This window comes from Papaver somniferum, unplaced genomic scaffold (assembly GCF_003573695.1).
Source record: "Papaver somniferum cultivar HN1 unplaced genomic scaffold, ASM357369v1 unplaced-scaffold_19, whole genome shotgun sequence".
Lineage (NCBI taxonomy): Eukaryota > Viridiplantae > Streptophyta > Magnoliopsida > Ranunculales > Papaveraceae > Papaver > Papaver somniferum.
The window spans coordinates 5,888,865-6,033,043 of record NW_020628818.1 but is presented as its reverse complement, the minus strand read 5'-3'; the positions used below and the strand labels follow the sequence as shown (position 1 = coordinate 6,033,043).

General features: G+C 35.4%; 7 protein-coding genes and 1 long non-coding RNA gene across 10 annotated transcripts; 4 read left to right on the top strand and 4 right to left on the bottom strand.

Annotated features, from left to right (window-relative positions):
- The first annotated feature begins 23,655 nt into the window (after positions 1-23,655).
- On the top strand, positions 23,656-24,484 carry LOC113338298. The gene is made up of 2 exons (XR_003354715.1): positions 23,656-23,795; positions 24,124-24,484. It is a non-coding gene; the product is annotated as an uncharacterized LOC113338298 (long non-coding RNA).
- Positions 24,485-46,425: 21,941 nt separating this feature from the next.
- LOC113338410 (pleckstrin homology domain-containing protein 1-like) lies at positions 46,426-47,269 on the top strand. The gene has a single exon (XM_026583847.1). The coding sequence runs from the start codon at positions 46,575-46,577 to the stop codon at positions 46,998-47,000; it is 426 nt and encodes a 141-aa protein (XP_026439632.1). The 5' UTR covers positions 46,426-46,574; the 3' UTR covers positions 47,001-47,269.
- A 26,617-nt stretch (positions 47,270-73,886) lies between these two features.
- On the top strand, positions 73,887-78,214 carry LOC113338301 (pentatricopeptide repeat-containing protein At2g29760, chloroplastic-like). 2 transcript variants are annotated; one of them, XM_026583745.1, is made up of 3 exons: positions 73,887-76,487; positions 76,599-76,691; positions 77,588-78,213. In XM_026583745.1, the coding sequence occupies exon 1, from the start codon at positions 74,053-74,055 to the stop codon at positions 76,300-76,302; it is 2,250 nt and encodes a 749-aa protein (XP_026439530.1). In that variant the 5' UTR covers positions 73,887-74,052; the 3' UTR covers positions 76,303-76,487; positions 76,599-76,691; positions 77,588-78,213. The 2 variants fall into 2 exon arrangements, with proteins under 2 accessions (XP_026439530.1, XP_026439529.1); XM_026583744.1 differs by having other exon boundaries at positions 76,599-78,214.
- A 1,157-nt stretch (positions 78,215-79,371) lies between these two features.
- On the top strand, positions 79,372-82,327 carry LOC113338709 (putative serine/threonine-protein kinase). Its single transcript, XM_026584083.1, has 7 exons — positions 79,372-79,748; positions 79,905-79,980; positions 80,375-80,484; positions 80,627-80,837; positions 81,050-81,287; positions 81,480-81,630; positions 81,739-82,327. Exons 2-7 carry the CDS (start codon positions 79,926-79,928, stop codon positions 82,105-82,107), a joined length of 1,134 nt encoding a protein of 377 aa, XP_026439868.1. The 5' UTR covers positions 79,372-79,748; positions 79,905-79,925; the 3' UTR covers positions 82,108-82,327.
- Positions 82,328-82,478: 151 nt separating this feature from the next.
- Positions 82,479-86,155, bottom strand: LOC113338710 (acyl-CoA--sterol O-acyltransferase 1-like). 2 transcript variants are annotated; one of them, XM_026584085.1, is made up of 4 exons: positions 86,103-86,155; positions 83,843-83,957; positions 83,581-83,696; positions 82,479-83,013 (listed from the first exon to the last, which is right to left on the bottom strand). In XM_026584085.1, the coding sequence occupies exons 3-4, from the start codon at positions 83,650-83,652 to the stop codon at positions 82,534-82,536; spliced, it is 552 nt and encodes a 183-aa protein (XP_026439870.1). In that variant the 5' UTR covers positions 83,653-83,696; positions 83,843-83,957; positions 86,103-86,155; the 3' UTR covers positions 82,479-82,533. The 2 variants fall into 2 exon arrangements, with proteins under 2 accessions (XP_026439870.1, XP_026439869.1); XM_026584084.1 differs by having other exon boundaries at positions 82,479-83,696.
- On the bottom strand, positions 84,096-85,610 carry LOC113338711 (long-chain-alcohol O-fatty-acyltransferase-like). Its single transcript, XM_026584086.1, has one exon. The coding sequence runs from the start codon at positions 85,421-85,423 to the stop codon at positions 84,314-84,316; it is 1,110 nt and encodes a 369-aa protein (XP_026439871.1). The 5' UTR covers positions 85,424-85,610; the 3' UTR covers positions 84,096-84,313.
- Positions 85,863-89,694, bottom strand: LOC113338712 (zinc finger CCCH domain-containing protein 25-like). The gene is made up of 5 exons (XM_026584087.1): positions 89,434-89,694; positions 89,122-89,127; positions 88,664-88,773; positions 88,343-88,530; positions 85,863-86,771 (listed from the first exon to the last, which is right to left on the bottom strand). The coding sequence occupies exons 1-5, from the start codon at positions 89,598-89,600 to the stop codon at positions 86,166-86,168; spliced, it is 1,077 nt and encodes a 358-aa protein (XP_026439872.1). The 5' UTR covers positions 89,601-89,694; the 3' UTR covers positions 85,863-86,165.
- A 29,630-nt stretch (positions 89,695-119,324) lies between these two features.
- LOC113338744 (uncharacterized serine-rich protein C215.13-like) lies at positions 119,325-124,671 on the bottom strand. Its single transcript, XM_026584132.1, has 5 exons — positions 123,850-124,671; positions 123,098-123,209; positions 122,309-122,423; positions 120,554-121,726; positions 119,325-119,932 (listed from the first exon to the last, which is right to left on the bottom strand). The coding sequence occupies exons 1-5, from the start codon at positions 124,043-124,045 to the stop codon at positions 119,666-119,668; spliced, it is 1,863 nt and encodes a 620-aa protein (XP_026439917.1). The 5' UTR covers positions 124,046-124,671; the 3' UTR covers positions 119,325-119,665.
- Between the last annotated feature and the right edge of the window lie 19,508 nt (positions 124,672-144,179).

Below are 144,179 nucleotides of genomic sequence, written 5' to 3'. Positions count from 1 at the left end.
ACCATCTGAACAATATCCATTCCCCTGACATCATTTTTCTTTGTGAAACTAAGATTAATGATGATAGAATTATCTCTCTCACAAACTTGCTAAAATTTCCAAATAACTGTTATATGCCATCTATAGGTCAATCAGGTGGTATCATTTTGCTTTGGAAAGATGGTTTTCAGCTAGACATTGTAGACTCTACTTCAAACATGATTCATGCCATAGTTAACAATGATCCTGCTCTAGGAGAATGGTTCTTATACTGTGTTTATGGTACCTCTTATGTCAAACAACAACCTGCTCAATGGAACTATATAAAAAATCTTAGCACTTCAGTTTCCATCCTTGGGTTCTTATTGGAGTCTTAAATGTTATTATGAACATGTCAGATAAAAACACTAGCTCCCCTCTTACTTCTCCTGAAGTTTTAAAACATATTCACCAGTCTGATTTGAATGATATGAATTATGTAGACAATCCTTTTACCTGGACTAGTAATAGTCATGGCACAAGCAAATACAAGTCAAGAATAGATAGAGCTCTAGTGAATAGTGATTTCATTCTTAAGTATCCTGATGTTGTTCTTACTCACCTAGGCCAACTTGGTTCTGATCATGTTCCTATAATGTTATCTCTTTATAGCATTAACATGTCTAAAGGTAGAAAATGTAAGTTCTTTGAACACCAGATGCAAAATGAATCCCGTGCTACTGAAATTATGAATGGTTGGAGTTCTGATATTACAAGTTCAGCAGCTTACATTTTAACTGACAAGCAAGCAAATACTAGACATCTTTTGTCTAAGTGGAGCAAGAGTACTTTTGGGCATATTCAATCAAGGATTTCTGAACTTCAACATGAATTATCAAAACTGCAATTTGTTGATATTCAAGGAAATAAAACTAGTAAGGTGACTGTTTTAGAGAAGCAAATAGAAGAACTAAATGATATTCAAGCAAGTTCAAATAGACAGAAAGCAAGGGATAAATTCTATAATGACATGGATAATAATTCAAAATATTTTCATATAAGAGCTAATCATAGAAGATTTAGAAACAGAATTGACTCCCTTCAAGCTCCAGATAATTCTTGGTGTAAAGACAGGTCATCAATTGAGCAATTGCTAGTCAAACACTTCAAAAGCATCAGTACTTATTCTAATCCTTCAGACAACTATTATTTCTTACAACACATTCCTCCGTGCATCAGTCAGCAAGATAACAATGCTCTTATAGCCATACCAGATGAACAGGAAATCCACAAGGCTCTCATGACAATGGAACCATGGACTTCTCCTGGTCCAGATGGTTTCTCTCCAGGATTCTACCAGTCTCAGTGGATGATGGTGAAAGATGATATATGCAAGATGGTTCAGGCATTCTTTCATTCTGGATATCTTTTGAAGAAGATAAATAACACTAGAGTTACATTAATTCCCAAAGTTAAACCACCAAAAAAACCAGAAGACTTCAGGCATATTTCCCTGTATAACACAGTCTAAAAAATAATCTCTAAAGTCATTGCACTAAGGCTGAAAAAACATATGGGAAACATTATCTCTCCAATACAATCAGTATATGTCCATGGTAGACTGATATCTGAAAATATTTGCTTGGTGCAAGAACTGGTTCAAGCAATGAAGAAGAAAAAAGGAAGATCAGGCCAGTTGGCTTTAAAAATAGATATGTCTAAAGCATTTGATAGATTGGAATGGGTGTTTCTGATTGAAGTGATAAAAAAATTGGATTTTGTGATAAGTTCTGCCAATTTATATCTCAATGTATCTCAACAATACAAATTGAAATCATGGTCAATGGCACTCCTTCTCCTTCTTTCAAGCCTTCAAGAGGTATCAGACAAGGGGACCCTCTGTCTCCTTATCTCTTTGTATTGGCCATGGAAGATTTCTCTAGATATTTACATCACTGTGAAACTACCAAGCAATTAACAGGTGCGAAAATTTCAAGATCCGCACCTAAGATAAATCATCTTTTATTTGCAGATGACTGCATCTTGTTTTGCAAGGCCAATCTTGATCAAACTCAGAAGCTTCTTGATATAATAGAAGAATTAAGTTTGTGTTCAGGACAGCTAATAAATTTTCATAAATATGCAGTGTACTTCAGTAAAAACTTAAGTCCTTCTCACTGCCAGACTATAAGTGGCGTCCTTCAAGTCAGACAGCTTCAGCTAAATGATGAGAAATATTTGGGACTCCCATTCTTCATTGACAGAAATAATAGAATTCCTTTCTCCATACTTAAAGAAAAAATGGATTCTAGATTATCTAAATGGAGGTGCATAAATATGTCAGAAGCAGCAAGGTCTGTCATGGTCAAAAATGTCACTAATGCCATACCAGTTCATCATATGACAAGTTTTAAGTTGCCAGACTCTACCATTCAAAAGATGAATTCAACTCAACAAAAATTTTGGAGGAAAAAGAAATCTAACAAAGGCAGGCAACTCATCACATGGAAGAAGGTTAATGTTCCAAAAGAGGATGGTGGTTTAGGTTTCAGAGACCTCCATCTTTTTAATAGAGCTCTCTTAGAAAAATCTGCTTGGAGGTTATGTAATGACAACAACTCAATATGTTCTCAGTCTCTACAAGCTAAGTACTTCCCAGATGGTGATATGTTCAATCTAAGGAAAAATTCTTCTACAACATGGTCCTGGACTAGTATAAGTTCAGAGTTGGACTTCATTAAGAAATACAATGGCTGGAGCTTTGGGAATGGGAGGAAAATTCAAATCTGGAAACACAATTGGGTGCTTGGACTGTCAGTTCCTCCATCTCCAAAACATGGTGCCACTAATATTGAGCAATACAAGTATGTTCATCAGCCTTTTCTCATGGAAACTATGAGCTGGAATTCTAATCTAATTCTTTCACTTTTTGAGGATATCACAGCAAGACTGATCCTGGGTATGTCAGTCTTCCCAAATTATGAAGATAAAATGGTGTGGAATTTAGAAAAGAATGGTCAATTTACAGTCAAGTCTGCTTATAGGAAAATGTATGAAGAGCAGAATTCAAATGCAATAACTCCTTTAAGGATGAAGAATATTTTCAAAATATTATGGAAACTCCCAGTACTCCCAAGAATAAATCAATTTCATTTGTAAGTGTGTGAAGAATATACTTCCTACAAGAGACAAGCTCTCTTATGTCATACAAAATGGAGACTACAGCTGTGCTTTTTGCAATCAATACATGAAATCTGCCACACATGTAATACTGGAATGCAATTTGGCAAAGCTCGTCTGGTTTGGTACTTTGGGTATTCATACTCCAAATAATACTAATCTGGAAGTTTGGATATGCAGCTTATTTGATAATCTACAATCTGGTCTTATAAATGAAGATAATATGTGCAAAACATCAATTGTTGCATGGTGTATTTGGTCACAAAGATGTGCCAGAATTTTCAAGGAATCAACAGTCTCTCCGGATATCATCATCAACAAGTGCAGGAAGTTCCTGACTGAATTTACTGAGATGTCACGTAAAAAATCTGCTAATACAACTAGACAACCAAGACTGAACTTACATTGGACAGCCCCTCCTAATGGAACTCTTACTATTAATTCTGATGGTTCTTTTGATAATTTTAATGGAGGAATTAGACTAATTATTCGTGATTTTGCATGTCGTCACAAAGGTTCAAGGTGTATCTATCTAGCTAAAGCTTCAATTCCAGAACACACAGAGTGCAATGGTTTATGGCGGTGAAGTGGACTAAAGAGATGAATTTTCGTAAAGTGCACTTTGAATTGGACTCAAAGATGGTGGTGGATGCAGTGAATAATGATTCTTACAATATAGACCGAAGATTGCATAATCTCATTAGAGATATTAGAATTTTTTTTTCATGAGTTTAGCTCCTGGAACTGTTATTATGTTCAAAAGGAAAAGAATAAAATATCGGACGTTTTGTCCAAGCTAGCTAGAGTAGATAAGCTAAATAAAACCTGAATACAATATCCTCCTGGTCGGATAAACAATCTTCTGGAAGCTGAAGCTTCATATCTAATGATTTAACTCTCAATATATTCATCTTCAGTTTCAAAAAAAAAAATGTGATGTAAGTCTGAGAGTTTGGTTTCAATAAATAACAATTTGGCCGTTTCTACAACTAATGTTAGTAATAACTGGTTAAATAAGGATTTCTGGTTGCATTTCATGGTACATATGGAAATTAAGATGTCCAATCATTTTTTATAGAGTACAATCTAGACCAGCTCGAATTATTCTTTAAAATAATATATAACATGTTGGGAGTCTTCGTTGTATCTGCAAAATAGACAATCTAAGGGTTATACTAAGCTTTTATTGCAAGGTTGGGTACCTCTTGTGGATTATATAAAAGACTAGAACTTGACCAGTGCCGTAAAGACACGGCTTTGAGAATAAGTAAGAAAACTTATCTCAATTTTGACTGGTGTCATTTATTTGTTGTTACTATATAAAGTCACAATTATTCTCCATACTTTATTATTACTATTATAACAAGTGCCACCAGGGGCTTTTATTAAACAAAGAGTATTACACAGGTACGGCAGGGAGTCTAGCTACAAGCTGAGCACCCATGTCTTTTTGAATAGTAATGCCAAGCCTATGAAAAAGAGAACTACCTATTTTGTTATTGACATAATGACTTGCTAGGTAGCTTTTCAGTCTCTTTATGAATACAATTACATCATCGCTTAGTTCGTCTAAAGTGGAGGCGGGTAAGACACCAAATTCGTACCGATGAGAGGCACATTTAGCTAAATACTTGTTTCGTTTGCGCGTGATAGCAGCGGAGATAGCTTGGCCAGGTACAAAATTACCACTACTCGTGATCCGTGAAACTACTGTAACATCGAAGCAAATGTCCTTTCCATTTTCCCAGTTGTAAACCATTATGTCAGCTGGCCGAGAGGACGAACCATCCGATAGAAAACCCAAAGTGGCTTCTTTACGAACTGCGACACCGGCCTTGTAACACATGTCAGCCAATACGTCTCGAGCTAAATTGTGCCTGAATTTGAGACCCACGTCACTTGCGCAATGGAGAGTATGATCGCCATATGTCCATGTCTCTACCGCAATAGGAATAGATGTTGCCTTCCTCAAAGAGAGGCATACTCAACGATATTGTAAAATGGATCTGAATTGACGTGGACCAACATTTTGGTTTAAACCTTCGATGAGAACTTCCTTTAGAAAATCATGTGCGTGTTCTGTAGAAGTGCATTGCAACAGGAAGGAGTTACGTGCTGGCATTAGGAAGTTGGTGTGTAAATTTCTTTTCACTGCAGCAAAGTACAACACTGCCATCTTTTTCATTGGATGGGGGGCAGTATCACTGTCGCTGAAAGCGGAGGGAGATAGGCCACAAACTTCACGGTATTGATCCAAGGATTGCTGAAAGATGGGGGATGGTTCTGAGCATCGATGGACTCTAAGATGGTGCCTTGGACACTATAAAAGTTACTTTTTTTTTATAGTTAGGCCACTATAAAAGTTATTTTTTTTGTATATTAACTGAGCTTATTTTAACACAAGTTAAGCACAACTCCCATAATATAGGATTGTTTGTGTCAGAGTGACACTGAATAAACACTGCACACTACTACATTGACCAACTGCAGTACCACTATCAGAAGCACATATTATCACTACCTTTTCGACCAACATTATTATCGCCAACTGCTCCATGCACCACCACTCACAAATACCACCCTGACCATCCCTAATATATATTGATGTAATTATTAACAAAGTTGTTTGGTGAGAGTATGTATTTATTATGATAATTAATAAGACATTTATTATGAGGGATTAACACAGATTAAGACCGTTAGATGAATGTCTAATTTTCAATTATACAGTCACTTATAAACACTTACTTAAAAAACTATTGATTTGTCTTCTCCCTAAACAAATTTTGAGGACGATACCAAAAATAATTACTCACTCTGTTTCTGAAAGACCGTCCTCTATTTCTTTTTCGTCAGTTTCAAAATTATGTCCAACTTCTGTTTATAGTCATACTTTTTCAATGAACTCTCTAATATACTCTTGAATTCTTTATAATCATAAATCCATTTTTAACGTGACCCAATCTAAAATATTAAAGAACTTAGTATAATTGAGGAAATAAATATATCATTCATTCCTTTTAAGCAAATATACATTTAACTCTAAAAATCAAATTCCTTATAAAGTTTATACTTCATAAATTCGATATCTTTTAAATTTTCCTTTTATATTTCGTATTTATAATTCTCACAACAACTTTGGGTAGTCTTTATTGATAAAATTTTATTAAAATAAAATAAGTAAGTAACTAAGGGTAGTCAAATAAAATAGTATGGTCTCCTTAATATTTCGAGAAAGTCAAAGCGGACTGTCTTTGTGAAACAGGGAGAGTAATAAATTAAGACAAATATCAAATATTTCGAGGATGATACCAAATCATCAAGGTAAGAAGGTTGAGCGGAAGTATGTTCTTGGATTTAAGTTCTTTTGTTTCTACAGTCTATATCTCCTTCCCAAATTTATTTCTGATTTAGGTTCGCTCAAAAGTGGGGAATAACGTTTTTTAATCCACTTCTCCCACCGAATGCGAGTGAGAGAATCAATTGTTCAGTTTATGGGAATGTAAGTTTATTATTTGCGGTCGATCAATTCTCAGCTTTGCTTTTAATTTTTGAGATGGTAAAAAGATAATACACAATGTGTTATTTCTCAATTAAAGCGTGTACTCATAGAATCGACCATAACCATGGATTTATCAATTGGAGGGAAACTCAAGATCGTTCTTTATATTGACTAACTTAGGCCAACTTTGTTTTATAATACATAACAAAAAAACATAAAAAAAGATCACCTAGATAGGATATAACCCGTGTCTTAACAATACGACTCAATAATAAGTTATTTTATTGTGTGCTGATTTTGACTCATACCGTTCGTCTGCAGCGATTCTATAACGTGGCATTCTAGTTTTTTTATAATTATCATGTATGTTAACCGAATTTATTTTATCACTATGACGATCGACTATATCTTCTTTGCTTTAACATATTAACTTATTTGTAGAAACACATAATTAACAAAATATATTACTATTCATCATCACCCGCCACCACCACAAAATCGTTTGATACCATTTCTTTCCCCCACCACCACCGATGCCACCCCCGCATGAGGGTGCTTTTATTTTTAATTACAAACGTCATGTATAAATTTTAAACTGAAAAAATTAACTTAAGTCGTCGATTAATTTATTCCATTTTTTTTTGTCATATTCTCTTTTATATTGTAATCAATATTATTTTCACCAAAAACCATGATTTATTCGATCAAGTACCATATATAGTAGGGATACCTTTTGGGTGATCTAGCCGTCATGATCATATTGTCTTATATGATCTGGTACCGTCATCAAATATTTGGTTCTTTTCCTTACCAATCGTACAAAACAAAAAAACAGAAAAAAATCACCTAGATAGGGTATAACCCGTGCCTTAACAATACGACTCAATAATAAGTTACTACCTCCGTCCCACTATTAAGTGACCTACTTTATAACTAAATTTAATTATAAAATAGGTCAATTAATAGTGAGGCGGAGGAAGTATTTTATTGTGTACTGATTTTGACTCATAACGTTCGCCTGCAGCGATTCTATAACGTGGCATTCTAGTGTTTTTATAACTGTCATGTATTTAACCAAACTTATTTTATCACTCTGACGATCGATCATATCTTCTTTGCTTTATCATATTAACCGATTTGTGGAAACACATAATTAACGTAATATATTACTATTCACCATCACCCGCCACTACCACAAAATTGCCTGATACCACTTCTTCCCCCATCGCCACCGCTGCCACCCCTGCAGGAGCGTGCTTTTATTTTTAATTACAAACACCATGTATAAATTTTAGACTGAACAAATTAACTTAAGTCGTCAATTGATTTATTCCATTTTTTTGCAATATTCAATTTTATTTTAACACTAAAAACCATGATTTATTCGATCAGGTACCATATATAGTAGGGATACCATTTGGGTGATCCAACCGTCATGATTATATTGTCTTATATGATCTGGTACCATCATCAAATATCTGGGTTTTTTCTTTACCAATGGTACTACAATATTGTATGTTTTGTAAAGACACAAAACTATTACAGTCCACCACTATTCACCAATAGCCACCACCGTCAAAACCATCCACCGCCACTATTTCTTCCACCACCAGTAATGTTACCACCTACACCACTCACAAATACTTGCCACCGTTTCTACCACCCATTACTTCTTCCACTACCACCATTCGGTGATATTATGATTTTTAGTAAAATTAATTATTAATAAAAATATGTATTTATGAGATTAATTAAGAGAATGTTTGTAATAAAATGTTAATTAATCATTCATTATAAATAATTAATGAGACACTAATTCATAAAACATTTATAATGATTAAGTTGAACAAACCACAACCGTACATTTATCCTCTTCCTAGATAAATCTTGACCACTCTTTATCTAAGCCAAGTTAGCCAAATAGTGTTTTGTATTCTTGAAGTATTGTCGGAAAATTTGAAGGAACAAATGGAGAAAGCTCGAAGACAGTAGATGAGGAACTAGGTGATGCCCTTGATGCATTTTGAGATTATCAAGTGGGTTGTGGAACATAAATCGCTCGTTTCCAAGTAGAAGGAAATAATAAAAATATGGTGAATGCCATCAATGGCAAACTAATTAAGTTCTATAAACTGGACAACAAATAATGCTGTCTTAGGAGTGCCATTCTCTTTTAAAAAACTTTTTACTTGGTCATGCACTTTTGTAAAAAGGGATGCAAATATTGTTATAAGTATCATGACAGCGAACGCTAAAGTCGGTGGTAGCAGTGTGTGGTTAATCGGATACTCTCGATTTTGTCTTAAGGGATCTATAGAGATCTTTCCTTGTAACCTTCAATATTCATCTCTCTATTACCCTATAAAAAATCCAACTATTTAATCCAACTCTAATAACAAAACTAATTAAAATTATTCATAAATTAATAGGGGCAAAGGCTTTTTATTTTACTTCAAAATGGATGTATTTTTTATTGTATACAAGAGCCCCAACTAATTGGGTAGACCCAATCAATCCAGGTAATTTTAAACTATTTTCTCACTAAAATTACTGAAAATTGATTCCAAGTGATTCATTTAGGCTTAATTTGGTATTGTTATGAGTTTTATTGAAGTCCTTTTTTGTTGTGTATTATTTTATTGTGATGTTTAAAAGAATAATTGTGCATTTGGTAAAACATAAATTAAAGTTAAAGATGGTTAAAAAAGAAATCAAATTTTATCTGGTAATATATCGGGTTCAGCTATTGTTATTGTAGCAAATGACAAAAACGTAATTTTCTTTGAAATTTTATTTAATTCTATTGGGTATATAATATTATTTTTTTACTGTTATTCTTGGCCTGTCTATCTTCGCTACAACAAGCAATACCTATCAGTGTGCTCTTCACGGCTACATGCAGGCTTGTAATATCTTAGCTTCATCTTTTAACATCGACGAAACTTCTCCCATCCTATGAGAACCTTGACAGTCACATACTTTGACGTCATTAAGAAGGATTTGCCTAGCAAGTTTCAGGTGACTGAAAGAGATTCGGCGTTGTTACAATGCAAAAGAAATAAGCATGCTCAAGACTACTTACTAGCCATGCCCATTAGTGGGCATAATTAAGTTATTGTGCCCAAACAATTCAGTTCTATCCTCTCATACAGGCTTCATATATATACCACTGGTGGTCTTTGTCCTTGTTGCAACTATGGTATTAATCCTTTTGGGGACCACGCTCTACATTGTGCTAGTGATGTCGGGCTTAAATTCCATCATGACCTAGTAAGAGATGTCTTTACGGATATTTTCTATAAGGCCAGTGTTGCAGTAAGGAAAGAAATATCACTAGGTTTTTTGTCTGATAATGACTCTGCATTGCGTCCTATTGATATATTGGTTTACAATTGGGAAAAAGGGAAAGATATGTGTTTTGACGTCACCGAAGTTTCGCCTTTCGTTAACGCTTCTTTTATGCCCAGGCGCGCTATTTCTAATGCTACACTATGAAAAAGTAAAACGTATCTTGACAAGTGCACTGTTCATGGTTATGGTTTTGGTATCTTGACCTTCACTACCCTTGGCGAACATGGGGATGACTCGACAGTTTTTTTTTTTTGTTGAAGAGACTAGAAAATTATCTTTCTAGTCACAATGCTAATACTAGAATAGGTGGTTTTCTTTCCCATAGAATAAGTGTAGTTATCCAAAAATGTGTTGTGCCCAGCTTGTTGCTAGGTTACCCACCAACTTCTTGTTAGAGACCGTTGATGTTTTAAAAAAAAGTTGATTTTACTTTACTTCTAAATAGATTAATACTAATTAAATATATATATATATATATAATATTAAATTTACTAATTATTATTATTATTGTGAAAAAGTGCTATTAATTTAAACAATTTTTGTGGTAGATATAATTGTCAAAAAAAAAAAATCAAATTAAAAATCATTTATTTTATATAAAATTAATCATTATCGATGGAATTATTATACAAGAAAACTCGTTGGGAGGCTAGCAACAAGTTGAGCTCCCACCACCCTATGAATAACAATACCATCACGATTAAAAAGAATGTTGTCAATCTTAGAATTAACATCATGACTAGCTAAACAATTTTTCAACCTCTTTAAAAAGACAATAAAATCATCACCAAGTTCACAAAGAGTGAAAAAGGCCAGAACTCCAAAACCGTAACCGTGCTCGGTGCATTTCTCACAGTATTTCTTGCATTTGCGAGTGATGGTAGCAGCGATGGAATGGCCAGGTGTGAAGTTATTCCTGCTACCGCTCGCAAAAGATGAGACCCCAGTGACATCAAAACACACGTTTCTCCCATTCTCCCAGTTATACACCATTAAATCTGCAGGTCTTAAGCCAATGTTATCATCAGACAAGAAGCCTAATACCACCTCTTTCCTAGCAGCCACGCCTGCTTTGTAACAAATATCGGCCAAAACATCTCTTACCAGGTCGTGTCTGAATTTTAACCCAACGTCACTAGCACAATGCAAAGCGTGATCGCCAAAAACATCAATTTCATGGTTACAACTAGGACACGTACTTTTCTCCACGAATAAGGGAATACCGAGTCTATAGCAGAGGATAGCACTGAACTATCTCGGTCCTAATCATTGGTTAATCCCTTGGATGGGAATTTACTTAAACAGTCTTGAGCATGAGACAACTTGTTACACTGCCAAATTAACATCACGAGCAGACAAGGTGAACTTTGTAGGGATCTTCTTCTTAACAACATCAAAGTAGGTGATTTCCAAAGAATCATTGGGATGGGGGGTAATGTCATTGATGTAGAAAGTAAAGGGGGAGAGACCACAAACCTGTAAGAAGTTAGAGACAGCACGCTGAAAGTTGCAACTATCAGAAGACGGCTAAAACTTCAAAACAACATCTTGCATGTGTCTTGTATGAAGGCATGACGCGATGTAACAATATTGGCTATCGTATGAATTCCTAACCCACCGTCTTTCATCGGGAGTATAACTAGCCGTTGTTGAAGGGGACCAAAGCCATCTCCATCACCGGTAATAAAATGTTGCAGGTAAAGAAAGATATGATGATCAAACTGATTTGTAGCCTGCTGAAGTGAATCATGACAAGTAGTACGCAAAGTGAAGTAAAGTCGTGAAACACTGGTGCAACTCCTAATAAGTAACAACTCATATTGTGGGTTTCGTATACATTAACTGCACCGTCTTCTCCACTCTGTGCATCACCATATCACTACAGAAATTCAAGTCCAAGCTAACCTACTCCCCTAAAGTCTTTACACCCACGTCATGAGTGCCGATGGACGCGGGAAATAAGCTATCCAAGCTGTGTCTAGAGTCCTTAACCGGAAAAAACAGTTCGGTCTTTTCAATGTTCAAAAATAAACTTCTACTGCAACCTTCTTCCTAAACAATCTTTAGTGCCTTAGCAACATCCAAGGTGTCGCCATCTAAAGCACCGTCGTCCAAATTCCATGTATTTAAGTCCAAGGTGCAATGTGAAGCAATTTTGAGCACTAGCGGATGTAAAACAAGAGCAAACAGTAGGGGATCGAGGGGGTCTCCTTGCTGGACTGATTGACACATTTTTGTGTCTAATTTGATCTCAATATTATATATTATTGGCACTCGATTTTGTACTAATTTTTATTTTATGTGTTTGTAGGCATTTTTGGGAAATAAACATTTTTGGAAAATTCGGCTCGAAAAGTTGATTTTGGCACCCGGAGGGCGCATGTTATTTGGACTCTCAACTTTGGATAAGGGGCAACCCAATTGCCATGGGGCATCCAAGTGCTACTCGCACCACACACCTGGATAGGGGGACGCCACTTCTTCTTCACAAGAAACAGAAAAGTGGCGGGAGTTTATCAGTTCAAAAATTTATTGCCGCGTAACTTCTGGCAGAGAATTTGGAGGGGATTTATCGAGATTCAATGACCGTATTTAATTGATATCACCTTGTTTCGATTAAACAGGGACGATAAGGTGTTTTGTTTAGTCAAAAAAGGGCTAGATTATCGGCTTGATGTAAAACAGGGTCCACAAGAATATCGCGTTTTCAATTCTGTTTTCCGGTGTTTATTGTTATATATATGGTGGATGGAGTGAATATTTCTCTAACTGAACGTGAAAATAACATGTTGGGTGTGTGTCGACATCAGCAGATACTTGGAGAAGGAATAAAATATTCGCAGAGAAGAAAATTATCCCGTAGAGAATAAAAACAATAATGGAGAAGATACGGGAATTAAACTCGAGTTATGTTGATCCTGTGAGTATATATAGGGTGCTGGGGACTCAGAGAAGAGGATGGAGAGTTAGGAGACGGAATATGGTGAGAAATCAGAGTTGCAGAGCTTGTCTCTGCTGCTGCCATTGAAGGAGAGAACGAAGAACATAAGACGCCCAGGAGCAGTCGTTTTACTACACTGACAGCGTCAGTTAATAGTTATTGTTCTCTGTAACAATTGAGTTTGTAACAAATATAAGTGTTACAACCCGGTTTTTATTATTTTTCTCCTATTCCATTATTGTGAACACCCTTTTGAGCAATGGAAAATTCCTTTGAGTGTGTTTTCACCATGCGGAGCTAGAACCCATCACTGAGACAACGGAGGAAATTGTTTTTCACCCATGTTGTAATTAAATTAATTCTGTTATAACTATTTGCATAGAATTTAATTGTTTTATGATTTCTATTAATTATTTGTTATTTTGTCTGATGTCGCATGCTTAGTTTTAATTATTTTTGATGCGTCATGCTCAAAACTTACAACTAATGTTTTATGAAATATACTTTGGCAAAGAATAAAGTTAATATTTCTTTTATTTTGAGCTATAATTGCCTAGGATTAATTTCTGAACCACTTGAATATGAAAAACAATGAAATCCTGAGTCCCACTAAATTCTTCATCCTGTGAAAATATTTTGTATATATTTTTCTTTTATTTTAGTTTATTAATTCTTAAAATCAATCTCATCAAGTCCGAGCGAACGACAACTCTACTTACCACTATCTAAAATTCGATCAATTTTTGGCGCCGCCGACGCGGACTTGTGTATAGATTTGTTTTTAGGTTTTATTTTTATTTTTATTGTTTTTGTTCTTTTTTACGCCTTTTGGTATTTCTTGTTTGTTTTCAGATTTGGAGCTGAGCTAAAGAAAAAGGGAGAAAGTGCTGAAAACAAAAGCGAAGCCAAAGAAGGAAAGAAAAGAGGAATCCAAAAGGAGCGAAAAAGAAGATTTTGTATATAATTTTATTTTTACTTTTTTTAAGAAACTGTAATTAAGGTTTTTATTTTTGTAATATTTTATTTTTAGACATTATTTTTCTTCTTTTCTTTTGGACATTGAACATTGGACTTTATTTTTAAAACCCAACGGAAGGGTAGTTTTAAATAAACTGTTTGCAGAGAAGGACGGAGATTACGATATCGCCTCGGCCCCTCGGGTTCGTACATGACATAGGAGTCGTGGACCGAGTTGACTTCAACAGTTCATCCCCCGTCTGGAACGGGAGGTAAGAATTCTAAACACCCGCGAATCCCCTGTCAGCGCGTTTACTGGATGATTTCGTATGCATATATGTTGAGGACCTGAAATCGGATTTAATTTTCTAGTAAAGGGAAAGGCCTGGCCAAATCAAGATAAGAACTCGGATTTCATCACCGTTTCCTTCTTGCCCGCCTTAGGAACACGTAACCTACGCGAACCTAAGCCTTAAAATTTGGACTAGAACGAGACCGATAGGGTAACGAGCTTATTAGGAAAGTCGTTCGGAAAATATTGGTTACTCTTTTGAGCATACTTTGAAGTTCATGATGGTTTCTGTGAGTTGAATACGCCGCCTTGTAACGCCGGTGAGGCCTTGGGTATCAAAGCTCCACTGAGCTTCCCTCGTTTCTATTTCAACTTACTTTAACTCGGATTGATTCCAAAGAGATTTGCTCAGATTGTAACGAATTCCTTTTCGAAAGAATAAAAGATGGTCTAGAAACAATCTAAGGGAGCCATCATGCTTTTTGTTTGCTAGATAAAATAGGCTTGTTGTGGTCGAGTCAGCCTTCTTTATGTTTGTTTAGAATTCCCTTGCAGTTAGGGTGTCGAACTGGTATACCCAATACAATGATTATTCGACTGAGCAACATGAACATTATTCTTTTTATGACCATTGTGTGAATAGTGGTTGGGAACACCAAACTTTTGAAGGTTATGGCTCATACCATGGTGAGCCCAATTACTATTCACATGAATACCGTTCATACGAGCAAAATTCCTATAATTCCTCTTCCCTAGATGAGGCACGTAATATACTTAAGTCAACGCATAAGTTACATGAGTCGACACATAAGGCAGCAGAAACATATAACTTAGTTATAGACGAAAGAACTGTAACAATGAGTGAACCTTCTTTAGAAGATAACCTCAGGAAGTTAGCTGAGTCAACATGTAAGTTAACTGAGTCAACACGTGAGTTTGCTGAGTCAACACGTAGGCTTGAGTTAGAGACGGAAGAAAGAATTGCTCGAATTGCACTGAGTTTCCAATACATTGCTTCAAAAATCAACCTTGAAAGTGAGGAAATTTTTTATTTACATAATCAAGATGACAAGGATAGAATTGGAAGCAATACTTTAGATGAGGTTCAACCATTTTCATGTTATTATGATTATGATGAGGATAGTGCTGATGAAGAATCTGAAATATTTAGGCATAGTGATCAGGAATTTGTTACTCCAACTGAGCTTTATAATGATAATATTATTTCTAGTTCAAATCCAAATAATTTTAATAATTATTCACCTATTCAAAAGGACGAGGATTTGACTAAAGATAAGACTTCCTTAGATGATGTAGTATATCCTTTTGATTACGAAGGCGATGATAGTTTAGAGGAGCGGGCTTATCCTGAGAATATTGTTTTCGAGTCTAGCGATTTAGAAACATTAGTCTTAGAAAAAAAAAATGAAATCGTAGAGATGAGTGAGGATGTACCTGACTTAGAAGAATCAATTGACCATTTTCAGGAATCTGATGACCTTGAAACTAGGGAAGTTGTGACTAGTCTTTATAGAGACACTGAAAACTCTAAGTTTGGGGGTGATTTTTATTCTCCATGTGCTTTAACTCTTACAAAGGTCCCTCACTTGGAAATTAACATATATGCCTCGACCATTTTACAAGATTATCTTCATACACGTTTTCTTGAACCTAATGATGTCCAGAAAGAAGTTCAGTTGTTAGAAACCCATCCCCTGGTTGATGTGGTTCACCCAGGCTACGGTACCTCGATTGACTTTGCTTTCCCACCAAAAAACTTTTTATCCAATTGTGGGAACTTATGAAATTCAAATATGTCAGATATTAAGTTTCGAGACTAAACCTAATTATTTTAGGAGATTAGGGTCGACATATTTGTTTAAGGAAGACCACCACTCTCTTTGTGGTCAGTTGTGTAAGTCAAATTTGATTGACTTTAAGGATCCACAATTATTTAGGTTATTGTTAAGTGCTTCTAAGTTTTTGTTTGAGTTTTTCCAGACTCTAGAACCTGAACATTCGGATCTAACTTTTGAGGAAATGCAACCCAGGAAAATATGTTATCTAGACCCAGTTATAGAACCTGAACCTGAACCACAAGTAGATGTAGTTGTCTTAAACAGGAAACTAGAAAAGGGTGTGCTTTATTTGTTAACTTTCTTGGCATGTTGCAGATTCCTTTTACTTGTGATAGCTCTATTTGGTTTTGGTGATCCACAGTTATTCCGGCTATTACTTTATGATTCTATAAGGTGACTAATTCTTTCTTAGTCTGGCTGAAGACTTTAAACTTAGCACTTCTTGGGAAGTAACCCATGCTCTTGCAATACGGTAATATCTTTCCTTAACTCTTTTGCTTCAAGTGGTAACACTTTCTCCTTGTTCATGCTTTTAATTTTATCTTTAGAACATTGAGGACAATGTTAGATTTAAATTTGGGGGTATGGGAGAAACTTTAAGTTGCAATGAATAAACTCCAGAGCCTAGAAATTTATGCTTATTAAGGTTGGCACTAACCAATCTAAGTGGATGGGAACATCTTGGTTGTAGGAGTTGAGGAACCAATCTAATTAGATGGAAACATCTAAAGAGTCTATTCATAAAAGCACAGAGCTCAGGTATTAGAATTAAAAAAAAACAGACTATCAAACCCACCGGAATAAATTCAATAAAATCGACCACTGGTGCCCTTGTATATGCCAGTTGTGTTGACCTAGAGTTAGGTTTATCGACCACTGGTTCCCTTGTATTTGCCAGTTGTGTCGATATTAGTCATACCGGTATCTCAGTCCATTAGGATTGTTTCATCTTGGCAGAGGCCTTCAGACAGATATGGGAAACACCGTTCACTTTAAACAATCTATTTTTCTTTATCCATCTTCTTAATCTTTCCATGTGATTGGTTGACTCCGGTTATGATGTCTAGAAACTATCTGAGTAGAGCTCTGTCACTTATATATGAATTGTTGAGTGCAAACTCGTGTACAACAATTGGAATTCCGCATCAGGGTACTTCCTCCTATAGTCAATGTTTGTATGCCAACCAAGGAGATTATTTAGTGCCTTCCAAGGTTCTGCGTAGATAGCTAAGGTCTGAAGTAATGGTTTTGTGGGTACACCTCTGGTAAACCCTCCCGAGACTATATCTCAGTCACTAGGGCCACCTAGTGAGTTTGAATTTTCTTTTCTAGAATAAATTTGCTCGAGGACTAGCAAATAATAAGTTTGAGGGTATTTGATAGACACATTTTTGTGTCTAATTTGATCTCAATACTATATATTGTTGGCACTCGATTTTGGTATTTTATGTGTTTGTAGGCATTTTTGGGAAATAAACATTTTTAGAAAATTCAACTCGAAAAGTTGATTTTGGCACCCGGAGGGCGCATGTTATTTGGACTCTTAACTTTGGATAAGGGGAAACCCAATTTCTATGGGGCATCCCAGTGCTACTCGCACCCCACACCTGGATAGGGGGATGCCACTTCTTCTTCACAAGAAACAGAAAAGTGGCGGGAGTTTATCAGTTCAAAAATTTATTACCGCGTAACTTCTGACAGAGAATTTGGAGGGGATTTATTGAGATTCAATGACCGGATTTAATTGATATCACTGATATGATTTTTGAAGTGTTGTAGTAATAAAGATTCGAACTCTAAGACTGGCGAAGATTAATTTTAAAGATTTAATGAAAATAATAAATATAAACAAAAGCGAGAGTTACTGGGACCAGGATTCCACCAAATATTCAAATTCATGCGATTCACCTATTTATTCTAAACCATTGTAACTCATTCAATAAGAATTTTGACTCTATTTCTTTGCCTAAGGTAGATTCTTAAAATATTAATTGTAAATCTTAAGCATGGCATATCAAAAGAATTAATCCTTAGCATAAACCACCAAATGAAATTACAATTGATTAAGAAAAATCTTTTTCTAATTTTAATTTAATGCAAATAGTCATATAAATAATTAAATGAATTTACCACATGACGAATTTTGGTTTCCTCCGTCGTCCCAGAGAAAGATTTAGCTCCACATAGTGAAAAACACGCTCAAAATATATTTTTATAGCTCAAATGGTGTTTACAAAGAAGAAAAGGAGGAGAATAATATAAACCAGGAGTTTGTAACGCTGCAAGGTCGTTACAAAACTCACTGTTACAATTGTTGCGAAGAACTATTGTTATATGGTGTCGCAGAAGAGTCGCCGTTTATGGATTGGATATGCGACGGTCAAGAACGACAGTTCTTATCAGTTTATTGTTCTTAAGCTTCTCCTTCTCTGCAGCAGCAGAGAAATCTGCTCTGCAGCTTCTTATTCTTCTCTATAGCCTATCCCAACTCTCGATTCCCCCCTCTGACTCCTATGAATCATTTATATACACAACAATCAAGAAATATTTCGAATAAATGCTCATAATCTCCTCAGTAATGATATTAAACTCGAGAATATTTTTTTTATTCTCACGCGATTCTGAGTTGTTTGATTTATCCCAAAAACTTCCATCTGACAGAAAAATCCTAAGAGAATATCCTCTATTCAATCCTAACTGCCTATTATAACTCAGAGAATCAAATCAATTACACTCGATAATATCTTCCTTGCCCTGTTTTGGATAACTGCCGAAAATAACCGAGTTTGCTTCTTCAAAACACGTAAAAGACGTGTGTACATAGTGAGCATATAATATTTGTTCAAATCCCATGAAAATCTGCAATAATATCTTCCCAAAAATACAACCATACTCCAAAAATATCTCATGGGCACGTGCATTAACCTGTTTTTCTTCCAACTCCACGTAACCTCATGATTCTTCGAGTTTAAACAACTTGCTATACCAAGCCTGTTTAACCAAAAGGAAGATACCCATTCAATTTCAGCCATTAAGTCTCACTCGAACACCTCCAAACGCCAAACCCTAATTCTGCCACCATTTTTCCCGCCAAAATTGAATACTCAAACGAAGAAGAATGTCTCCCCTTATCCTGAGTGCTGGAGTATGAATAACAATAGGTGCTGATTAGTAAAGAAGGTTCCCCTTAGTAATTAAGCTGCCCCTTATCCAAAGTAGGGGTCCGTTTAGCAAGTGTCCTCCGGGGGTGCAAAAACCACTTTTCGAGCAACTTTCTCCATAAGAGCTTATTTCCTTGAAAAGACATAAAAAAGTTTATTAGTAATAAAATGAGGCCTAGCTAATATAGTTATGGGTGAAAATGCGCCGCACTTTCGTGCTCATCAATCACCCTGTTCAATTAAATAGACGGTAATGTGTTTTGTTTCGTCAAAAAAGGGCTAGATTATCGGCTTGATGTAAAACAGGGTCCACAGAATATCGGGTTTTCAATTCTGTTTTCCGGTGTTTATTGTGATATATACGGTGTATGCACTGAGTATTTCTCTAACTGAACGTGAACATAGCATGTTGGGTGTGTGTCGACATCAGCAGACACTTGAAGAAGGAATAAAATCTTCGCAGAGAAGGAAATTATCTCGTGGAGAATAAAAATAATAATGGAGAAGATACGGGAATTAAACTCGAGTTATGTTGATCCTGTGAGTATATATAGGGTGCTGGAGACTCAGAGAAGGGGATGGAGAGTTAGGAGACGGAATAGGGTGAGAAATCAGAGTTGCAGAGCTTGTCTCTGCTGCTGTCATTGAAGGAGAGAACGAAGAACATAAGACGCCCAGGAGCTGTCGTTTTACTACACTGACAGCGTCAGTTAATAGTTATCGTTCTCTGTAATAATTGAGTTTGTAACAAATATAAGTGTTACAACCCGGTTTTTATTATTTTTCTCCTATTTCATTATTGTGAACACCCTTTTGAGCAATGGAAAATTCCTTTGAGTGTGTTTTCACCATGCGGAGCTAGAACCCATCACTGGGACAACGGAGGAAGTTGTTTTTCACCCATGTGGTAATTAAATTAATTCTTTTATAACTATTTGCATAGAATTTAATTGTTTTATGATTTCTATTAATTATTTGTTATTTTTTCTGATGTCGCATGCTTAGTTTTAATTACTTTTGATGCGTCATGCTCACAACTTACAACTAATGTTTTATGAAATCTACTTTGGCAAAGAATAGAGTTAATATTTCTTTTATTTTGAGCTATAATTGCCTAGGATTAATTTCTGAACCACTTGAATATGAAAAACAATGAAATCCTGAGTCCCGGTAAATTCTTCATCCCGTGACAATATTTTGTATATATTTTTCTTTTATTTTAGTTTATTAATTCTTAAAATCAATCTCATCAAGTCCGAGCGAACGACAAATCTACTTACCACTATCTAAAATTCGATCATGGACCCCTTGTGAAGAGGAAAGTGTAAACTCATTGTAATACAAGCGTGCAGACTTAGTGTAGTAAAATTCCACCCAGCTGGCGATACAAGGGCATTTACTACGGACTTATTGAATCATACTGGAGCGATCTACCAAGTTGAAGGCACTCGTGAAGTCACTGAGGTGCATACACATATCACTGCGATCACCCTTCAGCTCAAGAAGTTTATTGGTAGAATGTAAAATCCCTTCCCCACCACAAGAAACGCCAACACCGAATTGATAATCGCCAAGGTAAGAAGCCATATCTTTGCAAAGGGATGTGACAACAATTTTAGAACACAATCTGCGCCAAATAGTGCCAATGGCAATTGGCCTCATCCCACCATTCGGTTTGAGAAGAGGGGTAAAAGGGGCGCTCGCAATAAATTCACCTAAAACAGCGAGGCACTTACCATCTATCCACAAGTTGAAGAATCCCGTAATGGATACTATCAAGTCATCTGCAACAGCAGCTGCTGCACCACCCAAAGCGTCAAGCAAGTGTTGATCCCTCAACTCATCTTTTCCGCAAGGCGTACCCTTTGGAAAGCTCTTCAAAGCCGTGAGCAACGAAATGGAATCAGCAGACACGGCTGAAGCATTATGAATCGGTTCAGGTGGGATGAAAGAAGGCTTTACGTGAGGATGCTTACATCTGAGTTCGTGCAGCGTGTCAGTGGTCGAATGGGCCACTCCGTTAGAGGATATAACTCGAATTGCCACGGTGTAGTAACCATAGCTCAATTTCCTTTTGCAGGCATGAATGTTGGTATTGGTCTTCTTCCCCCCTATACTGCCTTGTCTCTGCTTATGAATTTGTTTGAAAACATCCAGCAGCTTGTGAATCATATGGAAGCATCCATTTGTTTCCTTCCACTGCAACATAGAACGATTAATACTAGCAATTTTTAATCTCATTCTAGTGCCAGACCTTTCCTCTATCGTAGATTTGGGTGTACACATGTGAAGTGTACAAACTGGCAGCAGTAGTAAGTGCGGCCATGCAGATATGTTTGAAGGATTGAATAAGACCCTGTCCAAGGTAGACTTTAAAGTCCTCGAGAAATGGAGACGACACGGTGGAGGAATGCTCGCTATTGTTGGGATTTGACTTTGAAATACAGTGTCCAACAGCTCCACGGCGAGGCTCAATGATTCACCATCATCGACAGTATTGCATGACACAGAATTTTTTGGGGGAGCGTGCGTCGCATCCATGAATCAAAACATCAGTAGTTAAACCATTGAATGGACCTGCAACAATATTAGCACCATGACAGTGATAAGCCCTCTTCCAAGAGTAAACACGCATGCAAAGAAAACACAACCACATCTCCAACTGCACTAAAACCCCTTGCCAGTCCTTAAAAAGTTTGCAATCTAAGGTAATTCTGTCTCTGCAAACATCTTTGCTCTCTATAGTTGACAAGTGTCGATCATTAATGTGCTTGGGAAATGAACCTCTACAAAACCCTCTTCCGGCAACACCATTTCGACACCCATCAAAGGCTTTGAAAGGGCATTGAAGGAAGACACCATCAAAATCCTGAGATGAAGATGCAGAACCTTCGGGATCATTATTTTGGGAAGATGGGACAAATTTGGTTCTCGATATAACCCTGGAATTGAAGAAGCAGCCTCAACAAAAATATGAACCCGGTGAAAAGGAAAAGTAAAACTAGATGAAGGGTGTAGCTGAAAACGATGGGGTGATGCAAAGAAAAACCCCAATAATGAAAAAGAAAGGAAAAAGAGTAACCGTGGAAAAACTCTAAAGAAAAGATGCTCGGAAAACAGATGGAAAGAAAACGAGATGCAGGAATGCCCAAGACAATGCAAAACCAAGAGGGAGAGAGCCGATCTCGAGCATTCAGTCGCCGGAGACTGTCTCTCCAAAGATATTTAAATCAAATAAATACTTAATATTTATTCTTATTTCTTGTTGTTTATAAAATAATATTAAATACAAATTTAAGGGTAATTCTTGTCATTTAAAATAAAATAAAGATATAACAGGAAAATAAAATATCAAATTAGGATGGGATTACAACTTATGCTTCAAAAGCTCCTACACCTTAACTTTTAAAAGTTGGAGAATTTTAAAAATGTTTTGCATAAAAAACACTTTATAACAATTTTACCAAACATTAAGTTGTAAAATTATTACTATAATAGATATTTTTTAAAAATGTATTTGGGAAAAAGAAAACATTACCAAACTCAACCTTAATCTATGTAAATTCACGGATTGTTGTGAGTTCCATTTCATGTTAATTTGTAATATTTTGTTTCCTCCCTCATGCTCTTTTTCTAATGAATGGTATGGTACTGCAGACAATGAAAATGTCCAACACCAAGATTTACATAATGCAAGTTAATGAGATGCCATACTAAGAGACATGCAATGCTAAGAGAGGTAATTATCTCGTGGATGTAGGCAAAAACCGAACATAATTTCGTGCATTGATTGTTAACTTAGTTGCACTTTCTTTATCATCTTACTTTTTATTTGTCTAACTTCATTATTTTAGCAATCTGCATACTTGGAATGCACCTTTTATTACCTATTTACCGGTCCAACTGACGTGTCTATATTATTGTGTATATGATCCCCTGAGCTGTTAATATCACGTAAACTCATGGGAAATATGGTAGTCACATCTCGAATTAGGTTTAGTAATATGCAAATTTGACTGTGTGTGTTTAGCTACCACTCCTTGTATGAACAGTGTAACAATGGCGCGGGAAATGCACTTGAGTGCCCTTAGTGTTGAAGACTTGAAGATGTGGAGACAACCCCTCCACAGGTAATCTGCCACTAAAGGTCCAAAACCTTAGCACGTGTTGTCGTCAAAGTTACCAGTTAAATCTAACCTGTAGAAACAAACTAACCTAGTACCGCCGAGTGCCGACTGTATGAACACAAATTGGCTGTGAATGGGTGTAGCAGCCATTATATTTGATTTTTGAGTCGGTCATTTGCATTATTGAAACGTACGGGGCTTGGTTTGGGACCCCCTTCTTTATCATTTTGTTGGATAATATTCTCCACTAAATATTATTGGACTTTGTAGTTTGAATGTCATGCTTCTTTTCCCTTTTATAAATAGGGCTCTTTCTCTATTCCAATTCATATATGCTGCCTCTTCCTAAGTTGCTTAGAAAATGGGTACAAAAAACGTCAAGGTCTTCATCTGGATGAGTCTGGTAGTTGGTCTTCTCCTAGTGTCTTGTGAGGTTTCAGCTGTTAAGGACTTGGCTGAAAATACACGTAAGTTTTTAATTTATCATTTTTAAATGCAAATGTTGTCCATCCCCTGTGTTACGTACGACCTTAATGCGTTTTTCAAGAACAACGATTCTTAACAAACGGAGATTATACACCAGTTAAAAACCGCCTGAAACATATTATTTTTATTTTATTTTTTTAATATCTGGGCCCGTTTTTTAAGGGACGCGCAGGTGTGGGGGTGGGTTTTCCTCTCGGTTTTCTTCGTTGTGTATAAAGAATTTTTGTTTTAAAAAAACATCTTAATTTGATTTATTTATATTATGAAATTATTCAATATTCTGACTGTTGTCTCATTTTTTTGCAATAGAGGTGCAGACAACGGAGAACAATGGAGTAAAAGACCGTAGATACGGGGTATCTCTTGTTGGTAGGCTGTGTGGTTCAAAAGGTTGTTGTGAATTTGCAGAAGGTCCTAGGAATGGTTATGTTTGCACAGGATGTTGCAAATAAATTTGCTGCGCAAACGGAAGCTTCAAAATGTTCTGTCAAACTACTACTCTACTGGTTCTCTAGACAATCCTAAGCCTTGTCAAATGAATATGTATTAATATATGCGATTCACAGTGATTTATCATAATCAAGTATCATTATGTACGACCGCAAGTACTTGTCAATTTTATGTATATATTACTATTATACTATTATAAATGGAACTCCCCTTAGCTGTAGATGAATAGTGTTTTGAGGCTGTAAATTTAATTTGGACCATTTTGCCCCTATTCCATACAGATGCAAGTGATAAGCAATAAATAATATGAGGTATATGAGTAATTTGGTTTATTGGGAAATTACCATGCGATAGTAGATGCTAATTTACCGACAAAACTCAGGTAATGGACCCGGATCCAACTTGCACGTGCGGGATACTTGTGTATAAATAAAAGGAAAGGGCGTGAGAAGCTAAATATCGGTCTTTCCATTTTACCTTATATTTACCTGGCTAAATTGGGGCCTATGCCACTTAATTGGGGCCTATAGCTAGATGAAAAAATAGGATCATTAAAAAGTAATTCATAGAAACCCCTTAACCAACTATTTTCTTAATGGCTAATTTATTCCTGATTAATTAGTGTTAATTCAGGTGATTAGTGGTAAAGTATAGTGTTAGATGTGAAATTAACTTGTGTTAATTAATCATCTGAACATGCAAATTTTTGAAAATTTGAAACTTTTTGAAAAACACCAACTCAGAATCGGTATGTGTTGTCAAAAACATATACCGATTGTAACCTCAAAAACATACAAAGATTTTTTGAAACTAGCTTCTACCCAGAATCGGTTTATATGGACATGAAAATCAACCGATTATCCATAATCGGTTTATATTGGCATGAACGTAAACCGATTGTGAGTAAATTTTCTCTTTTTTATCTGTGAATTATGTGTTGTTAAACATGAAATAAAATTAAAATTCATTCTATATCCGAGTTAATGAAATGAAATCGAGTATGATTTCATACTCATTTTATGATCGAGTATTAACTGGTAAAAAGAATGGGTTAACTAGAATCGGTTTACACGCTACATATGTAAAAACTGATTCCTGACATAGCACAACATGAATCGGTTTATAAGAATGCTCATATAATCCAATTCTAACAAAAAAAAGATACAAAAAGATTGAGAACAACAATCGGCTTACTCGACACACATATAAAATCGGATTCTAACATTATACATCAACAATCGGTTTTTATAAGTGCTAATGTAATCCGATTCTGGTTCAAATTTCTCGAACCAGAAAACATATCAAGGACAATCGGTCTTTGTGGGCATGAACACAAACCGTTTCTATTTGCAATTGGATCACATATACATTAACGTTAACCGATTCTGATAAACCAGGAAAAATTTGACTTCAAAATTTTCAATTTTTGAGCAATTTTATGTTACTAAAACTTAGTTTATAGGATTGGGTTGAGAAGAAAAGAAGAAGAATCAGTTGAAGTGGAGATGGAAATGAATTTGATTTTGATTTTAGTTTTTAATTTTATGATTTTGGTTTTATGATTTTGATTTTGATTTTAATTTTTAAATTTTATGATTTTAGTTTTATGATTTTGATTTTAGTTTTTAATTTTATGATTAGGATTTGATGGGGACAAATTAGTAGTATTAATATTTGATAGAGGGTAAAATGGTAGTTTCATCAAACTTAGACACCCCTTATCATTCTTTATGGGTGGATGAAAAAATCTATAGGCCCAATTTAGTCAGGTATATTTAAGCGGAAACTCTCAACAAACCACTGCCATTAAATTTTCTTACATAGTAGGACTCAAAAGTGGCCATTGCTAATCCTCACAGGACCGGCCCTCACGTGAGAGGGTGTTTTTTAAATAGTTTTGAGCCTAGTTAGCAACTCGGCAAATAATTTACGTATGATTCGCAAATTATTCCGCATCCATACTTTTTGCGAATTATACGCGTCTGCTCCTAACAGCGAACCTGATACGTGTTCAATATGAGGTAACCGAATAATTCGTGGATACAGATAATTTGTCTGTTGAATTCGGTGTGAATTTAAAAGAGTGTTTGATTCGGTCCGAGTTTGACTCGTCCTCATCCGTTAAATTTGCTGACTCGACCACTAATTTTGGTTTACAAAAATGTTGATTCCGTGTAAATTTAAAGAGTGTTTGACTCGGTCCAAACCATTAATCTTGGTTTACAAAAAGTGTTGGGAATGCAGAACCCAAGTCTCAGGTTTCACAAGAGTGAACACCAAACCATTGTGACAAGCATGGGTTTTTGCTAATTATTTCACTTATATTACCAACAATCACTTTTGTTCATATTAAAATTTATTTCTCATCTCATGAACTGTATATACATATATAAATTAGTCGACTCGTTTATATGATTATAAATACTAATCACAAATAATATAAATATTACTCGTATTAATTTATGTATACACTTATGTATGTCGTTCCACCAAACCACGAATCGTTGACCGGAATTTTAATCGAATTTAATTTTGACGAATCCGAATAATACACAGACGTTTGCCGTTTGGTTCGCATGCCGAACCCCGAATTGTTAACTAGGGTTTTGAGAGCACGGTAATATAGAAGCACTGACATCTAAATAATGATCTAAATTTGCATAGACAATCATGAGAGTGCAACATGATACTAAGAATTACTATTATCAGTATCTGTTTTTTTTTCTTCATAAAAAGTTCCATACATTATGTTATTATAATACGTTGATAGATTTAAATAAAGCTAACATAAATAACAATCATTGCTACTAGAAACAAAAACAAAGTTCTTTTGTTAGAAGGAGAGCAAAAATGGACTTGGAGAGAACAAAAATCGTTGTCAATTCACTAACTAAGATTGATTTAATGTACTTATATGATTTGGATAAAGTTATCCTCAAAATTAAGGTTGTCAATGGGTTCCCAAATACCCGGAACCGGATGATTAGGGTCCGGGTATGGGCCCCGAAACTGGACTCATTAGTAAATTTGGGTCCAAGCCGGGTAGAATTGATTAGACCCCTTAGTAAAAGGTTTCATACGGGTCCTACCTGGCGGATACCCACGGGTAACCAAGTGTCTTGTAAGGGGTTAATTTAGTAAAATTCTTACGCAGAATTAGGTCATATATAAATAGGGCTGTCAATGGATAAATATCCGTCGGATATTGGCTAATCCGATAAGGTTAAGGTTAAGAGTTATCGGATATCCGATATCCGATAACATCCGGCGGATATCAAAAATCCAATCCGATAAGGTTTACCGTTAAGCTATCGGATATCGGATTTTTATCCGTTAAAATCCGATAGTTATCCCACAGAAAAAAATGTTGAAAAATTAAGCTTTTTTTAGCAGAGTCTTTTTTGTTCAAGTGTAAGAAAGAAAAACCACAGTACCACACAAACACTTCAGTTCACATCACACATGAAAAAACACATAAAAGAGTCTACAACTAACAAAAAACTCAAACAGGCTGGATCTTCTTTGCTGGTTGCATGTTGCATCAACTTCAATCGACGATTTCCATATCTGCATTCAAAAAAACCTGGTTTCAGAGAGCAATTGATTCATTTATGGATTTATCTATCAAGGAAAAGAAATACTGAACTAAGCAAAGGAAAAGAAACGATCAAACGAAGATTTACCTGCATGAGTTGGGTACTTACAGCTAGAGTTGGGTATGTTTGCTATGTTTGCTAGAGTTCTGGTCACTGGCATAGCCAACACATCTCTTGCTATGTTTGCTAGAGTTGGGTACTTACAGCTATTCATCTTCCACCAAACCAATATATCAAAGTTCATTTCATCTTGAGCTGTTAGAGTAGGAAGAATTGGTTCTCCTAAGTATGTCTCTAACTCAGATTTCTGAACATCATCTTCATCATTTTCCAACACAAAACTAGCATAATCTGTGCTAGATGCACCTGAGCTTCTTACATCCATGTGAGCGACAAAGTTGCTAAAGAAAGCAGGAGCTGCAGTGCTGTTTTGAAATTCATATGCATTGAAAACTTTGAACAAGTCTGTTTTGAATTTCTCATACAATTCTGCAGCTTTATCATCTCCAAACATTCTCTTGTTAAGGAAATTGTTAAATATTATAACTGGCTCATAATAGTTTCACAGGTAAAATTTTTATTTTTCAGGGCTCGAAATTCATATCAATCCAAAGCAAAACAATAACCACATATCACTTGCATTACTAACAAAATTACTTCCAAGCATAATAACAGATAAATTTCAAATTTATAGTACCTGAACCATTAAGAAAAATTACAGCACTAGCTGAAGATGCTTACCGCAAGCTTGTAACCTATTAAATCTCTTGAACATCTCAGTGTCTGCCAGGCCCAGGACTATGCTTCTGCAACTAGAAAAAATGACAAAGAGAGATACCTTTTAAATCATGGCAGACATCATCAAATTCAAAAATTTATCAGATTAGAAACATGCAAACAGCAAAACCACAATAACAATCACAAAAATTGCAACCCCTGAACCCCATGACTCGTTTTCTCATATAAACCAGCTTTAGTGAATTCACTTCAGAAAACCAATTTCCCTATAATGAAACCCTAACTTTGCTGAGAATGAAACCTTAACTTTGAATTGAAACAAATCACTGCAATCGATTTGTTGAGAATGAAACCCTAACTTTGAATTGAAACAAATCAAACAATAGATTAGGTTGATGACTTACTTCTCTGACTTACACTCTTCATCAAATAGATTAGGTCAATCCTGCTGAACTCAATCAATGATTCAATCTTCTCAAACTTCTCCTGTTCTCCAATCTTTTCTCGTCTTCGACTGTTGGGTGAAAAACGCTTAGAGAAGACTCAGACGAGACCAAAGAAGATTAGCCGATTAGGTTTTCTTCCCACACAGTCGATACTCGATAAAAATACCCTAGGGGTAGGAAATTACAAGTACACCCCTAGACTATCGGATATCGGATATTAACCTAACGGAAACAGCCTATTCCGATATCGATATCGTTAAGAGGAAATATCCGATAGCATAACGGATTCCGATATCCGATATCCGATATGTCGGATAAAATCCTATAGGATGTCGGATTTCGGAAATGGATATCGGTTATCCATTGCCAGCCCTATATATAAACTCGCATTCTCTCCAGTTAAGCGGATTCACTTCATTTTTTCATTTACTCTTTCTTCGTACAGCCGCGAGGCCCGCGACTACATCTACTGAGTACAAAATTAATTCTTTTTCAAAGTCTTTCACTGGTAAAGGATATTGCTACTATTACAAATTCGTATTTACTTGATTTTAGCTTAATCATTCTACTTTCGAATGATTTGAGAGATTTTAGTTAAAGGATTGAGGTGATATGTTCAATTGTTTTTAAGAAAATTTGTGAGGTATAAGTTGAAAGTTGAATTCATTCGGTATTTTGTATTAACCAATTTAGGGTTCTTATGGAATTTGGGGCTTTATATGGAAAATTTACATCTTCATAGAAAAAATGTGATAAATGGATCGATTCATAAAAGGAAATTGGGGTTTCTATTATATTTATAATTATGATTGTATGTGTGCATTCTTGTGATAGAATTTTGCTTGTGTTAATTTCTAATTTGGATGGATGTTTAGATCTCACGTGAATATCTAATTTTTCTATGAAAGAATGAAATGATATAATTCATACTAAGGAAATCATATGCTTCCATGCCATTGAAAATGATTAATTTTAGTGGTTATGTTTACTGCCCATAACTTGTTTGCAAAAGTGCTAGAAAGAACTATTAATCCTCTTACTATAGGATTTAGGTAATTTCTAATCTTGTTTCCTTGGTCATCATTAATCCTTGAGCATACCTTTATTTTATCAACATATTTTGGAATTGAAGTAGCATACCAATTAAAATCTTAGTTCAAACATGTATGATAGAACTCAAGTTACATTATGAGGATCAAAAACCGCTTGTCGATACTGCACGAACAGTGTTTTTGAGGTTAATTTATGGTGCAGTGAAGATTTAAACAAAGGTTTTTTCATGCAAAATGTTCGCATTAGTGTTATTTATACCCCTGTAAAAGGGCCTGAAGTTTAGACTTGTCGTTTGAAATTTATAGTATCGAACATACATTCAGCCGTAACTGAAATGGAAGCACATGTTAGGGTTTGCCGGATGATTTTGGGGACTTGGACTCTGATTTAGTCCCGGCAGTCTTCCTGAAAGTTACAGAGGGTTGTTTGTGCTTTCAAAAATGATATCACGTGCCTGTTTTTAGTCTATACTTCAGAAACTATAGCTTGCCAAATATAGCATGCCAGAGCCGAAAACTGCCCTTATAATGTTTGTGTTAATGCTTAAAAGTCAATATTAAACCTTTTTTCTTGACATTTTGTTATGAGTACCTGTACTGTGGTATGAGTTATGGTAGTTTAACTGTGATGTGTATGAATCTCTTTGAATTTTTGAACTAGTGGTTTCTGAATTTGTGTCTTGTTGCATCTGCGAATGAGAAATCCTTTAATGATGATATATATGTGTTTGTCTTGCAGGAATAATTTGGCATTTGTGTTGAAAATTCTCCGATCTTTACCAGCAAGATACGAGTTTAGGAAGCATGCCATCATGGAAGGAAATAACCTTCAAATTCTTTCCAGAAATACTCTAGTTGGAAAGCTAAAGATCTTTGATCATGAAATGCAATCCAAAGATGGAAAGGATATTGCGTTCAATGCACTGAAAAATACTGAAACCCTTAAAAGTGAAAGTGTTGACAACTCTGTGAACAATATTGTTGATCCTGAATTTTCAAATGAAGATCTTTATAACTCAGTTTCTTAGATCACAAGACAGTTTAGAGAACTTCTTAGGAAGAGAGGTAAACGGTTCACTATAAAATAAAATCCTCATTTGTCATCCAAGGCACATAATCGTATTTCTGTCAAAAGTAGAGATTCTAACAATTCTGACGACGAGGATATTCCACAGTGCTTCAAGTGTACGGGGTTCGGTGACTTTGCTAATGAGTGCCCAAATCGGAATACACTGGCAACAAGAGTTTAGCTGCAACACTTGATGAAACGTTTGATCATTATGATTCTGAGGAAGATGATGGATTAAGTGTAGCACTCTTCTGTGAAATTTTTTTGATGAATGTAGTAATACTCGTATCAATCTTGATAATTTAATTGATGATTCTTCGTCAAAATCATTAGAGAAAGTTATGGATTTTTTATATACTAATGAAATTTTGTTAATATTTCAGATACCCTGTGTTTAGTTGCTAATGGCGTTCCTGAATCAATCTCCAAACCGACATGTACTAATTATACCATTGAGGGTTTTGAACTCACACAATATTTCAAGTACAAACACAAGTTGAGGTATGCCAACAAACTGCAACGAAGGGCTAGTCATTTGGAAAATGTGCTTAAATTTGTTAAAAAGTCCAATCCTGAGGTAGGTAAAGTTAACTATTCTTATGCAAAAGTGAATGTTTCTAAGGAAAAGGTAAGATCTCAATGAAAGAGAAGATTCCGGACTATACCTTTCATAAAGAAAGGGATTACAGTTTCATAAAGAAAGGGATTACAATTTCCGTGCAGAAATATAGTGGTGAGCATCCTATCGCTCACTTCAACTCAACTAAGTTGAGTTGAAAAGTGCATCTTGTCTCATGTGCTCTCAAGAATTTTGAACATCAGGACTTAGGATTAATCTTGAATATTATTACTTGTAATTCCATTATTTAAATGTTCTTTGATAGAATAGGACTACTTGGGTCTCATTGCCGAATCATAAGAGAATAACGATATTCTTTTTGTTGAGCCTTGCTCCATCAAAATGGTCCAGGATAATCAGCTGGTCATAAATCGGTTGGATAACTGATTCTATGTAAATTTATTCTCATGGTGTCATTTTTCATAATGACAAGTATGGCATGAATTAACCAAGGTTTTTGTTCAATCAACCAACATTTTCATCCCAATCTATGTCTCAAGTAATGATATTGAAAAGGTTCTTCTATGTAGAAACTTATTAAGGTTAAAAATAAAATTTTACTCTTCTAGGTTTTATGTATTTTCTAGTTCGTGAACTATCTTGTTCTGAAACCTTACATGGTGAATATCTTCTTCACTAATAACAAGAATTTTAGCTTGTTGAGCAATATATTTGTGTTTTCACAAATCCATTTTATTCTTACGAATTATGGAGACTCCATGCACATCAGCTTCTCGTGAAATCTATGCTCCCATGGTTGTTGATAATTACACAACTCAAAAGGAACAAGAGATATCATATCCTTATGATTCAATTATATCTTAAAAGTAAAAGGAAAAATATGAAGAAAACCTAGAGCCGATTGCTCTAATCAACAAAGGTTTGCATCTCTTCTTGAAGAACTTAAGAAAACCAAGAAGGAAGTGCAGGGACTGAAAGCTATGCTGCAGAAATCTCTTAAGCTACTAGAAGCACTTTTCAAATAATAACAAAACAGGTTTGAAGAAGTTAACTCTCATATTCATGAACCATACATTCCTATGCCTGTTGTTGATAACGAGTTTGGAGATGATAAAGAATTCCTCAAGGATTTCAAATACTATGAAACTTCTTGTGAGGATTTATCCTTGTATTCGAGAAGGATGACCAGGCTTTGATATAACATATTGTGATTACACAAGCTATTCAAACAATTTTCATCTTGCATGCTTTTAGGTTTATTTATTTAAATTATAAAGTTTTTGGAAGATGAACTTGCAGTAATTAAGCTTTATTGGTTATATGTATTGCAAAAATCTTATGAGATATATGTGTCCTTTACTTTATGTGAATTGAACTGATATCTCATATATGCTCAAAAGTTAAATCTATTGTGTTTTTACAAACTATAAAATAGAACAAACTTGTGAGAAGATTTTCGCAGTGTTGATCTTTTTGATCACACCCTGGTGTTATTAATGTATTATCAACTACGTAAGATTTTCTTATGTTGAGTCATGTCGAGTAATTTATTTTCTCTTTGAGAATAACTTTATGTCGATATTTAGGATACAAATCCATAAGATTAGTTAATGTACAACAATATATATATATATATATATTTTATTTTTTTTTATGAAAGTAAGGTCAGTCATGTTGTTCTTTTGGGAATAACATCAAATGGGAGATAGTTCTTAAATGAACTTATGCTTAATTGCTATATCTTTGTGGGGTGTGTGGCCGTGGAATTTATAGGGGAAGCTTGTATCTTAAATATCCTAGACGAGACACTAAGCATTTTATACTATGTGATATCGTCTAAATTAAAGTTGATATGAAAACCTTTAAGTCTTAAGTATCTTTTGTTTGAATTCATTATGATCCCATGTTTTCCTTATATTTACCATTTTTTATTGAAAAAAAGGGGAGAATTAATTAGTAGTTTCGCACTACATACATATGGTTTACAGATCATTATGTAAGGGGGAGTGGATCGAAATCTATAGGTTTCACATATTATGCAAAAGATGTAAGTATTGACTAAGGGGGATAAACATATCACCGTAGCATTACTTCAAAGTTGTGATACAATTGATCTTTGAAGAATAATAATACTATGTTATTGTATAACAACAATTAAGAATATTTTTGTTTCAAAATTTGTTGTCGCTATGGATCTTCAACAATAACGATGCCGAATCTAACATGTTCAGAATCATTGCAACTTGAAGTAACGAAGAGTTCAAGGAGTTGAAGACACAAAGGAAATCAAGCATGATGGATTCATGGGAGTTTTTTGAAGCTTTTATTTTTTATCCATATGTATTGATAGTTTTGTCATTAAAATTGACAAAGGGGGAGACTGTTAGAGCATTGCTCGGTCAAACTCACAAGTGTTGTTGTATCAATCTTGTTGTTAAATTTAATTGATCAAAACTATATTTTTATTTCTAGTCTACAATTAGTCAAGTCTCGAATTAAGATAGAAGTGTAGTTGTGAAAAGGACATCACGACATCATTGCATTCTACCGTTTGAATGAAAAGATCAATCAAAGCTTTTGGAGATTTTCTTCAACAGAAGCTAAGTGAAGACTGAACCACCTATTATGAGACGTTGTCTCATGACTAATTATACTATTCATGCATGATAATAATTTCGATTCAAGTTTATCTTGATAATATCGTTCTCTAAATAAACTAAGCTTAATGAACATTTATTCATACTTGATGAATTTCGGTTAAAAATAATTTATTATTCGTAATTAAAATCGTGATTCAAGAATTATCATTTGAAAATAGCATGGAACACTGATATGTCTCATTGATGTTATGCGGGAATGTTTTGAATCGATGTAGAGAGAAATATAGAACTACTGTAAATTCATATATAAGACAGTATGCGTACCAGTCTTACAAACTGGGAAAACTGTTACAAGCCCAGACCCGTAGTACATATACTCAATACACGTAATGGAGTATTTATATGTCGGTAACAAATTTTTGATATGCATATCAGTATGCACACCTTAAAAAGTCTGTGAACTCGTAAACCCGAATCTGTACGGATACCCGTATGCACGCTGAAAAAGAATTGTTGGTCCCATAACAGGTTTGGTATCCATACCGGTACACGTACCATAAAAATGTGAACTCCGGAACTTGGTTATTGTCTTAAGGTATTCATACCAGTACACGTAACGGAAAAGTTTTGTGATATCTGGAACTCGGTTATGTGTTAAGGTATACATACCGATACACGTACTATGACGTAACTGTTCACAAATGGAATTAGTATTTGTACCTTGTACATCTACTTACCATGTCGATTATTTTCAAATACAATAAAACTATTTATATGAGACAATCAGTGTTTGAATTAATCTCTAAACGCATTATAGACATATTTGATCACATGATTGTGGCTCAAGGTTAAAGTCTTATGTATTTATGAAAATGATTTAAGCTTAAGTTCAATTATTTGTACACTGTTCGGTTACGGCTCAACCTAAACAGAGTGTATATCTTGTTTTTTTAATTTTGGTTTCAAAGATTCATCTGGCGGTGGATATTGTATGTTTGATTCCAAAGCTATTTTAGCTTAAACCTAAAGAAACATATTCTTTGAATGTATATTAAGGGAGAACTCTAGCAGGTGGGATCTTTGAATCTCCGACATAACTCTTGTGTGTCCTAGTTGCATAACTAGAGTCGTCCTCTCCATATTATCGACTAAAAAGACTTCATCTAGGGATTCGTGAAGGCATGCCCGACTATCTCTGATAGTTCGTGTATCCTGATCTTCTTTGATTGTTGAGTATTTACTCCATCAACAAGATAGATAATAATCACAAAGCTCTCTTCGTCTCGAACTTTGTGATTCCACAAGGCTTTATACTTGTGAGGTGAATAAGGATCTAGGCTTGTCTTGGAGTTGTAAGTTTTGGATTTTTAGGTTACCTAGACTTTGTCTATTTCTATCAATATCCAGTATCACATTTATCTTTGATCAAAAATGGAATCATATATATGCTTATCCGTGGGAGGCAGATTGATTTAAAGTCTTCAGTTGAGTTGAAGCAACTCTTAGGCTGTAAATGACGTCAGCTAAGGGAATCAATTTCGTGGAGTCCTGCTGGGATTCAAGAGTCCTAAGGAGCGCGACTATAACTGAACTGCTATGAGGGTTTAATTCGGTCTCAACTACATTCCGGTCTGAAGTATTGATAGTAGGCTAGAGTCTGTAGCGGCTTAATACAGTTTGTTGTTCAATCTGGACTAGGTTTCGGGGTTTTTCTGCATTTATGGTTTCCTCGTTAACAAAATTTTGATGTATGTGTTATTTTTTTTCCAGATTATATTGTTTATCTTTATAATTGAAATATCACAGGTTGTACGTAAATCAATCAAAGTAGATACATCCGACCTTGTTTGTTAGGTACGACTTGATTGGTTCTTGGATATTGATCTGTTTAATCTTTCAAGTACGCTCACAAATAAATCAGGTTCACGGACTTGCGTCTTAAGACTTTTTGATTGTGGGAGATAGAGATAGGAATCTGAATACTATTCCTCTATTGAGATTCATTAAGTTGTACTCTCGGAATTGTATTTAGGTTTAGTCTATACAAGTTGCCTTAGAAAAATTTGGTGGTGTATTTTGGTACCCCCGTATTTTCACTAGGAAACTTCTTGTGAGGATTTATCCTTGTCATCGAGAATGATAACTAGGGTTTGGTATAACATAAATTGTGATCACACAAGCTATTTCTAACGATTTTCATCTTGCATGTTTTTAGGTTTATTTATTTAAATTCTAAAGGTTTTGGAAGATGAACTTGCAGTATTTAATCTTTATTGGTTGTATGTATTGCAAAGTTTTATGAGATATATGTGTATGTTACTTTATGTGAATTGAACTGATATCTTATATATACTCAAAAGTTAAATCTATTAGGTTTTATGAACTATAAAATTGAACAAACTTTGTGAGAAAATTTCGCAGTATTGTTCTATTTGGTCACATTCTGGTGTAAACTGCATTATCAAACCCCGTAAGATTTTGTTATGTTGAGTGATGTCGAGTAAATTGCCTTTTAATTGAGGTTAATTTATGTCGATGTTTAAGACACAAATCCATGTGATTTGTTAATGTCCGACAGAATTCTTCTTTTTATGAAAATAACGTCACTCATGTTGTTCTTTTGGGAATAACATCAAATGGGGGAGAGTTCTTAATTAGACTTGTGCTTAATTGTTATATCTTTGTGGGTGTGTGGGTGTGGAATTTATATGGCCTTGTATCTTAAATATCCTAGATGAGACGCTAAGTATTTTATATTATGCGATATCTTCTAAATTAAAGTTGATATGAACACCTTTAAGTCTTGAAGTTTCTTTTGATTGAATTCATTACGATCTCGTGATTTTCGTACCGTTGCCAACTTTTATTGACAAAAAGGGGATAATTAATTAGTAATTTCGAACGACATACATATGGTTTGCGGATCATTATGTAAGGGGGAGTGGTTAAAAATCTATTGGTTCAAAGCATTGCTCGGTCGAACTCACAAGTATCGTTGTATCAAGATTGCTGTCAAATTTAGTTGATCAAAACTATATCTTTATTTCTAATTTACAATTATTCAAATCTTGGATTAGGTAGAAGTGTCTAGTTGAGAATCGAACATCACTGCGTTCTACCGTTTGAAGTTGAAGATCAATAGAAGCTTTTGGAGAAATTCTTCAACAAAAGGTAAGTGAAGACTGAACCACCTATTTCTCAAGTTACATTCATCTTTATATCTATGGGACTATGTCACAAGGCTAATTATACCATCTTGTTAATATCGTTCTCGAAATATAATGACATACATGACTAAGCTTAATGAACAATTTTTCATACTTGATGAATTTTGGGTAAGAACAATTTATTGTTCACAATCTAAATCATGATTTACGATTATCATTTGAAAATAGTCTTGAACAGTGATATGTGTCATTGATGTTATTTGAGGATGTTTCTAATTAATTTAGAGAGCAATATAAAATTAATGTAAATCTGGATACATGACAACATGCATACCAGTTTCACATATTGGGAAAACTGTTATAGGTCTGAAGCTGCTTTACATGTTCTCAATACACGTATCGGCATAACTATAGTTCAGCAGCGACTTTTAGGTACGCATACCCGGTGTCCAAATGATACAAAGTCTGTTGACTCGTGAACATGGAAAGATACACATACCTAGTATGCATACCATAAAGGAACTGTTAGTTTTGAAACCGTCGTGGTATTCATACTCGGTACGCAAATCGGAAAAGTTCTCTAAGTTCCGGAATTTGTTTTTGTCTTAAGGGTACACATACCCGGTACACGTACCATGACAAAAGTAGTCGCGAACAAGGTTGAATACAGTACTCGGTACATATACTTACCCTATCAAATATTTTCAGATGCACAAAAATTATTTATGTAAGATAATTAGCATTTGAATAAATCTCTAAAACACTATATAGACATGATTGATCACACTATAACCTATGGTTATGACTCAATATTAAAGTCTTAAGTTTTACATGAAACTGATAAAGCTTATAGTTCATTTGGCTAGTTTCATCTGACCATTAATGAACATTGTCTTTATATACGGTTCATCCTGACAAGAGTATATATCTTGTTATGTTAATATCATTTCAAAGATTCATCTAATGGTGGATATTGTTTGATTGGTTCTGAAGCTATCTTAGTTTAAACCTAAAGCAACCTATAATTTGAAAGTCTATATAAGGGTAACTTCAAGAAACTAGGACCTTTGAATCCCGACACTACTTTCTCTGTGTGCTAGTTGTAACTAGAGCCGTCCTCTTCCTAATCCCTTTTAGGGTTTTTAATCCCCGACACTATTCTTATGCTTCCTAGTTGTAAACTAGAGTCGTCCTCTCCCTCAAACCCTTTTAGGGGTTGGCGACTAAAAAGACGTCACCTAAGTATTCGTGAAGCCATGACCGATTATCTTTTATAGTTCGTGTATCCTGTCTTGTTTCGATTGTTGAGTTTTGCTCCATCAAATAAGATATATAGAAATAACAAAGTTATCTTTGTCTCAGGATTTGTGATTCCACAGGTTTAATACTTGTGAGGTGAATAAGAATCTAGGTTGTCTTGGAGTTGTAAGTTCCGGATTTTGAGGTTTGCTAGACTTTGTCTATGGCAATCGATTTTTGGTCTCACCTTGATCTTTAATCAAAAAGGAAATCACATATAGGCTTATCTATGGGAGAAAAATTGGTTTAAACTTTAAAGTCTTCATTTGAGTTGAAGCAACTCTTAGGATGTAAAGGACATCATCTAAGGGCATCAATTACGCGGAGTCCTGCTGGAATTCATGAGACGTAAGGAGCACGACTGTAAGTAAATTTCTGTGATGGTTTAATTCGTTCTCAGCTACATTATAGTCCGAAGTATTGATAGTAGGCTAGAGTTTGTAGCGGGTTAATACAGTTTGGTGTATAATCTGGACTAGGTCCCGAGGTTTTTCTGCATTTGCGGTTCCCTCATTAACAAAATTTCTGGTGTCTGTGTAATTTCTTTTTCGCATTATATTGTTTATCTTTATAATTAAAATATCACAGGTTGTACGTAAATCAATCAAAGTATATATGTCCATCGTAATTGAATGGATACGACTTGATTGATTCTTAAATATTGATTTTTGGAATCGTCCAAGTACTCTCACACGTAAATCAGGTTCATGGTTTAGTTCTTATAAAATTTCTGATTGTGGGAAAAAGAGATATAACTATTAATATTATTCCTTGATTGATATTCATTAAGTTGAACTCTCGAAATTGTATTTAGGTTTTTTCATACAGGTTGCTTAAGAAAAAGTTGGTGGTGTATACCCCCCATTTTCATTAAATTTTTCCAACTCACACAAATTTATTAAATCACTCCATATTGATGAGTCAACCACGCTTTTTGTTCTCCTCGGATCTTTTTTTGCTCTCCCTCTAACAAAAGTCAAACAGAGGAGATAACATTAATAGAAAAACCTTCAACATCTAGAAGAGATGCAAAAGGGGGTTGTGGAAGACTTTCACAAATAATGAACATTTTGCTGAGTAGCAAGATTTCCGAGACTATGAGCTACTGTTGTAACTATTCTCGTTTGATAATTGGAGATAAACGACTTTATCATCCAAAGATTAAACCTAATGAAATTATGTTCTGTTTTGATTATGTTAAGTGAGGCTATCATACCAGGGCCAGTGGTTTTAAACATGGGATAGAGTATATGGGTAATGACAGAATGAATAGAAGAAAATATAGGCAGTTCACACGTTGAAATATTCAAGCAATTATGGGTTATGGAGTAATTACAAGATTCCTAGCATGAGTAATGGTTGAAACTGTGACCATCAGTAGTATTCCCTCGATATTTCGATATGACTTGAGAGTAGTTAACTGACCGTCATGATGTAGTAATTCCGATGATGAATTTAGTAATGAGTCTGATAATCGAGATGTAATCTTTATGACGTAAAATACGAAGTTAAAATCGACGATCGCAATCGACAAAAAAATATTCCATGAGTTGCTTGAAAAGGAAATATGATGTTTAACCCATGTATCTTACCACTCACTAATTTTGAGATGGATCCCAAAAAAACGTTGTATATAATACGATCTTCTTGTAGAAAACCAACCTTGCATTGAACCCTAAAATTAATTTTAACCTTATTCGAATCATAAAAAAACTTAGAAATTAAAATCATACCCAACAAAATAACCTCTAGTGAAAAATAAAGAATCGTCTCAACGAACGAAGAAATAATCATCACAAGGGTGAAGCCAAAGAATCATCACAGGAATAAAAAAAATGACCATAAGGGTGAAGATAAATAATCACCATTAAAGTGAAGAGAAAAACAATAAAGGTGATGAGAAAAATACTAAAACCAACATTCCTTGATCTGACTGCGAGATTAAAGAAATTCATATCAAAATCGGTTAGATTGAGGATAAACAAGAGAGCGTGGGTTATTTGTTTAGTTAAGACATCTAAGTTGTTAATTCATTTTTATTTTATTATTTCGATATTTAGGCCAAGCACTATGAGTAGGGTTTGTCTTGGGTATCCCCATAATTTTTCCAACCCAACTACTATGAGTTATCCCTTGGCTAGCAACGAGCTTTGGATAGCAGGGCATGCATATGAATCAGTTTCTATCCAAGGGATATGTGACGAAAACTCAGTTTCTCTAATAAAGTAGATTTTATGGATTGATCAATTTTCTTCTGGTTTTTACGATATGAGTATCTGTCTTCAGTTTCTTTTTAATTTATGTGTTTTTCTCTCTAACTATAATTTTTCCTCTACCTATTAAATCTCCTAATTTTTCTTTTTTGAATAACAAATAGTTAATAAAATCTAAGTAAAAATATATTGGATCAAAAAGAAAAAAATTAACGGGTAATAAGTTTTTGTGTGCCATTGTTAGTTTCTGAAAAGGAGAGGGTAAAAGTACACCACAAACTATTACATTCGGCAACATGTATGGACAGAACCTAATACAATCACAAGTAGGTCAAAGCAAAGACCATTGAATCAGATTGTATATAAAGTTTTTCTTTTTATTTTCCGTAGTCAGTATGTATATATAGATCAATGTTCGTGTACCTAATTGTGTATATGAGTTCTTGGACGATCTCAAAACTGAATATCCAAGATCAATCTAGTTGTATTTGAATTATCAGGATCCGATTTCTAACAAGTGTGAAACATGTAATATATCTTTCGATATATGACTTCAACAATAACAAGTATTTTTTTTTGATCTCAAACACTAAGGACTTAAATTATCTAAACAGACTAAGTATTACTTGTGTTATTCCTAATATAAAGATAAACAACATAATACAAAAAGGGAAAACACATGAATCGGAATTTTGTTAACGAAGAAAACTGGAGTGGAAAACAAAAAACCTTGTCCAACTTTAAACTCCACACTGTATTAACCCGCTACAGATATTATCCTACTATCAGATTTCGAACTAGAATGTAGTTCATACCGAATTAACTCTCCAAACAATTCAGATGCAGTTGTATTCCTTACATCTATTCTACGCACTTGATTCCCTTAGCTGACGTCCTTTATATCCTGAGATTTGCTTCAACCTCGATCAGTGAAGACTTCTGATACCTATATGGATAGATAAAATGTTTGTTAACTTAGTAGAGTAAGACATTTCACGCTCAAGTGGGTGATAGGAATATCCTTGTTCGCTCGATACGAAAGAGACCCTAGTTTAGAACATGACGATTCTCATAATTGCTTAGCTTGAATGTTGTTATTTGCTTAATAGTAATTGCATTTTGACACCATCTTCATAATCAATTAAGCTAGATTTAATATTAGATATTTTCTAAAGCACTTGGTTATTTATTTATTTACGCATACTCGTTTTTTCTTATACCAGTAGTCCAGTATATCGTATATCAGGATTTTGGAAACTTGTGATTTTTATTTTATTTTTTTTACCGAGTAGGTGAATCTGTACTTGATCTTTATGATATTAGTAGTGGCTTATGTATCTCTATCTGCATAATAGACATATATTGATATTTTGAAAAATACGCTTATATTTTCATCTCATCATACGTTCAGCAAGGAGTCTCAACATTGTATAATTTCAAAATGCACCCGTATAAGTCAGAAGACTTCTGAAGCGCTTAGATGTATGTTTTATCTACCTGGTAAATAGATAAACTCAAAATCATTTTTTATTACAAATTATCCATTCTTAGTATTCTTTTTTCTTCTTACTTTCATTCTTCTTAAATCCAAAGTATAATAGCAAGAATGATGATTCAATGTGATATCTGACTATTTATTCGTCTTTTAATGGTCCAATAACCATCGAACTCCAAAAATAATAGTACTTGTTAGAAGTGACTGATTTTTTTGGTAGGGGTGCGTCATCAACCAAGACATGCACTATTCCTCCTAGACCACATGCCAAGAGTAGTTTTTTTCTAAAGGCTACCACATCTTGGTATAATACTAATATCATTTTGGTACTACTTTATTAACACGTCTTTGGTGTTCTGATTTAATGTAAGGCCAAGTCTTATGGTGGAAGATTTCATCTTCAAAATTCCACGACACCTAATCACTTGAAATATCATGGAAGTTCAATTATAATGGCGGAAGGTAAAATAGATTTAAAAAAAGTGATTCTGAATTGCATTCAAAATCATGTACATTATTGGCCCTCAAAGTCGAGGGTCAAAAACATGCCATTAGATTTAGAAATAAAACTAACCACAAACTTGAGCGCATTTCGAGGTTGCAATTTCGGATTACCATTTTCTCTTGGAATCCAAAGTATCTTCCATGAAAGCTTGGAAAATTCATTGGCAAATGTGTGATGATCCCAACTTGGAAGCCATTAGACTTGACATTATACTCTTTTTCTAAGCTTGTAATTAGGGATGCACATGGGCCGGTACAGTCCGGGTTTCTTAAAAACCCGCTACCTGTACCTCATATTGAACGGTTTCTTTCTTGAATACTTGTGCCAGTCCCTGTACATGTAAGACCGGTTTGGTACAAATACGATACCGGGTTTTTATTCATGAACTCAAGAACAACAACACAAATCTATACAACTTCAATACCCCCCACCTATTCCATTTCTTCTCCCAACTATTGGTTTTGTTGGCCTTTTTCCCCATTCATACATATCACAAGATACCTCTAAACCCATTGTTTCTCTATAAGGTAATAAACCTAAAACCATTTATTATTTCATCATTCATTAGGCCTGTCAATATATGTCCGATATCCGGAATCCGTTTCCGAGTATTCGGGATCCTATATGATTTTATCCGTTTTATCGGATATTGGATACGGATATTTATCAGATATTTCTTCCTTAACCTATCGGAATCGGACTAGGCTCTATCCGTTTGGTTAATATCCGATAGAACATGGATTTATTTGTGATTTACCCTAACCATATTTGTGATTTATTTGTGATTTACCCTAATATCCGATATCCGATACAAATATCCGATATGAAACGTTTGAAAAATTGAACTTAAATTTCAATTATGAACACGTTTTAAAGGATTTGTAAAATTTTATTCAGAACCGGATATTATCCGATAAATATCCGATATCCGATAACTTAGCCTATCGGAATCGATATCTGATTTTGATATCCTATAGGATATTATCGGATATCGAATATCCGGTAGTTCTTAACCTACCGGATATCGGATTTCTAAATATCCGACGGATATTCTTCCATTGACAGGCCTATCATTCATTAACAACGACGTAATCACCCCAGTCTTCTCAGAATCATTAAAAACTCTTGAATTCGATTTCACAAGTTTAATTCCTTTGTGTAGAACCAAATTCATCATAACCAATCTTCGATTCAACAAAAGTAGTTCAAATTTGTTTACCTAATTCTTCTCTGAGATCTTCACAGCAAACCCTCATCAGATTTTGCTTATTTCATAACAACAACTTAATCATCTCATCTTCTTCTCAAAGTCCATACACACCCGTATCTTAGCCATTTCCATCAAACCCATATTAATTATGTCATCAATTTTCGCTTCTCAGATCTAATTCTTGTTGCAGCGGCACTCAAGTGAAAGTGGGGAAGAATAAGAAGTTGGCTTCTCTGATTTCTGATTTCGACCTAATTAAATCCCATTCAAGTCAACCTTCGAATCTTCATATGTCTTCTATCCCTTCTTCCTAGTCCTTTCCTCATTCACTGATGGTGGTGGTGGCTGACTGACTTAGAGATGGTGAAGAAGAAGTAAGAAGAAGGAAAAAGATCGATATAAGATATGATCGAGAGTAAAGTGAAGTAAATACCTAGCATCAACGACTAAGATTCATGGAAAATCAAAGGCTAGGATTAAACAGGTACTTTGGTCCGATACATTCCGGGAATTTTAGCAAAACCGGTACCGGTACCCTTTATATTACCGGTTCTTGATTCTAGTCCCATTCCTTGTACCATATTCTCCGGGGTTCTGGTTCAGTTCATGTGCATCCTTACTTGTAATAACTTGAATTCCACCATAAAACTTGCCTTAGCAATACATGTGAAATAAATATACTATTCCGTTTATAAGTTTCAGAAAAGTAATCCAGTTGACCAACTTTAGAACCATCCGTATAAAGAAATAATAATAAATAAAAGTTTTGTATATATCATTGACGAATCCTCCACCTCATCGATTTTACTTTTTTTTGCTCTAAAAAAAAGCTCATATCTTATTTATTCATAACGAAAAGAGGATCACAAAAGGTCAAGTCATAGCATCAGTGAACAAAATACAAAAAATAACGCCAAACAAATAAATTGAAACCAGAAAGATCAAATAATCGTTACAACATCTGTTTTTTTATTTGAAATGGTTTTTAGAGTAATTTCTAAATAACTAAATTGAAGGATCCCTCATCATTTTTACCAATATGTTTAAAACATTGCTAGCACAATTGTTAGTGTCTGAATTATTATCTCGACTATGATATATGGCGCCCAAGTTTCTGCACCCACTGCACCCAGTGTTACGTGGCGATCCAACTGTTAGTACTCTTTTTTTTCACGACTAAATCTTATTTGTAAGTTCTTCTATCCTCTTTTTATATCTTTGCTCTGTTATTTTAATTAGTCTCTCCATTGATTTTGATAACGATGATGACCTATTTTGACGAAAAACATTAACTAACACGGTTGTAAGAGCTATGATCAAAACTCAGAATTTTTTTTTTTTGGTTTGTGATGAATGTTACACTTGTAATCACTCAAGTTTTATGGATGAACGACATTTGGTAGTTCTATCAAAAAAAAAAAAAAAAAATCTCAGAGGACAAAAAAAAAATAGAACTAAGAGCTGAACTTTTGATTATGTGGTTGTTTGGCGGACAATCTTTCTGTAAAGTATGATCTCCAACTTTCAATCCTCACTCAGACCAATACTATAGACAATTACTTTGATCATTATCACTGATTCATTGAACATTTGATTGGATACTTCAAAAATTATCAATTAAGAAATAAAGAGTCCATGTTTTTACAAATCCTTAATGTGAATTTGATGGTGATAAAATATCTCCACAGGTAGTACTTTGTATAGTTCTTCTTTCTATGATTTAACATACGAGTAATACTATCCGGAACATACAAAACGAAAATATATTAAAATTCAATTAATTTTTCTCATAGGGTTTTTAAAAAATTAACAGAAATATTTTTGAATTTAGAAGTTAATGGAGAAAATTATCCAACTCAACGCCACGTAATATTAAATGCATTGGGTGCACTTAAATCGGGTGCCAAATATCATTTTCGTTATTATCTTTAATATAACTTTTGCCTCCCCGGTCAACGGATCCTACTATTTTTGTCAAGTTGTTATATATATGGCGTTCGGATGTGTTTGTTTTTCTTTGCTGCAGAAAGTATGGCTTGGGGCACATGCCACCGAAGTGTTAATGAGATCTTTGCTGCAGTGCAGATAGCCTGTGTGGCTGTGTTCGTAATGTCTCAATCCGGTCGACCTTAGCCGTCGGTATATCGATCTGGATATATATAGAGATTCCAGTTCGGATCCGTGGAGCCCACAAAACAGTAAAGGGCACACAACCACTACCACCACAACGTGGCTCCAGAGACTGAAACTGATTATTCTTTTTCTTTTCTCCTTTCTAGAGAAAGAAAAGATCGAATCGGGAGAAAGTAATTAGGGTTTTTAGTCGGGGGGAAAGAAAGAATGGCAAGTCTATGGAGATATGCAATGGGATCAACACAAACTCAGAAAGAAGATTATGGCGGTGTTGAATATTGGAGTAATCCAGAAAGAACAGGTTGGTTGACAAAACAAGGTGAATATATTAAAACATGGCGTCGTCGTTGGTTTATATTGAAACAAGGGAAATTGTTTTGGTTTAAAGAATCATTGGTGAATAGTTCTTCAATACCTAGAGGTGTTATACCTGTTGGTACTTGTTTAACTGTTAAAGGTGCTGAAGATGTTTTGAATAAACAATTTGCTTTTGAATTATCAACTAATAAGGAAACTATGTATTTTATTGCTGATTCTGAGAAAGAAAAAGAAGAATGGATTAATTCTATTGGGAGATCAATTGTTCAACATTCTAGATCTGTTACTGATTCTGAAGTTGTTGATTATCAATAGTAAATCTATAATTAGTTGAACTAATTTCAAATTTCAAGAATCAGAGGCTGGATTGCGGTGTTCGATCCTTATCTCTCTAGGTGAGCGAGCTTCAATATTTAATGAATTTTATGTGTATATCAGTTTATGATCGTTTTTTTCTTCTGTAATTTGGTATTTGTGGAAATAAATTTGAATTTAGTAATTATCAAGATCTTAATTGATTATGTATTGTATTGTATTGTATGTTATTCATCGTAACAGTTTGCTCCTTTTGCTTTGGTTTGACATTTAAGGTAAGCTTTTGAATTTCGTCTTTGTTGATATAGGTGTTTTGATCTTCTTTTAGTAGAAATATTTTTCTTTTTTGCCTTATTTGTGGAGATTGAGGATATTTTTAGGGCTCTTTGAAGTTCCCGAACTCTTATTACTTTGAACCATATTTCGTTACTGATGAATTAGGAATGCAAATAGCTGTGAAGCTCAAATTGGGTGACTGAATAGTTTTAGTTCTGTTACCACTTACGAGCTGTGTTTTGTGGTATGTTTTTGTTTAGTTGTTACTAGGAATAGAACTTAATAAGACTTTGATTTGCATAATTAAGTACTGATGGTATTTAAATAAATATGAATTTAGTAATTGTCAGATTCTAATTGATTAAGTATTGTATTGTATGTTTTTTTCAATAGTAAGAATTTGTTCCTTTTGCTTAGGTTTGATTTTTAAGTTTTTGAATTTCATGTTTGCTGATACAGGTATTTTGGTCTTCTTTAGTAGATTTTTTTTTTCCTGCCTCATTTGTGGAGATTGGTGGTACTCCTTAGTAGCCTTGAAGTTTTCCAACTCTATTACTTTGAACCGTATTTCGTTTCTGATGAATTAGGAATACAAATTTTTGTGAAGCTCAAATGTAGTGACTGAATTGTTTTAGTTCTGGTACTATTTAGGAGGGCTGTGTCTCTGTCAATTGGTTCAGTTCTTACTCGGGAAAGAACATAATAAGACTTTAGTATGTGTAATCATGTACCTTTATTGACCTTCTGTGTGATTCTGAACATAGCATCTCAACAGTTACTTGCTTGCATTGTTCTTTCCCGAATATTACCTGATAGAAACATAATGTATGTGTCTTTAGCAGTTAATTGGGTTATGGATAGGATGGTACGGTTGTAATAGAAGCCTACGTGATACGGCATAGTTCAAATCTTATTATAATCATGCTGAAGTGTAAGATACTATGGTAAGGATGGCAAGGAGCTGCATTTCATACTGAGTGAACTGTCTTACTGCATAATTGGTAATTCTCATGGGTATTCTTGTTGTACGGTATGTTAATACCAGGGATTATTCTATTGGAGCTAGGCGCCCTAGGCGCATGAGTCGCCCAAGGGGCGCCTAGATGATAAAACGGCCTAGGCGCAAAAATGTGAACAATTTTTTTTTTTAATATTATTGTTTTCCTGGGCGCCTTGGGCGCTAGGCGGGGTGAGGCAAAGGCCTTGTCACCTAGCGCCTAACACAACATAGATGTATGGATTTGTATCATGTTTAGTTCTAAGAGATGATGGTCTTAACATTTCCTCATTAGAGCGTATTATAAACTAGGGTATATAAATAAAAGTTTGAGATTACTCTGTCAATCTATGGAATTCTTCTTCTATGGTGTTAAATCACTTACTACATATTCTTGAAGAGTGAATCAATTAGTAGCGCAAGTATTAGAGTTACTACATATTCTTGAAGAGTGAATCAATTAGTAGTGCAAGTATTAGAGTCCCTGCAAGAGGATTGATGTACTGATATGTTATATTTATGAATATTAATTAACTTGTTTATGTAGAAGGGGCTGGTCTTTTGTTCCATGGAACTTTATTTTTCCTCCTCGTGTGTTTCCTATTTCATAGGTGTAATTCTGCTTGCATATAAGCTTTCAAAAGAAACAGATTCAGACTTCACGGTGGAATATTAAATGGTTTATTTCATACGCACCGTGTTTGTTTTATCTCATTCAGGTTTATCTTAAATTTTAATTTCAATTATCAAGGTTATATCTGTGAACATTAGGTGGTTAATTTCATATCAGAACTTGTTGGTTTTTCAACTTCTTTTAGTTGCTTTTTTGACTAGATAAATGTTGCCGTTATGGTTTACTAATAGCAGCAGATTTGGAATGTGAAGTAATTACTGTTCAACTTTGTAGTCTGAATGTGTCTGAATTTTCAATTCTGAAAAATGTACTTGGTACCAATCTTTATACCTTTTGTTACCGACTTATTGTTGCTAAAGTGATGAAGGAGTTCCGATGAGAACAAACTATGTGATTGTTGTGGTTTGCATATGATCCATTTCGGATGTTACTACATAACCGGTTGATTTTTACGTTAATCTCCCAGTGGGATGAAAAGAAGATTGGCATTTTTTTAATGTGGCTCTCCTATTAAGCAAAATTGTCAGGGACCTATAATATCAGCCCAACTTAAAATCTGGATTGAATTGAAAATCTTTCATCAATCCAAAATCAGCATGTAACCCGCTGTTAGCCGGTATGACCTAAAGCTAAAAGTTCGTTAACAAAGGCTAAAAACTGTCTAAAACGGTAGTAGAAAAGAAAACTCAGCAACAGTGGACATGTTCAATTATTCACAAAACACAACCATAAAAACATAGGAAACACTCCCAACTTAACATCATTATAACCATGTTCAATTATTCACAAAACACAACCATAAAAACATAGGAAACACTCACTAACTTAACATCATTATAACCGCCGGATCTTAATCTCAACGAGACGAAAAGAAGATTGGCACTTAATGCCACCCAACCCAAAATATGTCACTTGACTTGAAACCGCATAAAATTGAATATCTTCGATCACATTCGGACCGTTTCTCGGTGAAAGAAACTGAAAGGAGAGAGAAACTAAAGTAATTTGAAATTATTGACGACAAACCAAACGGTTACAACTGAGGGCTAATTATATCCTGACACTGGACACAGTCTGATACAACGGATTGTTAACAAAAAATAGAAAAAGTTATTACAATGACACTCCTATCACACTACAATATAGTTACACTCCCCTTCAAGATGAGCACGACACAAGTACATCAGCTTGTTAGCCAAAGTAGAGAAAAGAGATGACACTAAGCCCTTGGTGAAGAGATTAGCCACTTGAAGATGAGAAGGAACAAAAACAATGTGAACAAAAGAAGCTGTCACCAAATCTCTAATAAAGTGGTAGTCTATCCCAATGTGTTTAGTCCTTGCATAAAAAATGGGATTACTGGCTAAGCTGACAGCAGACATATTGCCACAGTTTAGAGTAAAAGGAGTAGTCATTGAGATACCCAATTCAGTAAGAAGAAAAGATATCCACAACATTTCAGCAGAAGCAATTGCCATGGATTTGTACTCAGCTTCAGCAGAAGACCAGGAGACAAGTGAATGACCAAGAAAGACACAAAACTCAGAGGTGCATCTCCTTGTATCAGGGCAACCACCCAATCTGAGTCACAGTAAGCTGATATTGAACTAAAATCACCCGAAGACAGAGTAATACCAGATCTCAGAGTACCTTTCAAGTATCTAAGGATCCTTTTAGCAAGTAGAAAATGATCTTCAGTTGGTTTATGCATAAACTGTGGTACATAATTGACAGAGAAGGAGATGTCTGGTCTAGTCATAATAAGGTATAATAAACCACCCACCAGGATTCTGTAAGCAGTAACATCAGATAAGAGAATACCCTAATGTGCAGAAACACTACGACCCTTAGCAACTGGAGTCTTATAGGGCTTGCACTGCAGCATATCAAACTTATTAAGAAGTTCCAAAGTATATTTCTTCTGAGTTAGCAAGACTTTAGACTCAGTTGGGTGAAAACAAGATTTTATGCCCAAGAAATAATGCAGAGTACCCAAGTCCTTCATTAGATAAGAAGTCTGAAGAAAAGTAATCAAGGACTCCAGTAAAGACGTAGAAGAGCCCATAAGAATTATATCATCTACATATAACAGTAGAATCATCATATCCTGATTGAGTGTATAAAGAAACATTGAATGATCACAAGATGACCTTGTGAAACCAAATTCTTCTAGAGGAGTACAAAAGCTCTCAAACCAAGCTCTTGGAGCTTGTTTGAGTCCATATATACAATGACCTCTTGTTAGAGCATTGCTCAGTTGAACCCACCAAGCGTTGGTATGTCAAGTTTGGTTGTCATATTTTAGTGAATCAAAACTCATGTTAAGAGTCGCTTGATTATGTACTAGAGTCAACTTCGTATAGATTAGCTTGAAAGTATTAGGATATGAGACATTACAAGTATTGCGAAGTCTTGAAGACGTGAAGAAGCAAGGAGCTACAACGACAACAATCATCCTTCCACTTGAGGTTATTGATATTTGACTTGAACTGTTTCATTCCCTAACGTATCTTTCAAGTCGTGCATATTGAAAACATAACTACGAAGCGTATTTGAACTCTAGATAGACATAGTATTAAGGAATACAATACGAGGTTTATTGCTTAACCATTAAACTTTGTAGATAAGACATTGCCATAATCATTTGAATGCTATTGTGATTATGTATGGGTATGAGGTTAGAATTTCATCCTAGGGAACAATGTTTACATGTGTTCTAAGGAAGTAAGTTCATAAACTTGTTTGTGGACCGAAAAGGAAATCGCCAGGTGTTATTGGTTTTGTTATTCATTGCATATCTTATGAACAACCAATATGTGTGATAGAGTATAACCGCTCAGAACTTGTTGTGTTCTTGGTAAAACTATTCACAAAGGCCTGACTTATGTAATGGTATAACTTTTATTAGTAAAACCGATCTTAAGTAATCACATGTGGTATGATCGTATTTTGTATGTCTGACCAATTAAAAGGAAAGGGGGAACCGATCCTTGTAAGGGGTGCAGTACATCAAAGGGAACCGATCCTTGTACGGGGTTCAGCAAGGTTTATAGCAGAAAGGGGAACCGGTCCTATGGACATGTGCAACACGTTTTTAGGCAAAGGGGAACCGATCCTATGGACATGTGCAACACATATAAGTTAGATACCATATATATGTGGGGAACCGATCCTAGTACCTAGTCAACCGAATTTTTGGAAAGCTAGTGTGACTATGCACAATACTCACATGGAGGTAGAACCGAAACTTGTTTTGGTAGAACCGTAAACCCATGATTGTGATTGAATGTTGGTTTGATCAATCACATAGTTCTTGAAAGTCATATGAACCAATTCTAAACTTGTTTGGAAGTGTGGCAAATCGGTTTCAAGGTTGTAGGTGTGAAAGAGAACTTACAAAGTTAAGATGTCGACAAATTTTGAACACGTGCTGTGAATGTTTATTTCTTTAATTGTTCAAAGATATTCCTTAACGGATAAGGGAAGAGAATCCCAGATCGAAACATAAGTAAGTTAAGAATCTTTTAATTAAGGTTATTAATTTCATTTTGTAGGGAAATTACAGAATTAGTAATGTGCATTTACTAATTAGATTTTCCGAGAGTTTTCGATCGTTATTTTTGGACAGAGTATTTCCAGGAATTATGGAAACCGAATTTGTGCTTTAATGAATATCTTGAGAATATTTTCGGTTTTGGAAATTCCTTGGTGTCCAAACTTCCTTGTCCATAAATACTTGAAGTTTGCCTTTCTAGCAAACTAATCCTTCGTAACAACAGATTTACTCTTTTGTTGTTGTTACTGGTGTAACCGCCTATTCGGAGAGGAGAGGAACCTAATTAGGCGAAATCTCTTACGACCGCTCAGTTTAAAGTCTTCTTTAGGATTGAGAAGCTGTAGCGTGACCCATTGGTGGGAAACTAGATAATTGCGGTTTATCTTTTGTTTTCGATTGATTTGATTGACTAATAGTGGTTGAAATCTGATTGCACCTATTTTTTTTATTCTTGAGAATCTTCTCTTATGATATAAGATTCACTCAAACTAGTTCATAATTTCGACAGGGATCTTTAGACTGTTGTTAGTTCTAAATACGATCTTGTGGTAATCCATTGTTAACAGACTCCGGTCTGTGCATGATTAATCACAAGAGATTCAAGTGATTGTGTGCAGTTTCTTGTTGAATATTTAAAAAGATTTGAAGACAAAGAAGATATTGAAGATCTAACTTGGGTTTTATAATCTTTGGTGTGCACAATACTTGTTTCGGTAAAAGAGGATCCAATTAATAATCAGTTTATCCTTGTGGTATGTTGGATTGATTAATTGAGTAAATCGGCATCAACACGATTCTTAGGATTAAAGGTGTTGTTGGCTTAATCTTAATCGATTACCTTTGGGTGATTGAATATAAGATAGATCTAAGGACCTTACGAAGGAGTTTATGTTGAGATAAACGGAAGAGCCTTTGTCCGACTCATATCACTTGGTTGAATAGAGGTAATACCAAACAGATTTGTTGTTCCCTTATTATTTGGAATATGAACCAAAGGAATTGTTCCAAGTACGTGACTTATTTATAAGTTGGAGGCGTGGTAATGCAGAAGGAACTAGGTGAACTATAAGGTTAGTTACTTGGTCTCAACTATTCGAAGTTAGTGTAATTTTGTGTAGTGGCTTAATCCTGAGAGTATTCAATTCTGAACTAGGTCCCGGGGTTTTTCTGCATTTGCGGTTTCCTCGTTAACAAAACCTTGCTGTGTCATTTACTTTTATATTCCACATTATAATTGTTTTATTATAATTAAAGTAAATTACACAAACGTTAATTCCTATTTACTTGATAAGCAATCCTATTGTGTTTGGTTAATTACGAACCTTTGTATCAAGTAAACATACTTCGTTGGTGTATTGTCTCGATCTCGTATCCATAGACAATCACACGAAGTGTGAACCGATTAGTTGTATTGTTTCGACTCAGTCCATAGACAATCACTTTCGGAGAAAGGACTTATAGGTAGGAAAAGTTTTAGCTTGAGGTATATTTGGGTACCCTCGCCTTTTCAATTGGTATCAGAGCAGACAAACACGAAAAGGTCTAACAATCTGTGTTTGGTGCGATCCAACCTTAAAAATTGAATCTAATGTCTGATTCAGTTAACGTTGAGCAAGAATATGATATACTTCTTAAAGAAAGTTTGTTTTCAAAAACTGATAAACAGGTATGTACTGTAAGTTCACTAGTGGAACACAACAATATTAACCATGATGGGTTAATTAGAAAACAAACTGATGTGGCAAAGAAGTCAGGTTCAGATGTCTATAATGAGATCAAGTTTTTTAGAAAGCTAGCTGAAAAATATAATCTAAAGGATAATACCTATTATCCATCTGCCGAAAAGATCGTCAGAGATTTCTTGATTCATGAAGGTGCTGAATCTAAAGGTCTTGAATCTTCTCAATCCAAAGGAGTTATATTAGTTAAAACAAGATATGTGATTCTAACCTGAAGAATCTCTTGACTAATATACAACATTGTGATACCTCTCACAAGGATCATGATGGATGGATTTCTAGGGATAATCTTTTGACTAATATCCGGTCAAAATCAATGATCATCAATTGTGACAATGATTATCTCTCAGAAGGTTGTAATAATCAACTCTTACACACAAAGGGGAATGATTTCAGATCATGCTGTTTTGTAGTTAATCAACTGTCTAAGATTGGATCCAGGAAACAATCTCATCAAATGATGATGTCATATTCCAAAAAATTCCTGGGTCGATACAAGAGTTCAGTTTATCACATGACTCAAAAAACTTCATGTCACAATTATGATCATCAAGATGATTACTCTGTTAAATCAGATTACTCCTGTTGTGACACAGTGAAAGAAGTTTATTCTTGGAAGAGTCTCAAAAATATAGATATTCAGAAACATCGTGGTGGATCTTATTTCACAAATTCTGAGCTATCAATAGCTCACACCAACGACTGATGTTGGTTTATAGAATTTCCATTGATATCCTCGATTCAAATAAAAAGGGAAATTCTTAAAAAGAGCACAAGAATTTGAAAAACATATTTTAGATTCCAGTATATTTAAAGTATTTATACTTTGAGTATATTTCTATCCTTGGGAAATCCCTGACCAAAGTTTTTGGAAAATTCTTCATGATCTTTTGGTCATACTGGTTCGGAAATACTCGTGTTGTTTCCAAGAGTATATTTTCGCAAATAAGATACCATAATTCGGTATTTCATTTTTGGAAATCAAGTTTGAATTATTATATAAACCATCTTTTGGACCGATACTCTTGTCTGCGGTCAAAGATGGGTGAGAATACTATTGATATTGAATCTCAACTACGAAAACTTGAAACCTTTCCTGTTGAATTCAAGCGTTACTTCTCTGAGGAACCTAAAAGGAGTCATATCTCTCTTGAGCTTATGTTTGCGTTAATGGGAAATTTTGAAGTTACTCGTGAACTTTTGGAAACAACAGTAGTGAATGAAAAACTACTTGAATCAAACATCTTGAAGTCGATTGTGGAATTGAATATTCTGAAGCAAAGACTCAATCATCTAAAAGAAAAGAGAAAATCCAAGAATCAAAAAACCGAAGAATCTTCGGTAAATAATTAGAAGTCTTCTAAAGATTAAGTTATTTGTTGTAATACTTAATCTAGTTTAATAGACACCAATTTTTGATTTCTTTCATTGATTGTATTGGTCTATTATGAATAAAATTATTTGATTAGTAATTTTTCTTGTGATAGTTTTCGGTTTACGTAGCCTTTGCTTAATTTATTTTATCTTATTTCTATGTATGTTTATGGGATGTTTGATTTCGGTTTTACTACCTTAATATTCGATTTCATATATTGTGAACCCTTATGGTTTGGGTGACTTTTTGATTTAGCGGGATTAAGTTCTAGCCCTAGTAGGTAGGCTTTATCAAAGGATCATGAGAGGTTCTGATAGAAACAATATGTGAAAAAGCCACAATATGTTGAATCGGTTTTGGTTTAGCATAAAAGCATATGTGTTTCGACGGTTTTCAAATTTTGCTTGCAATTGTTAAAACCGGTTTTCAACCTTTCTCTGGTAAAGGTTGAGGTGTGTTGTTATTCTTTTTGTTTATGCATAAGGATGACACGTGGTGATATTTCGATATCAATTCTCCCTGGACGAAGATGCTATCATATTGGAGAAGTGGATACGAAATTTGAGGTAACAATCTTGTTAGTTAATTGTTTTCCTGTTTAAGAAAAGCCTTAGTTTATATTATCACTAGTGAAAAATCAAAATAAAAAGTCTTCCAGAAAAAGCCTTATAACCACTAAAAAGGACTGTGGCTGGGGGCCAAAAATTTGTAGTCTTATTTCTCAAAACGACTACTCCTGGGAGTCCAAGAATTCATTCAGAAACGACTATTTTAGCAGTCTTTCGATACTACTGGTAGAAGCAGCCATTTATATGGACATATCATGAAAAAAATGAAATTGATTAAGTTAAAACAGAAGCTGATTCAGCTGAATCACAATTAAATTAATTTTTACTTCAAAATTGTATTAATCAGAAAAATAAATTGAATTTGTATTAGAAAGTGCTAAACGGTTTACAATTTTGACTATCTAATATAATTTCCAAATCTCAGAACCTCAAGTACTAAAATTTATGTTCCCACTAAAAGATTAACAACCAGAAAGCTGCAACACTAAGTTGAAGGGAAGACTTCACCATTTATTCCTTCAATCACTGACATACCAGCTCTAATCAGGTTCATTACCCATCAAGCTCAAGCCTGTGTTTGTTCGAAAGATGTTAGTCAACGTTCATGTTGTCATCCCACTCGGGCATGTTAGCCTGTAATACATGATGAAGGCATGAGAGACAACATAAACAAATCAATCTCACCATTTACAAAAATCCAACAAGTTCAAAACAAGAACATAGCCAAAAACACAGAAACAGTAGAGATAACCAAAATAATTGGCAGCACATAAATGACAACTTCAAAGTAAACTAAAAGATTTCAGATGAACAAGCCAGAAGAATGATACCTTGCGAAGAGAAACTAAACTAATCAAACCAAGGGAACTGACAACAAACATGAAATTCACCAATGAAATTTCCAAATCCAGACATGATTATGGTCATCAAAAGGGATACAAATATACGGTTAATAATGTGGCAATTATTGTATTACACTGCCAAGACAAGTAAACAACAAGAAGTTATATATCTTAAATGTTAACATTAGAATCATGTGCACATTAACATCAAAAAGCAGAAACAAATTTACATAGGTTTAATGATCGATTAACTATACTATTATTATCCCAAGAGCAGCCACACATTTTAATTATCGTATCCATGTATCAGGTACCCATTATCCCAGGAGCAGCCACACATTTTAGTTATCGTACCCATGTATCAGGTACCCTTGACTTAATTAACAAACATTATTATAAACTCGCAGTTCAAGTGAAACTTGGGTATGCATTGCTTTATTATACATGGCTAATGAAAAAGGGGGAGACTGTTAGAGCATTGCTCGGTTGAACCCACCAAGTGTTGGTATGTCAAGTTTGGTTGTCATATTTTAGTGAATCAAAACTCATGTTAAGAGTCGCTTGATTATGTACTTGATAGACGCATTTATGTGTCTAATATAGCTCATTTGTATATATTGTTAGTACTCGATATTGTACTTATTCGGTTATTTTATGTATTTGTAGGTGTTTTTGGAAGAATAAGGCTTTATGGCGAAATTGGCTAAAAATGCGGCATTTGGACCTCCGTTGATAATTACCAGAAGCACCCCAGAAGTATGTTGGAGACACCCAAAAATACCCCGGAGGAACCCCGAAAAAGTGCGGAAAATGCCCCAGAGAAATCACTATACGGACCCTCGATTTTGGATAAGGGGTAACCTAATTACTAAGGGGTGACCTATTTCCAGGCAGCTGCTAAAGGGAGAACAGCACAGGATAAGGGCACCCACCTTCTTCACGTTTTGAATTGGAAAATTGGAGAGAAGTTCACTGGCAGATTGATAATTGAATTTTGATGGAGTTTTAACGAGATTCAATCGCCGAAATCAGTTGGGCTGGACTTGGATGGACTAAACAGGCCTAGTACAATCGATTGGAACCAACCAATTGGGTTGGAATGGCCGAGAGAGGGTTTCAAAGTTTCCAACAGAGAGACGTGTTCTCTGTTGGGTTTTTAGAATATTTTTGAGAGATTTCTGGAGGACTTTGACGCTGGATTAACATGTACATGGTCCTATTCAAGATTATGGAAGAGTTTGGTAGCTATTTTATAGCCAACAACACGTGAAAAAGCTCAACAGAAGCGATTATCGTTTCAACTGCATGAGAAGAAGAAAAAGAATAATCGCATATTTAGTCGAGATTTATGGATCTGTTGGGCTATATAAGTGTTGGTTTACATCAAAGAAAAGTTGGGGAAAATCTGAGGAGGGAGTTTAGAGTCGATGAGAGCCTAGGAGAAGCAATTATAGAGGAGACAGCGCTGCTGCTGCTGCTGCCATTAAAGCTTCTGAAGAACACGAAGAACAGACTCGCAGAATCCGTCGTTCTTCAGCAGACTTATTTTCAATACCACTGTTGTTGTTTCACAACAGTAGATAGTTATCGTTTACAGCAGTCTTAAATTACCATACTCTTTTGTAACAGTGACCCCTTTGTAACGGTGACGCTGTAACACTTTCACAGCGTTACAATTTCCTGTTTCATCTTATACATCAATAAAAACACCTATTTTAGCCATGAATTTATCTTGTGAGTGTGTTTTTGGGATGAGGAGCTAAACCCCTTAGCCAAGGCGACGGAGGAAGCCATTGGTCCTTATTTATGGTATCATTCTAACTTTATTATTTATTTGCAATATTATTACATGATTATTTGCATGGAATTTTTATTGGAAAATTGATTTTTATTGAATAATTGTGATTCATTTTGATGGAGCATGCTTAGTTTAAGACTCTTGATGTTTCATGCTTGGTGTTTACATTTATTACTTCAAAAATCTACAAAAGGCATAATATTAGAATCACTCTAAAAGAAAAATTGCATGAATATTAATTATTAGAATTTATCAAATAATGGATCAATGGTGGAATCCAAGTCTTGGTGTTTTTCTCTAAAGGTTTGAACTATTTTATTTATTTGCGTGTTTAATTTAAATCTAGAAAAATTGTTTTCTTCACAAGTCTGATACGAATCCGTTTTACCACTTCAACTACAATCACTTTTGATAAACCATCAGTACTAGAGTCAACTTCGTATAGGTTAGATTGAAAGTGTTAGGATATGAGACATTACAAGTATTGCGAAGTATTGAAGATGTGAAGAAGCAAGGAGCTCAACAACAACAATCATCCTTCCACTTGAGGTTAGTGATATTTGACTTAACTGTTTCATTCCCGAACGTATCTTTCAAGTCATGCACATTGAAAACATAACTGTGAAGCATATTTAAACTCTAAATAGACATAATATTAAGGAATACAATACGAGGTTTATTTCTTAACCATTAAACTTTGTAGATAAGACATCGCCATAATCATTTGAATGCTATTGTGATTATGTATGGGTATGAGGTGAGGATTTCATCCTAGGGAACAATGTTTACATGTGTTCTAAGGAAGTAAGTTCATAAACTTGTTTGTGGACCGAAAAGGAAATTGCCAGGTGTTATTGGTTTTGTTATTCATTGCATATCTTATGAACAACCAATATGTGTGATAGAGTATATCCGCTCACAACTTGTTGTGTTCTTGGTAGAACTATTCACAAAGGCCTGACTTATGTAATGGTATAAATTTTATTAGTAAAACCGATCTTAAATAATCACATGTGGTATGATCAGATTTTGTATGTCTGACCAATTAAAAGGAAAGAGGGAACCGATCCTTGTAAGGGGTGCAGTACATCAAAAGGAACCGATCCTTGTATTGGGTGCAGCAAGGTTTATAGCAGAAAGGGGAACCGATCATATGGACATGTGCAACACGTTTTTAGGCAAAGGGGGACCGTTCCTATGGACATGTGCAACACATATAAGTTAGATACCATATATATGTGGGGAACCGATCCTAGTACCTAGTCAACCGAATTTTTGGAAAGCTAGTGTGACTATGCACAATGCTTACATGGAGGTAGAACCGAAACTTGTTTTAGTAGAACCGTAAACCCATGATTGTGATTGAATGTTGGTTTGATCAATCACATAGTTCTTGAAAGTCGGATGAACCAATTCTAAACTTGTTTGGAAGTGTGGCAAATCGGTTTCAAGGTTGTAATTGTGAAAGAGAACTTACAAAGTTAAGATGTCGACAAACTTTGAACGCGTGCTGTGAATGTTTATTTCTTTAATTGTTCAAAGATATTCCTTAACGGCTAAGGGAAGAGAATCCCAGATCGAAACATAAGTAAGTTAAGAATCTTTTAATTAAGGTTATTAATTTCATTTTGTAGGGAAATTACAGAATTATTAATGTGCATTTACTAATTAGATTTTCCGAGAAATTTCGATCGTTATTTTTGGACAAAGCATTTCCAGGAATTATGGAAACCAAATTTGTGTTTTAATGAATATCTTGAGAATATTTCGGTTTTGGAAATTCCTTGGTGTCCAAACTTCCTTGTCTATAAATACTTGAAGTTTGCCTTTCTAGCAAACTAATCCTTCGTAACAACAGATTTACTCTTTTGTTGTTGTTACTGGTGTAGCCGCCTATTGGGAGAGGAGAGTAAACTAATTAGGTGAAATCTCTTACGACCGCTCAGTTTAAAGTCTTCTTTGGGATTGAGAAGCTGTAGCGTGACCCATTGGTGGGAAACTAGATAATTGCGGTTTATCTTTTGTTTTCGATTGATTTGATTGACTAACGGTGGTTGAAATCTGATTGCACCTGGTTAGTTTATTCTTGAGAATCTTCTCTTCTGATATAAGATTCACTCAAACTAGTTCAGAGTTTCGACGGGGATCTTTAGACTGTTGTTAGTTCTAAATACGAACTTGTGATAATCCATTGTTAACAGACTCCGGTCTGTGCGTGATTGATCACAAGAGATTCAAGTGATTGTGCGCGGGTTCTTATTGAAGATTTAAGAAGATTTGAAGAAAAAAAAGATATTGAAGATCTGACTTGGGTTTTATAATCTTTGGTGTGCACAATACTTGTTTCGGTAAAAGAGGATCCAATTAATAATCGGTTTATCGTTGTGGTAGATTGGATTGATTAATTGAGTAAATCGGCATCAACACGATTCTTCGAATTAAAGGTGTTGTTGGCTTAATCTTAACCGATAACCTTTGGGTGATTGAATATAAGATAGATCTAAGGACCCGACGAAGGAGTTTATGTTGAGATAAACGGAAGAGCCTTTGTCCGACTCATATCACTTGGTTGAATAAAGTTGATACCAAACATATTTGTTGTTCCTTTACTGTTTGGAAGACGAACCAAAGGAATTGTTCCAAGTACGTGACTTATTTATAAGTTGGAGGCGTGAGAATACAGAAAGAATTAGGTGAACTATAGGGTTAGTTACTTGGTCTCAACTATACGAAGTTAGTGTAATTTTGTGTAGCGGCTTAATCCTGAGAGTATTCAATTCTGGACTAGGTCCCAGGGTTTTTCTGCATTTGCGGTTTCGTCGTTAACAAAATCTTTCTGTGTCATTTACTTTTATATTCCGCATTATAATTATTTTATTATAAGTAAAGTAAATTACACAAACGTTAATTCCTATTTACTTGATAAGAAATCCTATTATGTTTGGTTAAGTCTCAACCTTTGTATCAAGTAAACATACTTCGTTTTTGTATTGTCTCGATATCGTATCCATAGACGATTACACGAAGTGTGAAACAATTTGTTGTATTGTCTCGGCTCAGTCCATAGACAATCACTTTTAGATAAAGGACTTATAGGTAGGAATTTTTTTAGCTTGAGGTATATTTGGGTACCCTCGCCTTTTCATTTCTTCAATCTGCAAATATGTGTTGTTTTTTTTGGGTCCACAAAACCCATTGGTTGTTGCATATAAAGTGCTTCTTTTAAATTTCCATGAAGAAAAGCATTTGAAACATCAAGTTGCTCAATAAGCCATTTACTTGCTAGCGCAATAGATAAAACACATCTCACTATAGTCATCTTCACAACAGGGATGAAAGTTTCACTGAAGTCAATACCATCCAATTGATTGTAACCCTTTGCAACTAGTCTAGCCTTGAATCTATCCACTTTGCCATCAGATAATAATTTTACCATATAAACCTACTTGCACTCCAACACATTTAAAAAAGAGTCATAAGGAATGAGATCCAAAGTACCATCGGCAATCAATGCTCTAAATTCTTCTAACATAACATGAATCCACCTAGGATCCTTACAAGCTGTCTTGTAGGTTTTAGGTTCAACAAAAAAAGCAACAACAGAAATAATAGGACACTTAGTAGCCAAATGAGACGCAAAGTCAGATGGAAGTGGTTTAGGTTTAGAGATTTCATCTCTAGCTCTGGGCATAATAATAGAAGTGGGAACATGAGCTTGAGCTGAAATAGAAGCATCTTAAGGAGGAGCTGAAGAAATGACTGTTTCCGGAAGTGGAAGAGATGCAGATGCAAGTAAAGTAGATGATGGAGAAGCGGGGGATATGAAAGATCAGACTCTGAAGTAGAGTGTAAACTACTTGGAATAGTAGGTGGCAAAGAAAATGCAGGTGAGGAAGATACATGACAAGATGAAGTGGTAGTAGAATGCATATCAGCAAATGGGAATACATGCTCATCAAAAATGACATGAACTGAAATACAAACCTTATGATTAATAAGATCATGACATTTGTATCCCTTGTGAACAAGACTATAACCAAGAAACATACATGTAGGACCCTCAAGCTCGTCAACGCTATTAGACTAGTCAAGCGACATATTAGCCGATAATAACAATATTAGTTCAACTCGAACGCTACTTAATAGAAATTAATCTAACAACGATCTAGATACTAAACTAGTATCATTGGATAGGTCTCGAAAACTTACGTGGAATTGACTACTCGAACGTGTCATGCGGACATCAGACGAAGAAGATATCTGTTATATTAGGTAAATGGTAAAATGGTCATTTCGCATTAAAGTGTTATCAAGGCAACCGACTTTTATTCGCAGGGAAGCCTCCGTGGATAACTCAAAAACAAATCGATAAGTTTGAGAATTTCCATTTCTCCTTCATTCTTATCTCGTTCTTTCTCTTTCATCTTCCTCTCTTACTCTGTTCTTCTTCTCCGTTCTTCACCTGCTGGTGAATTCAGTAAATAAAACAGAGCGTTCGTGATTAAAACCAGTACTGTAAGATCAAAGAATATATAATAGTAGTGGTGTTGACTCACAGGAGTGATTCAGTCTCAGAGGAAAAGAGAATCACAAAGAATAAACTTAGGGTTTCTGTGAAATGGAATTGAAGGAGGATTTACATATAAAACTGAAGAATAACAGATGGTTTTGTTTCTGTGAAGACTTTAAAAAGAAATCAATAGTTCAACTAAATTTTGATAAAGATCTGAGAAGAATTAGGGTTTGTTAGAATAGTCGTGGAGGATGAAATTGAGAGTTTAGAGAAATGATTTGGAGGTGGGTTCGACGTGAATTAGGTTTTAGGTTGAAGAATACTTGAAGATTTACGGTTAGGGTTTTTATTGAAGTTTGAAGTTGTTAATTATAACTTGGGATTCATGTTGATGTTCTGAGTTAAGTGAAGAAGAAATTGGATGCAATTGCCAGAGTAACACATATTTGAGGTAATTGTTCTTATTTCATAATTGGTATAATTTTGTATTGAACTGAGATTGATGTGATTATGTATTTAGAATTGAATTGAATTGATAGTGTTGATGTATGAAACCGTAATTAGGAAGTTAAATCTGGAATTAATGATGAGACAGTGGAGGGTCGGAGATGGTGAATATGAAGTTGAATTATGCATTGTAGAATTGAACTAAGATGGGTTGATGTAGATTATTGTCTAGTTGCAGTTGTGAGAATTGGAATTGCAGGTTATGAGTTTTGGGTTTTATGTATGCTAACTGAACAATTTTAGTATGAATGAGTTGGTGGTGCAAGTGAAGTAAGATGGAGGTAAGATCTAGTACTGAATTTGAGGTTTAGATGAATGCTATTTGTACCAGGAATGTGTTGTAGCCACAGTTAATGATGATGTAAGACAAAACTGAAAAGGTAAATTGATTTTGTTGTGAATGTATGGATAGTTAAGAGATTGTTTTTGAGACAGGATTTAGCTAAGGGGTAATGAAGGTTGTTTGTAATTACAGTTATAGGTGATGTTGTTTGTGTTGGCTCTGAACTGTGGATAACAGGTGGTGACAGTTGAAGATGGTTGAATTGGTAGTGCTGATGGGTTGAATAGAAAGGTGATATAATGGTGGTGTTACATGTTCTGTTTGAAGTTAGTTTGAATGTATGAAATGAATATAGATGAATGAATGTGAATGAGTGTTGTGATGCTGAGAAGGATGGTGTCGAGTGTTTACTGAGTTGATATGATCTCAAAATGATGTAAGAGTTGAGTGTATTGAAGTTGATATTGTGGTGGATTGGTTTTGAATGTAGTATCAGATTGTATGTAGCTGTTGAAGGTGGTAATAACACTGTTGGTGCTGAGATGGTGGTGCAGGTGATGGTTCTGTAGTTGTTTGTGAGTTGTAAGAAATTGTTATTGTTATAGATATGGCTTGTTGGCAGTCTCTATGAAGGCTTGCATCTGCTACCTGAAGGTAAGCTGAATTTGTATTTGAGAATGAATTATGAAGTTTAATTATAAACGAATGAAGCGATATTGTAATATTTATAAGCATTAGAGTTGAAGTGAAACTGAAACTGAAGTTGTTACATACCCTTAGTCATCCCAGTTAGTCTAGCCGACTCATCTGAACCAGTATTAGTGACTGATTTAACACAGTCTTGATTCGTTTGACCAGACTAGACTTTGACTTTGACCTGGACTTAGACGTTGACTGTTCGATTGACCGTTAGAGACTGTTAGTTGACTCAGGTGGTCTGGACCATAGCTTAATGGGATGGATACTTGGACTTGGGACTAGTTTTACTAGTTTGATGATTTGGACCTCTTATGGTCCGAATTAGCTTTCGGTTCCTTCTACAATGTTGTAGATATTCATAAGACTTATTTATTGGACTATAGAACCAACCTAATTGAATTAGTAAACATTAGATGTACTAAAAATAGATAATAAAAAGGTGTAGAACCATAAATGGGCTTAGAGCCATTATATAAACTTGTATGATTCTTGTGTGAGCCATTGTGGCTAGATTCTTAGAGTTATTGTGTGATTAACAATTAGTATTAACAACGATCGATTCAAAGGATGAATCGGTGGATCGTGGATCTCGAGGTAGGAGTGTCTTGTCATTAAAAGAGGTGGGAATACATTTGACTCTTTTGTAACCATTGTTGTTTCTTTTACAAAAGTCTTTGTTTAATAAACTCATGCAATGTTAGTTTATGCATTCCATTTTTTGTTTAAATTACATTATGATAGTTTTGTTGATTATGTTGGTCATTCCACGATTTGGAAAGGACCTGTAATGTTTTGTTGTCAATATGAACTGTTATGGGAAATGAGAATTTCCACGTATGGTATATAGGATACTCTCCTTCACATTTATACCTACATGTATTCAACTTGTATTGCTTAGAGTGGGTCATCATGGTCTTGGTGATATCAATAACTAATGAGTGTGGTTAGCACGAATATTATACATTGTTTGAAGAAGGAGTTTGTCCATATACATGTTTGTTTATTTCAGTGACTTGGTCACTTTTTAATGTTTGGGAAAACATTATTGTTTTCCAAATATAGCCATGATTACTTGAAAGTTAATTGTTATTCCTACTGGGCACCCCTTTTAAGGATGATGTGCTCACTCATTCCAACTTTCAGTATCAGAGACAGATCAGAGTTGCGCAACGAAAGCTTCGAGGAGTTGAGTCCATTAGTTGGTTAACTTCGGTTATGTTTATTATGTTGCGTATTGTATTTGTTAACCAAATGACTATTGTATATGTATCGTCTGAGAGGAATTCTTGTATATCTGTTTCAGAGCAGGGTTAGTTTTGGATTTGAGAGAAGTTCGTGTATTTATATATTTCTGAGCGGGGCTAGTTTTGGGTTAAGTTTTGTAGAAGATTCCTTAATTGAATTTTTAAGTAAATGATTAGATTCTTAGTGCCTTTTTTTAGTTAATCTCTTGGATTAGTCCGCTGCTAGCTTAGGGGGCGCTACAGTGTTGGTATCAGAGCTCACTATTAGATCCTAAATGGGAAACAATAGATAATAACCAGTGCCAGATATACTAATAGAATAGTTTAGAACTGGGTTGGGTATGTGAGATAAATCTTAATCACTAAAAACAATCAAGAACTAAAATATTTTTGAATTGATTTGTTTGATTAATTCAGCATGATGATTGCTTATTTCTTGTTTTGTGTGTATATCCTTATGAAGTAAAAATTGTAGGTTGAAACCAGATACTTTATTGTTTAGAAATTTCAAATAGAAAACTAGAGATTTGTTAGTCTTATTGAAATGAAATTTAATTAATCTAGCACTGGAGAATAGTGAGGTTGGAAATTCTGGTGTGTTGTGTTGTCTTTGTTCGTAGGAAACCATCGTCGGGTCTTGCTAACCTGGACAGGCCAACTACAAGCATGGATTACTATTCATATTAGGAAGACTTGCTTCTGTTAGTGAACAAATATATCCCAATTTTTATTTAGAAACTAATAGAGTACCTTTTCCTATAATTAGAGCCGTTAATCTATTAAAGTAGAGTTAAAGCTAAATTGCAAAAGTAGTTAAGATAATAGTTCAACCATTAAAATTAGTTATAATAGATAATAATAAGATCACTAATAATCATAACGATAAAAATAATTTGGATCAAGTAGCTACGCAAAATTATTAGTAATTATCCACGGTCAAATTTGTAGATTGATTAAAAAAATTATTATTAGAAATACATTCTTTTGCTTTGAAACCAGATAGATAATACAAGACTTATTATTAGACCTAAAAACGTGCGAATAGTTTGCATAAAATAGAAAGACTAAATTTCTTAATAATCTTATACTTAAATTATTTTAGTTCAATAACTGATTTAGTATATCATTAGAAATTAAACAAATACACATGAAGTAGTAATGATATTTGGATTCTTAGTACAACAATAGACTTGAAAGAAAATAAATTCGTATATTAATAAGATACTTTAGATTAAACACTATTAGAATACATTATAATTTTATACAGATTCAAATTGAAATAATATTAAGTTACCAACGCTAATATCTACTAAGATATATATATATATATATATATAGTATACAGACTCGATATGATTAGGTAAAATCAATTATAGTAATCTGTACGTGAATGTAATATTATACTTAAGAAATTAAGATTCAGTGTACCGACGGGACTATAAAAAAACCTATAAAGATAATAATAAATATATGGAAAATAGTAACACTGCCGATGATAGTATTTCAATAGCTATGCTAATAGCAAATTTAAAGTAGATAATATTTGGAAAACTTATAAATTGTATAATAGTAAAGTTAAAATATCAGATATTATAGATTTACGTGAAATCAAATTTGGAATTAGTTATATGGATAAATTACATCAAATGAATAAATTATTATATACTAGATTATAAATTTTAGCTCAGAGAACTTAAACATACTTATCTGTTGGAATCAAATTTACCATAGTGAACTTAGAGACAATCCTTATGAAATAGGAAAGCTAGTTTATTGAACTTAGAGCTACAAATTTTAGATATTAATTGTAGAAAGCCATCTAGGTTTATGTTTTATTATGTTGTTTGCGCTAAGACAAGAGACGGGATTATTCTATAAGGTGGGATTTTTGAAGACCTTAAGGGTGGTTCGATTTTCGAGGACTAAAATGAATAAGGTGGGGAGAATGTAGGACCCTCAAGCTCGTCAACACTATTAGACTAGTCAAGCGACATATTAGCCGATAATAACGATATTAGTTCAACTCGAACGCTACTTAATAGAAATTAATCTAACAACGATCTAGATATGAAACTAGTATCCTTGGATAGGTATCGAAAACTTACTTGGAATGGACTACTCGAACGTGTCATGCGGACATCGGACGAAGAAGATATCTGTTATATTAGGTAAAGGGTAAAATGGTCATTTCGTATTAAAGTGTTATCAAGGCAACCGGATTTTCTTCTCAAGGCAGCCTCCGAGGATAACTCAAAAACAAATCGATAAGTTTGAGAATTTCTATTTCTCTTTCATTCTTATCTCGTTCTTTCTCTTTCCTCTTCCTCTCTTACTCTATTCTTCTTCTCTGTTCTGCACCTGCTGGTGAATTCAGTAAATAAAACAGAGAGTTCGTGATTAAAACCAGTACTGTAAGATCAAAGAATATATAATAGTAGTGGTGTTGACTCACGGGAGTGATTCAGTCTCAGAGGAAAAGAGAATCACAAAGAATAAACTTAGGGTTTCTGTGAGATGAAATTGAAGGAGGATTTGCGTATAAAACTGAAGAATAACGGATGGGTTTGTTTATGTGAAGACTTTAAAAAGAAATCAAATTTTCAATTAAAGTTTGATGAAGATCTGAGAAGAATTAGGGTTTGTTAGAAGAGTCGGGGAGGATGAAATTGAGAGTTTAGAGAACTGATTTGGAGGTGGGTTCGACGTGAATTAGGGTTTAGGTTGAAGAATACTTGAAGATTTACAGTTAGGGTTTTGATTGAATCTGAGATTGAAGTTTGAAGCTGTTAATTAGAACTTGGGGTTCATGTTGATGTTCTGAGTTAAGTGAAGAAGAAATTGAATGCAATTGCCAGAGTAACACATATTTGAGGTAATTGTTCCGATTTCATAGTTGGTATAATTTTGTATTGAACTGAGATTGTTGTGATTATGTATTTAGAATTGAATTGATGGTGTTGATGTATGAAACCGTAATTAGGAAGTTAAATCTGGAATTAATGATGAGACAGTGGAGGGTCGGAGATGGTGAATATGAAGTTGAATTATGGATTGTGGAATTGAACTGAGATGGGTTGATGTAGATTATTGTCTAGTTGCAATTGTGAGAATTGGAATTGCAGGTTATGAGTTTTGGGTTTTGTGTATGCTAACTGAACAGTTTTAGTATGAATGAGTTGATGGTGCAAGTGAAGTAAGATGGAGGTAAGATCTAGTACTGAATTTGAGGTTTAGATGAATGCTATTTGTACCAGGGATGTGTTGTAGCCACAGATAATGATGATGTAAGACAAAACTGAAAAGGTAAATTGATTTTGTTGTGAATGTATGGATAGTTAAGAGATTGTTTTTGAGACAGGATTTAGCTAAGGGGTAATGAAGGTTGTTTGGAATTACAATTATAGGTGATGTTGTTTGTGTTGGCTCTGAACTGTGGATAACATGTGGTGACAGTTGAAGATGGTTGAATTGGTAGTGCTGATGGGTTGAACAGAAAGGTGATGTAATGGTGGTGTTACATGTTCTGTTTGAAGTTTGTTTGAATGTATGAAATGAAAATAGATGAATAAATGTGAATGAGTGTTGTGATGCTGAGAAGGATGGTGTCGAGTGTTTACTGAGTTGATATGATCTCAGAATGATGTAAGAGTTGAGTGTATTGAAGTTGGTATGGTGGTGGATTGGTTTTGAATTTAGTATCAGATTGTATGTAGTTGTTGAAGGTGGTAATAACACTGTTGGTGCTGAGATGGTGGTGCAGATGATGGTTCTGTAGTTGTTTGTGAGTTGCAAGAAATTGTTATTGTTGTAGATATGGCTTGTTGGCAGTCTCTATGAAAGCTTGCATCTGCTACCTGAAGGTAAGCTGAATTTGTATTTGAGAATGAATTATGAAGTTTAATTATCAACGAATGAAGCGATATTGTAATGTTTATAAGCATTAGAGTTGAAGTGAAACTGAAACTGAAGTTGTTACGTACCCTTAGTCATCCCAGTCAGTCTAGCCGACTCATCTGAACCAGTCTTAGTGACTGAGTTAACACAGTCTTGATTCGTTTGACCAGACTAGACTTTGACTTTGACCTGGACTTAGATGTTGACTGTTAGATTGACCATTAGAGACTGTTAGTTGACTCAGGTGGTCAGGACCTTAGCTTAATGGGATGGATAAGTGGACTTGGACTTGGGACTAGTTTTACTAGTTTGATGATTTGCACCTCTTATGGTCCGAATTCCGAATTAGCTTTTGGTTCCTTCTACAATGTTGTAGATATTCATAAGACTTAGTTATTGGACTATAGAACCAACCTAATTGAATTAGTAAACATTAGATTTACTAAAGGTAGATAATAAAAAGGTGTAGAACCATAAATGGGCTTAGAACCATTAGATAGACTTTTATGATTCTTGTGTGAGCCATTGTGGCTAGATTCTCAGAGTTCTTGTGTGATTAAAAGTTAGTATTAACAACGATCGATTCAAAGGATGAACCAGTGGATCGTGGATCTCGATCTAGGCGTGGCTTGTCATCAAAATATGTGGGAATACATTTGACTCTTTTGTAACCATTGTTGTTTCTTTCACAAAAGTCTTTGTTTAATAAACTCATGCATTGTCAGTTTATGCATTCCATTTTTTGTTTAAATTACATTATGATAGCTCTGTTGATTCTGTTGGTCTTTCCACGATAAAGGACCTGTAATGTTTTGTTGTCAATATGAATTGTTATGGGAAATGAGAATTCCCACGTATGGTATATAGGATACGCTCCTTCACATTTATACTTACATGAATTCATCTTTTATTGCTTAGAGTGGGTCATCATGGTCTTGGTGATATCAATAACTAATGAGTGTGGTTAGCACGGACATTATACATTGTTTGAAGAAGGAGTTTGTCCATATACATGTTTGTTTATTTCAGTGACTTGGTCACTTTTTAATGTTTGGGAAAACATCACATTATTGTTTTCCAAATCTATCCACGATTACTTGAAAGTTAAATGTTATTCCTACTGGGCACCCCTTTTAGGGATGATGTGCTCACCCATTCCCACTTTCAGTTTCAGAGATAGATCAGAGTTGCGCAGCGAAAGCTTCGAGGAGTTGAGTCCATTAGTTGGTTAACTTCGGCTATGTTTATTATGTTGCATATTGTATTTGTTAACCAAATGACTATTGTATATGTATCATCTGAGAGGAATTCTTGTATATCTGTTTCAGAGCGGGGTTAGTTTTTGGTTTGAGAGAAGTTCTTGTATTTATATATTTCTGAGCGGGGCTAGTTTTGGGTCAAGTTTTGTAGCAGATTCCTTAATTAAATGTTTAAGTAAATGATTTAGATTCTTAGTGCCTCTTTTTTTAGTTAATCTTTTGGATTAGTCAGCTGCTAGCTTAGGTGGCGCTACAATACATTTGGCAGATTTAGAACTCAATTTATCAGTTCTATATGGCTCAAGATTAGGATAGGAACAGTAACCAAAAGTTTTAAGAAAATGATAATAAGGATAGTATTAAACAACATCTGATAAGGGGATTTGAAAGACAAAACTTTGGTTTGCAGTCTATTAATAAGATAAGTTGGTGTGAGAAAGAGTCGTACCAGAACTGCTTAGGCAATGAAGCTTGAAAGGCCAAAGTATTTCCCATCTCAGTAACGTGTCTGTGTTTTCTTTCTGCTAGACCATTTTGTTCTTGAATACGAGTATAATCAATTCTATATATTATACCACATTCATTCAAAAAATCTTGAAATTTTCCCTTAACTAACTCAAATGCACCATCACATTGAAAGAATCTGATTGATGTTCCCAGCAAATTTTCGGTCATGTTTTTGAAATGTTTAAAACAATCAACGCTTTCATATTTTGTCTTCAAAGATAAATCTAATGAAATCTTGAAAAGTCATCTACGAAAAATATATAGTACTTGAAACCTTAAGTGGAAGCAACAGGAGCAGGCCCCCACAAGTCACAATGTATAAAATACAGAGGTTCAATTATAGTTCTCTCAGAATGATAAAAAGGAAACCTATGATGCTTTCCTAATTGACAAGAAGTACATAGCTGAGGAGAAGAGGTGTTGATAGTAATACCAGCCGAAGAAGCCATCTTATGAAGTATATTTGTAGAAGTATGACATAATCTTCCATGCCACAGATCAGAAGTATGTCTTGAAGAAGAATGAACAACAACCTTAGAAGCTTGCAAAGTAGTTAGTGGATATAGATTGTCCTTCACAAAGCCTTCAGCAAGAACAGATTTAGTCTTCAAATCCTTAATGTGATAACCCCATGGAAAAAATTCAAACGAGACAGAATTGTCTTTAGTAAAATGAGTAATAGAAATTAGATTTTCCTTAATGCTTGGAACATATAACACATCATGAAGATGAACTTGGGCATTTTTAATATCTAAAATAGCATCAGCGGCTTGCTCAATAGGAAAAAATTTACCATCACCTACCATGACTTGATCATTACCTTTATAAGCTTTAGCCTTGGAAAGACAAGATGAATCGTTTGTCATATGACTGGCTGCACCAGAATCAGTAATCCAACAAGAAGCCACATTAGGATCATGACAGATGTTAGTTGAATTGAGCTTAATGCTATGAAAAGCTTGTTGCAAGTTGTCTGAAGTAGAAGTTGAATTCGAAGTAGAAGTAGAAGGTGAATATGTAGAATCATAACCGGACTTGGAAGAATTCTTTGTAGATTTTTTAGAAGCAGGTGTATAACGCCATCTACAATGATTTGCAAGGTGACCAGGAATTTTACAAATTTGACAAACAGGCACCTCAGAGTCATTCAGAGAAGAAAACTTCTCATCCAATCCATGAGATTTTTGCTTTGATTTAGAAGCTTTATTTGTGTAGAACGCTGAATTTTGCGAATCCAAAGCAGATTTAGCCTCAAGCTCTTCAGATTTTAAGTATTGTTCATGATGAAGAAGTTTGGAATGTAGATCACTAAAAGTATATTCAGTTTTCTATAGCTGGCAGTGACTACAAATTAACTATATTCATGACCTAATCCTTGAAGAGCTACATAACTAGATCTGAATCATCCACAGGATGATCAATTGCAGCTAAGGAATCAGAAATTGATTTAATCTCATAAATATAATCAGAAATAGATCGATTACCTCTGCGAATATAATGAAGTTGACTACGAAGAAGAGACTTACGAGCAAAGAATTGTCTAAGAATGAGCTTCTCAAGATATAGCCAAATCTCTCTAGCACTTTTACATCCAACAATACTTCTAAAAATGCGATCAGAAAGAGTAGCATTGATATAAGACATAACAAATCCATTGTTTTTTCTCGAAGTATAATACTCATGATTAAGACCCTTCTCTCCATCAATGTTGATAAACTGTACTGGTTCTCCATCAACATAATCGTAAAGATCACTAGTAATCAAGATAGATTCAAATTGATTTCGCCAAATAAGATAATTAGATCCATCAGCTTCAAGCTTAACAGAGATGAAGTTAAAGAGAACAAGCAACATAAACTGATTTGAAACTTCATAGTCGAATTTGAGTTTTGAGTGTAATGTGAGGAATTTGTATGATTCTCAGGAGAATCAATGATGTGCTCGATCATCATTGTAAGTTTGAATTTAGATCTCTCAACATAACAGGGAAGAAGCGGAACTAGATCGGAAAAGGATTGAATCTGATTTTTTTTAAAAAGGGGTGATACAATGAAAGAAACTGAAAGGAGAGAGAAACTAAAGTAATTTGAATTATTGACGACAAACCAAACAGTTACCACCGAGGGCTATTTATAACCTCACACTGGACACAAAGTCTGATACAACCGACTCTTAACAGAAAACATAAAAAGTTATTACAATGACACTCCTATTACACTGCAGTATTCTTGCACTCCGGAAAAAAAAAGCGCTAGAAGAGAATAAAATTCACAAAACATAACCATAAACATAGCACATTCACACACAACGTTTTTAACGGCCACCAAAGGGAGCTGGGAGAAAACTAAACTAAGAGATTCATGGCTGTCTCCCATCCCCAATTAATTTCTCTACCAAATCCTCATTTCAGAACAAACAATCACACATATAACACAAAACCCAGAGTCATAAACAACAATCCGAACCAATACTCTTCAGACCATCATATACTAACCTTAATCGATCAATGTTCAAATACAGTTCATTTAAAGGAAATCCATGCTCAAATGCTTCGTATCGGTCTACTGTTTGACCCTTTCTCAGCTAGCAGATTCATCACAATCTGTGCACTTTCTCGTTTTAAACCACATCTTGATTACACACGTAAGGTATTTGATCAAATTCCGGAACCAAATCGGTACACTTGGAACACACTTATTCGCGCTTATGCGTCAAGCTCTGATCCTACTCAGACCATTCACATTTTCAATCAAATGCTTCGTGAATGTCCTGATCGTCCGAATAAGTTTACTTTTCCGTTCTTGATTAAAGCAGCTTCGGAAGTATCAGATTTAAGACAAGGAGAAGTTTTTCATGGGATGGCTGTTAAAGCTTCACTTGATTCTGATGTTTATATTCTTAACTCTTTGATTCATTTTTATGCTGCGTGTGGGAATTTGAATCAAGCTTACAAACTGTTTCTGAAGATTCCTGAAAGAGATGTTGTTTCTTGGAATACTATGATTACTGCTTTTGCTCAGGCGGATTACCCTGATGAAGCTTTAGAGTTGTTTAGAGGTATGGAAGAAGAGAATATGAAGCCAAATGATGTTACTATGGTTAGTGTGCTATCTGCTTGTTCAAAGAAATCGAACTTGGAGTTTGGGAGGTGGGTTCATACTTATATTGAGAAGAATGGGATAGAAGGAGATTTGATCTTGAATAATGCATTGCTTGATATGTATATTAAATGTCGTAGTCTTGAAGATGCTAAAAGTTTTTTTGGTAAAATGACTGAAAAAGACATTGTCTCGTGGACTACGATGCTTGTTGGTTATGCAAGTTTTGGGGAATTTGATGCTGCTCGCAGAGTTTTTAATGAGATGCCAACTCAAGATATTGCTGCTTGGAATTCCCTGATCTCAGCGTATGAACAGAGTGGTCAACCAAGGCAGGCACTGGCTGTTTTCAATGAACTACAGATGAGCAAGAAAGCAAAACCTGATCAGGTCACTTTGGTGAGTACACTATCAGCTTGTGCTCAGTTGGGTGCAACAGATTTAGGGGGATGGATCCATGTATACATGAAAAAACAGGGTATCAAATTGAATTGTCATCTCACAACGTCCCTCATCGATATGTACGCCAAGTGTGGGGATCTAGAGAAGGCACTCGAGGTTTTCCGTTTTGCAGAGAGGAAGGATGTGTATGTTTGGAGTGCCATGATAGCCGGGTTAGCAATGCATGGACGTGGTAGGGAAGCGGTTGATCTGTTTTTGGATATGAAAAATACCAAGGTAAAGGCCAATGAAGTGACCTTTACAAATGTGTTATGTGCATGTAGCCATGCGGGATTAGTAGAGGAAGGTAGGATATATTTCAAGCAAATGCTTCCGGTGTATGGAGTTACACCTCAAACAAAGCACTATGCATGCATGGTCGATATTTTAGGTCGCGCTGGCCTCTTAGAAGAAGCCATGGAATTGATAGAGAAGATGCCAATTGTTTCTGGGGCTTCTGTATGGGGTGCACTTCTTGGAGCATGTAGGACTCATGGAAATGTTGATTTAGCTGAACATGCTTGTGAACAGTTGCTTGAGTTGGAACCAAGGAATCATGGAGCATATGTGATTCTATCAAATGTATATGCAAAGTGTGGTAAATGGGAAGAAGTTTCACGGTTAAGAAAGGTTATGAGAGATGCTGGAATTCAAAAAGAACCAGGTTGTAGCTTGATTGAGGTGGATGGCGTGATCCATGAGTTTCTTGTTGGGGATAACTCTCATCCTCGGTCGAAGATGATCTATACTAAGTTAGAGGAGATAGCATCACGATTGAAATCAGTTGGGTATGTGCCAAACAAGTCCCAGGTACTTCAGGATATAGAAGACGAAGATGTGAAGGAGCAAGCCCTATACCTTCATAGTGAAAAGTTAGCGATAGCTTATGGACTTATCAGTACAAATTCACCCGCACCAGTTCGTGTAGTGAAGAATCTTCGGGTTTGTGGGGATTGCCACTCTGTTGCTAAACTCATATCTAGGGTCTATGACAGAGAAATATTATTACGAGATCGCTATCGATTCCATCATTTCAAAGGAGGCCATTGTTCTTGTATGGACTATTGGTAACACATGCTAAAAGTGATTGTGCATTCTTCATAGTTAATACAGGCAGGGTGTTTAAAACCATATCACTTGAGCCTAGTTAAAAGTAGCCGAGCAAAACACTCACACTTTATGCGGAGTTCTATGTGGGCTTGCAATCAATTTCAGATGACCAGGAAACCACTTCCCCAAGAACCAGTGCTTTCTGGGTACGGCCTGTTTGTATGGGCATGTTACATGTTTATTAAAAAGTTTTGATGTGCCAGAATAAATGACCAACTGCTTTGGGATTCTTACGTGTTGATTGATGTCTTTCTCAGGTCGATGAACTCAAGGAAGCTGATCAGGTTGTTAGATAGGGAAATTTCAAATCTGTGGGCAACCATTGAATTTCTTATGTAAAAACAAGCCAGGTATGACCTCTTTGTTGCTTGTTGTTTACGGATGCATATCACCTTGCTGTCAAATATTTTAACGAATTCAAGGACCCGAAATGTTCATTGGGACATATAAAATCCTGGAACAAGTTACATCATTATCTTCATTAAAGTGTTATGGTGGGTAATCCTTACACCAGCATTTGATTATGTGCTGAACAATTCAAGGTAAGTATTGTGTTAGCTGTCATACATTGAAAACCCATTGTCCTATTTTCTTGAATCTGCTCAGTCCGGATTTTGAAGCTGGGGACCATAATCCATATACCACACTATATGGTGAAGTAGTTGAGATGGGTTAACTACTTGACTAATACCAGCAGTTGCATTTGCATCAAGAACACCACATATCTTAGGCTAGAAAAAACATTTCAAGAACTTACAGAGAGAGAACCACTTCAAGTTTTTACTATGGAATTTACCTGTAAGGATTTAACTTGAGTTCTGCAAATATTTTTGTGAGTTGACAGAATCAGGATATCAATCAAATATTCCACTTTCAACTTTGATTTTAAGGAATTACATACTTATGTATAACCCCGGACCTTAGTGATTTGGTCAAATATTTGATATTTTACCCTCTAGATCATATAAGTCATGGCTGGTTGATAATTGACCCTTGCATGGTCAAAATCCTTTTTCATTGACCACATTAGCGCAATTTTTTTTATAATGGTTGGCTGTGGAAACTAGTCTACAAGATAGGTGCAAAATCTCACATTAGATTTTAATGATTGTATTGCTTGTGTTTACTTTCTTCAATTCAACTCTTTCTAGTTATTTGAAATCGCATTAAATTTTAAATTATTTCGAGTCATTGCCTTGTTGTTTTAAAAGCTTGACATGTCAGTTGAAATTTTCATACTTGGCAGGAAAAGTGTATGGGTGTGAATGGTCTAGGCATTTGTGTTTGCAATATAATTGTGGCCTACGTGGCCTTGCATAATGATGTGAAGCCTGATTCCGGGCAAGCACTGTTTTCTTTATCTTCTACGAAGACCCATTGTTTGGTTTTATGATTGGTAAAAGCCCCATTATTTTATAGTAGATCTGCCTGGGCATAGAAGATGTAGGACTGCAAGCGTCCTTAGCTCAAACGAGTGCCGAGTACTGGGAACCTGGACTGCAAAATTACAAGGTCGTAGAGGCCACTGTTTGGAGTCAATACTGAATACTAATGACTTGTAATTCTCCTAAAAAGAAGTAGACAAGCTGCCGGACTTATGACCCACCATGAAAGTGAGGAAAGATGATTCATAAATGCTTTGGCAAATCTGTGGTCAGGGCTTCTGAAAAAGTACTGCATCATTTAGGTCTTTGTTAAGATGTCTAGGTGCACGAGGTGCTATTTAAGGCACAACAACAATAGCTGTTGTTCTCACCCTGCTTTGGAACTGTTTATTCATTTCAAGTTAATGTGAATGGTTAGAACTGAGAACTGTTGTTTCAATACTATCGTTCATGAAATGTGATCAAGGCCAACCATTTTTAGAGATGTCTTTATCTTTAGTTATATAAGAGCAGTCCTATTTGAAAATTTTGATTTTTGACTCAGAGATGTCAGATCCTGTCCTGATGATGATCAAACCTGGGCTTTCCCATGGTGCTGTGGTCGATTAGATGGATGGCTGCTCTCTAGTAGTTTACATGTTAGGGCTGCTAGTATAGGAATAGGCTTGCTTCAGCTATGGTCCACATAACTTCTTTCATTCAAGGCTACAAAATTATTTGTTAACTGTAATACTATTCTGATTGCGAAGTCGAGGACTGGAGTCTGGAGCAGCAGAGGCTCATCAATCGTTTTGTATTTTTGGTGTTCTTTTTTTGTCGTTTGCGTTTGTCGGATAAACAGCTGGAGGTAGAATTTGATTAGATTAATGAAGTCAATTTCGTTGAATTGGATTAGATGCCCGCACGTTTGATTAATGTAAAGCTGTGAAGGATAATTTAATTAGCGTCGCTCCCTGCACAAGGATGACGCACAGAATGAACATAGCAGGTTGAAAAAGTCCAGTTGAAAGACCTGAAACGAGAGAAGAAAAAGAATCTAAAGATTCAACCACTACTTAATTTGAGTCCCAACAGTCTTTTTTATTTCCGATAAGAGGTCAATCTTATTTCCGGAAGTCAATAGTGGAAACTGGAACAGTATTTGTTTTTTTGTGGGTACAAATCGCACTATTTGAGCTTGTGGTATTGCCGGTGTTGAACTGAGATTGACAATATCAAGAATATACTTCATTATTGTTCTGGAAGTACCAGGTACGCATGCTCATTATTGGGGTTTGATCTGGTCTGTGTTTGAAGAGATCAACTCAATCTCCTTTTGTCTAGTTTCAACAAGTCTTTAGTCTACATTTATTACACTACTACCAGTATTTTTTATTGTATTTTGGATTCAAGGAGAAGTAACAGTAGAAAATGATGAGCTAGTTTATACCATGACCAGTTTTAGTTGAGGGGTTATCTCTATATGAGTATTGCCCATGTTACATGCACTTAGTGTTGGAAGTTGGAACCAACTTTTGGTTTACATGGAGAGGCTGGCTCTGCTCAGGGGAGATAAGTTTGAGGAGGCCATATATTATAAAAAGGTACTTTTTGCAAAAACAAAACTTCATTGGGGATCGCAAAAAAGCAGCTGAGCTTAACTGAAGAAGGTCGCTCTTTATAACATGATCCATTTCAAGATGACGGTAACACGCTTTTTAGCCGTCCATCTTGACCTACATGTTCCTATCATCATCCTTCATTATTAACAACAGAGAAAAACTATATAAACCAAACCGTTTTCTGATTTTAAAAGACTATGAAACACTTTTAACCGTCTTTAATTTAACTCCACCTAAAAAACACCCACTTTTCCTGTTAGGTCTTCTTCTTCTTCTTCTTCCACTAGTAGTACTAGTCTAGATCAAATTCAGTAGAATAATTAGGTTATCGTTTCTGTATGATTGGAGCTGGATATTATTACCCTTATGATCTCATCATCTCTTGCTACTTAGCATTTTAATAATCTCCACTCACAATTTTGTAAGTTAATTCTTTCTTGTACTAAATTTTTTGTTCTGAGTATTCATTTTGGCTTTTTGATTTTGTGGGGGGCGAAAAGATACCATTTTTGAGTTTGATGCTCTCTACTTAGTATTGGGTTCTTATAGTCACTCAATCTCTCTTTTTGTTAAACAGGGAGACATTGTGGAATTAGGGATGAAGCTTTGTGGCTTCTTTGGTAGGCATGGTAGTAACCAAAGACAGGCTGAAGGTATGTATTGATTGAAATCATTAATTGATACCAAAAAAAAGTTTAAAAATAAAGGAATTGTGGGTGTAGGTTCAATAAATTTTTTGAAATTGATTTGGTATATATAGTTGCTTCAACAATTTACGAGAAAATGTTTGGATTTATACCTCATCATTGCATTCTCTAGTTCCCAATTTTTGATGTGAATTTGACGACCTCGCGTTATGCCAAATGTTAAGGGGAAATTTTCACAGTATATATTGCTCTTGAGTTCATGTAGTTTACAACAGCATCCTCTTTCTCTAGGCAGCAAATAAATCTTAATTTCTGTTATTCTCCCTCTTTTTGAAGCAACAGAACCAACCTGCATATAACTGAGCTTACTTGACCTTGTTTTTCAATTGTTTGTGCTCAGAGATGAATACAAATGTAAGGCTGTTTTCGTATAGCATGTTAAAGTCTGCAACTGAGAGTTTCCATCCGTCAAAGAAACTGGGTGTAGGTGGCTTCGGAGTTGTCTATAAAGTAAGATTAAGACACTTCATACAATGGGTTGAGTAGTTCATTGGGTCATTGCCTTTGTCATCGCCATTTGTGATGTGAAGATAAGGAGAGATTTTTCTCATCCTAAATGCCTTTGGGGTTGCTTTTTTTGTTCTGGTTTCAGGGGACCTTAAAAGACGGAACCCATATCGCTGTTAAGACTTTGTCTGCTGAATCTTCTCAAGCAACACGTGAGTTTCTGACGGAAATTGACATGATAACAAATGTTAGACATCCAAATCTAGTTCAACTAATTGGATGCTGTTTAGAGGGAAGTAATCGGATGTTGGTCTACGAGTATCTGGAGAACAATAGCTTAGCATGTGCTTTATTTGGTAAGTTTCAAAATGGTGGCAGCTCTCAAATAAGTTTGATTAAATATAAGATCCTTGAATGAGCACGGAGTAAATGGAGTCTTTCTTATTTGGAGCTTAGTTAATTTGTCCTTCCTCTCATTCAAGTTGTCCCAAAATTTATACGCTTTCTTGGTATTTCTCTTAAGCTTTACGCACAAAATCAACACAGTTTTTTTGCTTAACGGTTCCAGGTTCGAAGAGTAAAAGAATTCCCTTGGATTGGTCAAAAAGAGCTGCTATCGCCATCGGTACTGCCAGAGGACTTGCATTCCTTCACGAGGAAGCTAAACCACAAATTATCCACAGGGACATTAAGGCTGGCAATATACTTCTTGACGCACAATTGAATCCAAAAATTGGAGACTTTGGATTAGCAAAACTATTCCCAGACAATGTCACTCATATCAGCACTCGAGTAGCAGGAACAATGTGAGCATAACTTCTCATCCTTTGGTTTTTATATAATGAAAAACTTCTATGCAATTCCATGTGAGATTTATGTATTGAGCGGACAAATAACAATACAAGTGTACTACCGGCTTATATCATGGATGCATGATGTGATGCCTTCATTTTCTGCATTTCCTCTTTGAATCTAATGTTGACTCTGTGCACTTGCAGGGGTTATTTGGCGCCCGAGTACTCCTTGCTGGGACAGCTAACAAAAAAAGCGGATATCTACAGTTTTGGGGTGCTTCTTCTTGAAATTGTAAGCGGCAGAAGTAGTGGTACGTCAGCGTGGGGAGAGGAACTGATGCTTCTTGTCGATTGGGTACCCCTCTTCTCTCTCTCTCGCCCACAAATATTCTTAATATGAGACCTTGAACTACTGTATCATTTTGTTGTTCTGTATGATTAAGTATATGAACGAAATTTACAGACATGGAAACTGCGGGATGAAGGTAGGCTCTTAGACATTGTAGATCCAGATTTGGCAGAGTACCCGGAGAATGAGGTATTGCGCTTCATTAAAGTGGCCATGTTTTGCACGCAAGCAGCGTCAAACACAAGACCATCCATGAAGCAGGTTGTGAAGATGCTCTCGAAAGATGTAGCTCTTCCTGAAATGGAACTCACCAAGCCTGGTTTTCAAAAGAGCAACATCACTCAACAATACTCTGGTAATGGTAGCTCACAAGAGGGATCCTCTCAACAGACTCAAAAAGAAAAAAGATCGAAGAATCCGTTTGTAACCTCAACACAATTGACTACGCCTCATGTAACCTTGGTGAACCCTGAACCCAGGTGAGAAATAGAGTAGCATAGCATATACATTGTACACATAACAAGTTGAAGCGACGTTCCAGTTTTTTACCGATGATAAACCTTTTTGGCTTCTATGTAAAGCAAAAGCTCGGGGTAGAAACATTTACACCCATTGTTTTGTCCGTCAGAAAAAGTAAATAAAAGAATAGAGTGTAATTTTTAAACCTTGATGTAAATTCAATATCTGAGTATATTAATTCTTGCGTTACCTGCTTGAAATTTATGGAAATTTTTGTTTGCGGGGAATGAACTCCCATGAAAAATGATTCTGAATCTAAATCAGAGAATCAGGAAAAAAAACAAGTAACCATTACTAGTGACACTGATACTTCCATGTAACTGCATTAGACTCTTGACAAAGAGACTAGTTACAGAAAGATCAAGCAGAAAACTAGTAGCATGGGCCTCTCTAAAGTTCACCAGCACCCCCAAAACAGAATTCCAACATGCTGTCCCACACACCCTTCGCAAACTGCCCTACAGTAACGTACTCATTGACCATCTTAACATCAATACCGGACCTTTGAAACTGAGGAAAAATCAGCCAACAGGATGTGGCCATCATAAACGCGATGATCAGAGGTCCTGTAATTAACGGATGTAAGTGCCACCTGTTGTCTGTAAAGCATTTCTTGATTTCAATTTCAAAAGATAAACAAATTCCATGGAGAAGCAATAATGACAGGGCACTCCATGTAGGCCAAACCCGCCCTAAGTAGAACAATAACAGCTCATCCATTAATCCAGACACGGCAAATGTAGCAAGTATTCCTACATGTTGCGCCCACTTTTTTCCGATATAATGCGTACAGGTAAATCGTACTGGATTGTATACCGTCAGCCGTAGAATACCAGTGACCATTAGATTCCACCTATGGCCCCAAAAGTTCTGCAATGAAGTTGAGAAATATGGTTCATTGAATTGTGGTTCGAGTTTCAGTTTTTGTCTAAGAACAAACGGGGTTAGGATTCCTAGTAAGGCTAGAGCGAGTTCCAGGACCAAGTACAATAAGAAACAGTATAGAAATATGCTAAAATTTGGGTGTAAATCAAAAAAATATTGTTTATGGTTGTAAATGATGGGAATCAACAAAGCCACAAGTACGATTTCTAACACATAATAGATGCCTGATTTTGGTTTAACATGAGTTTTTGAATATGGGTTTGTTTGTATGGGAGAACAAGCAATGATGATAAAAAATGTAAGAGAGAAAGATGCAGAGTTTGACTTCGATAAAGGGCCATGTTCAAATGAGAAGAGAAGAAGTTTGAAGTTAGTAAGCCAGGAAATGAAGAAACCAGTGATACCACAAAGATGAGCAGAAGATAGACAAAAAGGCAAGAGAAAAAAGATTAAGATGACGGGAAGGACAGAGATGAATCTGAAGAAACCTTTTGGGATGTTTGCTGAAATGAAGTAAGAGTAAGTTAGTGATGTAAGAATTGTAAAGCATACCTTGATGAATCTCCATAACTCATCACCAAAATAATACTCTTCTTCCATAGAAGGTACTATCATCAAGTTCATCTTGCAGATTATCTTCTCAATCTCGATAAGAGTCAAACGTCAACCTAAATGCATTTAAACTTAAGAACAAATTGCAAGACTTTGTTCGGAGTCCATGTGCTGCAGTGCTAGCTCATGTTTTGTTATTTTATTTTATAAGAGAACTAATAATACAAACAAGAAACAATAAACAGTTAAACCACCGATATACCTCAAGGATGCATGTGCTACCTCATGGTAGGAAATTAGTTCTTCATACCCATTCTCACCGACCATCGTTGCGTCAACACGATAAGACAACTGATTCACATGATCGGGACACAAACCTGTTACATTTGAGTATAAGAAACTTGATGTTTACAATGGGATACTTCCAATGCAACAGGAGAGAGTGTCAATTGGTAGCAATGCATTCTCCTCGTTTGATTTGTCATTGGACAGGAAAACCAACCATAAAAACAATATCAGAGTACCAAAACTGAAGTTTAAGTAACCGTTAGTATTTACACAGGAATGAAATAAGCACGAGAAAACAACAAAACAGTAGGCAGCGCCAATTCTTATATTGTGCAGCTTAAAGAACTGTAAATGGACAACATTCTTAAATGAGCTTTTGGATACAAAGAGCTTTGAAGATCGAAATACAATCAAACATCATGCATAAAAAAAATAGACCTTCTAGCTAAAGGTGCAGCTTATTCTTGACAAATTCCACCATAATCCCATACTCACCTATAGCCTTTATATCAACACCATTGCGAATGAGTTGCGGAAAGAACAACCAAAACCCTGTACCACTAATAAACCCAAGAGTCAAAATCCTCGACACCCATCGATTCAACTGCAACTTGTTATTTAACGACTTCTTGATTACTCCCTCCAAACTTGTACATAGGCCTTGTATCACGAAAAACCACGTCACCTCCCACGTAGGATCCACACGCGTCAAGTAATAGTACAGCACCTCATGCATCAATCCGGAGACAACGAATGTCAAGAATACACCTGGTAATGGGCCTAATTTCTTCCCAAGTACAGGCGTAGAAACACGACATACGGGATCATAAACGGTCGACCGTAGAATACTGGTAACCATCAGATTCCATCTACGACCCCAAAATTCTTGGAGTGAGTTTGAAAGGAATGGTTGATCAAACACTGGTGCCAAATCTAGGCCTAATATGGTTTTAGCTATGGCACGACTTATGCCTAGAACGACCTCAGCACCAAAGTAAAGATGTAAGCAGTAGATAACCAAGATTGCGTTTGGATTCACATATTGTCTGTAATCATAAATCTTGACCACAACAGATAAAATCAAAGTTTTTAAGCCTAAAATCAGATACTGGTTTCTCCAGAATTTGTTCTTATTTTGAATGTTTATGCGAATATGTTCTTTGATGATTTTTGGTTTTGAACTGTTTTCTTTGAGTTTGATGGGAAAGCAAGCTAATGAGATGAAAAGTACAGATGATTTTGATGGATCAAATCTTGAAGTGGAGGTGGAGGATAATGGGCCAAGATTGAAAGCAAAGAGGAGGAGTTTGAAATTTCCAAGCCAAATGAGATAAAAAGCTGTAGGAGCACCAAGATGGAAAGAGTTGAGGGAAAATGGAAGAATTGTGAAGAGATAGAAAACTGGTAACAGAAAAATCAATCTAAGAAATCCCTTTGGGATCAATTTTGATACGATAAAATACGTATAAACTAATGACAACACAACATAAAACCATACCTTGATGAAAGTTTGTATCTCATCGTCATGATCATCATCCTCCATTAATTTTCTCATTTCACTACTTTGATAATCCCTTCTATTTTTGGATAACAGATGCAATTTGGGTAATGTTTAGGAGGCAAGATCTGATTTGAGTTTCTGGGTTTGACATTGTATCATCAAGACCAAATATTATATTACAATTTTTAAGATAATGGTTCCCACTTATAAGGGATCTCTACTTTGATAAAATTATCGTGACAGTATTTCTTCATTTAAATAAGCCAACAACCCTCACCGATCCAGTATGATATTTTATTTTCTTTCTCTAAAAGAGAGAGACTGTTTTGAAACATACATTTTTAGTTTTACAGTTTCACCGCATAACTACTGGAGTACTTCTTTTACGTTCAACAACCTGACATAATAAATAAGCAAGGTAAATGCCGACCCCAATTTAGCATCCTATTTGTACATTTAATTTTTCAACATCAATTAAAACCAACTCCCAAACGTGAAACCAAAATGCAGAAATAAGCGACTGAATGATAATTTACATATTCAGGTAGAGAAGGCATGCCTGAAGATAGGCTTTGTTTCAACCAAAATGAGCTCACATAGATTATAATGTTGGGAAGCAAACATTTCAGTTCTAAATATTGCAATTATCAAATGCAAGACCAATACGATATCACAACTGATACAAAGTTCAGGCATGTAGACGATTAAGAAAAAAAAAGGACCCAATGCTTACCTGATATTCTTGATCAATTGGAACCATCTGTCAGCTATCATCAAATCCATCCAAAGGACTCTTTTATCTATGTGACCTCCTCTGGCTTGTATCAGTTTCCTCTCTCCTGTGATGGTAAGAAGAATCTCTATCATACCTTGGTCGCTTTTCATCTTCCCTGTGGTGCCGTTCTTCTTTTTGATATCTTTCTGATTCATGTCTTCCCAATCTTTCTTCCTTTCTATTCTCACGGTCACCTTTATAACTTAGTTCTGAATCACGCCTTCCAGAGTTCTCCTGCCTTCCTCTGTCATCCCCATCTTCCTTCAGGTTCAATTCAGAATCATGACTTGAAGACCGTTCAGTCCACCGCCTGTCCAAGTCCTTGTGATTTGTTTCTTTCTCATACCTCTCTGACCTTTTACCATTGATTCGCCTATCCTCATCTCTTGGTTTCGTTTCAATTTGTTTCTCAAAGATATTCTTCTTCCCTTCGTTCTCCTCAGATCTAGGTAGTCTCCTGTTTTTATCATCTGACCTAAACCTTGAGAACCCTCCCTTAGGCTCTCCGTGACGGTCGGACGACATGTTGCCAGTACTTTTGGGACCCTTTGATGAACCATCGTACTTGTCTTTTCCCCATCTTGCACCGGTATCTTCCTTATCACCCCAACCCGTGTTCGCAGCTCTCTGTATTTGGTAATTACATGATGTGAATAAGCAAGATCATAATGTGAAACCTTCAAAACAGCGTATATATTAGCAAGAGGCAACATGCTAATGTATATGGCACAAGCTAGTAAGGTAGGTGAACATGCATGGTGTAGCATGGGTGAATGCTATTGGATCAAACTGGATATTAATACTGGTCCTACATAAGAGTAGGCAAAATATTGTAAATCTCAAATCAGAACTTAAAACGCCGTATTGATATTATGGAACATAGTTGATGAAGATGCCTGTGAGAAAGAAAACATGGGGAATGGGATACTATATCTGCGGATTCTGGTATCATTGAAAAAGAATTCCCAGTCAATTGTGGATAATTTTTCTTAGTTTCTGGTTGAGAAAGGTTTTACGTCAAACTGTTTGTATCTGTGAGTTCTCTTTATACAGTGTCTATCTGTTGATTATACCAATATCCCAGCTAATTGATAAGAGAGATAATACCAATATCACCTTCCCAGCTCATTGATAAGAGAAGCTGCCCTTAACAGGCGACAAGAAAGAAATGTTGGATACCTAACCACGACCTAAGCTTGAAAGTTATCAGCATCCCAACTTGTATGTTAACACTAAAATTTATGTAGTATAACCTAAGTCAGTGTCAAGATTTCAATTGAATATATGTACTTCCATTACTGCATTAGCCACGTATTAATTTGACAAGACTCTTATAGAGTGCAATCATGTACGCCATGCTGGGTTTTTGGTTTCTTATTTTTCTCTAATGGATGGCAACTCAGGGTACAGTTTAATCTATGGCAAGTAGTACCAGCGTTTAACGTTCTCTTAACAACTTTATTCGAAATTCAAAAAAAAAAAAAAAAACAGAAAATTGAGCCAAATAGAAAAAAAAAAAAACAATTTTGCTAAGAAAACAAATTAAATTGCTTATGCATGAATCTACAAGATGAGCAATAAATAATTGGCAATTGAGCTCATATTCAGTCCTCAGTCCTAACCAATTATGAGCCTGTGTGTGAATCCAATTCAACACCAGGTGTGCAATGCGCACAAAGAACAAGGAACGTCAATATTCAAGTAGCATTTTCTACGTTTCTAAGCGTAGCCAGGATCTACAGACCTTAGCCCCTAATAAATCTATTCCAGGGAAGGGGAAGCTGAATCTAAGATTATAGGGCACAGTGGCAAATCCGTGGAGCAATTTGGTCCCGTGGTCAGTTTGGAACTACAAAATATCCCACTGCAAAGATACAAACAGCCTATGTCATGTAGCATCGTAATATTTTCAATTATCAATGAAACGAAACATGTTCCTATTCAGTAACTCAATTGGTGTTTGATAGGTGTAATTGCATCCTACTTTACCAGACGACACATGTATATTGTCCTGACCTTGTGAGGCCATGACTCCGATCCTACAATTATAAGGACGGGACATGCACAAATTTCTAAGGGTAATACTGACTAGTTAAGAAGATACTTCTATCGGATATATCTTAGTTCCATTAGTTTAACGAACATGATCATTTTGCATCAGCGTCAAACACAAAAAAAAAGTATATATAATTTCTTACTTGTTCATTGTGTGAAAACTTGCACGAAGCTCCACGATTACAATTGCCCCTTTGGAAGGCACGGCATACACCACGCTCCTCCCTCTTCTGCTGTTCCTCTTCTTCATCCTCTTCTTCTTTCTTTTTGTACTTTGTAACATGATCAACCCGAATAATGCGACCAAGAACATTAGCTCCATTCAAGTTATCTATAAGAAACAAAAAACTCAGAGAACTGGTACCTAGCAATCTTGTACCTATCACTCTAAATCAGAACAAAACTGATATTTTAACTTAAAAATCTCCAAATAACTAAAAGCAAGGATCTGAAATAGCACCAACCTACAGCAAGATTTGTACTTCTCTGATCTTCATATGCAACAAAACAAAACCCTTTCGATTTACCTGTCGCTTTATCTCTAACAAGATTAACATCAACAATCTCTCCATACCTGAAAATTATCAATGAAAATCAAAACAAGTTCCACATTTTTTATAACATAAAATATCTCTGAGTGAAAACATAAGAGACTGTTTGGTGTGAATTTATGAGATTATTTTGTGTACCATAAAACTCAACAATACATAACATTATAGAAAACATATCTGGTGGAGTGTGCCTCGCAAATAAAGTTTACGAAAACTAGCAAATAGAAAACAATACTATAACGTTTTCTTGAGTTTTTTTCTTTTAAATTTGTATTCCTTTTCACTCTCTCACTCACTCCGCCTCTCTTAGCTCTAATTCCTTTTTTGGTTTACAAATCTAGTTAATTCTACCCAGTCATTCTCTTTCTCACTGACTACTAAAAGGAACACACAGATCTTAAAAAATCCACTTTATCCCTTCAAACAAAAAAATTGGGGAAAAGTTTTGTGAAACCCTACAAATTATATTTCTCATTTTTTTAGGTTTGTGTTGTTCATAGTAAATATTTCATTGCATATTTCTCAACCTACAACAATCACCATAAGAGTTTGCAACTACATTGATTACAAAAGCAACAAATCAAAATTTTCATGGAATCTTATATATCTACATTGATAATACTCTGGCACTAAAATTAGAAAAAAATAAAATAAGGGGAGAAGTGAATTACTACTTACTGTGCAAAACGGCGAGAAGATCACCTTCAGTAAGATCATAAGGAATACCACCAACAAAAACATATGCAGATTCTTTATATTTAGCATGCCATGAAGCATCATCCGATATACCTAGAGCTGCTTCTTTTGAATTTATCTGTTGAATACGCTTTACTAGCGTTAAGGGATTCATTGATGCTGATTCAAAACTCACAATAAGAAGAAGTAGAAGAAGTGAATTTCAGAACCCTAGAAATAGAGTAAAAATGTCCAAAATTCTCAATAGAAATTCCTTCGGCTTTGAACGGTGCGGAGAGAAAAGAATTAAAACAGGCCTCGAGAGTCGAGACCTCGGGATATTTGAAGCCCGATAGAAAAACCAAGCCCATATCACCAACAACCGGCTAAATAATGATCCATTGTAATAATTAAGCTACTAATAATATTAGTTAGGCACTAATATTAGATATAATCTGAAAGTAATTAACTTTAGATAATGCAAGAGAGAAGAGTGATTTCTTATTAAACTTATAAGAAAATGGGATACTCAAATAAGTTACAGCCCATTCAGTATTTATACAGATTCTAACTAAACCATGTGAAGACACCCACTAGCTCAAGGTGTGAGTAGGACATTAACCCCACCATGCATACTAACATACACTAGCTTTGTTGTCCATAAGACATGCAAAAGTGCACGTAAGTAGCTAATGCAGTGAATAAGGTGGTTTAAGCTTATTATCTCATAGTTTTGGTGAAACATATCTATGAGTAGATAGCCACTACCTATATAATACCCCCTTGGATATCTACAATTCATAAGGATCGTCTCGTTAAAACCTTGTCAGGAAAATTCATTGGGAAAAACCTGAACAAAGAAAAAAAAGTACAACTCTAAAAAAGCAGATATGCGTATGTTGCCTCGTTAAAACCTAGACAAGGAAAAATCTCGAGAGAGACAAAAAGCCTTGACTAGGAAAAAGAGTAGAACGGGTCAAGTTCCAAAAATTGACTCCCCCTCATGAAAACTTCGCTGAGTTTACTTCTTGTACAGATGTCGCATTCCGATTCCCATAAGCTAGCTTTTTGAACACTGTTGTCGGTAAAGATTTGGTGAATAAATCTGCATATTTTTCACACGACTGTATCTTCTGGATACATATATCTTTATTCTTTTCTAGATGGTGAGAATAAAATAACTTTGGTGAAATATGCTTTATTCGATCACCCTTGATGTAACCTTCTTTCATCTATGAGATACATGCTGCATTATCTTCATTGATGATGGTTGGTTTTTTCGTGACAGAAGGTAAATCACATGAACTTCGGAGATGGGTGATTCATGATCTTAGACATACACATTCTCTGCTAGCTTCATGGAGGGCGATTATCTCAGAGTGGTTAGAGGAGGTTGCGGAAAAACTCTGCTTACACGATCCCCAAGAAATTGCGGTACTGCCACTCGTAAACACATATCCAGTTTGAGAAATGGCTTTGTGTGGGTCGGAGAAATAACCTGCATCTGTATATCTGACTAAATGCGAAGAATGGGATACATCTTTTGAGTAAAATAATCCCATGTCTACAGTATCCTGAAGCTATCGAAAGATATGTTTTACACCTTCCCAATGTCTCTTTGTTGGAGCAGAGTTGAATCTTGCTAACAAATTAACTGCAAAAGAAATGTCAGGTCTAATATATTGTGCAAGATACAGTAGTGCACCAATTGCACTCAAATATGGTACTTCTGGACCAAGAAGAATCTCATTTTCTTCTTTAACACGAAAAGGGTCATTTTTAGTGTCAAGAGATCGTACTACCATGGGAGTGCTAATTGGATAAGATTTATCCATATTGAAACGTTTTAAAAGTTTCTCGGTGTACATCTTCTGGTGAAAAAGTATGCCGCTCGGATAGTGCTCGATCTGCAAGCCGAGACAAAACTTTGTTTTTCCAAGATCCTTAATCTCAAATTCTCCCTTCAAGTATTCAATTGCCTTTAAGAGTTCTTCAGGAGTTCCAACTAAGTTGATATCATCAACGTATACAACTATGATAGCGAATCCTATTGTGGTCTTCTTTATAAAGACACATGGGAAAATAGGATCATTCACATATCCCTTAGTTATAAAATATTCCCTTAGATAATTATACCTTATTCGTCCAGATTGCTTTAATCCATATACAGCTCTGTTAAGTTTAAGTGAATACATATGGCGTGGTTTGTTTTCAGACAATGTAAATCCTTCCGGGATTTTCATATGTATATTTGTATCCAATTCTCCATACAGATATGTTGTAACCACATCCATCAAATGCATATCAAGTCATTCAGAGACTGCCATACTAATCAAGTATCGGAATGTAATAGCATCCATAACAGGGGAATATGTTTCTTCGTAGTCAATCCCAGGTCTCTGCGAGAAACCTTGTGCTACAAGTCTCGCTTTATAGCGAACAACTTCATTTCTCTCATTACGTTTTCTTACGAACACCCATTTGCAACCAACTGGGTTCACATTTTTAGGTGTTAGGACTGCGGGTCCTAAAATATTACAGTTAGTGAGAGAGACTAATTCTGCTTTAATGGCGTCCTTCCATTTTGGCCAATCATGTCTTTCACGACATTCTTCTATATATTGTGGCTCGGGGTCATCTTTATCCATAGTAATCTCAGTAGCTACTGTAAACGAAAATTTATCATCGACAAGAACCTTATTACGATCCCACATTTCTTTCTTGCATGCAAAATTTATGGAAATTTCTTCATTTCCTGGTACCAGTTCCCTTTCAAGGGCATTTTCCTCGACCGGAGGTAGTAAGTTTGGAAATGAGGATCGTTCATCTATAGTCTCCTTTTGAGCACTATCTTTTGTTGATTCTGGTTGGCTTTTCCTTTTTCTGGGAACAGAATATTTTGAACCAACGGGGCGTCCACGCTTTAGGCGTACCTTAGACTAATCATTTTCTGGAACAGTCACGACCTGTCCAACTGGGACATTAGTAAGTGCTGGGACATTTTTAGCGGGTATGTATGATTTAGTTACTCTTGTTGTATCAACAAATGCATCTGGAATTTGATCGGCAATGTTCTGAAGATGGATAATCTTCTGCACTTCAATTTCTTATTGATTAGTGTGGGGGTCAAGATGAGACAGAGTAGGTACATACCAAGAAAGTTTACTCTGTTCTTTTGGCGGCTTACATTCTCCCCCTAATGATGGGAAAATTGTCTCATCAAAATGACAATCAACAAAACGGGATGTGAATATATCACAAGTTAAAGGGTCAAGATATTTAATAATAGATGGTGAGTCAAAACCAACATATATGCCTTTCCTACGTTGTGGGCCAAATTTAGTGCGTTATGGAGGTGCAACAAGCACATATACACAACAACCAAGAACACGCAGATGAGAAAAATCTGGTTGATGGTCCAAAACAAGTTGTAAGGGAGAGTATTGATGATTTGCAGTGGGCCGAAGTCGAACTAAGGCCGCAGCATGTAGAATAGCACGCCCTCATGCAGAAACGGGCAATTTCATTTTCATTAACATGGGTCGAGCTATTAACTGCAAATGTTTAATAAATGATTCAGCTAAACCATTTTGTGTATGAACATGAGCTACAGGATGTTCAACATCAATACCAGCAGACAAGCAGTATGCATCAAATGTTTGTGATGTAAAATCACCAGCTCCATCTAGCCGAGTAGACTTTATAGGAAAGTATGGGAAATGTGCACGCAACCTAATTACTTGGGAGAGAATCCGAGCAAATGCAACATTTCTTGTGGATAAGAGACAAACATGTGACATCTAGCAGATGCGTCAATCAGGACCATAAAATACTAAAAAGGTGGATAGGTACACATATGTCTCCATGGATCCTCTTAAGAAAAGTTGGCGATTCAAGAACAACTTTTGTAAATGATGGTTTGAGGATCAATTTTCCCATAGAGCAAGCAATACAATTTATATCCGTAGCTAACAAAAGCTTCTGGTTCTGCAAAGGATGTCCCTGAGAGTTATGTACTATTCTACCCATCAAAGTAGATCCTGGGTGTCCTAGTCGGTCATGCCAAAACTTGAATATTTTTGGATCATTAAACTTCTGGTTTATGACATTATAAGATTCAATAGATTTGATTGTTGTAGGATACAACCCAGAAGAGATAGCTGCAAGCTTCTCTACAACATGTTTCTGGCGTGTGTCAGATAATGTGATAGATAAGTACTTTGTATTATCTCCACTTATTGTTTTTAAATGATATCCATTTCGGCGAATATCTTTGAAACTTAACATATTTCTCAAAGATCTCGAGGAATACAAGGCATCACTGATTTTCAGTTCTGTACCTCCTGGTAAGATAATATTGGCTCTTCCGGAACCATCTATTAAATTAATTGAACCAGAGATAGTGTTTACCTTTGCCTTATATCCTTTTAAATCAGTAAAATATTTATTACTGCGAAATATTGTATTAGTCGTTCCGCTATCTACCAAACACATATCTTCACCGTCAAGATTAATTTTTGATAGATTACTTCTGGAATCCATACCCTTCACAACAAATATAATACATGAACAACATAAATTTAATACAACATACGTCGTATATTAAACATGTAATTATACATACAAAAGATAATATACAAAACAAAACACAACTTAGAGTACACACAACTATATTACAAAATACACAAGTTCACAACTAGTTTACAGAACTAGTTAAGTTCTTCATCATCTGACTTATTAAGAAAATCAGATATGTCCCGCTTTCCTTCTTCTAACTTTGTAAGAAAATCAAAGTCTAAGTGGGGAGAACTAGTAGAAGCCTCATTAGTCTCTATAAGATTTGTCTCAATATCAACTGCGGGTCGCTTCATGGATGCTTGATATAGATTAACAAGATGCTTGGCAGTACGACAGGTACGTGACCAATTACCAGTCATACCACAATGGTAACAAACATCTTCCTTGTTCTTTATAGGCTTGTCAGACGAATCTTTTACTTTATTTGGCTTTTCCTCTTTCCTTGGGTGCCATCTTTCCACTCCTGGTGGTTTGTCTTAAACCGTGAACTCTTGTCTTAGTTCTTTTTATTACCACGTACACGTTTCCCTTTACCCTTATTATTTCCCCGTTCATTACCATTGGTAGAACTCGTTGTTGCATGTGCTTCAGGCACAGAAACAGAGCCCACGGGACGAGGTTCATGATTTCTTAATAATAATTCATTATTTTGTTCTGCAACAAGCAGACATGAAATCAACTCTGAGTATTTCTTAAAACGACGCTTTCGGTATTGTTGCTGGAAGAAAACACTCGAGGCGTGGAAAGTGGTAAAAGTTTTCTCGAGTAATGGTTCATCTGTTATATTTTCACCGCACAATTTCAGTTGTGAAGTGATTTTAAACAACGCAAAATTATACTCAGAAACAAATTTAAAATCTTGCAAACGTAAATTCAACCAGTCATTTTTGGCTTTAGGCAGAATAACCATCTTCAGGTGGTCATATCTATCTTTCAAGCAACTCCACAGAACCTCAGGGTCCTTAACAGTTAGATATTCTGATCTCAACCCGTCGTGGATATGATGACGAAGAAAAATTAAAGCCAATGCTGGGACACAACATTTCCCGCTTTAATTGTGTGTGCAATATTCTTGGCCTGAAGATGTAACTCTGTGTCCAGAACCCATGAAATATAGTTGTCACCAGAAATATCTAAAGCCGCAAGGTTATCTTTCGCAAAGTTAGTTAAATTCGACGACATAACAATAATATAGTAATTAAAGTTATCTTTCGCTTCGGAAAGTTTTGGCAGCATCTATATTATCAGAACTAGTAATAACCCAAAACTCGAAGAAAATAGAGTTAACTCGTATTGATAACGTGTAATCATTAAGCCACTAATAATATTAGTTAGGTACTAATATTAGATATAATCTCAAATTAATTAACTTTAGATAATGTAAGAGAGAAGAGTGATTTCTTATTAAACTTATAAGAAAATGGGATACTCAAATAAGTTACAGCCCATTCAGTATTTATACCAATTCTAACTTAACCATGTGAAGACACCCACTAGCTCAAGGTGTGAGTAGGACATTAACCCCACCATGCATACTAACACACTAACTTTGTTGTCCATAAGACATGCGAAAGTGCACGTAAGTAGCTAGTGTAATGAATAAGGTGGTTTAAGATTATTATCTCATAGTTTTGGTGAAACATATCTATGAGTAGATAGCCACTACCTATATGATATCCATTTGTTTTTGTTTTTATAGTACATAATACTATTGTAAACCATTTTTTTTTTCGTTTTCTTTTTTTATAAACGAAGGCTTTCGGCAAAGCTAATGATCCCCTCAACAACTGGCAACAACCAGATAGGAGGCACATACCAGTACATAGTAGATTTATGTTTTCTTTCCACTGAGCTAGCTTATGAGCTACAAATTTACAAGTTCAAGGTTGAAAAGAAAAATTACAAGCTTTTAAACTAGAAGCAAAAAACTTAATATCCTTAAAGATAGCATTTGTCATAGAATCACCGTCAAATTGACTAGAGGAAAAACGATTTATGAGGTCTTGCACATCACTTTCAACAATGATATGTGTAAGATTTTGCTCCACTGCTTTCTTTAAAACCACCCAGATGCTCTAGCTTCAGCCTCTTCAGCAGATTGGACTTCAAAAACCATAACAACACAAAAAGAAGCCTTACTGGTAAAATCCCTCATCACATAGACTTGATCCATTTTTCAAAGAGAGAATCGTCAAAAGCTCCATCTGTGTTGCATTTTATCCAACCAGTTGAGGGGGGTATCCATGTATCCAGTAAAACAATACGTATAGAATGGATAACATGTGTACTAGGTTTTCTGGCAACAACATGGCTCTAGCTCTGTTAAGAACTACTAAATGGTTTTAATTGGTGTTTTGAAAAACAAACAGATTTCTACTACTCCATAAAGACCAAAGAATGGTAACAAATAAACACTGAGATTCATCGGGCAATTTAGAGTCAGGGTCAACTAACCAGAACATCAACCAATTAGTAAAAGTGTGATTACTAAAAACATGGGTATTGACACATACATAGGATAAGAACCAAACATGACTAGCAAAAGGACATAAGAACAAAGTATGCATAACAGTTTCATTAGGATGACGACACCTAGAACAGTCAACCTCATTCATTGACATTCTAGTTTGAAGAACATGTCTAGCATGTATAGCATTTCTAGCAGCTTTCCAAATAAAAGTTTGGATTTTATGGGGTACTCTAATTTTTCATATTGAAAATACGGGGGTACAACAACCACACCCAACAATTCGTTTGGCAATCTGAGAGGACTTACTCCATTACGCTTTCTAGAGAATCAACTAGACAGTCAGACTTAATCTAAATTAAAGTATATCACATATTTTAATATCTCTAACTCTTAATTCAATCCGCAATCAGCAAATAGAAATCTGCGAGCCTGATTGAATATAAGAGGAATTACTTGAACGGTACCAAAGACCAATGTTCAAGTGTCAATCAATGTAAATTAACAACCAAGGGTTGGATATTCTAATTGATTGATCTTAACGCACAACCTGTGATATTTCAATTATATAACAAAATATAATGCGGAAAAGAAATAACACAGACACCAGAATTTTATTAACGAGGAAACCGCAAATGCAGAAAAACCCCGGGACCTAGTCCAGATTGAACACCACACTATATTAAGCCACTACAGACACTAGCCTACTACCAATTAACTTCGAACTGGACTGAAGTTGAACCCTAATCAATCTCACATTGATTCAAGGTACAGTTGCGCTATTTACGTCTTTGATCCCGGCAGGATACTACGCACTTGATTCCCTTAGTTGATCTCACCCACAACTAAGAGTTGCTACGACCCAAAGTCGAAGACTTGATAGACAAATATGTCTCACACGGAAAAGTCTATAGGATTGAATAAATCTGTCTCCAACAGAAATACCCAAGAGTTTTTGTTCTGTCTTTTGATAAATCAAGGTGAACATGAACCAATTGATAAACCGGACTTATATTCCCAAAGAACAGCCTAGTATTATCAATCACCTCACAATAAACTTAATCGACTAGCGAAACAAGTTATTGTGGAATCACAAACGATGAGACGATGTTTGTTTGTGATTACTTTTCTATCTTGCCTATCAAAGATATAAAATCTCGAGCTAATTATTTCAATTACACTCAACACGATAGAAACAGCAAGATCAGATCACGCAACTATAAAGATAATAGTTGGGTCTGGCTTCACAATCCAAATGAAGTCTTCAAGTCGTTAACCTACGGGGTCTCGAGAAGAAACCTAAGGTTAAAGGAGAATCGACTCTAGTTATGCAACTAATAACACACATGAGTGTGGGGACTAGTTTTAGCAGTTGCTAGAGTCCTCCTTTATATAGTTTTCAAATCAGGGTTTGCAATCCAAGTTACCTTGGTAACAAATCATTCAATATTCACCGTTAGAGGAAAAACCTGATTCAACCAAGCTAATATCTTTCAACCGTTAGATCGAACTTAGCTTATTACACACAAATGAAATTCACCCTCAATTAGGTTTATGTAGTCGTACCTAAACGTGTACACCATGATGGTTAACAAATAGTTAGCCGAGGTTAACCATATGATTACTCTCATATCAACCTTATTCATCTTAACCATAACTAGTTCAAATGACTCAAATGAAACTAGTTAAGAGTTGCTCAATTGTTTAGAAAACACAATTGAAATCAAATCGGTTTGATTCACTTGAATCAATCATGAACATTATAGCCACGGTTTGCAAAGATTGCATTCCTTATGATTTAAGTTCATGGACTTGACTGATTTGACAAAGTAACCAGATTAAGTATGCGTACTTAAGCAACCGGTTTTTGAGTTTGTGAAATTTCCAAACTCAAAAGAAATTTTCGGTTCAAAAACTTCCGCCAGTATGCATACGAGTACGCATATTTAAGGTGACTGGTTTGTGAGTTTTTCCAAAACAAAACTCAGCAGAAATTCTCGGTTTGAGAACTTCCGCCAGTATGACATGTCTCCTTCACCAAATTTATATACACACATATTCATACTCTTGGCTTCCGATTTATGGTCTTATACATTAATGTGCAAACACACTATATATGCTTATATCCAAAGATGGTTACATCATCAACTCTTTATTTCAATCATTGAAACATTCTTCTATAATGTTAATAGCGTTTTCACACACTATCAACATCAAAGCAATTTTCAAGATATTGAAATAATCATTATTGAAACCTTCCAAGTCTTACACCAAATGATTGTATCACATAAACCATGTAAGATGTTACTCGGAAATTTTCTCATGATATAAGATGAACTTGGTCGAAGCGAAAGCTTACCAACACATATTTCGAGAAATATGTAAGAGAGATATACTCAGCTCGAAATCTCAAATGTGTATAGAGAAAACTATATCATAACACGACTTATGTCTCAATATAGGCGATAGTAGAAATAGATTTTCCAAGTGATAGATAAGTTCAAGCCTCCACATACCTTTTGTCGAAGAAATTCCACAAGCTCCCCTTAGAAGTTCTTCGTTTTCAAGAGATGAACGTCGAGAGATTTAATCTCAACTACACTACTTATGTCCTAGTGCGAGACATCTACATATATGCTAGAAACCAGGACTTATAGTTTTGATCACTAACATTGACAAACCAGGACTTATAATTTTGATCACTCACACTGATTCAAGGTACAGTTGCGCTCCTTAAGTCTCTAATCCCAGCAGGATACTACGCACTTGATTTCCTTAGCTGATCTCACCCACAACTAAGAGTTGTTACGACCCAAAGTCAAAGACTTGATAGACAAATTTGTCTCACACGGAAAAGTCTATAGAATGGAATAAATATGTCTCCCACATAAATACCCAAGAGATTTTGTTCCGTCTTTTGATAAATCAAGGTGAACATGAACCAATTGATAAACCAAACTTATATTCCCGAAGAACAACCTAGTATTATCAATCACCTCACAATAAACTTAATCGACTAGCGAAACAAGTTATTGTGGAATCTCAAACGATGAGACGAAGTATATTTGTGATTACTTTTTTATCTTGCCTATCGGAGATATAAAATCTCGAGCCAATTATTTCAATTGCACTCAACACGATAGAAACATCAAGATCATATCAGGAAACTACAAAGATAATAGTTGGGTATGGCTTCACAATCCCAATGAAGTCTTCAAGTCGTTAACCTACGGGGTCTCGAGAAGAAACTTAAGGTTAAAGGAGAATCTACTCTACTTATGCAACTAGTAACACACAGGAGGTGTGGGGATTAGTTTTCCCAGTTGCTAAAGTTATCCTTTATATAGTTTTCAAATCAGGGTTTGCAATCCAAGTTACCTTGGTAACAAAGCATTCAATATTCACCTTTAGATGAAAAACCTGATTCAACCAAGCTAATATCTTTTAACCATTAGATCGAACTTAGCTTGTTACACACAAATGAAATGTACCCTCATTTAGGTTTATGTAGCGTACCTAAACGTGTATGATCGAATTTTAGATAGTGGTAAATAGAGTTGTCATTCACTCGGACTTTGTTGAGATTGATTCTAGGCTTAAATATGAAAATATTAAAAATAAGAAAATATATACAAAATATGTCACATGATGAAGAATTTACTGGGACTCAAGATTTCACTGTTTTTCATATTCAAGTGGTTCAGAAATTAATCCTAGGCAATTATAGCTTAAAATAAAAGAAATATTAACTCTATTCTTTGCCAAAGTAGATTTCATAAAACATTAGTTGTAAGTTGTGAGCATGACGCATCAAAAGTAATCAAAACTAAGCATGCGACATCAGACAAAATAACAAATAATTAATTGAAATCATAAAACAATTAAATTCTATGCACATAGTTATAAATAAAAGAATTAATTTAATTACCAGATGGGTGAAAAACTGCCGCCTCTATCGTCCCAGTGATGGGTTTAGCTTCTCATGATGCAAACGCACTCAAAAAGATAATACATTGCTCAAAAGGTGCTTACAAGGATGATAATATGGGAGAAAATAATTAAAAACGGGTTTGTAGCACTTATTTCTGTTACAAACTAGCTGTTACAAAGAACGATACATGAGTACTGTCGCTGACATTGTAGCAACAACAACTGTTCTATGTGCGTCTTATGTTCTTCACAGCAGCATAAAATGGCTATTCTCTGCAACTCGAAATTCCTAGCTCTGTAATGTGATCAATGTCTCCCAAAATCTCCATCCCCCTTCTCTGACATCCCAACAACTCTTTTACATCGAACAAGACCAAGAAATCTCGCTCATTAATCCCCAAAAATCTTTCATTACTCGGGAATCAATAAAAAATATTTGCATGCAAGATATGGATTTTCTTCCCTGTTTTAACTTCTCACGCAACTAGTTGTTGTTTACACACTCCAAACTGATTGATACACGTTGTAGACTCGCTCCAACTTTCCAAAACCAACAGAATCCCGTGAAATAACTCTCCCATGCACGAACAACCCTGTTTTCTTCTCGCGAGTTATCTAGCCAAATTTAGCCGATTCCAAAGCCCATACCAATCCTGTCTCGACCAAAGGAACATTCCCTAACAGTTTCAGCCATTGAATCTCAAGAAATCACGTCAAATTCTTGATTTTAAACTTTGCCAGTTCACTGCTCCATTTTCCCGCCAAAACAAAAATTCAAACAAGGAAGATGGGTGCTAAAGATGAATTTGGGATACACATAGCCGGGGTGCTGAGAATGAGGGTTCCCCTTATCCAAACTTGGAGTCCGCTTAGAAAATGTCCTCCGGGGTTGCTTTGAGTGATTTTTCCAGCCGAATTTTCCAACAATATTCATTTCCAAAAAAGTACCTACAAACACACAAAACACCATAATAAGTACGAAATCGAGTACCAACAATACAGAAAATTAAGGACAACTTAGACACAAAAATGTGTCTATCAGTGTACACCATGTTGGTTCAAAAATAGTTAACCGAGGTTAGCCATATGATTACTCTCATATCAACCTTATTCATCTTAACCATAACTAGTTCAAATGACTCAAATGAAACTAGTTAAGAGTTGTTCAATTGTTTAGAAAACACAATTGAAATAAAATCGGTTTGATTCACTTGAATCAATCATGAACATTATAGCCACAGTTTGCAAAGATTGCATTCCTTATGATTTAAATGTTTAAGTTCATGTACTTGACTGATTTGACAAAGTAACCAGCTTAAGTTTGCGTACGGGTATGCGTACTTAAGCAACCGGCTTTTGAGTTTATGAAGTTTCCAAACTCAGTAGAAATTTTTGGTTCAAAAACTTTCGCCAATATGCGTACGGGTACGCATACTTAAAGGTGACTGGTTTGTGAGTTTTTTCAATACACAACTCAGCAGAAATTCTCGGTTTGAGAACTTCCGCCAGTATGCGTACGAGTACGCATACTTAACCTGTCTCCTTCACCAAATCCGTATACACACATATGCATACTCTTGGCTTCCGGTTTATGGACTTATACACTAATGTGCGAACACACTATATATGCTTATATCCAAAGATGGTTACATCATCAACTAATTATTTCAATCATTGAAACATTCTTCTATAATGTTAATAGTCTTCAAGTCGTTAACCTACGGGGTCTCGAGAAGAAATCTAAGGTTAAAGGAGAATCGACTCTAGTCATGCAACTAATAACACACAGGAGGTGTGGGGATTAGTTTTCGCAGTTGCTAGAGTCCTCCTTTATATAGTTTTCAAATCAGGGTTTGCAATCCAAGTTACCTTGGTAACAAATCATTCAATATTCACCGTTAGAGGAAAAACCTGATTCAACCAAGCTAATATCTTTCAACCGTTAGATCGAACTTAGCTTGTTACACACAAATGAAATGCACCCTCAATTAGGTTTATGTAGCCGTACCTAAACGTGTACACCATGATGGTTAACAAATAGTTAACCGAGGTTAGCCATATGATTACTCTCATATCAACCTTATTCATCTTAACCATAACTAGTTCAAATGACTCAAATGAAACTAGTTAAGAGTTGTTCAATTGTTTAGAAAACACAATTGAAATCAAATCGGTTTGATTCACTTAAATCAATCATGAACATTATAGCCAGGGTTTGCAAAGATTGCATTCCTTATGATTTAAGTTCATGGACTTGACTGATTTGACAAAGTAACCAGCTTAAGTATGCGTACTTAAGCAACCGGTTTTTGAGTTTGTGAAATTTCCAAACTCAACAGAAATTTTCGGTTCAAAAACTTCCGCCAGTATGCATACGAGTACGCATACTTAAGGTGACTGGTTTGTGAGTTTTTCCAAAACAAAACTCAGCAGAAATTCTCGGTTTGAGAACTTCCGCCAGTATGACATGTCTCCTTCACCAAATCTATATGCACACATATGCATACTCTTGGCTTCCGATTTATGGTCTTATACATTAATGTGCAAACACACTATATATGCTTATATCCAAAGATGGTTACATCATCAACTCTTTATTTCAATCATTGAAACATTCTTCTATAATGTTAATAGCGTTTTCACACACTGTCAACATCAAATCAATTTTCAAGATATTGAAATAATCATTATTGAAACCTTCCAAGTCTTACACCAAATGATTGTATCACACAAACCATGTAAGATGTTACTCGGCAATTTTCTCATGATATAAGATGAACTTGGTCGAAGCGAAAGCTTACCAACACATATTTCGAGAAATATGTAAGAGAGATATACTCAGCTCGAAATCTCAAATGTGTATAGAGAAAACTATATCATAACAGGACTTATGTCTCAATATAGGCGATAGTAGAAATAGATTTTCCAAGTGATAGATAAGTTCAAGCCTCCACATACCTTTTGTCGAAGAAATTCCACAAGCTCCCCTTAGAAGTTCTTCGTTTTCAAGAGATGAACATCGAGAGATTTAAGGTCAACTACACTATCTATGTCCTGGTCCGAGACATCTACAAATAGGCTAGAAATCAAGAACTTATAGTTTTAATCACTAACATTGAAAAACATGCTTGAGATAGCAACGCATGCGAGTTTGACCGAGCAATGCTCTAACACATATGCGCTTCCAAAGTTTACTACAAGGGGAGGGTCTAACTCCTCTTATTACCAAGTAGGCCGATTTAGATGTAAATTTGCCATTCTTTAAAGATCTCAAGCCCTCCTATCAGGATTGCACAACTGGCTTAAGGGAATAGTGATGATCTTCTCAACATAAGCATCGCCAAAATGGGTATTTAGTCTACTAATATCCCTAGTCTATTACTTGGATTAATGAAATAAGAAACTTTAATATTAGGGTCAGGTAGGACAAGAAGATTGGGGTTAGCAGAACCTAATTAAATTAGGGATCCATTTATCACACCAAGGATCAATAAACTAACAATCACCCACAATCCAGGAGATAAAAGGCTTAATGATCTCCTTAATGGCATGCAGACATTTCCAAGTCCAAGTCCAAGAGCTAGTACTGGGACACTTAGCATTTAGGAAAATACTTAACTTTCATAATTTGAGCTAATAGGCAATCAAGTTTTCAACAATTTTCCAGGCATTCTTAGGTAGCATAGCCAAATTATTCAACTCATCTTTTCTGAAACCTAAACTCCCTTCCGATTTAGGGGAACAAAGGATGTCCCACCCTAAGAGATGCAATTTATATCATCAGGATCCAAAGTTTCCCCCCACCAGAATTTGCAAAGATCAGAGTCTATTTTCCTCCACAAATACTTAGGAATAAGAAAAGCACCCATCTAATATAAAGGTATAGCTTGACCAACATGCTTGATTAAGGTAGATCTAGCACCCTGGGATAACAACTTATGAAACCAAATAGAGTTTCTAGCATCAATAGCTTGCAGGATACTCATATGAGATTGAATTTTAGAAGCTTGAAAAGCAGCAGGGGTTCCTAAATACTTATCACCTAGGTCTCTACTATGAATACCAAGAATTCTGGCCAAGTTACTTTTCAAATATTCGGGAATTTTTTTGCTGAATAAAATACCAGATTTATCAAAGTTTATTTCATAACCAGACGCTAAACAATATTTATGCAGATAATCTTTAGTGGTTTGGAAATCTTTGACAGTAGCTTTAGAAAATAACAAGGAATCATCGGCAAAAATAAGGTGTGTCATAGGATTTGCATCCTTACAAACTTTAATACCCTCAACTAAACCTTTACTATCAAAAGCATTAATGTAAGCAGACAAAGCTTCAGAACAGATTATATAAAGGTAAGGAGATAAGGGGTCCCCTTGTCTCAATCCTCTCTCAGGTTTAAAAATATCAGAGGGACTACCATTCAGAAGAACAGAATAAGAAACAGTAGACGGACACTGGCCTATGAGATTAACCCAATGATTAGAGAGGCCCATTTTTTTCAAAACTTTTTCAAGAAAAGGCCATTTCAGCTTGTCATAATCTTTGGAAATATCAAGTTTAATAGCAACAATACCTTCTAACTTTGTATGATAATTAACAGCATATATAGCCTCATTAGCAAGTAAAATATTATATGAAATACTCCTCTTAGGAGCAAAGGCACTTTAATTTTGATAAATAAGATCATTCATTAAAGGTTTGAGTCTATTAGCTAGAGTCTTAGATAAAATTTTGTAAATAAAATTACATATGCCAATTGGACTATATTGAGAGACTAACTCAGCTAGAGGTACTTTGGGAATAAGACCTATGTTGGTGTGATTAAACACCTTAGAAATATGTCTCGTACGAAAGCAGGTCTGAGTCATATCAATAACAGCCTCACGAACAATATCCCAGTGTTTATGGTAAAAAATACTAGTAAATCCATCAGGGCCCGGGGCCTTTTTTCCTCTCATTTGAAAGACCACATTTTTTATTTCCTCAGCTGAAAGGGGGGGGAGGGGGGGAGGGGGGAATCTAGATGGAAATTATATTCATCATTGGATTTCACATGAAGTTCTTGAAGGATTTCATCCTGAAATTGCGGAGGATGGGAAGAATACAAGTTTTTAAAATAGTCTACAGAAGAAGTTTCAATGCTTTCTCTATCAGTTAAAATTGTTCCACTAGAATTCTTAGTCCAGCTTATGGCATTTCTTTTCCTTTTGAAAAGAGTTAATCTATGGAAATAAGAAGAGTTCTATCTCCTTCCATAAGCCAAAAACTTCTCTAGATATATCCTTCCAGTACAACTCCTCTAAGTTGTAAAAATATTCCAATCTGGCTCTAAGTCTAGAAATGGATATAGAGTCAGTTGCGTTGGAAGTCTATTTCTATTCTATATCCTATTGAAACAAAAGTCGTATAGCTATATAGACTTTACATTATACACATTTGATATTTCGAGTTGAGTTTAACTCGCTTACATATTTCTCGAAATATGTGTTGCTAAACTTTCTCTTTAACCAAGTTCATCTTTTATTCTTGACGAACGTCAAAAGATGATCATGTGAAAATCGCCTTGTAACATCTTACATGATTTATGTGAGACAGTCATTTGATATAGACTCGGAATGTTTTGTATTGATCATTTGATCACTTGAAAATTGCTTTGAAGCTCATAGTTTGTGTGAGACAGCTATTCTCGTCTTCCAAGAATGTTTCAATGATTGAAAAGGAAGTTTAGAACAATTAACCTTTGATTGGATATAGCACAGTATGCGTACTTGTATGCGAACTGTTGCGAGTGTATTCAAGTCCGGGAATTTAGTATGCATACTCGTATGCATACTGATTCAACAGTTGAAGTCCGGGAACTATAGTATGCATGCCCGTATGCGTACTGATTTCAAATGAGTTCGGTCGTGAACGACAGTATGCGTACCCGTTTGCATACTGGCGAACAAGACCAAGTCAGGGAACTTAGGTATGCATACCCATTTGCATACCAAACCGAGTTAAGTTCTAAAATCGGCTATGTATGTTTACATACTCATGAACAAATACATTTATATAATAAGGAATGCAATCTTTGCAAACCGTGGCTATAATGTTCATGAATTGATTCGAGTGAATCAAAACCGATTTTACTTCAATTGTATCTTGTATACTTCTATGAGAATAAAAACAATTGAATAACTTTATAACTAGTTTCATTTGAGTCATTTGAAATAGTTTGATTAAGATGAACAAGGTTGATATGAAAGTGTTCATATGGATAACTTCGGTTAACTATTGTTGAGCCATCTTCTCTATTATAGGTTAACGACTTACAGACTTCATTGAGATTCTGAAGCCAGACCCAACTATTTTCTCGGTAGTTGCGTGTTCTGGTCTTACTTTGTTCGTCGTATTGAGTACTATCTTCTATATTGAGTACTATCTTCTCTAAGATTTGCTAGATAATTTAATCTCTGATAGGTAAGATAAAAATAATCACAAAGCTCTTCGTCTCATTCTTTGTGATTCCACAATAACTTGTTTCGTCAGCTACCATACGATTAAGATTATTGTGAGGTGATTGATATTACTAGGATGTTCTTCGGGAATATAAGTCCGGTGTATCAATTGGTTCCTGTGCACCTTGATTTGTCAAAAGACGGAACAAAAACTCGTAGGTATTTCTATGGGAGACAAATTTATTTATTCAATAGACTTTTCTGTGTGAGACAGATTTGTTTATCAAGTCTCCGACTTTGGGTTGTAGCAACTCTTAATTGTGGGTGAGATAAGCTAACGGAATCAAGTACGTAGAGTCCTGATGGGATTCAGAGGCGTAAGGAACACGACTGTAACTTAATCAGTGTGACATTGGTTAGGACTCAACTACATTCCAGTCTCAATTTAACTTGTAGTATTCTAGAGTATGTAGCGGCTTAATATAGTGTGGTGTTAAAAACTGGACTAGTCCCGGGGTTTTTCTGCATTTGCAGTTTCCTCGTTAACAAAATTTCTGGTGTCTGTGTTATTTCTTTTCCACGTCATATTTTCTATATAATTGAAATATCACAGGTTGTGCGTAGTTCAATCAATTGGTGAATCCAACCTTTGGTTGTTGATTGAAATTGATTGACGCTTAGATATTGGTCTTTGGTACCATCCAAGTTATTTCTCTTATTAATCCGGCTCACAGATTTCTATCTGTTCGATTGCAGATTGATTTGAGAAATTGAGATATAACTCTTGGATATATTTTACTTGATTGAATCTGACTGTATAGTTGATTCTCTTGGAATTATATTGGATTTAGTCTATACAGATTGCATCAACGAAATATTGGTTGTGGTTGTTAGACCCCCGCTTTTTCAATTAGTATCAGAGCAAACAAACACGATAAACCTAATAAGTTTGTGTTTGTTTGATCCTAAAGATTGTTTTTATGGGAAACCTTTTCCGGGCATCTGTAACGCATACCAGAATTCCTCAAAGGTCGCTCAGAGTTTATTCTTCTCAAGACTTCTGGTATCTCAAGATAATCTCTTATCATCTAAGACGTTAGAAATCCTAGATGATAGAAAACAATCTAAAGGAAAGATTATTGATTCCTTCAAAAAGGTTCGTTGCAGGAAACATTTGAATAAAAGCTCAAGGATATGGAACCTCACTAGAATTATTATTAATATTTTTGAGGAATACTATTGTGATGGATCAATTCATAAAAATCTATTTATGGCTTTTAAAAACGTTTTTAAATCTCTGGAACGACTTTTCTTGATTAAGGAAAAGGCTTGTACTGGAAAAAATTCGGATTCTGTCATTCGTGATATACCTTCGAACTTTGGCAACAACTCAGTCAAAATCGATAATAAGATTTTTACTGGTGGTGTTGCGAGTTCCAGTTATTGGAAAAATCCTTCCTTTAATCATAAGAAAAAGGAGTCAAAAAATTCAAATAACCCTGAGTATTATCATTACTATGATTATACTTCTGGTACATTTCTAAAATATCGACCGGAGAAGGTGCATGAGGTTTCCTCTGCTCATCTTGTTTCTTGGTAACAAGATTGGCTCCACCATACAGTCTGATTTGTTTTGTATTAAGGGTTAGTTTTTGAAATTGATTTTTTCTTCTTCTTTCTTTTTGAGAAAAAATTCTATCAATGGATTCCTCCCGCCCACCTAAGGTTGTTGATGTTTTTCATTTATGCACTTTGTTCATCATCACACTGGTTCCTCTCCATGTGCAAACCTCTTGGTTCTGGTTTAAAATTGGAATCCTATTTCCCTTTATGGGATACCGAACCAGTATGGGTCCAGTTATTTTGAGGGTTCCCGTAGCGTACCCTTCATCTTCATCTCTCTGTCTGAGTTCGTGAGCAAGGGCGTTTCTAGGGTTCAAGAGTTCACTCTATTAAATTCCTTGTGGAGGTCAATAAGGGATAAATGCTTATCACCATTCTCAAGGAGCATATCAAGTAAGATTTTATCTTTATTATTACTCTCAATTATAGGGTTCATGAGGAAAATCAATAATGATGATAATTTTTCTAAGAAGATGTCAAAAAATCATGTTTCTTCCTCTCTTAGGAGTATGAACATACCTAAGGACCAAGACTCCATTAGAATTAGATTCATCAATGATTCTAGTGGTAAGACCTTTGAAAGGATTTCTTCTAATGGTTTCATTCTAGAAAAGAAATTGATTTGGTTAGTGGTCATAAAGAAGTTTTGATGTTCTTTGAAAACTATGATATTGGAAACATCTTTAATGGTCTTGGTGAAGGTTTTGACACCCTCACAAGAATCTTCTATGCTAACATCCATGATGTTGATCTTGATGACATGGAATTCAAGACCATGATAAATATAGAAAGGATTCTTGTTGATAGAAAGTTGATTTCAAAGATTACCAAAATTCCTTTGGGTGATTTTCGTCTTCCGAGACCAAGGAAAGAAATACTATCATATGAAACCATTTCTAATAGTCTTTGTGGCAATAATGTTGATCGGATTGAAAGGAAATTTCCTACTAATTATCTTAGTCTTGCTTTGATGTCTTTCGGAAAACTTGGTATTCCTAATCTTTGTCCCTACACAATTGAGAATTCTCGGTGGAGTCGTGAGTTTGCGGAGTTAGTATATGTCATTGAATTGGGTAATCCATGTCTTGATATTTGTGGATTTATCATTCTTCAAATGGTCTCGATGACGTCATCCAACAAGAAGGTAGGCTTTCCTTGCTTAATTGAGCAAATTTGGCATGAATATTTCATTGCTCCCATTGGCAACTCTCTTGGAACTCCCAAACTTGTTTGTCCTTGTACTTTCAAACATATGAAGGATAATGCTTTCAAAAGAAAAAGATGTGATTCTCTTGACGGTTCTTGTGATCTTACCACCTTGAGTTTTCTTCATCAAATTCGCAAAGGTGTGCATAATATCAATTCCAAGGTAAAATGTGTGCAAGAACGAATTCTTGTGATTGCTACAAAGTTTCCCGAAATCAAGGAAGAAATGGAAAAAGTTCAAGCATCTTGGAATCTGATGATGAAGATGATGATTAGTTTCTCTATCTCTTATCATTTCTTAATGTCTAGGAAACGTCTTATGAGAATTTATTCTTGTGTTTTAAGAAGGATAACTAGGGTTTGGAATAGCATATATTGTGAGTACATTGTTATTGCCAACAATTTTCATCTTGCAATGTTTTTTAGATTTATTTATTTAAATTCTAAAGTTTATTTGGAAGATGATTTTGCAGTATTAATCTTTATTGGTTTCATATATTGCAAATAATGTTATGGGATATGTGTGTTTACGTCCGTGAACTATGATTGTCCCATATATATCAAAAGTCAAGTCCATTGTGTCATTATGCAAATATTGATGAAAAATAGAATGAACTTTTGGATTGCAAAGATTAAGTCTATGGTATCATTATGCAAATATTGACGAAACATATAATGAATCTTTGAATATTCCGCGGTATTGATCTTTCCCTGATCCACTTCTATGTGGAAGTATTGTATGTCTCCGTAAGTTTTCTTATGTTGAGCATTTCCGATTAAATTAATCATTGAGGTTCTGGTTAATTTAATTGAGTTTTCTGGATACAAATTCATGTTGCATGCAATTTGTTAATGTCCAAAGAAATCCTTCCTTTCTTGCAAAAGTAAGGTCGCACTTGTTGTTCTTTCGGGGATGACATTTTATGGGGGAGAGTTCTTAATTGAACTTGTGCTTAATTTCCAAATCTTTGTAGGGAGTTCGGCTGTGGAATATTGTAGGAATTATCTTGTATCTTTATAAAATCTTTGATGAATACATTAAGTTTCGACTATGTGAAATCATCAAACCAAAGTTGATATGTTCTCTTTTAGTCATCAAGTATCTCTATAAGAATTTCATTATGATACCGCTAGTTTTCGTACCTTTGCCAATTTATATTGACAAAAAGGGGGAGAATTATGGTGTAGTTCACACTACAAATACATATGGTTTACGGATCATTATGTAACAGGGAGTGGTTTTCATTGTGAGATGAAGTATTGACTAAGGGGGAGTGATACATATCACCGTAGTATTATTGTAAAACTTGCGATACAATTGAACTTTGATGTTGTATAATAATACTATGACACTGTATAAAAATAATTGAGAACAATTATTTCCTATTGTTATGGCTACAGATCTTCAACAACTATGATGCTGAGTTGAACACGTTCAGAATCACTGGAATACTTGGAAGTGACGAAGATTTCGAGTAATGTTGAAGAACCAAGGAAATCAAGCATTTGGATGAGAAGCTACAAAGTTTATTTATTTTGTAATCCATATGTATTGATAATATTGTCACTAAAATTGACAAAAGGGAAGATTGTTAGAGCACTGCTCGGTCGAACTCGCAAGCGTTGCTATCTCAAGCTTGTTTGTCAAGTTTAGTTGGCAAAACTATAAGTCATGATTTCTAATCTACTTATAGCTATGTCTCGGATTAGGATAGAATGTGTAGTTGAGATTTAGACTTCACGGTGTTCATCGATTGAAGATGAAGAACTACTAAGGGGAGCTTGTGGAACTTCATCAACAAAAGGTATGTGGAGACTTGTACTCATCTATCACTCAGAAGTCTATTTCTATTTTATCTCCTATTGAGACAAAAGTTGTATAGCTATATAGACTTTACATTATACACATTTAATATTTCGAGCTGAGTTTAACTCGCTTACATATTTCTCGAAATATGTGTTGGTAAGCTTTCGCTTTAACCAAGTTCATCTTTTATTCTTGACGAAAGTCAAAAGATGATCATGTGAAAATCTCCTGGTAACATCTTACATGATTTGTGCGAGACAGTCATTTTATGTAGACTCCGAATATTTCGTATCGATCATTTGATCACTTGAAAATTGTTTTGAATCTAATAGTTTGTGTGAGACACCTATTCTCGTCTTCCAAAAATGTTTCAATAGTTTAAATGGGAGTTTAGAACAATGAACCTTTGATTGGATATAGCACAGTATGCGTACTTGTATGCGAACTGTTACAAGTGTATTCAAGTCCAGGAATTTAGTATACATATCCGTATGCATATTGATTCAACAGTTGAAGTACGAGAACTACAGTATGCATGCTCGTATGCGTACTGATTTCAAATGAGTTCGGTCGTGAACAACAGTATGCGTACCCGTTTTCATACTGGCGAACAAGACCAAGTCCGAGAACTTAGGTATGCGTACCCATTTACATACCAAAGTGGGTTAAGTTCTAAAATCGGCTATGTACGTCTACATACTCATGAACAAATACATTTATATAATAAGGAATGCAATCTTTGCAAATCGTGGCTATAATGTTCATGAATTGATTCGAGTGAATCGAAACCGATTTTTTTCAATTGTATCTTGTATACTTCTATGAGAATATAAACAATTGAACAACTATATAACTAGTTTCATTTGAGTCATTTGAACTAGTTGTGATTAAGATGAAGAAGGTTGATATGAAAGTGTTCATATGGCTAACTTCAGTTAACTATTGTTGAGCCAACCAAGTGTACACGTTTAGGTACGATTACCCATATCTAAATGAAGGCACATTTCATTTGTGTGTAACAAGCTAAGACAATCTAACGGTTGAAAGATATTAGCTTGAATCTAATCAGGTTTTCATCTAACGATGAATATTGAATGCTTTGTTACCAAGGTAACATTGATTGCAAACTCTGATTCGAAGTCTATATAAGGGAGAACTCTATCAACTGGGAAACCTAATCCCCATACCTCCTGTGTGATACTAATTGCGACTAGAGTCGATTCTCCTTTAACTTAGGTTTTTCCTAAAACCAATATAGGTTAACGACTTAAAGACTTCATTGGGGTTCTGAAGCCAGACCCAACTAATTTCTATGTAGTTGTCTGTTCTGATCTTACTTTGTTCTATCGTATTGCGTATTATCTTCTCTAAGATTTGCTCGAGATTTATCTCTGATAGGTAAGATATAAAAGGTAATCACAAAGCTCTTCGTCTCATTCTTTGTGATTCCACAATAACTTGTTCTACTACCATATAGTTAAGTTATTGTGAGGTGATTGATATTTCTAGGCTGTTCTTCGGGAATATAAGTCTGGTATATCAATTGGTTCTTTTTGACCTTGATTTATCAAAAGACGGAACAAAAACTTCGTAAGTATTTCCGTGGGAGACGGGTTTATCAATTCTAATAGATTTTTCTGTGTGAGACAGATTTGTTTATCAAGTCTTCGACTTTGGGTCGTAGCAACTATTAGTTGTGGGTGATATCAGCTAAGGGAATCAAGTGCGAAGAGTCATGCTGGGATTCAGAGGCGTAAGGAACGTGACTGTACCTTAATCAGTGTGAGATTGGTTAGGCTCAACTACATTCCAGTTCGAAGTTAATTTGTAGTAGGCTAGAGCCTTTAGCGACTTAATACAGTGTAGTATTGAAATCTGGACTAGGTCCCCGGGTTTTAATGCATTTGCGGTTTCCTCGTTAACAAAATTTCTAGTGTCTGTGTTATTTCTTTTTCGCATTATATTTTATATATAATTGAAATATCACAGGTTTGTGCAGTTCAATCAATTGGTGAATCCAACCTTTGGTTGTTGATTGAAATTGATTGACGCTTGGAGATTGGTCTTTGGTACCATCCAAGTTATTTCTCTTATTAATACGGCTCATAGATTTCTATCTGTTCGACCTCAAATTGATTTGAGAAATTGAGATATAACTCTTGGATATATTTTCCATGATTGATTCTGACTGTCTATTTGATTCTCTTGGAATTATATTGGAGTTATTCCATACAGATTGCCTAAACTAAATACTGTGTGTGGTTGTTAGATCCCCTCTTTTTCACTTAGGCATACACATATCATCATAATTGAAACCAATATGCATAGGGCAATGGTCTGAACAATCTTTGTGCAAATTATTAACAAATAGCTTAATAAACAATTCTTCAGCAATTTTATTAATAAGACATCTATTGAATCTTTATATAATAAGATCATGTCCTTGTAACATATTAGACCAAGTGAATCTAAGGCCAGAAAAACCATTACTAAAATCAGTGTCCTAAAAAGCTTGTCTTAGACTACTATTAGGTTCACCATATATAAAATTAATGTGACATGTTTTGGAATGAATGATGTCACCAGTAGTAACATATATACCCCTGGAGATGGAGGATAAATAAGCAAGATCAATTTCCTTTTTCCAAGCAAGCACCAAACCACCACTTCTTCCAATACTAGGGACATTGAAAGTACAAGGAAATCTCATATTCTTCATTTTTCTAGAAGCTGGATCTTTATTCATTTTGGTTTCCGACAAGAAAAAAATGTCAGGGTTGATACATCTATAAAGAAGGCTAAGTTCCCTGTTAGCCGTTTTTTTTTCCTTAAACCTTTAACACTCCAGCAGAGCATATTAACATTGCTAACATGAAAGGAATTAGAAGTATTGGGGGTAGTCATAGAAAATATTATAATAGGAAGAGAAAAGGTATTTACCTGATTGGTAGGAGTAGACTCGCTATCAAGCTGAGAATTCATAGAACCACCATTTTGAGTAATATTTTGGGTAGAATTGAGAGTCACAGTAGCAGCATCGTGCCGAGAATTATTGCATACACCATTGTTACTTGGAGAAGCATCAGTAGGGACATTATAACTTCCGTAAGGGTCGACCAACGAATGGTTATTGAGGGTGCAATTGGTTAAGTTGATAGCTGGTGGTTCGTCCAAATTGGTAAGGGAGGTGGGGGTGGGGGTGGTGGTGGTGGTGGTGGTGGTGGTGGTGGAGATAATGGGTGAAATCGGGTTCAGAAAGGTCCGCTTGTTCAGGGACTACCACAATATTAGTTAGATGAGATGTACTGGCTCTAGTACGCTTTCTAAGCTCCGACCTATGGTTGAGTTTCCTTTTGAAATTAGAAAGAGAATCATGTTCAGCATCTAGGGATTCCACTTTTTCTCTAGATATAGCATTACTCTAAGCTGTAGATACACTCGTTTTGAATCTTCTAGTTATATTAGTGGTTCGAATCGGTCCCTGATTAAAATTTTCAGCAGGAACAGTTGAAACATCTACAATAACATTTTGAGTATTAAATTGCTTGAAGATAACTGGTAGACCATTATTTTTGTTGTATGGTCTTCTGTTGAATCAGACCAACTTCAAAAATTTTGAGAGCAGTAGAACGGTTAACAAATGGACCCATACGGAGATTACTAGACATCCCTTTTTGGATAATGTTATCAGCATTTTAGATCGTATCTTTGGATTTTCCTTTGTCGTTATGAATACCCTCAGAAGAATCTAACTGAGATTCAAGGACAATATATGTAGGAGTCATGAGAGTATCCCCAACAATAGGACCAGCAGTTGAAGGAGTTGCATTGACCGCTATTTTTGGAGGCATTATAAGTTTTGAGACTGCATGTAAAGTATATCTTGTACTAGAAGAAGCATCTTCTTGAATGGATTTCTGCTTAGCTTTACAAGCTGGATAATTAGCATATTTATGATCAATAACACGTCAAGAAGTAAAAAAAATCCTAGGAACTTTATTATATCTGCATTCAATGAGAAAAGGTTGGTCTCTTCCAATGGTGAATAGAGGAATGCCAGTTAGTAGAGCCCTTTGCACTGGAATCCTGACATAAACTTTGATATTCTTCTTTAGAGGATGATTTCCGAAGGGTGTTGAAGCATCAATCAACTCGCTAAGTTTGAGAGTTAATTTTTGTAGATTTTCAAATTCAGTGCATTCCTTTCGCACATTACATAAAATTAACCACATCAACTCTTCAATAAAGTTAATCTGTTGGTTTGTTGGCCAGCCTGTTGGAGGAACTGCTCGAAGAACAATCAAGCAACCACATGCAAACCAGGGATGGTGGTCATTAACCCTGTTGAAATCATTCTCATCCAAGAATCTTATAAGGACTTTGTTCTTCAAACCCACTGAATGTTGTCATAGTAGGAGTTTGAGCTAGAGGCCATTGAGTACAGATGTGATGACGAATAAATGAAGTAGGTACAAGAGTTTCATATCTCACATACCCAACCATACACCATTTCCAATTGTTATCAGATTAGAATAACAATTTTACAATGAAGACTGGATCAGATAGAGTAGCTGGTAAGGAGAGTTTTTCTGCCACTTGCAAAGTTAGGTTTTGGATATTTTGATTTGAAATTTGGGGTGTGTCTTGAGATGTTGAAGAATCCATATGAATTATAAGATAAACAGAGAGGAGGAGAGATAGATGATGAGGGTAGATTAAGAAATTTATTTGAACATGGAGAGATATAACAAGATTATGATTTGGACCTTTCACAATGATGCGCATAGATAGGTATATCTTACCTATAACCAAAGACTGAACCTTAAAAAGGAAAGTGTCATCAGGTTGAATATAATTTCTGGTATGGGTCAAAACAAAAGGATGTAAATGTATGTTATAAGGTTTCTTTGTCTTATGATATATGAGTAGGTTGATAGTATGTTTTCCTGTTGCCATATAACTTCTGTTTCCATATAACTTTTCAGATAGGCAGAGAGGGATTGGAGCTTAAGGTTCACGTGGGTTTTATAGCAAAGACACAACCCAACCAGTTGTGTTATGATCCAAACCAAATGTTTTTGTATTTCGTACAGAAAATACGTAACAATATGAGGGAGGAGGGATTTAGTGAACATTTAAAAGGTTTGTTTTTCTCTAATGATGACGTAATTGCATCACCTGCCAAATCTAATTAAAACAATAGGCTGGGAATATGGTATGGTAAAACTTACGATTTGTTGCTTGGGGTGGTGCAGTAAAAAATTGGCTGGTAATTTTTTGGTTTTGGGTTTTGAAGAAATAAGTGGTGATGCACGACCAGATTAACCCCTACATTGCGAATTAAAACCTTCCTACGATACCCCCCAAATTAGCAATGGTGCCTCTCGACAAGTGTTGCATTCTCTAAATCTGCATAAAACTAACAATTTCAATTAGACCCCAATTAATATTATCCAAATTTGGTGACCTACCGATAAACCTCTTAATGATAGTTCCAAAAACTGTAACGACTAATGAAGCGTCTCGAGTTAGGTTTTCAAAATAGTGTAATGATGATCTTGAAATTGATACGCATGGCTTTGAAGAGGCGTGGATATCCAAGCGACAAAACACTTGACCAAAGGTCTTAAATGGCTATTTATGGGTTCAATAAGGTCTTTAAAAGGGGGTTTAGTAGAGAGATTATCATAACAATTCTCAATTTTACTAGGAAAGGAAAAATTAGAGAGGAAAGAGATAGAAATGACAAGTTCTGGTAATTATGTTCCTGCAATTCCTCCTCCTTCAGCAGAGTATAATCAAGCCAATAATCTTGCGTTTTTACTGAGTAATCAAGAGATAGAGAGGTTGAGCAATGAACTATAAGAGGAGATAAACAGGCGGGCACAAGAATTGGCCCGTCGAAGAAAAGAGGAAGATGATGATGTTTTGTAAGGTGCATGGAAAAAAATCGTCTTGAAAGAGAAGCCAGGAAAGAGGAAGAGAGATCAAAGAAATATAAAAGGTATGGTAGTGCGACAGAAAGCGAATCTGAGGAGTCAGAGAATGGTTTTGAGTAACCAGTTGAAGAGATTGATACAAGTGAAGAGGATTCAGATGTACCAGAAGAGAAGGAAAGGATGAGAAATTATTATGAGAGAAAGCTTCGCAGGAGATTTGAAGATGAAAGAGCCAATCCAAGGATTTTTACCAGGACCATGCTGAAGCTGAGTCAAGTGATGAAGATGAAGAACTTTTAGAGGAGGAGAGTGATGAGGAAGAAGATAGTGATGGGAGTACGTCATTTGATGATAGTAATGTTTCTCCTGCATCTTCGGGCATTGACTATAGTGCTCAATACAGTAAAGAGGAGAACTGGAGCTACGATGTAGAGGACTTTTAGAAGTCCCTCTTGGGGTATCGAACGCAACCAACTTTTCATACTTTGAGAAAAGTTTGAAGATGATTAAAAGGTTTTTTCCAAATTGGCTTTCTCTATACTTGCTCCTTGTCTTCTTGTTCTTGATGTGGATGTTAGTAATGTTGAACTTCTTCTTCTTCTCCTGATGGATGGTTTTTTTTTATTCCTAGTATTTTGTTGTTGTTGTTGATGTGCAGTGGTACTTTCGAAAGTGATAGTGGAGTATTATGGTTGATAGACTTTATAGTATTTTGTTGTGTCTGAGGGCTGTGAACCTCTAGGATTTCAATGAACTGAAAAAATTGATGGTGTTTTCTTTTGTTTACTTGTTCTTGTTCAGGTTGGGTATCAGTAATGTTAATACTTTGAATGGTACTTGTTTGTGGATTTTGAGTGTAATGGTTGATATTTTCACTTTTGTTAGCTCCAGTAGTAGTGAATGTAGTATATTGTAAGTGCAAAAGTTGATGACAATCTTGTTGAAGGAACTTGGAAATCCAAAGATTGATAGTAACAGAAAATTAAATTCAATAGTACAGGAATTACTAAGAGAAGCTAGGAATTGCATTAGAGAAATCTTCAAGACTTTAGTGAAATCACTGCTTACGTCCTGCTGATTGAGCAGAGCTTCTTTGCGATCGATTGCAACCTTACTCACTCTAAAATGAAAATGCTTAACTGAAATAAGATTTCACACTGTTTTTTGTTTTGTTTGTCTACGAGAGTGTCGATCAATATCAAGACAACCTCCAGAGAGACATGAATTAAGGTGTGTTAGACATAACCATGAGTTAAAGGCATGTTTGTTAATTATATCCGGAATCCGGTTTAGTACTCCATGTGTTTTTACAATTCTAGATATCCATTTGAATTGTTTTTACAACAGAGAGACACCAAAGAGAAGCTTTAGAGAGCATCGTTATATTTCAACAAACTAGGCGTCTAGGCCAAGCAAGTACTGGGTCTTATCACAAAGATCATGATCTTTATTTCTTATGGAGGGAGGGAATCAAGTTCACTTTACTGGCCCCTTATTGTTGTTGGCTGTTTACTTGGAACTTGAAAACTACTGATGCTCTGACTACTCCAACACTGCTACTACTGATAAAAATGACTGAAAGGACCACCACCTTGGTCTCACATCTCAAAAATAATATAGGGACCAATTCCATGTCCACTGAGGTAGCTGTCGAGAGAAAAGAATGAAAAAATCTGATCTTGGTCGACTACTAGTAATCAAGTATTAATCCTCAGTAATACCCCAGCTCACATGGGGTGGTGCAAGAGTACATCATTTCAGGTGTGAATAGATTCTGTTACTCACATGGAGGATTTTTGTTCCAACTTATTGAATCTTTCAAATATAAAAATAGAAAAACACTTCTCAGAAACAGCTTATAGAAAGAAGCAATATATGAAGCACAATAAAAGAGACAAGCACGTCATTTCCTGCACAAGCATATCATTCAGTTTAAATCAAAGCCGAGTTCTACAGAGACACATTGCTAATTCACTGAACCAAGCTACTGGAAACCCAAGAACCACAGAACCCTTGAATATTATTTTTTTTTTCCTTTTTTTTTTTTGGTTTTCAAGCAGAAAACAGATGCTGTCAGAGTTCTTACAAGGTTTTACGAGTTTGTTGCACCTCAAGTATAATGACGGTGATGTGAACTTAGCACATAGCTCCATTGTGTTATCTAAACTAACTGATTTCGCTAAGAGTACAAATGCCAATAAGAGAACTACTTCATTTACATAATGGTTATATAAGAAGTATTGTCTTTCATTCACCTGCCAGGTGACTAATGGGGGAAGACCTACCTCCTCTGTCACTGCTTAGACCATCGTCTTCCATATCGCAGATGTCCAGAATTAAAGTGGTGTTATTGATGCTTTGCTCAGAACTGCAGTTGCTGCTTGTGGCAAGTGGGGAGTCCGACACACTCACAGTCCTGCTTCTTGCTGGTCCGGATCTCACACTATACATGGAAGAAGCTGGAATATTTGTCATCAATGGACGTAGGCTACCTGGAACACGTTGTCTTATGTCCTGCTCAACAAAAAGCCAGTTAATTCAATATATGACAAAAGGCAACGGTGCTCAAATGTTTATACAAAAATTGTTCCCTTTGCTCAAATAAAACTTTTATGACGTCTGTAGAACAGGATCAGTTAAAACTTGAATGGACCATAAGAAACAACCAACATATCATTCAGGAAGCGTCAATAGCAATGAAATTACAATTTATCTTACAAACAGAGGCATAATGTAGAATATTTACAAGGTTGTAACCTCCAAACTTCCGTAACTCGACATGTTTCCTTTATCCGGTAATTTAGTTTTAAGTTGCAAAGGCACTACAGGCAAAGTTTATTCACATTTAACTCATTAGTTTTTTTTATACATTGGGCTCCTTACAAGAGGCAATGTTCATGTTGGCCATATTAGTTAATGTTTTGCAGAATTTGGGACATCCGAAGAGATTGGAAGATCTAAGGCATGGCATATGTTGGAAAACTAAGCTGATCCTGACACTTTAAGTAATGGGCATTCGCACATGGTTAGTGTGCTATAGTTTGCTGATTTTACGAGTTGGTCAACATAATCGAATTAGCACGCTCTACATCTATTAATGTAAATGGTAAAAGACTAGAGGAGAAAAATACATACCATATGCCTCATCGCCATATCCAAGGATTTCTTTGAAAGAGATCTCCCAAAGCCTGAGCTGTCCAGGGATGAAGATGATTTTCCTGTGGAATTGTTATGAGCAGAACGTGGGTCGTCCGGCTTTGGCGGATTCAATTTTCGCATGTTTACAACTCTTTCAACCATCTGAGTTCCCATCAGAACAGGATTCACATGGTCATTACCATTAGCGTATGCTCGGCTAGATGCTGGAACAGAACTTCTGTTGTGAACACTGCCATTTGGAACTCGGCCTCTTGAAGGAGAGCATGATTGTCTTCTAGGTCTTCCATTAGAACCAATATCTGTAGCGGGTCCAGCACTCGGACCTCCAGGTCTACCCCTGGAGGCAGAAACTGGTCTTGCGGGCATTGATGTCCGCAAGTTTGGCGGAGCGTCGTGAGAATACCCAGGCATGTCTGAAGGTTTCCAGGGTCTAGATTTCATAACTGGAGCACTACCAGATGATGGAACAGGATTTCTCGTTACTGTGGGTCCTGATTTGATCGCTGAAGAAGAGCGAGTAAGACTAGACAAACTCGGAACATTTGATGGGGTTGATGGTCGCCTAGTTGGAGTTGCTGTCCTTGATGTGGTCTTTGAAGCAGGTACAGTGGGTCTGGTTGGTGTCGAAGATCTTGCAGAAGCAGCTGAAGGTCTTGCAGAAGGTGTTGAAGATCTTGCAGAAGGTGTGGAAGACCTTGCAGATGGTGCTGAAGATACTGCGGAAGGTGTTGAAGATCTTGCAGTAGGTGTTGAAGATCTCGCAGAAGGTGCTGAAGATCTTGCAGTAGGTGTTGAAGATCTCGCAGAAGGTGCTGAAGATCTTGCAGCAGGTGTTGTCGATCTGGAGGTAGGTGTTGAAGATCTTGCAGAAGCTGTTGACGATCTTGATGGAGGAGCCGTGGTTTTGGAAGAAGGTAAGGTGGCTCTTGAAGTTGGAGTCGCAGGCCTAGAAGCTCTTGAAGGCTGCTTAGGTATGGAAGATAATGTGGGGCGTCCAGTTGGAGTTCCAGGTCTAGAAGCAGTTGAACGACCCCCGGATGATGAAGGTCTGTGAATATTTGTACTCGAAGTGTTCAACCCGGTAGACAAAGTCGGCTGCCTAGATGCTAAATTGCTCCTTGGAGGAGGCTCGGACTGAGGATTTGCTAACTGCAATTGTAGATTAGAACTATGAGAAATCAATGTGGAAGTGAAGAATATCAGATCCAGACATCACCAATAGAAGACCATCAGTGAAAAAACAAAATAAACAACTAAACAATAGAGATTTCAAGAACAATTGAAGCACTAAGTAGTACTCTAACCAGATTAAGATCCACCAATACATAAGGATACTGAAAGTTCTCCACAAACAATTGAAGCAGAAGGAGGATATCAGGTCCAAAATGAAGGTTAACTACTAAGAGGGGCCGCAAAACCTTAATTCGCATAATGTTCATAATCCTTCGACCAAATGTCTAAATGGTTTATGATACTAATCGAAAAACTATAATTTTACCAGCTAATTAGTCATATCTGATGTTCCCATATTCCTATATGCTAAAATTTGAGACAAAATGCCTCTACTGTTCTCACAAAAATTAATAATTTTCGGTCTAACGTAGTGACTTAATTATAATCAATTGGAATACTAGCACCACCAACCAGCAATTCATTCCCAGGTTCTAGTATCATGAACCACACATATTTTCTTTGTTTTCAGGAACAGCAAAAATCAAGTAATTCCCCTACCCTGGACTTTGGTGCAGCAGGACGGACATTTGGAGTTCCCAGTTGACTCATAACTGTTTTTTGTGATTCCATCTCCAGCGAAGGAAAAAGAGGAGTGCCAGGGGGTGTCATCAACCTGCAAAAAAAAAAAGAAGAAGAAAAACTTTAACAGATACAAGTGCCAAAAGCTAATTTAGCATAACGATACACAAACAGGCCAAATAACAACATATAGATTGAGAACGCCATTCCGTGAATGTTTCCTGTAATAACTACTAGTGCAACAGCTGGTACTGTTAAATACCATATAGTCATACAATTAAAGCATAAGAGTCAAACTTGATACTATGATGGTGGTGTACATGACCTTGTACAGTAATAAGCTACATAATTTGCCGACCCTTTCCTAATTTCTTCATTCTTTTTTCGTTAATTAATGATTGGTGTTTCTACGACTTCTTTAATGTTTTTTTTAATAACTGCACCTAGCAATTTTCTTCTACACTTCAGTTCGGGTTACTTTTCTTAAAACACAAACCAACTTACAGTATTTTCTGCTAGCAAACTGAGAACAAACACCTTACTTGGCACAAATAATGACCTGGAGGATTAATCGGTTCTCCTCCATATGCTTACAATTCTGAGCTGACAGCATACCTAGAGCCCATTACCTGATAATTCCTATATATACTAACTTTTTGTTTCAAATACAGTTCATGAATGGTGTGCTATTTTTAAGACTAAAAGCAGCATGACAAAAAAAAGAAGAAGATGATCTTTAGAAGAAATCAAAGAGATGATTCACATTACCAGTCATAATCATCTTTATCATTGTCCGAATTTACGAAATCATCAGCACTTGTTTTACGTGCAGGAGCAGGTTGTACAATCTTGAATATGGGAGAATTGCCCAGTTTAGAGTCTGCAGCCATAATATCCATAAGCTAAATTTGATTAGACGCCGAAACGACAAGTATTGACCACATGTACCGCAGCAATAAGTGCAAAAAAGCAGATAACTTTGATTTGCACATACAACGTAAACAATATCGCCCGCACTAAATGCAACTTTAATTTCCAATGAAGATAATTATTAACAGAAATTAAGAGCGATCTTTGGAGTGATATCAATTCAAGAGTTATACTTTCCGAAGAAAAAGGTAAATGTGTATAATGCGTAACAACAGGTTCGCTAGTGAATGACTGTTGAGCTGAATTCACATCAAGTTGCACTGATAACACCCCCACCTTACGAAGTTGATCTGTGGACCCAAAACGATCAGCCTGATTCTCAGAAGAATCAAGCTAGTGTTTATAAAGTGCCAGTGAAAGGTTCTAGTTACAATATCATCAACAGTTAAAAGTCCATCAAAAAGTTTGATATTTTACAAATGAACTAGCAAGATAAACTCTAAAAAGAGGGCAATTTTGGACCACCATTACTGTCCCAACAAATGTTTTTTTTTTAATTAAAAAAACAAACTTTCACAAAAATTTCAACAGGCATTGAAGATTTTGAAACCCTAAGTAATAAAACAAAAGAAGAAACAAGAGAATAATACCTAATGGAGCATCAAATTCTTCAGAGTTATGAATAAGAAGCTGATTATTTCTTTCCTTTTCGCGTTTTTTCAATTCGAGAAACAAAGAAAGTTCTTCGTCTTTATCTTTCGTAGCATTTTGATTCCTCATCCCTTGTTGTATCCTCTGTATTGAAGCTTGCATTCGCGAATCCTCTGCCCTAAAACTTCGATTCATCTCACTCCGGTTTAAAAATCAAAACCCCCACTCAAAAAAAACAAAAATTTGAAAAACCCTAACTAGACATAAACACCTCACTCTTGTCACAGCAAATCAAAAAATAAAAAAGAACTCAAATTTCTCAGGAACGCGAAACGGAAAGCACAGATCTAAGAAATGGAGCTACAGGGAGAGAGGGGGTGGGGAGAAGTGAGTAATTTTATAATGTTGTTGGGATAAAGTAAAGGAAAGAAAGAAAATGATCTCAATCAATCTATCTATAAACCTAACAACTCTCTTAACTTATCCATCACTCGTAAAACATCTGGACACACTTTGGATTCTATACAACTTTATGGGAAGCCTTTAGCTTGAATCAACCGCCATTGCTAGAGATCTGAGAATGAAGCTTGTTTTGTAAATAACTGAGTTTAAATTTTGAATGCGAAAATTTAATATTTTATAAGTGAAAGGAAAAGAGAGCAGCTTTTTTGAGAGTGGGAAATGATGTGAGAGAGAGATTAGAGAAGACCAGAGGGAATGAGGGAGGAGGAGACTGTCTATTAATTTGTTTTATTTAACGGAAGTCACTCCCAACAAAACTGCAACGTTTTAGTTTCGGAGGATTTAAGAGGAGAAAAAATGATTAAGAAAAATGTTATGCTGAACTTAAGTCATTTAGACGTGTGATATTTTTCTTATATATTTGAACATGTACACAGCAATTCCCCAGGTTCCCAACTCCCACACGATGCATAGGGGCTTTGTAGAATTTTCTAACATTGTCCCAATCCAGTGATCAAGTGGCAAGGATTGTTTTATTTCATGTGAATTTAATATTAGCATGATATTTCGCTAATCTTTATCTTAGCTACGAATTTTCTAGACAAAATGTTATTCGATGCAAGAATGTGATCATAATATAATTTATGGCATATCAATAATATTAACTGGAAAATGGTATGAAAAACCGTTATTTCTATTTAAATTCAAAAATATATACTAAAATTATCATTTTCGTCGTTTCATTTTCCGGATATAGATTTTAAATGGTGAACAAGAGGAAGAATTTCGAGGTTAAGATGAACGAAACTCAAATAAGATGTTTGAATTTTGAATATTAACTCGTTAATCTTCAGATTTTCGTGTCGATTCTTTAAGATAAGGTTTATCATTTGTTAGATTTCAAAATTAAGTTGAACAAGTAATTTTTCGTGGAGTTTATGATAGACGAGAGTCGACTATACAAAAACAACTGTAGTATTCACTTTTAGGGCATCTCCTAATCGCATCCACGATTTTACGAACTTCATCCCTTTTAATTTTCATTTACTTCTATTCAATCTACTCTTACTTCCGTTGACTGAATTATCAACGTTGATGTTGCCTTTAAAGTGCATGACAACTCTATCAGTTGTGTTTCTTTTTTCGGTCTGAAAAGAGGTACCAAAGTACACCACCAATTGTTTAGTTTCAAAATGTATTGGCTAATTTTTATTAAAAATCAAAGCGGATAAGGAATTTTCTTGGAGATTCTTTAATCACAGTGATGATTAACGTACAGATTGATTGTACTTGTAGTTATAAAGATAAATCAATATAATACAAATAATAAAAATAAAGCAAGACAAAAAAAATCGCTAACAAGAAAATGCAAAACAAACAAGCCCCGGGTCCTAGTCCAATTTGAACACTCACTCAGCTTTATAATGATTTTGGTATGGAATGTAATTGAGACAGAATAAACCTTCCAAGTTATTTTGATGAAGCTCTGCCCCTTATGTTCTCTTAGTTGATGTCCTTTACAAGTCTATGAGTTACCTTATATTCCTTCGTTAGGACTAGCGCTACCCTACCCTAGACGGTATGCCTAATTAAGTTTCTTTTTAATAACTAATCACGGTGGCATAAATCTTCCCTTTGATCTAGAGGAATCCAGATTAAAATAATGGGATACGTATTTCTTTAATTCGGTAGAGAATCCTAATCAATCTAATTCACTAGAAAACCAATCTAGGACAAGTCTTGATGATTTTGGTGAAATTTTCAGATCGGGAAAGATAAGTGTCACACATAATCTTGATTGAAGTTCTACTGAATCTAGATTTGATCAATAGTTCTTGAATGGTCTTATAGCAAAAGATAAAGACCTTAAAATAGAACGCGCGATCGGGGATACAAAAAATAATTTTTTTTAATCAGTCTTCCGCCACAGTTAGTTAATTCTCGAGCATGCCGGTACTGCTACTGGCATAGTATTTTGCTTAAATTTCTCTACCGGCACATGATGTAAAGTATCCAGGAAACTTCAATTTTTTTCACTTGACTACCGGCATTGATAGATTTCTATCGAGCATGCCAGCACTTAGTTACGGCATGGAACGTTAGTTACCAAGCATGCCGACACCATTTTCCGGCATGGTCTTCACCAATTCCGGCATGGTCTTCATCACTTCTGATGATGTAAAAAAAATATTTCCAGCATGGTCTTCATCACTACCGGCACGGTCTTCATCACTTCTCGCATGGACTTCATCTCTTCCGGCATGGTCTTCATCACTACCAGTATGGTCTTCATCACTACCGGCATGGTCTTCATCACTTCCGGTATGATCTTCATCACTTCCAAATGTAAAAACGAAGAATTTGTTTTCAAAGTGAGGAGCCGACAGAGAAGGAGAAGAGAATTTGAAAGGGAGTGGGGAGTAACAAAGCCCCTAACCCTAAAAGAGATTAATAAGAGGTGAAGATGGAAATGGGGGATATGATTTTGTTTTTTGAATTTTATTTTGAGGGAAGGGTATTTTAGTATTTTTGCCCCCCAAAAACACCCCTTATCAGACCCATTTGGTTGGGGGAAGTAATCTATATCCCCCAATCGCGTGTTCTTAAAATATACTAAAATTAAAAACAGATCAAATCGAGTTACAAGTTACGAAACTATTTTAGAGAAGAAAGGTGAGCCCGAGCTTCACGAATCCCTAAGTAAAGTTCTTCAAAGTCTTAACTTCGTTCTCGAATAACCTTCGGTATTGGAGGATAAACTTCGCAACAAGATGCACAATGTATAGAGGATTGAGTTTTGTGTGATGTTGACGTGTCCAGTATATGATAGTTGATTAAGGCTAGGTTTCTTAAGAATTAGACAGTGAGTTATTCCAACCCAAGTATTTTCTCAAACGTTAATTATAAAAAGTGCTTCTTTAGTTAGAAGTTGACTTTCTTTTGAGGATTTTTCATAGTTTGAAGTAGTAGACATATTTAACGTCGAGTAAATTTCATAAGAAAATTGTTAGAGCATTGCTCGGTCGAACTGCATGCGTTTCTATCTCAAGCATATTTGTCCATGTTAGTGATCAAAACTATAAGTCTTGATTTCTAATCTATTATAGCTAAGTCTCGGACTAGGATAGAAAGTGTAGTTGAGCTCAAGGACTTCATGGAGATTCATCATACAAGAAGAAGAACTACTCAAGGAACCGGTGGAACTTCTCGACAAAAAGGTATGTGAAGACTTGAACTTATCTGTCACTCAAAAGTTTATATACTCTATCTCCTACTTCTTGAAAAAAAAGTCGTATGCTATATATATACTTAGATTATACACATTTGGTATTTCGATCCGAGTATACCTCTCCTATCTATATCTCGAAATATGTGTTGTTAAGCGTTTCGCTTCGACCATGTTTATCTTTACCTAGTGAAGAAAGTCATGATATGTTTCAATCACTTTGAAAATTTCTTTGACGAGAAATGGTGTAACAACTATATAACGTCCTCTAAGAATGTTCCAATGGTTGGAATGAGAGTTTAGATTACATAACCAATGATGGACATAAGTATTTTTGTGGAAACACATATGTGCATAAGTCCTATTCCTTGAACCAAAGTTTGCGAACTTTGTTGATCAAGAGAAACCGGAAGAATGGCTTGTTGCCAAGTCCGCGAACTGCCGAACTTCTCATCCCGAGAAATTCTGCTGGAGTTGACAAACTTGTTGCGTGAGTACCAGTCAGCGAACCCAGTCCGTGAACGGGTGGAAAGTCTTTGACGAGATTTTCTGCTGGAGTTTGTAAACTCTGCCCGGCTGCTTAAGTCCGCGAACCTAGTGTGCGAACTTAAGAAGGTTATATATCTGAAGATGATTTCTGAACTTAAACTTATAAAGACTAAGGAATGCATTTTGCAAACCGTGGCTATAAAAGTTCATGAACCGATTCGAGTGAATCAAATCATCTTTGCTTCAATTGTGACTTGTGTAGTACATAAGATTTCCTTACAATTGAACAACTCTCTAACTAGTTCATTTGAAGTCATTTGAACTAGTTATGGTGAAGAAGAATATGGTTGGTATGAAATGCTCATATGGCTAACCTTTTGGTTAACTATTGTTGAACCAACAATGTACACGTTTGGGTACGGTTAACAAACCTAGAAGCGTGCATTTCATTTGTGTATAACAAGCTAAGTTTTCGATCTAACGGTTGAGAAATATTAGCTTGAATCTAAATCAGGTTTTCATCTAACGGTGGATATTGTTTGCTTTGTGACCAAGGCGAAACCCTGATTTGAAATACTATATAAAGGAGACATATAGTATTGTGCAAAACTAATCCCCACACTTCACCTGTGATACTATTTTGCGTGCTAGAGTCGATTTTCCTTTAACCTTTGGTTTTCTTCTTCTAAAACCAGGTTAACGACTTAAAGACTTCATTGGGATTGTGAAGCCAGACCGATACTACTTTTATCGTAGTTGTGTGATCTGATCTTGCATCTTCTATCGTACGAGTACAATCAGATTGATTGGCTTGAGATTAATATCTCTTATAGGCAAGATATAAAAAGTAGTCACAAACATCTTCGTCTCATTGTTTGTGATTCCTAAACATCTTGTTTCGCTACCATACGATTAAGATTGTTGTGAGGTGATTGATTTATCTAGGCTGTTCTTCGGGAATATAAGACCGGATTATCAATTGGTTCCTGTTCACCTTGATTATTATCAAAAGACGGAACAAAAACTTTAGGGTTTTTCTGTGGGAGACAGATTGATCCTTTGATAGACTTGTCTGTGTGAGACAGATTTATTTATTGTCAAAGCCTGCGATTTTGGGTCGTAGCAACTCTTAGTTGTGGGTGAGATCATCTAAGGAAATCAAGTGCGCAGTATCCTGTTGGGATCAGAGGCGTAAGGAGTACAACTGTACCTTGGATCAGCGGGAGACTGATTGGGGTTCAACTACAGTCCATTCCGAAGTTAGCTTTGAGTAGGCTAGTGTCTGTAGAGGCTTAATACAGTGTGTGTTCAATCTGGACTTGGTCCCGGGGTTTTTCAGCATTTGCGATTTCCTCGTTAACAAAATTTTGGTGTCTGTGTTATTTCAGTTTCCGCATTATATTGTTTTATCTTTATAATTGAAATAATACAGGTTGTGCGTTAGATCATCAATTAGAGTAATCCAACCTTTGGTTGTTGATTGTCATTGATTGATCCTAGAATATTGGTCTATGGTACCATCCAAGTTATTCCCTGTATTTGATTAGTACTCGCAGTTTCTGTTTGAGGAAATCAAATCAAGAGAGAGAGATATAAACTCGTTGATGTACTTTTAATTGATTGAGTCTTTTTTGATTCTCTTAAAAGTATATTCGAGTTTGTCCATACAGATTGCTAAGAAAAATATTGGGTGGTGTTGTTAGACCCCCTCTTTTTCAATTGGTATCAGAGCAGGCAAACACGTTCAAGACCTTACAAGTCTGTGTTTGTAGTGATATGACTCTATGGACAGAGGTGCTATCTCTATTAACGTACCACCAGCCTTCGATGGCTCTAATTACTTATGGTAGAAAATTGTTATGTGAGCTTTTCTTCAAGCGCATGATTTTCAATCATGGGTATATGTTGTTAATGGCTATGATGCTCCCGTTGTGGCAGTTGAAGATGTAAACGTTCCCAAGAATATTGGTGAATATAATCCTGCCGAGATACTTGCTGCAAAGCAAAATTCCGACGGTTTGAATGCCATCATACATGCCATTGCCCCAAATTTTCAGCACCATGTGTCAAATTGTACTAGGTCTAAAGATGCTTGGGATATCTTAGAAACCGTATTTGAAGGAAACTCCAGCGAAAAGGAAGCTAGGCTTCAAAACCTTAATTCCGATTGGGAGAACCTTCGTATGGCAGATGAAGATACATTTGATGAGTTTAATCACAGAGTGTCTGAAATTGTTAATGCATCTTTTGCATTGGGTAAGATTATTCCTGAAAAGGACTTTGTGATGAAAATTCTCAGATCGCTACCATCTAGATACGAGTCTAAGAAGCATGCCATCGTTGAGGGAAATAACCTTGATAATATTTCCAGAAATACATTGGTTGGAAAGCTAAAGATCTTTGAGCATGAGCATACATCTAAAATCAGAAAGGATGTTTCCTTTAAAGCACAGAAGAACACTAAGTTACTTGATAAAAGTAAAAGTGTTTATGTCCTGAGGATGATCAGTCTGAGGGTGATTTTTCGGATGAAGATCTTGAAAAATCAGTCTCCTTGATCACAAGACAGTTTAGGGATCTTCTATTGAAGAGAAGTAAACGGTTTTCAAGAAACAAACCTAGGTCGTCAGATAAACCTCACAATCGCGTTCCTCCTAAAAACAGGGATGCTGATGAGGCTGATGACGAGGATATGCCACAGTGCTTTAAGTGTAAAGGTTTTGGTCATTTTGCAAACTAGTGCCCAAATCGTAGAAAATACACCGGGAACAAAGTTCTTGCTGTAACACTTGATGAGATGTCTGAGATCTATGATTCTGATGAAGATGGGAAATCAAATGTTGGCCTTCTATGTAAAAACATTGATTTGATAATTGTATCAATACATATATCAACCTTGATGGTTTCGGTGAAGAAGAGAATCCAATCAAGCTGGAAGAATCAATTGACCCATTCTTTGGAAACTCTGGTTGTAATGTTTCAGGATCTATTATGTGTCTGGCTGCTTTAACACCACAGATGCCTGAATACTATCCAAGTTTGACGTGCTCGTTTTGTTCTCAGAAGGGTCATGAACTATCAAGATGTTACAAGTACAAACATCAAGTGAGGCACGCCAACAAACTTCAACGAAGATCAAATCGATTGGCAAGGAAGCTTAAACTTGCTCAGAAGAATGCTGAGGCATGTAGGATTTTATCTTCGTCTCAGAAGTTGGTTTCTAAAGACAAAATAAGGCCATTAGAGAAGAAGGTATGGTCAAATCGCTTTGATAGACAGAAGTCTGAGGATGCCTCTCAAGAGGAAAATGGTGGAAAAATTTTTATTCACCACAACACAAATTAATTGTGTTGTTTGGTAAATCTTGTCTCATGTGCCTGATCAAAAAGAGATAAGATTTTGTACCGCTCAGGCTTTAGGAAAAGTTTTTTTCTTCTTCTTAGGATTGTTTTTCCTGTCTATCAAATAAACTAAAGGGTTATTATCGATAATTTTACTCTTTATAGGGTTTAAAATTGGGCGTCCACGAACTTGTTTAAAGGTTGCGAATGCTACATTCCTTTTTCCTCTCTGATATCTTTTATATCTTAAGACTGCTTGATGAGATTGTGAATTCCACTCACAAAAACCAGTTGTTTATAACTGTTCTCTAAGCATCATGTCTTTGGATGGAAAATATGTCAATATGATTGTTAAGCCATCAATCAAGGAAAAAGATAAATCTCCAGTAACCCCTTCCTTGAAAAGAAAGAGGAGGAATACAAGAAAGACAAGGGTTGTCCCTTATAACTCTCAGAAGTTTTCCGATGTTCTTGATGAGTTAAAGGAAGTAAGAAAGGAGATTAGTGAAATAAAGGCTTGCGTTTTAAGATCTTTGGAAATTCAAAAGGCCATGGTTCGACATCATCATCCAAGACGGTTTGTTGGTATTGACTCCTTCCTCCTGGAGCCTTATATTCCGATGGCTGTTGACGACAAGGAGTTCGGGAATGATAAGGAATTTCTCAAAGATACTATTTCCTAGTATGTATTCTTTTTGGTTTAGTTGGAAGAATAACTAGTGCTTGAATAGAAATGATTGTGACTACACATAGCTATTATTTTTTCATCTTCTTGTTCTTTTTTTAGGTTTATTGGTTTAAATTCTAAAAATATTTGGAGGATGATGGTTTGCAGTATTTAATCTTTATGATTTGTTATATTGCAATTTGTTATGGGATATTGGTGTTTACGTCCGTGAACTATGTTGTCCCGTATTTTGTCAAAAGTAAAGTCGTTCATGATTGGTATTCATGTATTGATTTAAGGATGAATAGACTTCTGACATATACAAAAGTTAAGCCTATATTGTCAATTCTTTGATGGAAGATAGGTTAAAATCTTTTGTGTTCAAGGATTATGTCTATTAAATATCGTTGTGCAAATAGTGATGGAAGATAGAATGAATCCTTGTGTATTCCACAATATTGATCTTCACTGATCCATATTTTATGTAATATTGTGAGGCTCCGTAATGTGTCTTATGTTGAGCACGATACAACCAAGTTGATTAATTTTTGATTAGCTTTGTTGGTTGTTCCGTAAGGTACTTTATGTTGAGCATTCTTGAACTAAATTAATAATCTTGTTTGGTTATTTAGTTATTGCTCCATAAGTCTTTTTATGTCGAGCAAAAAAAATGACAATTAAATTGATTACTTTTGTAATTAGTTTGGTTGTGTATTCCAATTAAATTAATTACGGGTTCTCTTGTAATTAATCTAGTTGAGTATTTTCATACTCCATAAGATTCCTCTTATGTTGAGTATGTGAACGACTATCCTATTCGTTTTCTAATGGTTATGTTAGTCGTATGCTCCGTAAGTTCTCTTACGTCGAGCATAATCAATTAAGTTGATCACTTTTGTGTTTAATTTGATTGCAAATTTCGATTAAATTAATCATAGGTTTACTTGTGATTAATTTTATTGAATTTTTGGATATAGAAAATCATTCTCATGGTTTTTGGTGTCCAATCAAAATCCTTCTTTTCTTTTGAAATTAAGGTCGCTCTTGTTGTTCCCTTGGGAATGACATCTAATGGGGGAGAGTTCTTTTGAACTTGTGCTTAATGGTCATATCTTGAGGGGTGTGCGACTGTGGAATTTTAAAGAGGTTATCTTGTATCTTTAAACTCCTTGATGAATGTTATTAGCTTCGGCTATATGATTGCATCTAAATTAGATGGTATGTATTTTCTTTTATTCATGAAATGTCTCTTACGAAAATTTCATTATGATCCCGTTCTTGTACCTTTGCCAATTTTATTGACAAAAAGGGGGAGAATTAATATGTAGTTCACACTACAAATACATATGGTTTTCGGATCATTGTGTAAGGGGGAGTGGTTTCCATGTGATATGGAGTATTGACTAAGGGGGAGTGATACATATCACCATAGTATTATTATTGAAATTGTGATACAATTGGACTTTGACACTTGTTGCGTGAGTACCAGTCCGCGAACCCAGTCCGCGAACGGGCGGAAAGTCATTGCCGATATTTTCTACCGGAGTTTGTAAACTCTGCCCGGTTTCTTAAGTCCGCAAACCTAGTGTGCGAACTTAAGAAGGTTATATATATGAAGATGATTTCTGAACTTAAACTTACAAAGACTAAGGAATGCAGTTTGCAAACCGTGGCTATAAAAGTTCATGAACCGATTCGAGTGAATCGAATCATCTTTGCTTCAATTGTGTCTTGTGTAGTACATACGATTTCCTTGCAATTGAACAACTCTCTAACTAGTTCATTTGAAGTCATTTGAACTAGTTATGGTGAAGAAAAATATGGTTGGTATGAAATGCTCATATGGCTAACCTTTTGGTTAACTATTGTTGAACCAACAATGTACACGTTTGGGTACGGTTAATAAACCTAGAAGCGTGCATTTCATTTGTGTATAACAAGCTAAGCTTTTTATCTAACGGTTGAGAAATATTAGCTTGAATCTAAATCAGGTTTTCATCTAAAGGTGGATATTGTTTTCTTTGTGACCAAGGCGAAACCCTGATTTGAAAGACTATATAAAAGAGACATCTAGTATTGTGCAAAACTAATCCCCACACTTCACCTGTGATACTAGTTTGCGTGCTAGAGTCGATTCTCCTTTAACCTTTGGTTTTCTTCTTCTAAAACCAGGTTAACGACTTAAAGACTTCATTGGGATTGTGAAGCCAAACCGATACTACTTTTATCGTAGTTGTGTGATCTGATCTTGCATCTTATATCGTACGAGTACAATCAGATTGATTGGCTTGAGATTAATATCTCTTATAGGCAAGATATAAAAAGTAGTCACAAACATCTTCGTCTCATTGTTTGTGATTCCTAAACATCTTGTTTCGCTACCATACGATTAAGATTGTTGTGAGGTGATTGATTTATCTAGGCTGTTCTTCGGGAATATAAGACCGGATTATCAATTGGTTCCTGTTCACCTTGATTATTATCAAAAGACGGAACAAAAACTTTAGGGTTTTTCTGTGGGAGACAGATTGATTCTTTGATAGTCTTGTCTGTGTGAGACAGATTTGTTTATTGTCAAAGCCTGCGATTTTGGGTCGTAGTAACTCTTAGTTGTGGGTGAGATCATCTAAGGGAATCAAGTGCGCAGTATCCTGCTGGGATCAAAGGCGTATGGAGTACAACTGTACCTTGGATCAGTGGGAGACTGATTGGGGTTCAACTACAGTCCAGTCCGAAGCTAGCTTGGAGTAGGCTAGTGTCTGTAGTAATACAGTGTGTGTTCAATCTGGACTAGGTCCCGGGGTTTTTCTGCATTTTCCATTTCCTCGTTAACAAAATTTCTGGTGTCTGTGTTATTTCAGTTTCCGCGTTATATTGTTTTATCTTTATAATTGAAATAATACAGGTTGTGCGTCAGATCATCAATTAGAGTAATCCAACCTTTGGTTGTTGATTGTCATACATTGATCCTTGGATATTGGTCTTTGGTACCATCCAAGTTATTCCTTGTATTTGATTAGTTCTCGCAGTTTCTGTTTGAGGAAATCAAATCAAGAGAGAGAGATATAAACTCGTGGATGTACTTTTAATTGATTGAGTCTTGTTGATTCTCTTAAAAGTATATTCGAGTTTGTCCATATAGATTGCTAAGCGAAATATTGGGTGGTGTTGTTAGACCCCCGCTTTTTCAAAAATTACGTCCAACGATATCTTCAAACTACTAAGAATAGACAATGTGCACAAATTACAAATTGTAGCAATTGCCTAAAAAAAAGATCTAAAACATGGTTCACAAGTTAGATCAATTTTTGGAAACAATTAAGACTCTCTTTGCAAGAGAATTAGTTAAGAATAACAATGTATAAGTACGTGAAAAGTTTGTTTTGAAAATAAGGAAAAACTAGAAGTTGGTCGATTGCACTTTTAAAATTTCAAAATCTCATTAAGTCTGCAAACTCAAAGTGATTTTAAGTTCAGGAAATTCAGATCTAACTAGGTTCGCAGACTCACCAATGTAGATTCACGAACTTAAAGTGTTTAGGAGTTAAGGAACTTCTAAGTTGCACTAGGTTTCGAACTCAAGTAAAGTTTATGGTTCAGGAACTTCCGGCGCTAGGTAGGTTCGTGAATTCACCAATTAGATTCGCAAACTCAAATTCTCAAACTTCATTAAACTTTTCTCACTTGGTTCATTGTTTCGAAAACTTTCAAGCCGAGACTCGAATTCGAAACATCACTAGGAATTTGTTACTGGCTTACCTACGATATGATCCTTCATTGCAATTTAATCATTTACTGAAGTCCACGACTTTCCTACAATATATAAATAAATTGAAGGGAAAATAAATCTAAAAAAGAAATTAACCTTTGATGAAGTTCTTCAAAATAATCTCTTTGATGATCTTCAATCTTCAAAAGTAACTTGGATGATCATAATACTTTACTACCTAATATAATCCAGATCGCAGTAGACTTTAGAAAGGTATAAATCAAGAAATAGTTTTGGCATTCAAAATTCACAACAAACCAACATCTGAAGTTCAACCGAGCATTTGCTCTAACACGTTTGACGACAAAAAATTGGTCCATTTTGCTGTTGGATCCTGCTAGGCCAATCATTTCTCCAAGCGGAAGCTCAGACTGCATGCTCTGACATGACTACAACAAAATTTGTTATCCATTATCACAATTCGCACGAGTTATAAGAAATCACTGGACGTTATCAATACCTCAACAACTACCATACCCTGAATGTGAAGCACCATTCAACAGTACATGCAACTCTTAGGGGACCTCCCACATGAAAAGTGCGAACACATACCTAAGACTTCCCACATTACCGCATATATATTAGCTAAGTAGGTCATAATTAGATGTCAACAACACATCTATACATACTTGTAACTGCAATAGCAACGCAATGTATTATCTGTAACTCTTAGGGGACCTCCCAAAGGCAAAGTGCGAATATATACCCATGACATCTTACATTGTCGCGTATATACTAGCCAAGGAGCCCATAATTAGATGTTTACAACACATTGAAAATGCGGGGTATAACAACCACACCCATTATTTTGTTTGGCAATCTGTATGGACTAAACTCCAATATAATTCCGAGTGTACCAGCTTAAAAGCGAGACTCAATAAAGAAATATATCAAAGAACTTTATCTCATTCTCAATACAATCAGTAAATCAACTAGATAGAAATCCCTGAGACTGATTGATATGAGAATAACTCGGATGGTACCAAAGACCAATGGCCGAGTGTCAATCAAGTTTTATCCAACAAACAGGGTCGGATTTATCAACTGATTGAACTACGACAACCTATGATATTTCAATTATATAAAAAAATATAATGCGGAAAGAAATAACACAGACACCAGAAATCTTGTTAACGAGGAAACCGCAAATGCAGAAAAACCCCCGGACCTAGTCCAGATTTGTACACCATATTGTATTAAGACACTAAAGACTCTAGCTTACTACAAGTTTACTTCGTACTGGAATGGTTGAGCCCTAACCAAGTCTCACACCGATTAAGGTACAGTTACGTTCCTTACGCCTCTTGAATCCCATCAGACCGGACTCTGCGCACTTGATTCCCTTAGATGATCTCACCCAAAACTAAGAGTTTCTACGATCCAAAGTCGAAGACTTATAAAAAAAATATGTCTTTCACGGATATTTTTATTCTGGTTTTGTTTATGTCTTTAGATAAATCAAGGTGAACAGGAAACTCAACTAATAATCCGGTCTTATACTACGGAAGAGCATTCTAGAAATATTAGTCACCTCACAATAACCTAATTGATTAACATAAGAATATATTGCGGAATCACAAGAGTCTGAGACGAATAACTGTTGTGATTACTTTTTATATCTTACCTATCGGAGATGAATCTCGAGTAAATCTTGGAGAAGATAAAACTCAATACGATAGAACAAGTAAGATCAGGATACACAACTACAGAAAAAATAGTTGGATCTGCCTTCACAAATCCCAAATGAAGTCTTCAAGTCGTTAACCTAGTAATGGTTTTGGAAAACCTAGGTTAAAGGATAATCGACTCTAGATTGCAACTAAGACACATGAGAGTGTCGGGATTAGGTTTCCCAGATGCTAGAGTTTTCCCTTATATAGTCTTTCAAATCAGGGTTTCTTACAATCAAATCTAATATAGCTTAGTAACAAATAAATTGATATTCACTGTTAGATGAACTCCTGATTTAAGATTCAAGCTAAGTCTGCTTAGAAATTAAGCAATCAATCCCCACTGTTAGATGGTATTAGCTTCATACACACAAATGAAATATACCTATATTTAGATATGGATGAACTGTACCCAAACGTATATATCTTGTTGGCTAAATAATAGTAATCGAAGTTAGCCACATGACAACTTATAGTTTAGCCGCATTCATCTAACACTTCTAGATCAAATATGATGATCAATCAATCATGATAGATAATCAATGAATCTAAATGTGTTTCAACATAGTTGTTCAAATGTTCATTATATCATAAAATTATACATGAACCATTTGAAACAAAATCGGTTTGGTTTGTAATTGTACAAAGTACTTATACAAGAGCCAATTCATGAACATAATGCGACGATTTGTAAAACTAGTTCACACACCTTATTTCATTAGAGTTCCATGGACTTTAGTTCGAAAACTGATTTCGCAAATGAACCTGAGTTCATGAGTATGTATTTCATACTTACCGATTTTAGAACCTAACCATTGTGTTCGCAAACAGAGTACGCGGAACTAGAATTTCACAGTGCACATACAAAGTATACATACTGTGTTATATCCAGGCATTGGTAGTCATTCTAAACTCTCATTTAATTATTGAAACATCTTTAGAAGGCGACAATGGTAATCTTACACATACCACTAGCTTCAAGTAATTTTCAAGTGATTAATCGATCAATACGAAACTTTCTAAGTTAGCATAAAATGATTATCTAACACAAATCATGTAAGATGTTCAAGGTAATTTTCATATGATCATATTGACTTAATATTTAGTTTCCAACAAATGAATAGTTTACAACTAAACTCGTCAAGTAGATGATGAACTTTAACTAAAGCTAAAAGCTTCCAACACGTATTTCTAGAAATATATGAACGAGATAAACTTGGCTCGAAATTTCAATTGTGTATAATGTAAAAGTCTATATAGCTATACGACTTAGTCTCTTTAGAAGATAGAATAGAATAGACTTATGAGTGATTGATAAGTTTTAGTCTTCACATATCTTTTGTTGATGAAGTTCGTCCAAGCTCTTCAGTACATCTTCTTCTTCAATTGATGAACGTCGTGAAGTCTAAAGATCAACTACACACTTCTATCCTAATCCGAGACATAGATAAGTAGACTAGAAATCAACTATATATTTTTGATCAACTAAACTTGACAAACAAGCTTGAGATAGCAACGCTTGCGAGTTCGACCGAGCAGTGCTCTAACACACCTCTTTACACATTTACAACTGCAACAATAATCCGAAGTATTACATGCTTTATTTTCACTGCAAGATATTGTCGCTCACATGTACTATGTTATTTTATTATTATATATGTTGACTTTACATACACAAAAAAAATCTTAACTAATCGCCAATTCAAACTCTCTAAAACTGTTTCTTGTATGAAATATTTTCCCGATGGATCTTATGACTTTCGCTTGGGATCACTATTATCCCAAATAAACATATGTATACCCATTACAAGGGAATATTTTTTTTAGATTATATTTTTTTAATAAATCTTTAAACTTTTGATTAAAAAAAGTTAATACATTTGGATTGATCTTGAGCCTTCATCCTATCAATGTTCAGAAGATCAAAGATAAAACCGGATGGGTAGCTAGTGTTTTGGTAAGGAGCCTTTGCACTGGTGCTGTGTGCCAATACAGACGCCACCTGATTAACAACTTTATTACAACTAAATAAAAACATTGTTCTTGTTTAAACCATCAAAGTTCTGGACGTTTTCCTTCATAAGAGCTAGTAAAGGCAGTGTCTTCCAGTCCAAAGTATTTCGTTCTCTTTGTATTGCTTTGAAGACTTCCACAAATGCCTTCAATTTTCATATCAAGTTCCCTTGTACATTCCAATGCTACTATAATTTCCTGCACTTCCATCTAATACAAGCTTTGAGTCATCATGTTCATTGTTCTTCCATCTCTACACCCTCCAACACTATATCTTAAAATCAAGACATTACACCATGGTTAGATCTCATGTCATATGTGACTGCATAGGTAATTTGCATCGCTTCATAAGGGAGCTTTAGCCAAATATGTTTTGGCCTTTTGTTATTCTGGTTTTTGTCCCTTGATTCCGATGGGTCAGTATTCTTTCCTTTATTTATTCTCTATAGTATGCCATTGCAGAATCCACTGCTTAACAGAAAGAGGAACAATACACATGGGAAAAGGGTTGTGGTTTGATGCAAACCATACACTCCTAACAAAGAGACATAAGAAGAATATATGCTCAACTGTTTCATCTTGTTGAGAGCATAGAGGACAGATATTTATAATACCATTGAATCTAGAAACTTTACTAGCAATGGGAACCATATCTTGTATGCACTTATGGGAAAAAAACAGTTGAATCCTAAGAGTTGTTTGCCTATATACTATCCCATTTGGAAATTACAGTTTGCTCTTATTTTTTATTTTTTTTAATAAAAGACAAATTTATTAGATCGAATTATGAAACAAAAAACATGTTTTGCATCTTTCTGTAATCGTGTAATGATCATATGAGGTGCATTTTCAAACCAAATCTAATTGATTTTTTCAACTATAGCTACTTTAGATAGTTTATCAACTACTTTGTTTCTCTCATTTGGCACATAAGAACATTGCCATGAGATACAGTTTTGAAAATTTAACTTAATATCCTTCACCAGGTTATGTAGTCTCCAATATATGGAATATAATCATCCTTGTTGACAGCATCTACCACCACTTTGCAGTCCATATCAAACAGAACCTTCTTTAACCGCAGTTATCATGATCATTTCACAGCTTCCTACAACCCGATGCATTCTGCTTTCTTTACACTTCCAATACTACTCAGATGGATGCATCTGGATGCTCGTTAGACACCGACACAATTTTGAATACTTAGTCCAGTGCCACCTTATTAAGAGTAGGTAGCCATCACAGTTAATTAACAGTAAGGGTATCTAAAAGAGTAGGTAGCCAGTGAATGTTGTTACGATTCAATCTAACAGATTTATTAGAAATAAGAGATTTCTACATAACATGCTCCTTAAAGAATATAACACATCTCCTAGATATCTTTTCTGGAGTATAGTTACTATTTTAAAATATTTTGTCACATGTCTCAGTCTATACAAGACCATGTTCTTTTGACCACTTCAAACTCTGTGATTAGTTTTTTATGTAAAGTATAAAACTAACTACAAACCATTATGCAAGATTGTTGAAGTTATTGGAAGTCCGACCTGTAGTAGAGAACCATACTGCTCTAGAAAAATTGCAGTTTATAATGATACGAGTAGGCGTTTCTAGATGTTGATCACAACAAGGACAAGATTCTACCAAACCAGTTATGTATAAACTAAGAATATCTCTTATTGGGAGAAGATTGGAGATGCAATTCCAAAGAAATTGGCTTATTCTTGGAAGGGTTGGCAGCTTTCACATCGTTTTGTAAATTTTCTGTATTATGGGGCCCACCGAGTCAGAGAGTTGAGTCTCAACAAACATTTCCTGTAGCAAGACTATACATAAAAGTTATCATTCTTATCCAAAATCCATACAATCCTGTCCTCTTGATTAATATGGATCGAGATGTTGAGAATCTCATATAGAGTTGGTTGATCAAGAAGATCCTGTAAAATAGTCATATCCTAGGATGATGAGTCTGTAGAGAATGGATGATGAACATGAGTATAAAGGTGATTTGAAGAACATCCATGCTTAGGATGAGGAGGAAAAATGAGATTTTGGATCCAACCATGCTTCCAAATGAGAATCTTTTTTCCATCTCCTAGATTCCAGCAACTATGTTGTTGAACAAATTACAATTCTGAGCTAATATTTATCCATGACCAATTGGCGTTAGTATTATTTTTAAGATAAAAAATCTCTCAGTTTGTATAATATTTTAGTTATAGTGACTTGGCCATGACAGACTTTGTATCAGAGAATAACTTCCAGGCAGATTTATCTAATAGACCTTTGTTAAAAGTATGCACATCTCTGAAATCTAGTCCGCCTTCTTCTTTTGGTTTAGAAGCTCTTTTTCATTTCTTGTTTCTCCAGAAATCTTGTTGAGAGGGGTTCATCTTTTTGATAGTTGAGTCAGGTAACTTAAAGTTGGTCGTGTGATGGATTGGAATGACATGAGTTATATTTTTGATCATCACAGTTCTAGATGCTTCAGACATATTACTACCACTCCATCTATGGAATCTATGATCCATTTTGTTCACTAGAACTGAGAACGAATTTTTCTTGTTTATACCAATAAAAAAAAGGAAGGGTCCAAGTATTGTTCTTCTTTTATACCTAGTTGTCTTACTCTCAATAAACCACTTAAGTCCTGACAGTTTGCAGGACTCATGTTTGAGCTAGAAAAAAATGGCAGATTTGCTGAAATTAATGAGTTTTCCTGAGCAAGCACTAAACTCCTAAGTCACTTGAAGAAGCTTGTTAGTATGAGAAAGATTAGCTTACAAAAAAGTAAGCAATCATCTACAAAAAGTAAACAATTAATCTTTTGGGATAAACTTGAAATCTTCATGCCAGTATTGTGACCTTTTGATTCACAACGAGACAGATATCTAGAGAATGACTCTATAGATAGGATGAATAAATATGGTGAGAGAGGATCACCTTGATATATGCCTCTTTTAGGTTTAAAAAGATAATAAGGAGATTGAATTGAATTTCAATATCAGTAGTACTGATGCATTGAGAGATTAGCCGACAACATTTTTGACCAAAACAATTTTTTTTAGAATGTATAGTAAGAAGCTCCACTATAACCTGTCAAATGTCTTAGACATATCCATCTTAAGAGCAAGATGACCACTTCTACCTTCTTTGTGTTTCATTGCACAATTTCCTGACCAAGACAAATATTTTCAGAAATTAACCTTCCTGGGACATAAGCTGCTTGTAGAGGTGAGATAATATTGATGATGTGTTTCTTTATCTTCAAAGCCAAGATTTTAGAAATAATCTTGTAAACAGTGTTACATAGAGCAATAGATCGATAATCTTCAGGTTTATGAGGAGTTTGAGTCTTGGAATTAATGTAACTCTTGTGTGATTGAGTTGCTTGAGCAGAAAGCCAGAATGGAAAAAATACTTGATCATCTTGCAAATATCTTCTTTTACAGTCGTCCATTGGGACTAATAAAAACCTGGTGGAAAGCCACCCGGTCCTGGAGAGGTCCATGGATCCATGGTCAGGAGAGATTGATATATTTCTTGATCATTTGGTTTATCTATAGTTCATTGTTATCTCCGTATGATATGCATCTTAGAATATGTTGCAGGAAGGAGTATCCATTTGAAGGAGCATATGTGGTCATAATTTTTCGAAAATGGTACTTGAGAAGAATCTCAAGATAATTTATATCTTAACACCAAGAACCATCTAAAGCAAGCAATGAATCAATTTTTTCTTGATCTTCTTCTATTAACTCTGATGTGAAAATATTTCGATTTCTTATCCATATCATAATAGAATGATGTTTAAAAAAAATTCTACGAGAGCTGGATAAAACTTCAATTAGAGCACTGGTCTCCTTTTCTAGAATGATAACATCATTTTTATTGTTTCCATCAACATCTGAAGACTAGAGATAAGACATATATGCTTGCAACTAAGTTATTTTGCTTTGTATATTACGAAAAGTAGATTTAATCCACTTAGAGAGAGTATGTCTAGTATTATTTTCAAAAAAAAACAAAAAACAAAAAACATTTGACCCAGAAACACTAATAGACCAAGCATGATGAATTTCTTCATTGCATTTTTCATTTTTCAACCAAATTTCAAAAAAAATTCTAATTTCTACCAGAGATTATATTGACTTTATAAAAGTCCAAAAGAATTGGAGAATGATCAGATCCATTTTGAGGTAGATGAGAAAGAATAACATCAGGAAAAACTAGTGACTATTCATTATTTATCAAAGTTCCATCTAGTATGGATTTGGATTTACCAGTCCCTTGTTTGTTGCTAGCCCAAGTAAAGGGTTTGCCACTAAATCCAAGGTCACTCAGGTTTGATTCCCTAATTAAAGAGAGAACTTCATAATAAATAGCAGGGCTAGAAGATGTGTTTCTTTCCTTATGAGAAATGGTTATATTTAAGTCATCAATCATGACCCAAGGTATTTTTCACTGATTTACTTAAACTTTTAATGTATTCCAATTAACTAGCATATTCATTTCCAAAAGGAGTTCCATAAATACATGAGTAAAACCACTCTCCTTTACTAGGGTCATTAGAGCCAATTGCATAGATCATTTTTTGGATTGATTAACTATGTATAAGGAAAAAACATCTTTCCACAAGAGAATAAGAACACTAGCAGTACTTATAAAAGCTACGAAGCATTTTCTTAGCAT

What these genes read in the sequence shown, in the direction of transcription:
- LOC113338410 (XM_026583847.1), top strand. Translation starts at nt 46,575, where the DNA reads ATGGCAAGTCTATGGAGATATGCAATGGGATCAACACAAACTCAGAAA.
- LOC113338301 (XM_026583744.1), top strand. Translation starts at nt 74,053, where the DNA reads ATGGCTGTCTCCCATCCCCAATTAATTTCTCTACCAAATCCTCATTTC.
- LOC113338709 (XM_026584083.1), top strand. Translation starts at nt 79,926, where the DNA reads ATGAAGCTTTGTGGCTTCTTTGGTAGGCATGGTAGTAACCAAAGACAG. An exon ending in TAACCAAAGACAGGCTGAAG is followed by an intron (nt 79,981 to 80,374) that starts GTATGTATTGAT and finishes GTTTGTGCTCAG; the next exon opens with AGATGAATACAAATGTAAGG. An exon ending in TGATGCTTCTTGTCGATTGG is followed by an intron (nt 81,631 to 81,738) that starts GTACCCCTCTTC and finishes CGAAATTTACAG; the next exon opens with ACATGGAAACTGCGGGATGA.
- LOC113338710 (XM_026584084.1), bottom strand. Translation starts at nt 83,652, where the DNA reads ATGAACTTGATGATAGTACCTTCTATGGAAGAAGAGTATTATTTTGGT.
- LOC113338711 (XM_026584086.1), bottom strand. Translation starts at nt 85,423, where the DNA reads ATGAGAAAATTAATGGAGGATGATGATCATGACGATGAGATACAAACT.
- LOC113338712 (XM_026584087.1), bottom strand. Translation starts at nt 89,600, where the DNA reads ATGAATCCCTTAACGCTAGTAAAGCGTATTCAACAGATAAATTCAAAA. An exon ending in AAGTACAAATCTTGCTGTAG is followed by an intron (nt 88,531 to 88,663) that starts GTTGGTGCTATT and finishes TGTTTCTTATAG; the next exon opens with ATAACTTGAATGGAGCTAAT. An exon ending in AGTTTTCACACAATGAACAA is followed by an intron (nt 86,772 to 88,342) that starts GTAAGAAATTAT and finishes TACCAAATACAG; the next exon opens with AGAGCTGCGAACACGGGTTG.
- LOC113338744 (XM_026584132.1), bottom strand. Translation starts at nt 124,045, where the DNA reads ATGAATCGAAGTTTTAGGGCAGAGGATTCGCGAATGCAAGCTTCAATA. An exon ending in AGAATTTGATGCTCCATTAG is followed by an intron (nt 123,210 to 123,849) that starts GTATTATTCTCT and finishes TTATGGCTGCAG; the next exon opens with ACTCTAAACTGGGCAATTCT. An exon ending in GATAAAGATGATTATGACTG is followed by an intron (nt 122,424 to 123,097) that starts GTAATGTGAATC and finishes TTTTTTTTGCAG; the next exon opens with GTTGATGACACCCCCTGGCA.